Here is a 116881-nt window from a genome sequence, read left to right on the forward strand (position 1 = left end):
AAAAAAGTAAAGTGTTTTTCTTTAAATGTGTAAAAGTTATGTTAATAAAAGACAATACTAAATTTCATTTTTGACATACACTACTGAGTCTTGACTAAGCCAACATGCTCTATAATAAAAAAATACTACTCTGATATTAATTTGAAACTTAAAGCATGGAATAAGTGAAATATCATGCTTTATGAAGCAATATCTTTCATTCAGCAATGTTTGAGTTTATCGACCGTCTCTTTGAATCAGCAAATGACGTTTCATTTTCAATAGTTTACTCACTGTCATCCTTCGTGAGCTCTCTGCAAATTAAAAACATGACGTGACGATAACTGAAATTCAGCATAACGGTGACAAAATTACACGCGCGTTTAGCACAAGTATATAGAAGAAAATGCATTTATGCAAATAAAATATTACGGTACGAAAATGACTGCTGTTACTGAGAAGTTATAACTACTTTTTGCGGCACTTCATAAACTGTTGGTAATGTATCAGTCAGTCAAATCATTTATTCCAATTAGACCACCTAAAATTACACTTTGAACGTTAAATAAAATATAAACATCATTCTAGTTGCCCCTTCCAGACGTTTTGTGTGGAGAAGAATGGGAAAGAATCTCCATGCTTACTCTTTTAAAATAGGTATTACACTATTTTGTATATATTAGTTAAATAATTATATTGTTATTGTTCTTTTTTTATTGTATATCGAAGACTATATTATGTATTATTTATTCATATGAAATGTATTTTGTAAACTATTATAGAACGTATTAAATAATTATACGTTTCACCTTCGTTTCACAAAATAAATTTAATTTATACTTAAGCCTCAATAACACGTGGTAATCATCATATTGAATTGTAGCTTATATGACACGTTTGTCGGCTTACCATAGCAGTGCCATCTATTGATAACTTACTCAATCCAGTCGAAAAGTATCGACATCTGTTAGAATCTTTTGGAGTTAACAGATAATTGTGACTGTCAATTAATTATAGACAAATAATTTGCAATAAAATAAAATTGCAACTATAATTAAAGATCTAAGCTATCCTATCTCTTAAGTTGGACCAGACTGCTCATGGTGTGCCAATTTAATTTAAAATCGGTTAAGTAGTTTAGGAGTCCGTCGCGGACAAACATCGTGACAGGAGATTCAAGCCCAAGCAGTCTAACCACTGAGAGGCCGCTATTAAGGCCTATTTTCTGAGGTAGAAATATTGTACATTTACACAGCAGTTGGAATCACTATTGGCCCGATTCAGGATATAACGTCATCGTGATAGTCACATAATATATGTCGCTACAAATATAATTAGTATCTCACATCTCGCAACCCCAAAATGGTTTATTATGTTATTTTTCCGTCCTTTTTATAAACAGCATAGCATAGAGTATAGAAGCGTGGACTATATTCACATTATTCTCTAAAACGAAATCCCGTAAAAAAATATAGTGTGAATAGCAAAACCTATAAAGAGTATGTCAACATTTATAAAAAGAAATGCCAATGTCACAAACCGCACTGAAACTAAATAAAATGGATTACTTCAAAATTTAAAAACTTTAATAAAACAAAAAAATAGGAAAATAATTAAAAATGGCAGACAAAAAGCCTCCAGCTCCTAAGACTTTGCCAGGATGGACGAACTTCGTTATAGGTGGACTGAGTGGGTAAGTTTAGTGTTCTTTCATTGCTCTTGGCATCTGGTAATCTTTTGAGGGCATACAGGACTTCCCAAAGTTATGGGACATGAAGGGAAAGTACCTCAAATATTGTAGATAGGGTATTTTACAGAAAAAACTTATTATTTTTAAAAGTTAGTAATTCTGCAAATACTAATAATTGAAAAGCCCTGTATAAGGGGACGGTCTGTTAATGGAACCAGAAACCTTGATGTGCTGATTTTAGCTCTCATAAACAAGGTATTACCGCATAGGCAGCATTAGTACCTAGTGTAACTTGAGAATTAACTCAGTTGGTTCTGTAATTCCAGCGATTAATTCATAAAATACTTAACCTTTTTATTATAAGTATTGCAATACTTGCTGGCCGCATTTAGACTAGATCTGTGAGTTCTGTCTTCAAACTAACACGTCATTAAATTTGAACCTGTAGGCATCCCTACTCATCGGCAAAGAAGACAGAGGGTGTAGGTCAAGAGAGAGAGTCAAAAACTTTCGGTACTCTGTCGAGATGATACGGGGTAATATTTGTTCATCAGTGATCAAAGAATAAACTTTACAGAATGTTCGCAATATGTGTCGTACAACCGATGGATCTAATCAAAACCAGGATGCAGCTGGCAGGACCCAAAGGTTCCATTGGGGAAGTTGTAGGCGGTATCATGAAAAGTGATGGTATCTTTGGCTTCTACAATGGCCTCAGTGCGGCGCTGTTCCGTCAAGCCACTTATACAACCGGCCGGCTTGGATGTTTCAATGCAGTGTTTGATTATTATCAATCGTAAGAATATTTTTATCAAAAACTTTTAACATATAAGAGCTCTTTCGGATCCGAGTAGAGCGGGGTCATAGCAGCGGTGTCGCCCATTGAGCATTGCGTGCGTCCCGTTAATTTTTTTAAATCATGCCTATCTCTCGGATCCGAGTATTCGCTAACCAATGTGCTGTATGCCCCCCATTTGGATCCGATATTTTAGTATACATATATATTTTCAAACAATCATATTTAGGACTTATTAATCAAAATTGGCCATAAACAGTTTTGGTTTCCGGCTATTACTTTGTATCCATTGTTTAAGCATTCAATGTGTTAAAGTATCGTTAAATGTAGCTAAAACCATAGCAAGCATTAGGAATTCCTGTCTAAATTAATGTTACAAAATTGTAGTTACAAAACCTGTGGCGCATCAATCTTTTTATGTCTTTAGTCATAACAACTAACAAAAAACTTGTTTGTCGATTCTGGAACGTTGGTATAGTTTTGTAATATAGCATTTTCTGTTTCCTTTTGCGTGTACTTTTTACGTTTATACAGAAACTTTGGCACACCAAATCTCGCGGCTAAAATTGGTTTAGGAAGCTTCGCGGGTGGGGTGGGCGCGCTGATTGGAAATCCAGCAGAAATTGCTCTCATCAGAATGACGGCTGATGGAAGACTGCCGCCTGATAAACGAAGGAATTATAAACATGTCATAGATGCTTTGGCCAGGTATTTATACATTTGCACATATAGTTGAGGTTCATTGTGACGAGTGGCAGTATAACTACTTAAAGTCCCCTCAAGAGTTCTACAGCTTTCTTGTATTGATGTACCTTATTTAGAGACTGGTCGTCGGTCGTTCAGAGTTGTTCAGATTAATAGCTGCAGCTGAGTTTCATCATCGGATATCGAGGCAGAATACGAAATTCCACTCTCAGAACAGCTCGGCCTTTTCCAAGGCAGTTTTTGCGGGGCACCACCACTTTGTGGAACCAGCTGCCCACAAGTATTTCCGAACCAATTCAACTTAGGGTCCTACAAGAAAAGGCAGGCAACAAGTGCGTTGCCTCTGGTAATTTGTGTGTGTGGTGGCGTTATGAGTTCACATCAAGTCATCATCCTGCCTGTTTGCCCCATACGAAACAAAAATAAATATCCACGACTGAAATAGTTAAAAATTTAAACTGCTTGAAAAAGCTATGGATTAGAGCTCCAGAAGCGAATTAATACTTGGAAAAACAATCTCAAACAAATTGGAATTTCCAATTTAATTTCTATAATTTTAGAGAGTACATTTTTTATTCATTTTGCACCACTAATAAACAATCACGTTATCGCAAAAGACAAAATAGTTCCTAGATTCCGCTAGGCTATGGTTAAACGCCTGTCAAATTTTCTACTTTCAGTTGTTTGCAGGATATGTCGCGAAGAAGGCACCAGTGCTCTCATGCGTGGAATGACCGCGACTGTCACCAGAGCCATGGTGGTCAATGGGGCACAACTATCTACTTACCAGCAGGTGTCATCACAAATTATTTAAAGAACACAGCATTTGTTTCACTGGTATTTCTTTTGGCTGCATTGAATTGTTGAGATTGGTGATTACTGCTTCTAATGTTGCCTGCATTTGTAGAAGTTTGTTCCGAGTCTCTTAAACAGGGTTGTCTTATTATTAACCCCAGATAATAAGATATGCCAACAAATATCTAGAAACAAACCTACTTAGTCCGGTTACCGCAGAGAGGTTTCACCAGTAACCTCGAAACTATAGTTACAGGCGCACCAAAACTGGAATAGTCTGATAATCATCTGATATAGTAAATATATCTGCTTGCGAAACTATTGTTATACGTATAACAGAAATTTATTTGAGAAAAAAGGTCTTCCATGCCATCGCAATAGGGAATATCTTTACTACTTTGTCATCTCGATCTGACTCCGAATTCCGTAGAATTGCTACGGCTACTAAAAAATTTCTTCGCCGAAAATGAAACAATTTTTTTCCTTTTGAGAGCAATAAGAAATAAAATTCTACGTATTTTTCAGTTTTACCTAAAAAAAGGTAAATCGGTATATTTATTTAATTAAATAACCTAATACAAAAATTGTTTCAATATCACGAATTAATTTTAAATACTTTTTATTTAGCTGACATCACAGCCTACTAATACCAGGTTTATTAAAGTGTTTAAAAATATTAAGGGCCCGTTTCACAATGTATGGATAAAGTGTCAAATAGCTATGCAACACATAAATTATTCGAAAGATAAAAGTTCCAAATAAGATACTTCACATTTCATGACGTATAGCGCTATCTGACAGTCGCGCTATCCTACGAATAAGTAATAAATAGGTTATTTGGAACTTATCCGGACATTGTGAAACAGGCCCTAAATGTGTTATCTTGTGCGTTTTATAATGTTTGAAATGAAAATGGACGTAATTATCACTCGCCGTAAACCTCTTTTAATGTGGAGCACCGCACTTCATAAAATGGATACATTCACTAATTTTATTAATTTATGTATAGAGTCCGATGATCACATGGACACGACAAGACACGTATTGAAATTGTAATTTCGCCCGGTTTAGCCGGGCGAAATTACAATTTCATGACAAATGGCCGTCAGAAATCTACGGAATTAAAATCTGAGTGTTTTTTTTAACAAAATAAAACTTTGCAAAGAAATGGGGGGGAAATCAGAGTATAGCTATTCTATTAAAATATGTTTTATTAGATAAATAGGTCTACCATATCTAATGTCTAGTTGAATACAGTAATCCGCATTCCGCAATTACTGGAGTTAGGTTAGGTTTCAATCGATCTCTTTTGGACCAGTCTCCAGTCCAAAACTGGTCCAAAAAGAACAAGAAACAAAGGAAGACCAATACAGCGATGGGCTGACAGGATCGAGAGGACAGCTGGAAGAAATCGGATGACGATGGCACATAATTAATTAGGGTGGAAAAAGTTGGAGGAGGCCTTCTGTCGGACAGAGGCCGCATCTTAGCTAAAATTGTATTTATATCTATTTTATTTAATCTATGTAAATAGTATGTGGAAAAATAAAGGCTTATTATTATTATATAAATCGATCTCTTAATGAAATATTTTTTTTCTAGTCACGTGAAATATTGCTAGCAAGAGGCATGGCTGACGGGATCCTCCTGCATGCTACATGCGCCATGATCGCTGGTCTCGTAACATCCGCAGCCTCACTTCCCGTAGATATTGTCAAAACGAGGTATATTCTTTTTAATTTCTTTAGTATAAAGAAATATGTGTGATACCAAGCGAAGGAGAGTAATACCATGTGCGCGGTGGGCTGATGACTTTATACAAGCTAACGGTCCTCTGTGGCAAAGACTTGCCAGGGATAGCTGGCGGAGGCCTTTGTGCCACAAAGGCGAGCTGTACAACAGGAAAGCTGTGGAACAAACCCTCAAAGAACTTTTTTATATACATATATATTACATTTGAATAGATTTAAATGAAATAGTATGCTATTTCACGTCAAGCACAGAACAGAAAAATATAGTCTCATACCAAATATTGGACGTTGCGTAACGTCCGATATTTTTATTATTATCTTATTCACAGAAATTATTGAGCACATTGTCACAATTTTTATAAGCATAAAAAGTACTTACATGACTTTTTTGGTGAATACCGTACCTCGGTAATTTGATAGCTAGTTATTAGTCGTTTTGTGATTACACAGTACTTAGGAAAATAGGTGCGATTGCATTGTTTGTTATCAAAAGAGGTATCATATTGCGAAGGTTTGTATGTGCTTGAATGAATACATTTGGCTTAGTTTTTAAATGTTGATTGAAATCTAGTTAATTGAATTAACGTATGAATTAATCGTGTTAAATGAGCGTGCCGTGTTTTCACGCAATTTTTTTTTTATATTGGAATAATTTCCACGATTAAAGAACTCGATGAAATTACTGATTTAATGTTCACATAACGTACATGCTTAAGTATTGCCAGCAGTATTGTTATTCGTTTAAAAACTAAGTTTAATTATTAAATTAACGGAAGTATTAACAAACCAATTCGAATTAGGATCCTTCAATAGAGCATAACAATAAAAAGGCCGGCAACGCACCTGCGAGTCTTTTGGTAATGTGGAACATAAGACCCGTTTACCTATTATAAAAAAAAGGTTTAAAATAGAAGCCTGTTTCGAATCTGCGATTTAAATCAATTAAAATTCGATTGTATGTGCCTTCTATTTTTAAACTTATTCGCTTTGAATCCAGATTTTTATATCATACTAACAGACTCGGCCAAGCGTTGCTGTGGCTAAGGTTTTTCTTATATTACATAGTAGTAAACTATTCAAGGGAAACGGTAGGAGAATTTATGTGAAACGTTGGTACATTTAACACAGCGCCATCTGTTAGAATTTTATCAAATAATAAACAAATATTTGCAATAAAATAATATTGTGAGTATAAATTGAGATGTAAGCTATCCTATCTCTTAAGTTGGACCAGACTGCTCACGGTGTGCCAATTTAATTTAAAATCGGTTTAGTAGTTTAGAAGTCCATCGCGGACAAACATCGTGACAGGAGATTTATATAAGTACAATATATAGAGATTGTCATTAAACCTTCTATAAAATTCCAGAGTCCAAAATTCAAGTAAAGGCGCCGGACAAGTAACTGTTTTAATGAATATAATAAAAAACGAAGGGATCTTGGCGCTGTGGAGCGGATTTCTGCCGACCTACGCGAAAATAGGCCCTCATACAATATTTACATTTATTTTTTTAGAACAAATGAAAGCTCTCTACTTCAAATATGCTTAATTAAATATTGGGTACTGGCTCTTTCATCCAGCGGTCTCAGGGTAACTCAGAAACGAGGACGGAACCATGATTTCCATATGTCAAAAGCAAATCCAATAGGTACTTTTTTTGACATAGGAGTTAGACGTAACATTATCACGTTTCTGAATCTTACCCTTAGCGTCTCGAACTTAAGTGAATCTTAAAAATATCTTTAAAGTCGGGTACATACGGGGACAATATTAACCTCACTTAATTGTAATATATTCGTAAAATCTAAAACAGTTATTTAAATGTAAGTCAAATGTGTTGACATTGAGAAAACAAATGAGTGCTTCAGTTAAGATCTTAATACTTACACGTATTTTAATATTTACTCCGTTTTATTGTTTTAACTAAGATGCTCTTTTGTTTCTCTGAAATTAAGTTAATGCTGTATTGAAAACAGCTTCTTAGAAGCAATTAATAAGACTGAGTTAGATTTAATCTTGTGACGGCGCTAATATTGGTCGAGGTTAGTTTGAATGTATCGTGCGGCATCATTTTTTTAATTACATGGAATGCAGAAGTGTTTTCCGGCGGAAATTCGTTCTTGGTTAACATAAATGTATATACAAATAAAAGATATAAACCATGTTTTATTTTATTGATAATCATATACTTCTTATCACTACATAGTATAAAACAAAGTCGATTTCTCTGTCCCTATGTCCCTTTGTATGCTTAAATCTTTGAAACTACGCAACGGATTTTGATGCGGTTTTTTAATAGATAGAGTGATTCAAGAGGAAGGTTTATATGTATAATAACATCCATTAAATAGTGGAGAAGTACTGTTATTTTTGAGAAAAGACAGACTTAACTTTTCAGAAAAGTCCGTGATGGTATATTAGGTATGTCTATCTCTTATGGATAACCCACATTTTTATATACAACGTTCACAGATTTTCTGTAGTGTATTTAGTATCAGTATTGCACCCGTGCGAAGCCGGGGCGGGTCGCTAGTATTAAACTGATAATTGCGCAAGTGCTGTTTTAAAGAGTGGCGGAAAGATTATTGCCATTTCTTCTCTTCCATTCTACGCCCTTTATTTGAGAACTGGCAGTAAATGTAAATTAGAAACATTCAATGTATATTTCTTTTTTGACGTTCATAAGTGTACATGAATAAATTATTTTTGATTTGATTTGAATTAGTATGAATGTACCGTGAGCATACACTTATCTAGCGCTTTCTGCAGGCATTGCGCCAACTCCGAGTTTTTTTTGCATGACCTGGATACATTGGCCGACTCGTAAACTGTTTTATAGACTTATGGTCTTCACAATGTCCGAATAAGTTCCAAATAAGCTATTTATTATTATTATACTTAGTGGTAGGATATTGTTGCGTTTCCCTACAGTCACATAGCGCTATTGGTCATGAAGCACGAAGTTTCTTATGCGAAGGACTTTTATCTTCCAAATAATTTATGTTTTGCATAGTTATTTGGTACTTTATCCATACATTGTGAAACAGGCCCTTAGGATTATAAAACAAATTTAATTCATTCGATTTTTTTTTTGTATTACGAAACAATCATGTATATGAAAGTAATTAAGTTTGATGTGCCTAGTTGGTTCATCATCGCCGTAGATTTAAAAATTTATTTCACTTTTAAGTAACCCAATGCGTGCTAATTGAGCTTGATGCTATGAACCAACTCGGTCATATAGTTTTTATTAGTAGAATATAAGCGAAAAACTTTTTTTTTTTCATTTTAAGTACATCTTTCTTTTCATAGTGTAACTTTTAAGTAAAAATACCTGTGTCAGGGTTCCCAGCTCTTCCATAACAAACTTAACTGTAAATTGCTATGTAACGAATGAATGCAATGTAACCGTTAAAAAGAGCCTATAGTCTCGGGGCGTTATTCTGACAAAGAAATCGCTACGGTCATAAAACTAAGAAAGCTTGAATGAGAAAAATGTGCATTGTGCAGCCTTGGGTCGTACAAGCACTGATACTCATTTACATAAATAAAAGTCTAATATTTAAATAAAAAACAAGATGGTATTTAAATTAATTTGATCATTTTAAATCAACAAATAAGTTGCTTTCAATTTGTGCCTGATAACCTGAATTAAAGGATGTTATTATTAATTTTACGGTTATTATCAATGTCAGAGTAAACGAAAACTATTGTAGTGAAACTTAACGACACAGACGGCGTGGCGCGTACGTGTTCATGTAACGTGCGAATGAATTTAAACTATATAATCACAAAAATTAATGTACACAATTCAAAATGCCTACCAATTCTTAAAACGCCGGCAACGCACTCGTGAGCCCTCTGGCATTGAGTGTCCATGGGCGGCGGTATCACTTAACATCAGGTGAGTCAAAAAAAATAATAATAAAAAAACACTATTATATTTTCGATAATTTGTGTACAAAAATTACTATTTTCACATAATTTGTCGAAAAATATAGACTCGTTTTTAAAAGCACTTAATTAATAATTGATAAACAGAGTGGTTTACTTTGTCAAAACAGGTATATAAAATGTTTTAGAATATAATTAATTTAGTTTTTGTATTAATTAGCCATTTAGATACCGTATCTAATGACATATTGGGCTACGAACAGTAAATTAGTGTATAAAGCGACGGCGAAAATTTCTTTGTTGACCCTGTATGCCACAAGTGATTAACACCTGTGGGTAAGTTTGGACCGGATAGGAGTGACCCAGGAGACCCAAAAATGGATTGACTTCGTAGGGTTTGGTTATTGGGATGCAGATAGGAGATCGATCGACTGTCATAGTCTGACAATCCACAATCTCGGATTATTGAAGTTATACTTCTTTAGGCGCGTTATGAAAAATTGATGAGAGTGAAATTTTACGATGCGCGCGCACCGTGACACAAAATTAACAGAATGAAGTTACCCACTAAATGGAACCTCTGTTAGTGGCGCACGCACGCCGCGTCTGTTCACTGTGTATTTATATTTATAATATTTAGCCACATGCTTTGAGTTTCTGCATTAAAACACGTGTTTTCATTATAAAAGTGCGAATTTTATATGTGCGTCTGAATTACAATCAGAAGTGATTTAAATTGAATATTTAAATCAATACTTATTAATATTAGATAATATATTGCATTTTAAAGTAGTGATAATATTTATGCGATAGACATTAGACATGAAATAATACGAATAATTAAACAATATAGTAAAATTTATTAAAATGTCAAAATGAAATTTAAAAAATGGTACATTATAATTAGGTACATCGTTAAATTTGCAATTATTACAAATTACGACATTTAAATTGAAATCAATCACTTGTGCTAGAATTTCCATTGATACAGATATCAGTATAGAATTTTCCAAATTATCGTCAGTCAGTGTTGATTTATTGACTCTCCTCAATGAAAAGAACTGTTATTGTTCATTTATATTTTATAAGTACTGCCAAACGCTCAAATCAATCTTCTTGCGAATTTTCTAAGCTGCGGAAAATTTTAGTTTTTGTAATCTTTTGATGTGTCGCCCATGAGTATAAGTACCTAATGTAATTTTTTTTAATTGGGTATTTTTCAAAATGTCTCGTGGGCCGGATCATTTCATACAGATCAGATCGTTGATAGTCCTCCAGATCTCTTCAGTTATCCAAGTTTTCCTTGGAGCTTATACTGTCATCTTGAAGGAAAAGCCGGATTCCCTCTTCTTTATCCTCGAAATCGTTGAATTTATTACAACTCGTGTCAATGCTACCGCAGGGTATGTTCGCTTTAGTCACCTTTGATTTGACATTAAAAACAAATTTAAGATTGGATATTGGCTCAGTTGAACTGTCATTTTCATACAAAAGTCTACCATGGCTATTACAATCCGTCGACCGATTATTGCCATACTTTTTCAACATTTGGATTAATATGTCTATCTCAGATGGTCAAAAATGGATTGAGATAGGTTATTGGGTGAGGGCGTAAATCGAGTGACACTACCTGAAGTTAACATTGGATTTTATTTGATTGCGTTGCTTCAGCTTGTGATATGAAACCCTTCGGAATACAATACCGGACGAATTATAATCAGTCGCGTTTTGCTCGAATGATGTGGCATGATTGGTCGGCTATGGCGAGTCTGTGATTGGTCCAATATAATACGAAGCACACCATCATTACGATTGATACTTTATCACACGTAGCAAATATCTATATATTATATTTTTTGGATTCTATAAAGAGTTAGTATTTCAAAGAAAATAAAATTTCAAACAGTACATTTTTAACAAAATGCAATCATCCATTGACAAGGTCAAATGTTTATTAATAAGTAATATAAACAAAAAACGCATTATCATGTATTTCCGTCAACTCGCGTTATTATCATAACTGGTTCTATTAACTAATATAATTAATTGAATGAAGCGACAAATCGTTTATGGCAAATCTATCGTCTCGCAACGAGTTTCGCGGATTATCACATTTGACCGGTGGACATACAGAATAGCTGACCTATTATGTATGTCTTTTTATAATTTATATCCAATATCGTAATCCAAAACTTTATTTGCGGTTAACACTCCACTCTCATAATATTCATGCTATAAAATTATTACAGTAATATAAAAATGTTGAAGGTGAAAGTTTTGTTAATAAAGTCCAGATAATAAAAAAATGGGCTCTCTCGATTTTAAAATCTAACAAACATACAAAAAATATCAATAAAAGTGGTTTCAGCGGGAATTTTTAATATTTAAAACGAGAATTTTAAATATACGCGTTTTGTTATTAAAACATTGTCCATGGGCGGCGGATGTTTTTAACATCAAATAGGCCTCCTGTTGCCCACTATGTAAAAATATTCAGATTTGAAACCTAATTACTATTAAGTCTCTTCCCCGTATCACTGTAAAAACATATGTATCACCACATTTGAGGCATTTCCACGCACTTATAAATCGTGGACTAATACCATGTATAATACCAGTTGTTTAGAAAGTCATGGTTTTTTGCAGATGTCATTCAATACATATTGGATTTTGACAGACGGGAATCATACTTAGCATTAAGTTTCGTAGAATCTTACTCTAGGATTTATTAATATTCTAGTATGAGGACCCACTATAAAATAATTATTCATTATCAAGACAATTTTGTTTGATTATAACAAAATTTTACATGGATTCCATTATTTTATAATAATTAACTGACAATGATAATAAACACAACCATAATTTATATAAACTTATCTATCAGCTATCTGATGCTGACTTATCGACGTTAATTGACAAAAATACCGTAGAATTGTCAATATGTGACAATTCTACGAAACCTCTGACAATTAGACTGTAAGACTCTGTGCGGTAAGAAAACAGGCGTAACTGTCAAAAGTGTCGAATGACATAACAGTGTTGTCAACATAATAAAAAGGTAAATTATCACTGTTTTAGTATCCGATACGACTGTTTTACGCACAGACCATCTGGTATTGGCCTACTATTAATCATGACTCAATCATTTCACAAATCAGAATCAATGCCACTTTCGAAACTCTATATATTTAATATTTAATAATATACATTGCAAAATGAACCTTAAAACCGATAAGCAAAATTGAAACGCAAACGGATCACGTCGTGTAGTAGTGAAATCTTCCTAACGTAAATAGTATTAACGATAAAGTCAATAGTTCTTGCAATAGACACTTTAGAAACGTATCGTGGCCATATTTGGAACAAAACGGAAGCTCCAATAGAATAAGTGTAAACTTTAGTTTGACTTTAAGGGCCTGTTTCACAATGTATGGATAAAGTGCCAAATAGCTATGCATTACACAAATTATTCGAAAGATAAAAGTTCCAAATAAGATACTTCGAATTTCATGACGTATCGCGCTATCTGACAGTCGTGAAACGCAAAAATACTATTTATCCTACGAATAAGTAATAAATAGCTTATTTGGAACTTATCCGGACATTGTGTAACAGGCCCTTAACGTAACAAACGATATCGTATTGATAATTTAACGTAAATTTCTTGCTGAAGTCAAAATTTTTCTGATATAACGTATACCAGAAATATCTACTCCGGTATTAAACGATTGAACAACACATGCGCGTGATCATGGTGGGATATAACGCTAAATAACAGTCATCCATACGCCACTTCTTCAACTATTGTCTCCCAAGAGTCAGTGGATTCAGTGTCCCGAGAATCGTCGTCCATATCGTCATCATCATAATATGCCAGCTGAGGACAAATTGGTTATTAAGAACAGCCATATCCCTTCTCAAACTTTGGCTGAGATAGTGAAACGAAAGACAAAACGATATTGCGCTCCGTTTTATTGCAATTTGTTACGCAATGTATCTCTATATTATAAGCATACGTCATACGCAAGGTTCCGAGTTTCGTCTATCATTGCACATTCTCTCGCTCCAGAGATCCGTAACCCATAATCATTTATTTATTTATTACATACATTATCCTTACAGACTATGCCAAAACGATGCTGTCAAGAAACATTTAATAAAATATAGATAAAGTACATATATAATATTAAACACATAATATACACAATATCGCTAAAACAGAAATATGTCGATAGTGTCGGAGACAACATTTAGTAGGCGCAACGTCCTAGATAACGGGGATCTGTGCAACAGACTGGTTCTTGCCCTTGGACTATACTAGACTTTCATGTATAGAACATACATATTTCTAAGTCTAGAACATTCATAATTTCATTCATAGACAAGAAGGTGACGACTGCTGTATTGACTTGCCGGTACACATAGAAAATTTTATTTTTAAGTAATTAAATAAATTGGTGTGGGGAGTATTTTGGTATTCTATCGAATTAGTAGTAATTTTTAAGGTAGAATAATGTAGTGGTATATAGAAAAATATCCTACGACTGTGGTTGTAGCTTTTAGTTAGAAAAATAAATCACGATACCGACATAAATCCGCCGTTCCACAACTGCGCATTTTAATTAAGGATGTTTTTGCCGCGCACCACCACTTTGCGGAACCAGCTGCTCACTGAAGTATTTCCGAACCAATTCGACTTAGGGTCCTTCAAGAAAAGAGCGTTCCAATTCATAAAAGACCGGCAACGCACTCGCGAACTCTCTGGCATTGAGAGTGTCCATGGGCAGCGGTATCACTTAACATCAAGTGAGCCTCCTGCCCGTTTGCCCGTTCTAGAAAAAAATTATGGCCCCGAGGAGAGTTGTAGGGGCATTGTTTTAAATAGACCATTGGCACATGGTATATAATAGTTATTTTAAAATTTATTAATTACCAAAGATAACTACTATATAACTATGAAACCTCATTCTCATTCAGTTCTTGTACGGTTTGGACCCGAATCTGGAACATCCAGGCCTGCCCCAATAACGCCATCGTACCACTGAGGAGTAACGGCATACTGAACCGGCATTTCCAGGCCAGATTCATGAGGAAAAGAAACAGACTTTTGCGCCCGGCCGTCATAGGATAGCTGAAAATATATATTTTTTTTAATTGTAGGCAAAAATTTTGCTTCTCTGAAATAACACTAATTGTAATTCGTCCCGTAAATACGGCATTTGCCGAGGTTTCGGTTACCTAAAGTGCGAACATTCAAATCAAATCAAAATATCTTTATTCATATAGGTAAACATGTACACTTATGAACGTCAAGAAAAACAAATTAAATTAATTGTAAATTTACATTTACAACCAGTTCGCAAGTCGGGGCGTAGAGCGGGTAAGATGAACTGGCAAGAAACTTTCCAATCGCCAAGTTTTACAAATTGTTTGAACTGGAGCAAATCAATCACAAGGTATAATAAAAGGATTTATTAATTAATTTACTTTCAACAAGGGCTTTGAATTTATTTACTCATAGTTCTCTAATTTCGCTTGGGAGTTTGTTGTAAAAACGAATACAATTTCCATATAAGGAGTGGTTTATCTTCTGGAGCCTGGTTGGTCGCACACTCAAATTAGTACACTCAAATTACCACATACATCATGCAACATCGGAGCAAGTTTCGAGAATTATGTATTAACGGAATAGGTAAATAACGATAAAAGGGTCATTAGAGTAAGGACGCGAAAATAAATCATCCGACGTACGACAACATACATACAGGGTGCCCCAAAAGTCGACGTCAAGTCGAAATTTTCTGATAGGTAATGCCACACCAGTTATCAGAAAAATTAACGTTGACTTTTGGGACACCCTGTATATCACATCTTCACATCTTTCCACTACTTAAAGAACTTTTCAGCAGGCTGAAATATGATTTATGACAGTTTCAGGAGAGGGTCAATCACATATTAGAAAATCGTAATTTACATTATGTTACCCTAGTTTTCATGAGGCTGAAAAAAACAATTCAGTCGGTTTCAGAATACGTGTAGACGAATGGTAAACTTTTCAGCATACCCGTTTTCAGGCCTGGTTATACCCCTTTGATGAAAGAACATCGTTGGAGACTATTCCCATGGATATATAAGCGAGCCAAAACGCGACCAATCAGTTCAGTAGTTCAAGCGATAACCACCGAAGAGATAAACTGCGAATAAGTGAAGAGCAGTGATAAAGTACTGTGTAATTGAAGTGATTAGTGACAGTGTTTTATTGTGTGTTTCAGTTGATTAAGTGCATTTCTGTGCGAAATACCGGTCTTTCAGTGTGAACAAATTCCTCGTAGATTTAATTGAAAATAAACCCTTGAAGAAATCTACGGCGTTTTCTATTTATATATAAATTAATAAAACAAATATTTTACTGAGCCTTTTTAGTCCCATACACATTGTTCGCTTTTCTGAAATAAAACCGAAGTACTACATTTTATTTTTGTTTTTTGAGTTCAAGTTCAAAACAAAATATATTGTCTAAAAAAATTTTTTTAAGGTATACTTCTTTTGGTGCGATGGAGAAAAATGATGAGAGCGAATTTTTACGATGCGCGCACACCAACACATCAACAGTCGACATCGTAAAGTTAGGTCTAGGTGGCATGGAAATCGATAACTATGTTCAAGTTGTATACTCTAGTATATAGTATATTTACGTGTTTCGTAACAGTACAATTAAACAGTGTGAATAAATAAATATTATTTTGGTGTTTTTAAATCAATTTCATATACGACGGTGATATTAGTTACAAATAATTTGTGAAGTAATCACTTATACATAAAATATAGGAAAGGAAGGGGAACATCATAGAGAAACCAAAGAAATACATAAGGAAGAATGGTCATACTTATGACAAGAAAAGAAAACATGATTCAAGTCAGAATAACTTTCGCCACACACACAGGCGGTAGTTACGATATCAAATGAACTAGAAGACTGTTATGTCGCAGCCGCATACCGTCGATACGATTAAAGTAGAAGTGGCAGTTTTACCACATTTGGCGAACCATTGCTTCCTGGGAACGGGAGACTGTATAGCATACAAGAAGCGACCCTTAATCCGGCCGTTATCTTACCAACACATATTCCACGATATATTGTGTTTATAACTCAAAAAATAGTCCAGCCATAAACAAGAACAGTGCGATAGAGTACACAGATAACCAATAGCTTGTAGTTTAATTTTTTTATCTATATCTAGAGTATATTACTATTGCACAATTGTAATGGGTCGCTTAGCCTACTTTCACCAACGCACAGTATCAAGGGCGTGAATCTAGAGTAAAAAGATACACTATTTGACTTTAGCCGATCGTATTTACTTTTAAAATATGAACAAATCGATTAAAAAAGGCATTTATTGTACGGTCATAGTTATAAGTACTGAGTAATTAAATATGGGTTTTCATTATATAAATTGATAGGTTACATTTCGTAAATGTTTGAACGTTTTTGTATAGGTATTAGATATATTATGTATTCCAACATTAGCTATAGGAAAATGAAAACTAAGGGATTGATTGAAACCCGCAAGGAAAGCGAAAGCGTGGCCGTCCCAAGCAAACCAGGCGAGACAAAGTGTGCTGGTAGAACTTGGAGCGAGGTTAAATACGAGACCCAAGATGGAGACTCACTGTCAACGCTATCTGCCCCACCTAGGGGTTATAGGATATTAACTGAAACGGGCACCGCCTATTAACAGAATGCCCACCTGTACAAGGCACACAAGTGCGTTTGGATTTGAAAGGGGAAAATTTGTAATAACACCTCCTCGGACGTATGATTTCACATAGTGGTGGTGAACGAAAAAAAAGAGCCTAAAGAAACGCTGTTTGTTAACTATGAATAATTATGTAAAATTATTGTGTTACCTATATTATTACGGAAAAGAATTTGTGATTTTCATGGGCAATGATGTGTGTAAAGTTTCGTTCAGTAATTTATCGACCAAAACATGTTTGCATCATAATTTATACATAATATATATACGGTTTTAATAAATGCCAGTTTAATGGTTGAACAATTGTTAAATAAGAAAATCCTTTAAAAATACGTGAACGACAACTTATAAGTTTTAAAATTAAATGTACGAATCTGTCGTAATGTTTTCACGAAAAAAAAATTGTTATTAATTAACATTAAAAGTTGATTCCACTAATGACATTTATTTCACAATGTTGTGTAATAATTGTTTGCGTCATACGCTTGTTGTTTTTAATCTTTGAAAAGTAATAAAGAAATATGAATGTAACTCATTACAGTCATAAAATATAGGGTTACACCCAAACCCAATAACCTATCTCAATCCATTTTTGACCATCTGAGGTAAACATCATAATCCTAATATTGAAAATATTTTGCTAATAACCAATCGACGAATTGTAATAGCTATCTGGCGATACAAGTTATCAATGGTAGGTCGGATCGGTGTATGTGGATAGACCTTTGTATGAAATTGACAGTTCAACTATGCTAATATCCTATCTTAAGATTTTAACTTACACCAGTTTTTTAAATTATTAGAAAGCTTTTTGATGTTTCAAACATATAGAAATATATTTTAATGTTATTTGTACAGTTTTATTTATTATTTGATTTATATTGATTATCAAATATGAGTGTAAAAAGATTGCATTCTATCCGTCGCCAAAATGGATTGTCTTCATAGGGTTTGGTTATTGATGTAGATAGGAGAGCAATCAACTGTCAGTCTGATCTCATTTTGTTTTCAATCTGAGATTGTGGATTAATTATTGGGTTCGGGCGTAATTAAAAAAACTTTCAACATTAAGCATTTATTATTATGAATTGTATTCATACATAATAATTTATTAAATACAATTAAGAGTAAATAGGATACTGTAATTCGAGAAATGAAATACAATGCCACAATACATGAAACATGTAAGCATATTACTAAATAGCCTCAATTCAGAACATACCATGTGCCTAGAATACAATAATTAATATATAAGATCACAATACCGCATAGATAGAATAAAGCTACGCACACATACATTGAGCATATAATTGAAATCTATTCAACATCAAAGAAATCAACATGATCTCCCGACTTAAATTTACCTGCTACTAAGACTTTGATAAATTTTCTTATTGTTGTTTCAGCTTTTAAGAGAGTACCTTGGTTTTTGAAGGTGGTGAATACCTCTCGGAGATTCTCATTAACAGTGTTATCAATGACATAATCAATCATGGTGGTTTCCACTGGCCCTGGGGAGTAATTAAGTACTGTCATGTCCTTTTTCTCCTCTGCAAGGACCCTGAAGTACATTTCACGAGCAGCTTTGCCACTACAATAATATGCCATGCCGCTCATTGGTTTAATAGCACACAGGGAAGTAATATTGACAATGATAATCCTGTCCTCAACTTCTTCAAACAGTTTCAAAAACTGAGTATTCAATGATATCACTTTAAAGACATTCAAGTCAAAATATGACCTCATCTCATTAACATCTTCAATACAAGATGTTTTAATGGACAAGTTTCCAATAGATCCAACATTATGGAAGATTATATTAGCGGTGAAATCCGTCACTTTGTGGCCACTCAGTGCCTGGCTAATAACATCATACATCTCCTGTTCAGTAGCCACTGATAAATCCATGGATTTGTAGATAACTTTAACATTATCAGATTCACAGAGTTTTGCAGTTTGTGCTAATTCTTCTGTTTTACGGGCCAAAAGCAGCAACACAGAATTTGGGCCAAACAATTTTGAAAACTCAATAGCAATAACTTTTCCAATGCCTTGTGAAGCCCCGGTTACAATACAGAAGGTGGGTCCTGTTAGATCAATGTTAGATGATGATGATGCCATGATTACTTACTGTTTATTCTTGGATGAGTTTCTCAGAGTCAGTATCACCAATGACAGGGTCAAGATCGCAGCCCTCTCTTATGAGACGATCAAGGCAGTCGGCTCTGTAAGCAGCTAGGTCTTCAACTACTTTGTTTTTCTTTCTAAGGGCTTTTAGTTTTCTTTCTGTAATCAAATATTTAAAATGAAAAATTACTTGCAAAAGAAACATGCGAAGAACGAGACGAAAAAACAAAAAAGAACAAATCTTGAACTTTATAAGATTCAAAGGGTACGTAACCTTACGATAATTATTGCCCCTTACATGAAACCATTTAATATTGATAAAAATTATAGATAAAGCAAAAAATACAAACAGCGGATAATGAACTTACCGAGGACAGCGAGGTACTCAGCAGAATCAGTTAATTTATCAAACTTCTGGTCAGGCTTGAAATTATCTTCAAATTCAGCAGGAACTTCTGATATACTAATTTTACAACCCCAAGGATCCATGTAAATCTAAAATTAATGTAAAATTAATGTTTTTGTTCGTTTATAGAACATCGCCAAAATATTCTTAGAAAATTTGAGGAAGTCGTCACGTATTGACTTACTTGAAGGCCCGAAGCCAAATGCCTGCCGGGTTTATTTTGATTTAGTTTTATTGTGATTAGCTCTCACGACTAGTCAGTCAAGTCTCGATGCATAACATTCATTATATATCGAGTAATAACAAAAAACTTAATTTGCAATTGCGGGCAAAAATGTATAAATTAATTTTGACAATATAAAACAGAAAACGAATGACGTTGAAATTTGACTAAACTTTTGACAAATGTCATATAACCGTTACAGAATATTAGTTTTTAATTTTCACTTATAGTTTACTGCCATCTAGGCATTTAGTTCCACACTATAACGTCAAGTCTTCACTAGGTACTAAATTTAAACTGAGCTAGATGGCCAATGACTAGCACAAGATTTAATTTAAAATATCCCTTTAATTTAATTTCAGTCTCTCAAAATTTAGTTTAGCGGCATATTCAAAATCGCACAGGGCTAGAAGATAATTAATATTACGCATTTTGGCTTCATTATTATTTTATTTAAAAAAATACCTTTTGCCAGGAAATATTTAAAATTTAATTACCTATGGTGTAATAGCACCATTGTTTATTCTACTTATTCTACGAATAAAACTTTAATAATGAAGACCTTTAGAAATTGAATAATCTCTTGCCTTACAGAAAATATTTGCAATGTTGGTAAAATGTAACTCAGAGCGTAAAATGAATAAGGTCAACTATTGATTTCTTTGTTTTGATTATGTAGCTGTCACATTATATTTTAACAATATGATAAGTAACATTATTAGCTACCTAGTTTTCTTTTGTTATAATTAATTCTGATTTCTAATTCGAATCCAGTTTGAATAAATTGGAGTAGTAGGTTACATACATACATACAATTTATTCAAACTTTACATACCTACTACCTATATCGCTTATATTTTTGTTATGACCCATATACTCAATTACCTAACGAGATTTTGATCATCGACAAATATCTTAAAAGAGTATTTAGGGTGTTTATAAAATATGGTTGACAATGAATAGCATTCTTTAGTTTCTTTAATTAAGCCCATACAAAATACTATGACGCAAAACAACAACAACTCAGTACTGTACAAAATAGCTCCACTCTGCAGGCGGTCGCGATTACAAAACGCTTTGTTTATTAGAACACGCAATATCCGACCTTATTTCAATGATATAAGCGTTGGTACATACTTCAATGGACTGGTGATTCTAATGACATTCACAACAATAAAACCTACATGCAAAAATAGTCTCTATCCCACTGTCATATGTTTGATTTTAATTCAATATTGGATTATGATAAAAACAGTTTTCACGGAGCTGTGAGCGGTCGCTCTAGACACGGCTGCCCTTGCCCCGCGTCCCGCACCAAATTCCCCCCCGCACTTCAAATCTCATACCCCGCGCGTGTCGCGCAATCAAAGATTAACAAAACAGAGTAATTCACAGATGGTTTCTATTCAAAACTTACTTTTTTCTAACTCTAAGAAGTTTGACTTAGTTTTAGTTTTTATGTATTCAATTTTAAAGTTTCATGTTTTTTTTTACTTTTAAAAATAAAAATAAGTGGATAAAGTAAATTAATAACATGTATGTCTTTAAATTTATAGGTAGGTATCACATATACCTAATCCTTGATATATGATCATTGATCATTTTTATGATCCTAATCCTTGGGATTGATTTGCTCCAGTTTAAACAATTTGTTGCTAAGAACTTGCCAATTCTTACCCGCTCTTCGCCCTTGACTTGCGAACTGGTTGTAAATGTAAATTTACAGTTATTTTAATTTGTTTTTCTTGACGTTCATAAGTGTACATGTTTACCTATATGAATAAAGATATTTTGATTTGATTTGATTTGATATATACTACCTATGATAAAAAACCTTATTATGTGGTCATTTTTTCGTTCCATTTTAATTTCTTGAACCGGTTTCCAAAACCTTATAAGATAACTCTTATTAAAAAAAAATCTTATTAGTTATATTTGTATTTAGGCTATCTGTTGTAGCTATTCTATGTGAAATACGTAGCGCCGACTCGCAACGCCATTCTGGATATTTTGACGGGAAGGTCGGTCACGTGACCCGTCGCGGCGAAGCGGTGCGCGGGGTGTGGGGCGCCGGCTAGACTCTCCAGTAGCCGAGCCATCCGTCTGCTGCTTTGACTGTGACCGCTCGGAATCCACGCCTTTACGCTTTGATATAACGCGCCATATTCGTTCTGTCACCTGTATTTTATTGATCAGTTGATAATCGCCTTGGAAAATGTCAGCCCAGTGATGAGTTCGACGCTTATTTTTGCACGGATCTGTCGGCGGGGCGGCGAAGCAGGCGCGGGGAAGGCGGGCGCGGCGCGATCCGTCGCAGACATGCTCCGACCGCTGTCGAGGAGTCTCGCGTACGCGCGGCCGTTCGCGCGCTAATCGGGCGTAGCTCGCGACCATGGATGTTGTGACGCCCCATATCAGCTCGGTGCTAAGAACCTATCAAGCCAGTGCACCGCGGAGCCTCCAGGGCCCCGGCGTGGGGCGCGCAGGTCCGCCATCGGCGCCGCCGCCACCGCTGCCTCGAGCCGCGCCGCCCATTCTCCTCGCTGCCGATCCAGTGCTAGGCGAACGCGGCGAGACTGCACTCGAAGGAGAGCCGATATCTTGCTTCAGTGTCGGTGGCGAACGTCGACTCTGCCTCCCGCAGATTCTGACCTCGGTTCTGACGGACTTTAGTTTGGAACAGATCAATCGCGTGTGTGATGACTTACAAATATACTGTTCGCGGTGTACGCCAGAGCAATTGCACGAGTTGAAGTCGACCGGCGTGCTGCCCAGAACGGCTCCGTCTTGCGGTTTGATAACTCAGACAGATGCGGAGCGGCTTTGCGCGGCTCTATTGCACGCCCCGGCGGCGGCAGCCAAAAAGTTACCTGGATTTCGGGTGTATCATGAGTGTTTCGGTGGTGCGCGAGGTGTTTGCGCGCCAGAACTAGGACTAGTGCAGTGTGTGGAATGTCGCGGGATCTATGTTCCGCGTCGGTTCGTGTGCCATACTCACACGACCGAGCATCGCACGTGCCATTGGGGATTCGATTCGGCGAGATGGAGGCGGTTCCTTCTGGTGTCGGATGATGAACGGGACAAGGAAAAGTGTGAGGCTTTGTTGGATGATGTAGCCACGAGGGAGCCGAGGGAAACGCACGCTGTACCATCGCACCCTCTGGTGAAACAACTACCCATCAAACGAAAGCAGGTAAAATGACCTTGATATCATCGCTTTTCTACTAGCTGTTATTCCTCATTCTTTGTCACATATATGGCATATATTATTCTAACTGGTATCTTATTAGAATTTGTCGTGTACGATATGAGATTATGTATTAAACGGCTGATTGACGTCACGGCGTCTGTCTGATAAAACGAGGGCACGTCAATTTTGCGACTGAAATGTAAGTACATACTCGACTGATAAGTCAAGGACTTTGTAAAAATAATACTTTAACATTAAAAACGCATAATGCTCTCTATTTAAAAAAACAAATATACTTTTTTTATGTATCACACAACTTAAAAGTAGTAGTACACTAGCTTTGCCGTATGTATAATAATGCTTTTCCAAAGCAAAGAATATTCATTCATAATATCCATAGACAGCAGAACAATCCAAAGCGAATTTGTTATGTAGAGTTATTTTAAACAACAAATCAAAATCTATGTAACTGACACACTGACAAACTGCTTACTAATTTCTAGTCTGGACACCCTCGTCAAATCGCATGCAATATCGTTGCATGCACTGAGATTATGCGTACTATGTAATTATAGACATTTTTTATGATTAGGCTACCTTTACATTAAAATGAACAACAAAGTTAATACAGTGTAACACCGGTTAGCCATGAACAATTAATGATAAAGAAATTGCGTTATTCCGAAATGAATGTTCGTGTTGACTCGTAGAAAATTACCACGTGTTATTTAATCAATGACATACACGACTTTAGTATTATGAACGTGCATTCCGAATCGGGCTTAATAATTATAATTGGTCTTGAAAGTGAGGTAACATTTGTATGAAGTACGGGCGGGCATCGCTTTCTTGGTGTAATATGCGCGGCACTTCTGGGTTCCTGGTACTATTGATTCCATACCTGTTAAAGTTTTTCGCATTTGTGCCCTTATTTAAGACATAAATAAATGTTACCGTAGCCTTATTTGTTTTAAATATCAACTTATTCATTATATTGTAAAAAATATGTATATATAAACAAATTGACAAACGAGACGAGACGAGAATGCAGATAATAAATACACGAGGCACCTTATCATTTGTTTTTGCTAAAATTTCTTATCTTTCGTCGGATAATGAAATATCTATTTGATAAATCATTATCTGACGTTCTCAAGGTTTTTGGTAGTCTCGAATGTCTCATAAATGAACGTTTTCAAAAGTTGTGTCTGATAAACAATAGTTTTACAACAAACGCTATTGCGATACCAGCCATTGGACACATGAGAGGGTGACAGCTAAGACCCTAACCCAACAATCCTATGGATGCCTAAGCCCTACAGGTGTACACGAACCCATTACTAGTGAATTAGTATTTAAATAAGTACAGCATGTCTGCTCCAAAAGACCGTTACGTTACGTTACGGAGCCGTTATCTCAATGCTATTAGGCAGGCTCACCACGATAATTAATGGCTTGAAGAAGTCTTCGCCAATTTAAGAGGAAAGAAGGAAGAGGAGATAATTTAATAAGACAGATAATTAAAATCTTACTAAATACTTACATCTATTTACACACACATAATATTATTTTAGTGAGTAGGTGTATCGCATCTTCATCTCTTAAGGTTATGTACAACGGTACAAGAAATAGACCGGTAGCAGCAGTTGTTCAAACTTCAAGTGAAATCTGAAACGCAATGCTCTGGTAGTTCATATATCTATAAATGACATTCAAGATATGCTAAATTCGATACGTAAATTACCAAAAATACCCCATCTATAGCGCTATTCAGGATTCCATACAATTGTGGAAAGTTCTTCTTAGAAACATATCTATATCAAATTTTTAATTTGCCAAAAGTTCCAAGATTAGTTGAGCATATCTCTTAGCGAAAGTCCGGTGCCTTACAGAAAACTTCTCTCGTTGCTGAGATGTACCAGTAAGGCAATGCCACTCAAAGTTCTTGAGTAGCTTTCTTAAAGCCTCTTAAAAATACCATCCTTTAGCTGGTTACAAATAGAACCTACTTAGCATGCTGACGGAGGAATGCAAATTATATGGGAGCGTTTGCGATCAAATTCAAATGTGCAGTTCTCTTGTATTAGTTAATTATCCACTTAGGATTCGCATTTCGCTTTTTCTTTAGCACGCAACGGCTAATGATATTAAAATGGGCATGGGATGGGATAGAGCAGACACCGTCTGAGATTGGTGTGTCCCAGGGTAAGACTATATAAATATAGTTTTATAGAACATAGGCAAAACGGGAGGCTCATCTGATGTTAAGGGATTCTGCTGCCCATGGGCACTCTCAATGCCAGAGTTGTCTTTGGTATCCACATTTCTTGAAAGTCCAAGTGGTTTGGAAATACTTCAGTTCGCATCTGGTTCCATATAGTAGTGGAGCGGGACTGGAACTGCCTTGAAAATATGTATAGCATACAGTCTGACCGTTGTTAAATTGTATTGAAATATGGGAGTCACAGTTCGGCTTAATCTTCCTAACTTTTGTATTTGTGTGAGTCTGAAGCTCTACCTGCCCCATGTGATGATCGAGCCTCTCGGCCAGTTGGTCCTTCCTTTTCTGGTTTCGAGATTGTGTGGATCAAAACATAGTAGGTATGTTACAAATTCGAACTACCATATCTCACACTGAATTGGATAGCTGACGATTGTGAAGGAAACCCATCTCCGAAATTGCACACCGATGCTGCCTAAAAGGAATCTTCAAGTGTGAGGGAAGTACGTAGTAAAAGACCGCGCGAAAGACGTATTTTTACCATAGTCCAACTTTGATTTTGCTTTGCCGAGACTTTTAATTTGTTATAAACTAAAGCGATCTTCCGGATCTGTCAAAACGTGTCAGGGCCACCTAAGAGCCTTTTTGTCGAGAAGAAGTATAGTCTATGCTTTTGCGCACCAATTGGTTGGGATACAGTTTAGTCTTGTCGAAGTGGCGAGTTAGCGATGTGTTAGTAATTTTAGTCACAGACCTTGGTCGTGTCTGGTTAATGCGCGCACGCATACTGTAAATTGGCAGACTTAGAGGCGATTTGATTTACCTTCACATTTCAACCAAGGCAAAAAGGTTTTTGTTCGCATTTTTTGTAACCGTAGTCTGTACATATATTAATAATGATTAAAGCTTTGTTTGTTCCGTCATCGACACGTTTGCTCCGTCTCATCCACGGAATATAACATATATCATCATCAGTTATAAGTGTTTCCTCCAACTTCGATTTGCTTCTCTATAGAGTGGAGACTCTTGGGCCATGGGGTTCAAGTGCTCATGCACTTATTGAAGATTTAATATGGCGCCTGGTAGATACTTCCGGTGACCCCAAAACTGGTGCTTTCCTCTCTCTCCTTTTTCCTTTTCCAACGAATATCGCAATACAGCGAGGAAATACAGCGTTAAATATTTCTAAGATGGCTGCAGGAGCCAAACTTATTAAATTCGTTTAATTTTATCTTAAGATAATTGTAAGTACTGTTTATTTGATTGTTATGTTGTAGTTACATGAATAAATTAACACAAAACAAATTTAAAACTTATGTTTAATATCATTTGAATTAAATTTACTTTTTTGGTAGAAAATAGATTCGCGATGTTAAACATGAATCGTTATGGCACAAGACGGTCAGATTCATGTAACTGACGAATTTAATGACGTGGAATAAGTGATACCATGATGTTCCTATGTTCTAAAATAAACGTATTTTTTTTTGAATGAATTGTCTTCTTCTCATTCGCTCTTGGCAGAGCGGTCGTGATCGCGATGTGGTAGAAGGCGCAGATGTGATGCGCTTCACGACGTTCTGCCACCGCTGCCTATTGGAGGTCATCCTGCTGCACTGATTCAGTGGTTCTCCTACGGCGGACTTAATCTGATCAGTCCAACGTGTAAGTGTAGGAATGAATTGTACTGTAAAGCTATTAAAAGGCTACGAAATATACCGCTTAAAAGTATTGTGTTTTTGAGGCCTATCATAAACTCTCTCTCTTATATATATCTAGAATCTCTATAGAATTATACGTTAACAAACCCATGCGTAGGCCCCATACCTTTGGGAGTTTCGATATCCACTTTCACTAAACAGTCCCTAGATTCATTGACATGTATTAAATAAATACCGCAATACAAATGGGATTTCATTCGTTGCGTGATTAAAATCAATACAAAACATATAATATTCCTGTATTTATAATATTCTTTACCCACAGTAATCTTTATTAATATTATAAAGAGGAAAGTTTTGTATGTTTGTAACGAATTGGCTCAAAAAGTACTGCTACAATATTTTTAGGTCTCGGCCTCAGATTTCATTTGTCAATCTAATAGGCAAGTTAGGTGATCCTAGTAAGCCTAGTAAGCCTCCTGTGCCTGACACATGCCGTCGACTTCGGGGTCTTCAATATAATAATTTCAAGGCTAGTATTAATGAGCCATGAGGCTAGGAAAGGTTTCAACCGCATAATATAGCTATTCTACAACTATATAGATACATATTTTAAATACTGTTAAACACGCGCACGGGTCATAAAACTTTGTAAGTAAATTAAAAATAATTGCTACATTAGCGAAAATAATGACATTTTTGTGGGATAATATCTGCGATTCATGTACCATGTAATTAGTATAATTAATAAACTAACGGGAAGTGACGATATGATTATTATCAGTAATTAAATGCCGTCCAGGAACTTCTTCAATATCTGGGGAGTTGAGGATTTTTAACATTTAGTTTTCTAGACTTCCAATTGGCGTTTTTACAAATTCTGATGTGTGTGACCACATCTAGATTTTGTAATAAAAGGGAAGACTGCAAAGTTAGACGATTTAAATTAAGTTCACAACATGGGCACGGTCGTTGCTTCTGGCGGTACAACAATTGTTCTTTCCTGCGAATTTCTATAACCTTGATGATTTTCTATTAGGAATTTGTTGATCAGCTTATATATAATATACATAGACTTTATCTCTAGGTTTTATTGATAATGTCTAATCTAGTGTTAATAGGGTAACAGTGTACCTAGCTTTACACAAGTACAAAATATATTTTTGCGTTGGCGTTATTACCACAACTCTTTGGTTTGAACAGCCATCCTGGTCAGTGCCAGGTGACTTGATCAAAAAAAGTGACGGTAACTCTTGCCCTCACATTTCTGTATATGGTTCGTGTATAAAGGCACTCAAACACCGTACCTATACAAAAACGCCATCAATTTGCGTTACAGACACGCATCGATGACTTCCATTATAAAAAGAATAATAATTGCACCAAAACAGCTATTACTAAATTCCTATAATACTATAAAAAAGCTTTTGCTCGAAACTGATCCTGTATATTTACTTGACAAAACATAAGAAAAATCACAGAAAATGGATGTAAATGGATAGTTTCACAGACTCCAATAAAATACCAATAATTTAGTCAGACTACGATAAAATAATATTTAGAGGTATAAACAGACATATATACAGGATACTTTAAGATAATCCTTTATCATATAATAAAAAATAGTTAGTTATACGTTCAATGTACCGAGCTACAAGTTTATATTAAGTGAAATTGAAAAATACATATGCATTACTCATGCAAATTATTCTTATAGCTTTTTCATGTAAATTTTACACTGTTGCCAAGATAAAAATATTTCTGTAACTTAATTTAAAACAATTGAAAACTTTGTTGAAAATTTAGTTAGGATATCGCATTTTACTTTGTATTTGGGTTCTGGTATTTTTGTACTAAAATCCTAGGTTCCGCTAGTACCGTTGGTCGGAACTCCATCACGAGTACTCTCTCTCTCTCTCTATCTTTGTATTTATTTATTTATTTATTTATTTACACTTCGTTGCTAAAGAAATACAAATAACACAGTATATATAAATTACAAGGGATGCAATGTATGATTTTCTTTCTCCATTAGCTTCCTGCTACAGCTTCTATTTTTTATATCCACCTTTTCGGGCCCTCCTCTTCCTTGCCTGTATTTAAAATCCACCTTTTATCAATGCATCTTGTATATGCCAACCCTCCAGCAAGCCCCCTTACTGGTATCATAACTCTAATTAATTTGATATATTTGTTTTAAATATTGTTTGATGATTTGCTTTTTTAAAAGAGTACCGAGAGTTTTTTACGCCGGCTTTTTCTCTCGGCCTACACCCTCTGTCTTTGCCGATGAGTAGGGATGCCTACAAGCTCGAATTGATTGACGTGGAATAAGTGATACCTAGAAGATCTTATGTTCCAAAATAAACGTATTTTATTTTATTTTTATTTTTTAACTAAGGTAATTTCAACGAGTCGTACCGTTGTCAATCCAGAAACGTCCTAAGGGTAAAAGTAGGTATCAACTGAATAAAGTTGTTATTATCTTTAATTATAGATTATTATACAACTAGAGTACTTTAACTGCGCTTAAATGATAGTTAATTTAATGGCGGATATGAATTTTTTTATATAACAAACGGAATTCCGGGGGCCTCTTGAAATGAAATGAAATCGTTTATTTGCTAAGGTAGTGGTACAATTAGATACAATTATTATAAAAATCCGCACAATCCGCATTATGTATTATTAAAAAAAAATCGGCATGCAAATGTCATAAATTTTATTATGTCACATAATAGAAGCATTTACATAATGTAATAATAGGAAAGGTAAGTTAATTCGAATTGGTGTTAAACTTATGATCTAGATACTCGCCCACGCTATAAAAACAATTGCCTTTAAAAACCTTCCCCTTGAAAATGGGGCGATCTATAACTTCTAGAAAGGTGATTAAATATTCTTACAGCCGTGTTGGATCCCTCGGTATATACAAGCAAGTTTCTTTATATGTTTTAAATAATTTTGGATGCTTATTTACAGTCATAACTGCTTCAAAGATATACAAACTTGGTACTGTCATACTAATAATACCGAGAAATACCGAGTTTAGTTTAGTTTACTAATAATACCGAGATCGTGAAAAATTGGTCTACAGCTTCTAAGAGGTCCAACGCCCATGATAGCCCTAATACATTTTTTCTGAGTAATAAACACTTTACTCACATTTACCGAATTTTCCCATAAAAGGAATTCTTCCGAATTGATACGCTCTTTTTGAAGAACCTCAAGTCGAATTATTTCGGATATACTTGTAGGTAGCAGCTTCCACATGGTTCTAAAATTGCTTCAAAATCGCTCAATTTAATTTTATTATGGAACAACGGAATTTTAATTTTGATTTTTTTTCGAAGTCGACGTCTGATGATGAAACAGAGCTGCCTCATATCTTGTTATTTATGAATGTGTTTTTATCATAACTAAGCCCGTTTCGTTTGCTCATTAATTTACATCACTTAAAAGGTCATTCGGCAGACTCATTTTTAATTCTCAAACATTATAAATAAATACGTCATACTTAAGTTTCAATACAAATAACATAATACATATATAATATATATAACATATACAACATAAATATAACATATATATATAACATAATAAATATATCTAATAACTAACCTTAAAATTTAATTATAAAAAATATTATTAAAAGGAGTCCCTTTAGGCAAGGTTCCGAAGATACTGGCAGCGTTCCCCCTTTGAATAGCTAGACTAATTCTTGTTGCGAGGTAGCTGCCAGCTCTTCGTTCTCCTGTGATGTCGACTAACCTTTTTGATAATTCCCTAAAAAGCCTTAACGCGCTAGGACCCTACGGAGCAAGGGTCTCGACATAAATAAATTATGTACAAAACAACAAAAAGCCACTAGGGGGAGGCATAAAACCCACCACTAAAAATAAAAATACAGATTAAACAAACAAAGAAAAATGTTTTTATACTATATAAAACATCGATACAAATTGTATCTCTTTTTTTATTCGTAGACAAGTTTTGCCTACAAGAGATGCACAGCCGGGATTCGATACGAGATTCAGCAAGTATATTTTATATTAGGGCGTAGAGGCGCGGTGAAAATTTAAAAACTGCAACATTTTTCCAAGAGGAAAATTGGTCGCAGCTCGAATGACAGTGTATTTAGGTCAGCTAGGTCATGACATGCTTTTACATACTTTTGCGGCGCGTGTACGGGAAATATGAATTTTGAGCAAATGGGCAGGGCAAATACCAATTTAGTTGATTTACGGAGTACGTATTTTATCTTTGGCCATATTGCCAGGAGTATCAAATAGTCTGGACAAGGTGGGAGAAATGGCAGAAGTGAAACTCCATCGCCTACACATTGGTCTGATCAAATTAAGATTATGCGCCTCGACATCCCTAATGCTCTGGACAAGCTGAAGATGTGTGGAGTGTGGAGAGAGAAGGTGGACGAATCAGTTAATGATTTTCAAGTGCCTCTTAAAAATCCTTAACTGATTCGTCCAAATTAGCACGCCATTTTGTGTGGCAGAATACTTACTTAATATTGTAACACCAAAACATTTTTGTGCAATATTCATGCAAATTAATGATAAATAAATAAAAATTGTGGGGTAGAAATAGATTTTTAGTGAAATACAATATATATTCTTTCTTTATATTCTTTCATTAAGACAAACTTTATTAACATTGTTTACAATTCACAATTGATCGCATCTTTCTAAATGAAATAATTAATATTATAAATTAAAATCGAACAATAAGTACATATATCAGCTAACTTCACGCCGCTTGGTGTCAACCCACTCAATCTCTTTCTTTCTCCTCCTTCCTACCTTTGTCTTTCTCCCTCCCTCTGATATTATATTGTTGTTATTATATTATATTATATTATCTGAATATTGGATGCTACTCGTTCCTAACGAGTCCTCGCTCGCGCTGGCCTGTAAAAGGTCATACTGCACGCATGCGAGTGACACGCATTGACTTTCATTCTGTCTCTTTCTTCCCCCCCACCCTTAGAAGTTTCTCTTCAAAAATTAAAAAAAACATAACTTAAATGATAACGAAAATGATCGTCAAAATTCGCCCCGGTATTAATATAAAACGTTTAGTTCAAATAACATTAAAAATTGCGTAATTTCTATTGCCATGATACTGTACGTCAATTTCAGCATTCAATACAAGGCCTTTAAGACAATGTAAAACTATTTACTTATAATAATTATGTTACAGTTTTGTATTGTGGTTTGAGGTTTGGTCAAATGATAGCTTTGGTATATTGCTCAAGAAATATGTTTAACTGTAAGTCTGTAGTAGACATATATTCTAGTCGACATATATATACATATATATTCTATAGACATGTCGGTTTCCTTACGATGTTTTCCTTCACCGTTCGAGCAAATGTTAAATGACCGCATAGAAAGAAACTCCATTGGTGCACAGCCGAACCTACGACCTCAGGTATGAGAGTCGCACGCTGAAGCCACTAGGCCAACACTGCTACTTAAACCCAATAGAAATTGATAAAAATACAGGCAGATGATTATCATGATACATCCCTCAAAAGTAATAAAATGTAACAAAACACTGCCGAATTATGAACAAATAAAAGTTAAGTTTATTTCAGCGCGTGAGGCTGAGAGTTTGTCACCACGCCAAATGTTATAATTAGATAGTTGATAACTAGGTACATACCTGTAGTGTGGATCGCATCGTATCTGAATGGTCACTGCTATTTTCAAAGACCATCTTCAGTGCAGCAAAGGTTAGTAAGGAGGAGAGAGGAAATCATACGGCAGCTGGTTCCACATAGTTGTGGAAAGACTGACGACAAGGTCGAATTCTGTATTTTGCCTCGATTATGAATCTCAGCTGCAGCTATTATGCGAACGAAGGTATTTCCGAACCAATTCGACTTCTTCCTTCAAGACAAGAGCGCACCAATGAAAAGGCCGGAAATCCAGCCTTCTGTTATCAAGAGTATCCATATCTCTTACCATCAGATGCCTCGGGCAGGGCAGGATTTTTTTTTAATAGAACAGGGGGCAAACGGGCAGGAAGAGGCCGTTACGTCTATCGAATTGTCTATATTATTTTTTATATAATTAATATATTTTTCTTAAATTGTTTAATAATAATAATTTTTATAATTTTATATACTTATTTTTTTTTATAAATCATACAAGATCGATAGATGATTATCCAATGACTGTTTGGTAATTTTTTCATTATCAAATGCTTATTTAGATTACAATGGTAAATGTCATGATGATGCTCATTATTTACGTACGGGCGTAGGGTTGGGAATCCTGGATTATTGTATAACCGATACTATTCAGGAACCGTCAAGAAAAGAACGTACCATTACTTCAAAGATCGGCAACACACACGCAACACATGATGCACATGGGTGGCGATTAACATTTTATTTAAAGTGTTTTTTGGATACCTTTATCACTTAGATTAAAGATTGCGGCTTGTTTCTATTTATACACAGAGACATTGCGTCTATGCGTATAATACAAAGTGTATTATGAAGAGTGTTCTGCAGAGATATTGGGGTTGATCCGTCCTACCTCGTTTCATCACGATACGTTTCAGTTTCATTAGCATCACCTTGATAGCAAGAAGTCATCCACGGTTTCACATGTTTTCACCATTTCTTTTGCGAATTACCGAACTGTGGAATCAACTCTCGTTAGGGACATTCATGGGTGATACGACCTTCAACTATTTAAATCAAGAGTATACTCCTCCCTCAAAGGCCGACAACGCACCCACAGACGTTGGATTGCGAAGACGGCGTTTTAAGCTTATATATAAAACAAAAATTACACAGACCTTCCGAATACACATAAGAATCGTTCAAGCCGTTTCGGAATGGAACACTCGTGACAAAAATGAATTTAAATTCTCGAAAATACTTCTACAAATAATTTTATAAAGATGCGCGGGCGCAAATCTAAGAAACAATATTAAAATTCCAATAGGTATTACCATCCTACACACTAGTCTTACAAATTAGACAGAGCGATAAATATGGTTGTTTTATTACTCACACATGTAGAGCCATTAATTTTTAATGTATTCACGTGTAGATGCAATCTTACGCATCGAAGCCTACAGTATGACGTCACGTCTACCGCCATTTTGCGCCGTCTACGCTCTCCCCCGCCTCCTCTTCGTGTCTGAGAGAGCTTGTCCAGTGACCTTGTTCTTCCGTCCCTCTCGCACACCTCTCACGAGCAGGGCTGTGTATCTTATTAAAAAAAATATTGTTTGGACATCAGTTCAGTCCATGGGCAGCGGTATACATATAATTTTTAGAAGGGGGCCTTTATAGGGATTCTCCCTATTCTATTTAGACCTTAAGTTTTCACAACAATTATCTATCTTTATTATTATGAAATTATGATATTTAATTTGACTTCCATATACATAATATATTATGGCAGAATATGCTGTGTACTGAATCCTTCTTAATGTACCACTATTTTTCAAATAATCGATATATTATTATTATTATAGTTATTAGACCGGAAAATCTATGCTGTCACGTACAGAGGACATAAGGGAGGTTTTAAGGGTCATAAAAATGAATCTAGATCTAATAAATGCTTGTCGATAGCCCTGCCGTGCGAAAGAGACAGAGTGTTTGTGCATCAATAAAAGGTCCTCTGTTATTTAAATGTTTAAATTCGCAATGCGGTGAGTTTCAGGGCAACGACCTTGAGGCCGGTTAGCAACGATCAATCCGATTTAATTGTTACATCAACGATAAAAAGTCAAGCAAAAAATTGCGCGTGCGCCGACTAGCAGATATGCGCTCTAACTAGTTGAGTAATTTTGAATCGGAATTAATGAGTGCTAAACCGGATTGATGGATTTTGTAAAAGGTTTCTGGGTACATTTTTTTGTTGGTAAATTTGTACTAAGTAATTTATTATTAAAGCGTAATTATTTATATATTATAATATATCTTTAATATACATAGTTTATTTGCTAAAACTCTTTTAGAAGTTTTAATAGTAAAAAGTATTTCTTAACTCCATTTACCGATGAATGAAACGCAACATATTATTTATTTATTTATTCCACTACATTTTTCTATCTTAACAGTTACTACATAGTAATGTATTATGTGTTAAAAATGTGACTATATCAAAATCGCCTTTATGACTCATAAAGCATTATGTCAAAATCGCATACATTCTTGACATACAAAAGTCACATATATGTTAAAATTTAAACGAATATATGCAGTCATAACAATTGACCCAACATAGCCTTCCGCTTTATACGTGTATATAGCTCAGAGTTCGTCGCTCCGAAGGGTTCCCTGCCAGCTGTTTATAGGACAACAACCTCACAGCCTTCGCTGGGGGTATTTCTATCAGAGTTATGTAGATATTGTCTATGTACAAGTTTTCTTTATGCTAAGAGGTGCTTTTGTTAGAAGGGGAACGTTTCTAATGAAATGATCTATGTATATTGTATATGTTATTGAATAGCTGGCAGTATTGTATATTATAATGTTTTGTTTAAAGCAGTGTTGGCCTATGCCCAAACCCAATAAACCTATCTCAATCCATTTTTGACCATCTGAGATAGACACCTTAATCCAAATATTGATAAAATTGCACCAATAACTAATCAACGGATTGTAATCTGGCGATTCAAGCTATCCATGGTAGGTTGGATCGGTGTATGTTGATAGACCGTTGTATGAAAATGACAGTTCAACAGTGCCAATATCCTATCTTATGATTTTAACTTACACCAGTTTTTAAAATATTTAAAAACCTATTTGATATGTTTTAAACATATGTTGTATGTATTTTAATATTATTTGTACTGTTTTATTTACTTTATTTGGTTTATATTAATATGTTTTAGCAATTACCACTCGCTCTGATGGTGAAGGAAAACATCGTAGGAAGGGTTGTACCAAAAAAACGGCGTATCAGGCACAGAAGGCATGTCTACTTGCCTACTAGTTTAAAACAAAAGATTACCAGATACACACAGAGTCCTTGTAAAAAACAATAAAAAAAACAAGTCCCTTTACAACATTACTTAAATACACATGAGGTTTTAGTATTATAACTGGCGTCTTATGAAAAGAAAGAACGTATGTACGTCAAAGTCATTTTGATTTAATTTATTTAAGTTCATCATGTATAATAGATGTACAGTAAATGTTACACGAAAATACATTACAATAACATTATTATGCTAAACATAATTGTAACAAAAAATAAAAGTTTTTCGAGTCATTCTTTGTTGAGCAAAAAATTACTAGCGAAATATCGGATAAGGTATCACAGATAAGCACAAATTCTTTTTTTAAATAAAGTATTAGACATATTTAACACTCGAGTCGGAGTTTTACCTTAATGACGCAAGTTATCTATGATATTGTCTATACTTGCTTTAAGTTGTTAAACCGGTCATGCTTGTTAGCTTAGACTGCTAAAATGGCTAGACGGAGCTTATATGTCCTTGTTAAGACACAAATTCCAAACATTTATTCATAAAAATACACTATCCTTACAGTGCTTAATCATTACGATAATTTTGGAACCCAAAATACATAACATATATAATACGATAGATAGATAGTAAATAGTACAAGTGTATGTACGAAACGATCTTCACAGAATGTGTCCTTCTTTAGATTCTATCAAAAACATTGACCCTTTTTCGCACTCCTCTACTGCTTTATTTAAAAACTAGCTGACCTGGCAAAAGTCGTTTTGCCATGTATATCATTTATTACTTAGAACATTTTATGGTTCTATCTTTAATAGTTTAGGCAGGGTACGCAAAATAAGTAACTTTTTTGGTTGATTTTTTACACCTTGTGTCCGAAAAACCCTAATATCTTATGGAACCCTATTTTTGTTCAAAATTAAATATAGCCTATATTACTCGTGAATAATGTAGCTTTCGAATGGTGAAAGAATTTTTAAAATCGGTCCAGTAGTTTATGAGCCTATTCATTACAATCAAACAAACAAACAAACAAAGTTTTCCTCTTTATAATATTAGTGTAGATAAAATAAAACAACTGTTAATGTCCTATCTCTGCCATGTATATGTGTCGTTGTCATATTTTGTTTTGTTTGTATCATATAGATATATAAGTGAAACCTCTTGTGGATACATCTAAAGTGTTTATTTTATGTTTTATTTTTAACTTTATTTTTATTGTAAAGACTGTATCTGTTTTGTTTCCAAATAAATAAATAAATAAATAGTACCCTTGACCCCAGAGCTGGTGCTGATAGATAGATTCGTTGAGCGAGCTCAACGAATCTATCTATCTATCGCAATACAGCGAGAAAATGCTGCCAGCGTTAAAGGTACACTGCCAAAGGGACCAAATATTTTAAATTTCTTTTGAATCTCTTTTAATTAATGTTTAAATATTATTGCAACTAATAGGCTATATATTTAAATGAGAGGTTAATAAAGGCGTTATTTATTTATGAAATAGTGTTTAATGTGTCTATACAGTTAAGAAATCAATATAGTCTACGGAAATATTTTGTATTCTATAAACCATAAACATCACGCATTCTGTAGATTATCTGAACTAAACTATTCAGATATTTTCATATATAAGAATTAGTCTAGCTTTTCAAAGGGGAAACGCTGCCAGTATCTTCGAAACCTTGCCTAAAGGGACTCCTTTTGATAATATAATTTAATTATTCAATTTTTAAGTTAAAATATAAATGTAATATTTTAAACTTATCATATAAGTCAGAATTGTCAGTAATATTGTTTTATTTAAATATCACTTGTAGAGAGAATTTAATATGTATTTTATGTAAAAGTCCTCGGTATTATTTTTACAGCCTTGTGTTTTAACAGTTATCTTATCCTTTAATCTTTATGAAGCAAATTATGTGAAGGAATTTTAGTGTGCTTTGATGTTTTCTTTTCTTTAATGTTTTTGTCAAGATTTAAAACGTCCATTGGGAATTGCACTGATTCGCATAGGGCTGATTGCTTATACACAAAGAAGAAATTAATTACAATTATTATCTGTTTTAACGTGTGCTACCGATGATTTAAAAAGAAACTTGGGGAATTAATAGTGACGGAGTTTTTCTTGTCATCATGTCCATTTGAAAGCATTGGAAATTTAGAAGCATTATTTTCTGACTAACTGAAGAAATTAACAATATTAATAAATCCATATAAATTCCATACTGTTAAAAAAATAACATATTAAACGGGTGTTAGTTAACTCTTAGTCTATGTTAGGTATTCTTATTTGTTTCCTTGTGTTCTGCTATGCACCGCTTATGATGAAAAGCCTTCCTTCAGAACTTTCCAGTTGATATGTCAGGTCCTCCATTCAATTCTCCTCAAAACCATAATTTAGTCGTCCGTCCATCGCTTTTGTGGTCTTCCCACGTTTCGTTTTCTTAATCTCTTCTGCTCAGTTGCCTGATGTTATTTAAACTTAAACGAACTTTCGACCTACGTTTCGACAGGGTCCCCAAAAACTGTAGTCGTATTGATACAGAAAAAGTTGTGTACATGTGATCAATTGTTTGGGAATTTCTTAAATCTAGATATATTACTATTTTAAATATCGTTATCGTCACTAACAAATTTCTCTGTATTAGACATCCTCACTACACACACAGTGGCGTATAAAACTAAATATAAGGTCATCGCACTAAAGTGCAGTTGATTGACGACTCTGATAAATTGAAACGAACTTTTGCCCTGAGTGACATTGAGTCACGAAAATTGCATTTAGTGTTTAAATTTATCCTTTGTTGGACTTGATTCCTCCGCATCTAGAACATTCTCCCTATTGTTAGAGATTTTAGTATCTAGGTTGTAATTGAAAAAATTCACTTGTCTTCAAGAATTTGTTTCATAGCTGTAGTATGCTGTTCGATCTGTTAAAATTTTGTATTAACTTTTAACACAAATATATCTAGTCGATACGAAGTTTAACATAGGACAGTAAATCATATGATAAATTTTCCTATTTAATCTCAGGATTGTACTAATATAGCTCTGGTATATTAATAAGCTAATATAGTTAAGGTTCCGTTAAAATTAAGAAATGGATGGAGGAACCTAAGGACAGATCCAAATAAAATGTTCAGAAGTACTAAGAAAATAGGAAAACTAACACACATATGTAAGTTTTAATAAATAAAGTGGCTTTAGTAAAAGTAATGTAATGCCTAAATAAGTACCCAAACCCAGAGTTAAAGTTGCAATGCAGCAAATCGCTCAATTCGTGTAATGGCGTCGCATATCTTCCATCAGACTTACGTTGCCATAGCAACCATTTCATTGTAACCTAAAGCGAGAAACTTCTCGGCATTAATTGCTTGCCCGCCCCAATGTTTCGAGAACCATTAAAAAAGGGGTTTTTCTGTATATAAGGGGAACGCTGCACTGAAACTTCAGTTTCCCCTTATGTATAGGTTTAGAATTTTTAAGGTCATTGAACTGTCTACATTGCTCTTAGGGAGCGTATTAAGTAAAGAATTAAGAGTGGGGGGGTTTGGGGTAAAACGTTAAGATGCGGGGCTGGGATTGAATTATTGTTAGTATTATTTTCGACTTCCGATACTTTACACCACATAAATAGTAATTAGTAGGTATAAGTCACTGGGTGATAAAGAAACGTTTTACTATTAGGTAAAGAAAAACGTTTCGGTGCGTTACATGGGGGGGGGGTCAAGTATCTACAAAAGTTGCGTGACGTAATAGTAGGGGAGCCCAAGAGGGGATTTCGGGATTTACTCAAGCGCGGCAGATTAATATACAGGGGGATACCTTGTACCCGGTTAAGTACCTCCACCAAATATGAGGCCCATATATAAGGCCGCCCGTGAAGGATACAGGATCAGATTAGTAAAAAAAAATTGATCATCAGACATTCTCGAGCGCGTCAGATTAAGGTAGTGTGAGTTAATTACATCCTAAAAAGTGTATATTCCACTAATCTGACAATTTGAGAGTGACGTAAAGAAAGGGGAGGGCAGCAAAGTTGTAAAAAAAAAACGTCATCTTGACATTCTCGAGCGCAGCTAATTTTTTTTTTATTTTGAAGGAAATAATTCAAGAATATTGAAAAATATATGATCTGACGATTTCCGCAAGCCGAAATAACAAAATTTCGTCGATAAAGTTCGTGCGATAAACGCGTGCAGCTGCGTGATGCCTACATTTCCTTCTCCGCGTTTCCCTCAAAATTAGATTTCATGTGAATTTGAACCGATGGGGACCGATAGATTTTGAGAAATTTTGAAAAATCTAATAAAATTTGTTTTTTTGAAAGTGTTTTTTTGCAATAACTTTTAAACGGCTTTATCCATCAACTTCAAAAAACTAATCCATCTTTAAGCTTGAAAAACGACGTCGATCGCCACCAAACTGGTGAAAATCGGTTGATTCGGTCGAGAGATATCGTGAACGAAAGAAAACCGAAAAAAGTGTTTCTATCACATAACTTCGACATTTCATATCGGATTATCGTTTTTGATGAAATTAAATAATTAGAGCTTAAAAAATGCGTCGATCGCCGTCAACCGCGGGAAAATTGCTTGATCCATTCAAAAGTTATTGGGGTTTGAAAATTTCAAAAATAGTGTTCTATGAAACTTCTATCAGACTTTCGAGCTGGGAGAACTCAAACGCATAGAAATATTATTTCTTTGAACTCAGCGAGCTCATAAGTACAATTTTAAGCGCCCAGGAATGGAATTGCAGGCATGGCCTTTAGGGTGAACCGTTTTTCTAATATTTTTTTTGTCAGATCAGGCAAATCCCTCTAGATAATCGTCAGATTATGAGACAGTACGTTTAGAATATGAATCTGAACCATATATATCTTAATCTGACGCGCTCGAGTATTTCAAAATGGCGATTTTTTTTTGCACATTATAATAATGGCTGCGAGTTTGCGTCAGCTCGAAATCGTCAGATTATTGAATGAGAGCTTTTTTTTTGGTGCACTTAACACCCCCTCAGAAAACCTGACGCGCTCGATTAAATTTTTTTTTTTTTCATTTTTAACCCTTACGTACAACCACCCCCATCATGCAAATGATCAGATTAACATACGTACATTATTAAAAATACGTAGGACATTGATGCTATCAATATCTGACGCGCTCGAGTATGTCCATGCAACAGTTTTTTTTTACATATTTAAACATCTATAACCGCTTTCCCCACCGATGAAAAGGTATATATCATATAACATTTTTTTCTTCTTATCATCTAAGCTTTGCAACCCAATAGGTCTCCACGACGCTCGAGTAAATCCCCATTTAGCATCGTGGGCTCCCCTACCATAATACATGAACGCTCCCTTTTTAATTATTATTAGCCGAAAATGATTATGTTCGGATTTTGACGTGTAAAACTCTGTGTAAGTGAAATTAAATATGTATCTAATTAAAAAATAAACGACAAACTAGAAGAAGAGTTACCACAACTGCCTGTATATCACCACAAATTTTAGTAGTGCTGAATCATGCTTAGATGTCTTTATAACTTGGAAGAGTTGCGTTTCACAGACATTCAAGTAGCTCTATGGCTAGTATTTACACTCGAGACTAAAGTCCATAGTAGTTCTTGCGGGAAAAACACTAAGACACACTCTGCTTTTGAAAGACCATTTAAATATTCATGTATATTTCTTAAAGATTTGAAATATCGCTCCGTGAAACTATAACCGTGTTAAATGCAACGTTAAAAACGTGAAACTATCGTAAATCTCGCTAAACCTGGCGTTGATTCATAACAGAAAACAAATTAGAGTGGCACGATTTATTCCGAGCGATATTTCTTCATAATGAAGCCAATGATATTACAGCGTTCGCGCCAAAAATACGCGCCATTATTTTAGACTCGCGTTTGACAGATTTGGTTCGCGCGCTTAAAATGACATTGGCGGACGTTGGAATGTTTTTTTTTAATGTACAGTACGATTTGAAATATACTTTTTGAATTAAATTATTATATAATATAAATAATAATATAAAAATTATTAAATTGTATGTACGAAAAAGTACACATGTATTTTTGACATAAATCTAACAATCCTAATTTGTTTCAGGTAAGCAGAAAATCCTCTTTACTATAGTAAAGTAAGTACTTACATTATATTTATTTAAAAATAATGCTTAAAATCATTGTCTGTAGTCATAATTTCCATTACGTAGCTGGCAACACAGTTGGTAGGTTAAACTATTTTAAGAAAGTCAAACCTCTTTTAAATTCAAATTTCGAACAATCGGTAGCCGATAAAAAAGCACTACACACGTTGAAATAATAATCTGTTTCCTTACCAACAGTTATCAATTGAGTAATCTGCGCGTGGGTGGCGGGAGTCTGATTTGTAATATTGTTACTGACAATACTCATTCACAATTCATTTTATTAAATCATTGGATTTTGTATTTGAATGGACATAAAATAAGGTTATTCTGGTAACGTTGGTTATCTTGGGATTTACTTTAATCCTAAGATTTACACGGCTTGATAAATGTGATATCACAAGAAACCAGAACAGCATTTGTACCGCTTTGATTTGACAGCTGTCTTTTCATTACAGCATTCTCACAATTTGACAATAACAGACACGAAAGTGTTTGAAAACTATTCTACATAGTTTTCAATTATTTAATATATAGTTTTCAATAGTCCTTATTGGAAATAGGGTGCTAATTTTATTTAAATGCCATTGAAATCAAAGAGAATTTCTTCAAAAGAGATTGTCTATGCCACAGTATCTAAAATCAAGAAGTCATAGATTATTTTCTTATTCATTGTATCTTTTTTGACTATCTAAAATCTGTATTAAATGTAAATACTATCGTTTAATTGTTTCTACAGATTTTGAAGCATATAAGTGAAGAATAATTTATTTTAGTTAATTACATCGTTTGTAACACAGTATTTACAATATTATCAACTACATAGTAATAATAATAAGATAATGGAAACAATTAAAAAAATAGAAAATATTCCAGAGCCTGTCAGGGATTACGTTGGGTTCTAATGAAATAATATTTCAAATCCGGAATAGATTGTATAGATAGAGAGAATAGTCTCAGTTCTATTCCTTTTTCTAATAATAATAAGTACTTATAGATTATTGGACCAGACCAATCAATACATCAAATTATTATCCAATACTTTTTAATACATTTATAGAAAAGTGCATAATTCTTCAAATCAAACTCAAAATAACTTTATTCACATCGGTAACACTTATGAACATCAACAGAATAGATGTTAAATTGACTCTAATTTAGCATTTCGCAAGTCAAGGGCGTATAGCCCGGCAACGCATTTGCAAGCCTTCTGGTTTTGAGAGTGTCCATGTAAGATCAGATCTCCTACCCTTTGACCCCCTTTTCTATGAAACTCTATCCCCGTTGTATTGGAACACATCTTTGCCATGCAAGTCTACAAATTCCATAATATGCAAAACTCAATAGGAATTCCATTTGTTAGAGCCTTTTACAAGTTGTCATTGAGTTCAATGGAAATTTACGGGGATTAGGCGGACGAGGCCCGAGGTTATTGGGGCTTCACGGAAGGCATATTTCATAATTAGATTGTTTATTAGTGAACACATCACATCAACAGCCAGATGTTTCGTCTGTTTCAACTCTGAACCTCAAATGCAGTTACAATGGCTCTGTAACACGCTCTTAGCCTCAGATTTCTGTGTATGTTTCGTGATATATGTTTGTACCTGACATACCCCGTTGATATTTTGAACCCCGTTTCCTCACGGTGTTTTCCTTCACCGTACGAGCAAGTATTAGTGCATAGTTTTAAATTATCATTACGTTTATTTTGGAACATAAGATCTTCTAGGTATCACTTATTAGTATATAGGTTACGAAAAATGTAAATACTGTATATTTGTCTTAATTGTGTAATAAATTATTTCCTCAGTATAATTATTAAAGTACGTCATAAGTAAATTGCGTGGTAGTTGAAGGTTGAGGCTGTATTGCAGTCACTTCCAACAGAATAACACACCGTCTGCGCATGCGCATACGACCATATGATTTGCTTTAGGCTTTTTAAGTGGAGAACGAATTTAACAATGGCCATGAATTTTTTTTTAAATTTTATTCTTAAGGCAAAACACTTGTGTATTAACCACGTGTAATGTTTTAATTTATACATCGGTTAATTGTTAAAACTATTCTATAAATTTTGTTAATATTCATTTATTTATATATGCAATTTCGATGCATATACAGTATTTACTATATTATTAATCTACGTAGTAATAATAATAATTTAAAATTTAAAAAAGTTAGTCCCTGTGGCCGTATACCTTTTACGCTGGCAACATTTCCTCACTGTATTACGAAAGTTATTCGTAGCCAATCGGGCAAACGGGCAAACAGGCAGGAGGCTCACCTGTCTGAGCCTCACCACTCACCTGCTGGTTAATTAATACCGCCACCCATGAACACTCTCACTGCCAGAGGGCTCGCGAGTGCGTTCCGGCCTTTTAAGAGTTGGTACGATCTTACTTGATGGACCCAAATTCAAATTGGTTCGGAAATACATCACTGGGCAGCTGGTTCTATTAAGTTTTGGTGCGCGGAAAAAACTGCCTTAGAAAACAGTCAGCTGAAACTCGAATTAGTTCGATAATACTTGAACAGTATTTGCTATTTATTTACTTGTACTAATTTTAAAGTAAATAATCCCGCGTTAACAAATCTTCCGTATTTTACATAACCTCTAAAAAAACAGCTCATTGTTATCATTGATCTCACAACTTTCCAATTTGATAAACGGATGCGACTCGACCTCGCATAAAAAAGTGTAAATCGAAAACAATAAAGTTGTCTGGAGTGTTATAACCGGCCCAAATTTAAAAGTCTGACGCCCACTGCTGTGGTCGCACTGCAATCTTTTCCCACGACGTTTAAAATTTAACCTTGTTTATGCGCAAACAAAATAAATGTGTGATGTTCTGAATAATAGTTACAAACTTTACCTCTTTATTATGTTCATTGGTCACAATTTAGATTAAAGAAACAGCAGATAGCAGTAGAGAGATAATTTGCAGTAGGCCTTTGCCTAAGAAGGGCACGGATCTAGGAATGAATAGAAAATAGACACATAAATGTAAAGTGTCTGAAAGAAAAGTATTAAGCTAAATATATTAAAATGACATAAATAATGAATATCAATTTAGTTATTATACCAATTTAGTTCATGATCTCAGGTTCGGAAAGTCATAGTTTTTCCACATCAATCTTTGTTTTGTTTAAGGCATATATTGTCTCTTATAATAAGAACCTTAATTATAGATATATTTTACAACTATCTTTGAAGTTACCGTAACTTTGCTTGTTTATTTTTTTCCCTGGCTAGCTTGCTTGTGTTCTAACATAATTGATGTGTGTGTAAAATTTGTGATGTCATATTTTCATGCATAATCTTGCTTTAGAACTCTTAAATAAATAATTGAAAAAACATTGTATATTATGGTTGTTTCAATAATATATATTTAGAAACTCCATTGTTTCGTTTTAAGTTAATCAGTCCCAAGTAAATTTTTAACACGTAGTGCGGCCACTGTGAAACAGTTGTTAACATATTTGGTCGGGTTGTTGCGTGGGCGAGGGTCGCCGCTCTAAACATTTCAAAATGGCGACGTTGCGTGCAATATTACAATGCAGTTACTAGACACGCTCTTGTTGTTGATACCTTATATGCGTATTATAAACAAATTGGTAGTCAGGTGCCTGGTTTATACTAAATTGGCTTACAACGCTGATAACTTCGAATTCTACCCTCAAAATTAAATTTCGCTATTGGAATTTACAGACTACCGTCATAATATTATTTGTATTAAATTATATGTCTATGTCTATAATGCACTAATACTCTACCAATAGCAATTCAATAAAAAAATACATTTCTTTTGGAACTTAAGATCATCAAGGTATTCCACGTCATTAAATTTGAACCTGTAGGCATCCCTACTCATCGGCAAAGAAGACAAAGTTTGTAGGCCGAGAGAAAAAGCCGGCTTAAAAAACTCTCGGTACTCCTTTAAAAAAGCAAATCATCAATCACTATTGCCTTCAAAGTAAAACTCCAAATAATTTTAATCATATAGGTTACCAAGTATACTTATGAACGTCAATAGAAAAGATGTTAAATTGATTCTAAATTTACAATTACAATTTTTCAAGTCAAGGGCGTACAGCGGGCAAGAAGAACTGGAAAGATACTTTCCGCCACCCTAATCCAAGTTGGCCGTAATCGCCAAGATTTTTTTGTTTCACTAAATGTTTGTAAGGAGCTGCAACCATTACACCATTTCTACATGACATCTTTAAATAATTAAGTATAATAATATATATAAACTAAAAAGAAAACAATTATTTGCCCTCTATCCGTAGTAGGAATAGGAGCACGCACTTACATTCTCTTGGGAACAACACGCAGACATTATCATTCTACTGTTTAATCCGCCTTCGCCTCAATAAAGAACTCAAATTGTGTACAGTCAGTAAACAGAGAGCTATTCGTCACGTTTCATCAAATAGCATTTACGATGAAAGAAAAAGAGACAGGCTAATACGTCTTTGATATTAACCGCTTCCGTATCAAGATGCATCTAGCACCTATATTGATATTCAACCGATTCGTGCAATTAATATTCGATTCAGACCCCGTCAGCTCGCACATTGACACTCCCGAGCGCACAGAGCATAGCAATCAATCGAATCGTAGACTATATCTCAAAGAATCTTTAACAAGCGTTTTCTGTGTTGCTAAGGAACTAAGTCGGACGCCCCCCTTCTTCCGGGGGGGGGGGGGGACTACTCGGACGGGGCTTCGAATAATAAAATTGTATATATCCTTTTTGTACATTATATTTAATTATACAAGCTATTGTTTATTTTGGTTTTGTAATAATTGGTCTGCATTGTTATGGATTTTTATAAATTACATAATCACTTTTCTTTACATATCTTTTGCTTTACTAGGGTTGCCAGGAAGAGATCGCTTGTTAGCGATAAGCCGCCGTTGCATCCTTTTGGTATTTGAATGTAAAACAAAAAATTGTCAATTGTCTTCAATATAGTCTGTGGTCTGATTGAAAAATAGACATTATAGCTGTTTTAAACGTTCTAAATCCATTGCTGACAGTCAACTAATTAAAATACTTTACAGTTTTATCTCGTATGTGTGGTCTTTTTCAAGAGCCAGTATTCAAAAATCTGTACCGGTCTGTGACTCCCAATAGCAAACTTTTTTGGCTCGAAGGCCCTTGAACTCTGCCTCAAATTGCGTCCCCTTACCGCTACGGATATTCAGAGAAATGCACCTAAATTACATTCAAACCCGCCGACCCATCTTTTTCGTTTGGTTCTTCTCGATTCCTGCCAGATGCAGCAGCTCTTCCGCAGTCACAATACTCTAACGTTTCGAAGCCATGACTTTCCTTCTACCAACACGCCGTTTATCCTGGTCTTTACCCATTATAATTGATTAGTGGATGAGAAGCAGTGTTGACTTAGTCTTCAACGTGTGACTGACATCTTTGAGGCGTTTCTGCCTGTGACTGACATCCTTGAGGCTCGATCCCCAGCTGTCTTAGACCCGCGAAGACGACGGGGTGTGTTAAGAGGCTGATCACCTAGAAAGGTTTTAATGTCACTGTTTTTTTTTATTTGTGGTGGTAATGTTTGTTTATGTTCCGCATAAGTTTTTCGACCTATAAATCCTTATGCGTGTTTCTAGACAGCGTTTAACCGGTAGAATCGAATCGGTATTCGTTTATAAACCGATTACCGATTCGCAACACTAGCACACACACTGAGAATACTGATGTACAGGATGCACTCAATGCAACACCGCGTTCATTGTTATTCACACTTTAATCTAAGCGGACTAGGGGTAACCACGATTTCTACATTTATTTAGATATTTTCTAAAGATAATACTATGTATTGAGGTTAACTAAGGCTAGCCTTTGCTTAGCAAACGTTGACTTGGTCAAAATCCAATAGATTTCTGTTCAATAATCAAATTCACTAAAACTATTTTCTGCTTATATTGCCATCACCATTGTCCAGATATCGCCACTAATTTTAGAGTTGTGTGTAGACGCTCTCCTAAGAAGTAGACGGCGTGTGTCAGGCATCTACTTGCCTATTCACTCTCTCTGAGTAACTCATCTGAGTAGTATCAGTTGATTTCTCCACCGATGTCAGCCCCGCCCGTTCTTTGAGACTATTAAGATATGATTACGAAACACATACATATGTTTTAGCTTCCTAGCTTTTGCTTGATAACATCTACACAATGTATCAACAATAGAAAATCATAACTCGTTCAACACACTTCTCTACTGAGATACAAAGGAAATATGGACAAAGAACTAATCAGTAAGGGTGGGTTGAATGAACGCTAACTGCGCACGCGGCGCCCTCTGACCTGAGATAACGCGCCCCAATGACACCGATAACTTAAAGGGTAGATATGTTCTAATGTCTGTATCAATTTTGTATTCATATCAAACTGCCTTTTTTTACAAGATTTTTCCTAAACAGTACCGATTCCGACAGGCCTTCTTCAGAGTACTCTTTTTTGGCTGAAAATCAGTTTTAAAGTTTCTTCTCATTATAGGTTCTTTTCTAATGTATTGCCAATATTATCTCTTCTATTCAATTTCGATTTTATAAACAAAACAAATTGAAACTTTTAATGTGTTAAAGGTCTACAGTTTTAATAAAAGAAGTGCGTGCGTACAAAGAACACATGTCGAAAGTGAAACTTCTTTGTCAATTAATTATTGCAGATAAAGCCCTAATAGATGATTATGTACCGGTATATGATCACTTCATGTAGGTATTTATATATCTATATTCACACTGTATACTTGAAAATATAAATAAATAAAAAATCTGCGACAGAATTTCAAAAATAATTAAAATTGATAAATATAAAATTCAAAATTGTTCCTGTGGCAAATTGTTTGCTTATTATTATTGAAACAGAGACTCTTATACTTTTCCTGTTCATTATTTTCCGTCTCTTCTTGTCTGAGGGAAGTGGGATGAGGCTAACATGTCCAAGCAGCATCTCAAAATGTACAATTTTTTAAATATCTTAATCAAATACTTCTTTATGACTTCTGTGTGTAGCGTTATTAGGGTTATTATATTAATTATTCAGTAATAAATTATAAATTAATAAGTTCGCCATATATAATCGATTTCTTGACCAAAAACTTGTCTCTGACTAAATTAATTTTTCCTAACTATGTCTGCGAAAGCTTGTTTACGAAATTAAATTCTTATTTTTCTCAAATATATTCCGATTAATATATTTATAAAAACTGAAATTTACATCTTCCCTGTGACAGAGATAAAACTTTAAGCTTCTTATAGATAAATTAATTAAAAATAATTTATGCTAGCTGTAGGAGTACTAAATAAATAAAATATATAGTAAATTTAATCTGAGTGCAACGGGCGACCTGTGCTAAAATTCAAGATGCATATCTTTTTATGAGATAGTGGGCAAACGAGCGAGCACTTAAAGTTAATCTTTAACCGCCTATGGACATCTGTAACAGGATGCGAGCTCGTGCGTTGCCGTCCTTAAATATCGCTTCTCTCCGAACGTAAGACAATCACGGGGATAGCATAGAGCTTATTTAGTCATTTAATTAAAACACATTTTTTAACAATATTTAGATTAGATGTATTTTTTCTTGATCTCCCTTTCTCACTCTCTCTCAATCGGTCTCAATAGCTCTCTCCCTTTTCTTTGACAAAAACGCTGCTCATCTTTGTGACGTTCTGTAAATAATTACCCTCATGCGCCTAAAGAAGTTTCAATCAATAAAAACTAATAAGATCGGACACAGATGAATTAAGGATTAATTAATATGATTTTTCGTTAGCTCTAACAATATTATTATTATATTATTAGCTCTACAATACTACAACAACAATATTATATTATTAGCTCTTCAATAGATACGTGTATAATTTTGACAACTGTCAAGCTATTAGTAGTTTGTGAGGATTTGAAGTGAAATAATTTTTTGTTAGTTTACATAGAATAAAAAGAAATATCGCGTGCGAATAAAGCATTGCTTTTTGGAGAATAAAAATACTTTTAAAGCCAAGACTTGTTATGTGATGCGACCACACCTAACACAAACAATTAAACACCTTGTTGAAAATATTATCACTTTTTTATACATCGTAGGTGGTCGAATCGTAAAGTTTTTATATCAAGGACTAACGTGTGTCGAATACGCAAATTTGATATTAAAGCCGAGTAAAAAAGTCGTAAAATTCTCAACCTCTTTAAAAGTCATAGAGTGAATTCTTTATCTGTGATAATCTGTGCGCGGGAAATGGTTGCGCTTAATGGCGGTACGTTTTGCAACTTCTGTTTTATTTTATTTATGCTCACAAATATTATATTAGAACGATGCCTATCAAACAATCATAAATTATTGGCGGCGATATCACGTAACATCAGATGAGCCTCCTACCCGATTTCCCCGTTCTATAAAAAATAAATAATTGTGTGTATAAAAAGCGATATATAATAATATATGGAAATACAGACCACAGTATACTGTAAACTTTACAATTACTACTATGTATTACAATTATTATTACTGTGTTCAATGGCGAAAAAATACAATACTTTTTAATAACGCCGCCGACTTGACTTATCTTGTGATATCCTAAAAAGCCTAGATATGACAGAGGGCATCCAAAGTGAGCCTCCATCGCGGTCGGTCTCGAGCCTCGGGTCACCATGCTCCAAGTCTTTCCGACTAGACAGTCGGACAGTCACGAGTCGGTCAGACGGCCATGCTTCAGAATCCCTTCGGAGTGTATGGTCTATCCATTTCCACGTGCGTTGCTTGATCTGCTGGCTTATCAGGTTTAAGCGCCAACGTGAAGTTACATTTAATTCCTTTTACATACTTCTGAGACATTTTCCCTGGCATTTTGTATAATCTGTCTACTAAATCAGCCATTTTAATTTACATTTGCGCGCAATCAGGAAAGTAATAGCAGAATTATTTTGTAAAATGTTTCGAGATGCAAACTGTGCTATTACACATGGTACTAACGAGTACCGAGCGAAAATGATTTTTATCTTAAGAGTCTATGCTGTAGAGCGCGAAGAGTGAGCATAGCAGTTATTTTGTTATATAAAATGTTATTGATTATATTTTTTTGTAAAGAAAAAAATTCTTTCTTACCTCAGTTAAAAAACCATTTACACCAGTGTTTCAAAAATTGACTCAACGTTTTTTTCTCTTAAAACCTATCATTTAAGTTTTTTAAGTGAAAAAGCGAAGTCAATATTTAAGGGTGGGACAGAAAAAGATAAGAACACTGATTTAGACCAAATTAAATTAAGTCTGTTATTTCCTTTGTCCAGCGTTCAGTGTTGGGGTTAGTGCACAGCTATGTCCTCGACATAGGCCACTACTTTGTTTAAAGATTACGTGTCTATATAAATTTAATTTGATTTAAAATTACATTATTATTTATCAGCTCATATAAGTATCGCAATACAGTGAAATGCTAGAATTAAATGTACACTGCCACAGGGACTGAACTTTTTAAATTTGATTGCATTTTTTATTAATTTTAATAATATAATAATTCTCATATTAATATTTCTTTCTTTGTCTTATAAAATAAGAATTTACCATATACGCAGGCAGTTTGGGACCTGTAACCCGGCCGCAAAAATGTTGTATTTAATCTATATATATTCATAACAATTAATATATATAGATTACTGCTACTATCTACGTAACGCATTTTTAATTGTTTAACGGTTTAAGATATTATTACTAATTACTAAACACTAGTGTAGCTTTTCATTATAGAATTGATATGCTCTTTTGAAGGAAGTCGAAATCCTTCGAAATTTCAGTGTTGCTGCTGTCGTTAAATGTTCTTCAATACATTTTTGACGTACGGGAGTGACATTTAGCGCGGCTCCACCTGCGCGGAAATGAAAGTGAATGGGTCTATGGGTAAAACACGCGCTCTATCAAGCTTAGATCTTTATCTTCAACCTATCCTTGAACAGAACCAGTTGTGTTGCCAAGGCAACTAATAAGTTTTAAATTCATAAATAAAAATCCACTTAAATGCGTTACAGTTAGATATTAGCTTTTTAAATTAGTTTTTACCACTTTGACCTTCAAAAATGCTGGACAGATTTTGATATAATTTTGCATTGATATGGAACATACAAGTACAGACTTCTGTCAAAAGAGTCGAGACACAGTAGCCTGAACACACACCGTACCAAATGGACGTCTAAGTGTGGAAACTGAGTCCAACTTTGCGTCTAATGGTTAGGAAATCACGAGTCCGGAGTAAATGACGTTTTAATAGAACCTTCCAGGACCACATTATGGTGTACCAAGAACATATAATTGGAGTTAGTCACAGATATTCATATATCATTTTGAACATCACACAAAGCGCTTAAATAACTCGGCCAGTGGAGACAAACGTTTGGTACTTTGTTTTGTGATTTTTTTTTTATAAAAGAGGGGGGGGGCGAATGAGCCGCCTTAGGCGCCTTTACAGTTCAGTATTTTTTCGTGTCGACTGTCAGATAGCGCTATTCGTCATGAAACGCGAAATATTTTATTCGGAACTTTATCTTTCGGATAATTTATGTGTTGCATAGCTATTTGGTACTTTATCCATACATTGTGAAACAGGCCCTTAATCTAATAAAATTATTATCTGAACCGACCAAAGGTGAAGAACCGCATTTTGGTTTGGAAATGTCACTAGTACAAGAATAGCTGACAATAAGAGCAAGTTGTCGCGCAAAATTAGCAAGTACGTGGGGTAGACGAACTTGCAAACACGGTTGGATTAATCCCCAGTGCATTAAAATAAAGACTATTCATATTGTCTTTGGACATATAAATACTTCGGCAAAGTATATTTTTTTAATATTTAAAAATGTTACATAAAATGGCTGACACATTATTAATTAAGATGTAGGAATATTTGTTTTGTTAATAGGCTGTTTGACATACAGACTATTAATTTGGGATTCTGGAACCTATACAATTGCATATGTTTAATTGTAATGCTTTAAATAAAATTTTAAAAACCCGCACAAAACAATGCAAGATGGCGTCGCGTTAATTCTCATTTAGACTTAAACGTCGTCGCCTGATCTGTTTGTTTTATGACAAGTGACATAAAAATATTGCTAGTTATAAATTGATTGATAAATATATATTTATAATTATATTTATTATTTATTAATAATATTTATAATTTATTTTACACCATAATCTTAAAGCCATATTTTATACAGAATTCTAAAATTTTTTATACTGTCAAATAGTCCATTATGGTAGATATGAATAATATTAATAATTAAGCTTCATTTATTCTTTGGAATCCAGGAATTTTTCAAAGACCTCAAAAGATTCCACCTAGTCTCTATTTCGAGTGCCTTTCTTGCAATCTTCTCCTCGAAGATATATTGTATAGTTTTAACGCAACATTTCTGTAATAATGTTGAAATATATAAAAGAAATAAAAAATCAGCTTCACCAAAGGAGTCATATTCAGTTATACTATCTAGAACCCATTTGAACCCAGGTTCAATATACAAATGACTAGTGACAATTAATTAGCCTCCAGCTAACGCAGGTGCTGTGTTTTTGACGTGAACTAAACGTTGGAAGATTGCCAGATCTGTTTTGCCAATTGATAGAAATGCATTTCAGTTGCATTTTGACATATGGCTAATTTTGGTTAGGAGAATTGCTCATAATGCTTCGTGGAACTTCACATTTCAAGCGTGAGCTAATCTCTTATGAAGGCACACTACACGGTGACATCGCTAAGTCTGACTCCCGTACGTCAAAAATGTTTTGGATTTGTAAGAGACAGCTCGCGCAGTCTTGGTTCTGAATCTCATCGAAAATGGAATCAGAAAAAGTCGCCGGGGGCCAAATCTGGAGAATGGTGGATTGGTGGATTGGAATTATCAGTGGAATTTGGAGAATGGTGGAATGGTGGATTGGAATTATCAGTGGAATACAAAGCCTCACTGATAATTTTTTCTACGAACATTTCAGCTCACCTAATGGTTGTCCATAGGCTGCGGCAGTATAAGGTGGTTCCTGGCCCAGTTAGAAGTACCCGTTACCAGGAACCACCGAAAAACGATAGGTAAAGTCTTCACTTTACATTGCCAATCGCATTACTCTTGTGTTAGATTAAAACAGTGTACATTACTGATATAACTTTCAATTTCATTAAAACGAGGCAATTTTGTATGACACAGCTGTACAAATAAATATTGTTAGACAATCTATACTATACATAGGTTGTGTTTTTTCCTTATTATTGCTGATCTGTTAATATTATGAATTAAAAAAAACTGAACTCAAATGTTCTTTCCTCCAACTTTGATCATGTACCCTTTAGAGTAGATAATATTCGTGGGGTTAAGTGCACAAGCTAATTAAAGACCTCAACTTAAAGGCCTGGTGGATAGTACCGGTGACCCCAGACCTGGTGCTTCCCTCGCTCAACGAATAAGTATCGCGATACAGGAGGAATTTCCTCTCCAACTCCATTAAAGATAGAGAAAGAGAATCCCACAGGGACCGAACTTTCCAAATTTGTTTTTATTTTCTATTTATCCATTTTTAATTATTATTATTACTTATGTACGTTAAGAAAACTGTATTGTATGTTGACAATATTACACATATTAAAAAAAATTATATAGTATTAAAATAACGAACAATGTGGTCAAATTGCAACGAGGTCGAAATATATAATTTGCTTAAAACAATGTTACTAGTAAATGATTATGTACATATTATACGGCTTGCATTACACGTGTAAGTCAAAAGTATCAGGTATTAAATATGAGATCTTTATATTGATTTATTTCGTAATAATAGCTAACATAAATTATATATATATAACAAAAGTCAATTATACAAAACATAGGGACAGGAATACGTAATATATATAAAAAAGATCTAAACATTTACAAATAATCTATATTTTTTAATATATTTAACCAAGTTCTATCTAATTTCAGTGATTGTGTGATTGTGTGTGAGGATATGTACCTGAACACCATGAGCAAACCCCACAAACACACCGTATGCGGGGGTTCATCATGATGCAGGTTGTACGCATGGATATTTTAATAACAGAGAGTGCCAATGCGCACATAGACGGAAAGTTTACTATAGGGAGATTGTTCAGTATGTATATACGCTATATTCTAGTGAAATTACAAACACATCTTTCGGAATTAATTTGTTGACCGTACTTACTACCTACTTTGGTTTAAGATTCATGCCTCCACACGCATTTACAGCTGTCAAAATTCATATTGTTTTTTTAGAATAAACGTTCTGAAATTACCGTTAACATTCACACTGCCATCAGACCCTTAGTCGATTTAGTTCTTTTTATTTTGATAGAACAGGAGAGAACATTAGATAGATATATAGATAGATATTCTCATTGCTAGAGCTAAAATCTCGCTCCCTAATACGGCATTTTCAACAAGTGTATTGTGAATTCTCAGAAAATTAATCATAGCGGAGTATCAAGAATTCCTTCATATATTTGTCGCCAAGATTCTGTTGGAATTAGCTCACGCTTTTCTTGGAGCGCAATCAAGATTTTTTCATTCTATTAGCGGCGATAAAGAGAACAGCTTTATTTATTTTTCACAATATTTAATTTAAATATTTGGCAACACTCATTTTGTTTTTCTATTAAAAATAAATTTGATACTAATATAGCCTAGGTTTTTTATCAACGACACAAGTTTATTTATAATTTATTATGACTGAATCGATTTTCATACAGATATTACTATTATTTGTCTTTTATTAACATAGCTTTTACATGTTTAAAGAAAACACTTTTTTACCGGATTGAAGCTATGTATTAATATAAAGTTTTATTTATTTAACATAATTTTACGCTGACAATTCGCAAAAATGGAGGACACCATGAGCAATTTCTGCAGAAACTCTTCATCTTTTAGTCGATACCAACTCCGGGGAAATAAATACAGATAATACAACATTTTCTACAGCTGTGATACTTTTTGACATTTAATACCTTTGTCTTCATTCATCGTGACCACGCACGCTATAAAGCACGCGAAACGTCGTAAATTTAAAATTGTGTTAAATAATTATAAGTTTACAATAATACATACCTTCCATCCGGTAAAACCCTGTTTTCTTTAAATATTACTGTTATTTGTTTAAAAAAATGGGTTTGGAAGGGAGCAAGCTACTCAAAAAATGTTTGGATTAAATCAACATAATAATAAAAAATTCTAGTAGCACTGCATACTAAAAATTTATAAAAATCGGTCGATTCGAAGCAAACACAAATAATTACACAACATAGATTTATGACAAATGATTTTATGGAATTTAAGGAATGTTGGCTCGGACACTTTGCAGCTGATAGTAATATTCGGGGAGCGTTTGACATTTCCGAGAAAACATTCGTTTATATATTAGGATAGGTTATACGGGAACTTAAAATACCCTTTTTTTATATTTATTAGTAATTAACCACTCGCTAATGGATTGTTTGAGTGGTTGCCTGGAAGAGATCGCTCGAAAGCGATAAGGCCGCCAGTTTCTCTCCTTTTCACTAAATTGTGATGTAAAAAATGTGGCGGAGAGTTCATTGCCAGTTCTCATCCGTTATACGCACTTGATTTAAGAACTGGCAGTAAATGTAAAATTAAAAGCATTTAAATACATTCGCTTTTTTTGACGTTCATAAGTGTACATTATGTTACCAACATGAATAAATGATTTTTAAATTTTGAATTTTGAACGAAGTGTTAATAATATTAAATTGCTAAATATTGAAATAAACCCAGGACTCTCGTAAACAACAGATTATAATGAACAATTTCGTCACTGATTAGTTTTTTGTTGTTATAAATTAACTATTATATTAAACTATTTTACAATTCGTTACGGGATTTCCCGAGAATTGTAATTATAGTATTCGCTAGAAATGAGTTATAAAAACCAGAATTACTTATGTAATGGTAAATTGGTCAGCGTTTGAATAAAATTAATTTTAGACGTATAGTATGCCTAGTGACTTCAGCGTGCGACTCTCATAGGTCGTAGGTTTGAGTCCCAGCTGTGCACCAATGGCTTTTCTATGAGTGCATATACTCGCTCGTAAGGTGAACATCGCGAGAAAACCTAAAAAGTCGGCGTCTGTGCCAGAAGTATGATCACTAGATATTATAAAACACAAATGAAACGTAAACATACAGAATTCTGAGGTCTAGACATTAAAAGTTTCTAACGCCACTGATAATCGTTTTTTTTATATTTTTATAGAACAGTGGGCAAACGGGCAGGAGGCTCACCTGATATTAAGTGATAATATTTATTTATTTACACTGTTTAATTGTACTGCCACGAAACACGTGTTCTAAATAAAGAAATACAAAAATTTACAACTTGAACATAGTAATATTAACATAAATAATATAAAATAAACCGTGAACTCTCGATGCCAGAGGGCTCGCGAGTAAGTTGCCGGCCTTAATCGTGCAAACTTTCGTATCACTTAGCATATGTTCTTAGTTTAATTCTGGCTAAAGAACTCTTCTTTACCTTCAAGATTTGAAAAATATTTGAGGAAATTAATTTTGATCTATTGTGAATTTATTCTTCATTTTATTGCCCATGGGCGGCGGGGGTATCACTGATACCATCATCCGCCATCCGTGATAGATATATAAAAACCTATGTACGCCTTTTCATATAACGTTACAAAATGAAACCTAATTACTTTATTAAATACGCGTCCTAGTTTTTGAATTGTTCAAAACTCCTACAACACAATTAACTACAACTCGGTCCAGATCTACCTCGTTATTACCGTTCAGTGTATAATCCATTATGTTTTAATGTAAATTCACTGAAATATAACGATTATAGTAAAAAATAATGCCAAAATACAAAAACCACACAAAGCGGGCATTACTAAGAGCCTTTAATAACCGTTAATACACAACTCTGAGTGCTTTACATCATCCCGCGGTGTCGCTATTCTGAAAATTGATTGAACTTATAAAAATAATAGGTTTTTGCGCATTCAATTCTCAGATATAATTAATTAAGTACTTGCGTGGGTAGAGCAAAAAATGTTTTTTTTTATCGTAATGCGTGTTGTGGTGGAATGTTCTGTGAGTATATAAATATATTATGCAATCTTGCTGTTCGCCTTAAGGGGCTTTACAGCTCAGCTGGGATGGCCTTTTCCCGCTAGCGCAGGTCTCCTGCGAGACTCGGACCTCAGTTTGGGCCATGGTCATCAATCTGAAGGGCAGGATGAAAGCTTATTAGAGTGTAGATCTTTATCTAAAGGCATAACCGGGATGGCGGCTTTTAATTAATTATAAAAAATTATTTACATACAATTCAAAACAAATAACATAATACATAAAAAATATATCTAATAACTAACCTTAAAATTTAATTGTTAAAAAATATTATTAAAAGGAGTCCCTTTAGGCAAGGTTCCGAAGATACTGGCAGCGTTCCCCCTTTGAATAGCTAGACTATTTTTTGTTGCGAGGTAGATGCCAGTTCTTCGTTCTCCTGTGATGTCGACTAACCTTTTTGATAATTCCCTAAAAAGCCAACTAATTAACGCTTTTAATTAGTTGTCTCTGCATCTTCTACCCCATTCCGCTAAGGAGAGTGCTCAGAAAAGTTCTGCGGTTTAATACCTGCAGCTGAGTTTCATCATCGGACGTCGAGGCAGAATACGAAATTCCACCCGTATCACCTCGACGTCCGCCATTCCACAACTGTGCGTTTTTCAAGGCAGTTTTTGCCGCGCACCACCACTATATGGAACCAGTTGCCCACTTGAAGTATTTCCACATCCTAGATTTGACGGAAAGTATTTGCTATCTTTTCCATCCTGGCGTTGAGTTGAGAGCAGTAATGTATTTAATTTTTTACGTACGTCCATAAGTGTTCAAAGTAGGGAAGTCTAGTACGACCTTATGGCAAGTTCAACAATATTTTTTCCTGTCAGCGTCTAGACAGCTGCTAGGTCAGGCATACACGTGTACATTATGTAACGATGTTTATAATAACTAGACAGCTGGCTAATAACAACCGACTCACTCCATGAGGAAAAATTATACATAATATAATTTCCATTCGGTTTTTATTTTATCTATTTTATAGTACAGGCAAACGGGCAGGAAGCTCACCGGATAAGTGATAACACCGCCCACGTACACAGAATGCTTTAGTGCGCGCGAGTGCGTCGCCTACCTTTTAAAAATTGATACGCTCTTTGACGGAACATAAGTCGAATTGGTTCGGATATTCTTTAGTTTCACTTAGTGGTAGTGGTAAAAACTGCCTTAAAACACGCTCAGTAGTGGAACGGTGTACGGCGAGGTGATACGAGTGGAATTTCGTATTCTGCCTCGATGATGATGAAACTCGGTTGCAGGTGTTAATTCAAACAGTTCCTCTGAACACTCCATAGTAATCGTAAAATTAATCCTCCAATACTCACAACACCAGGAATTAGTACTTGAGTTTATTTACAAAATGTTTGCTACAACTATTTCATAATGATTTATGAACTTTAATAAAGATTTGGACTTTTTTGATCCTCATCCGTTCTACGGCCCTGATCTGAAAACAGTTCCTGTACATTATAACTTCCATTCCCGGTGTTTTTGTTTGCATGTGGTAGTAGTGTAGTTCTCTCAATAGCGGCAGGGCTGATGCAACCTTGGGTTCGCGCTATAACTCATTATTAGGATATTAAATTAATCATGGCTATTTCGTAATGATGGTGCAATAGCTAAGCGCATCTCCCTTTCTAAAAGACAGCTAATGTTAGAGTACAAAACAAGAGAGTATTAAGAATATTTTGTTTTTTGATGTGAAACATCTATAGCCGCACGTAAAACCGATTTCTGGCGTGGCGACGCATGCCGTGGCGACGCGTCGCCACACTATATGATATAAAGTCTAAATGCAGTAGTAAATTTCAAAAAATATTTAATGAATATAATGTTTATTCAACAAATAGTCATCGTTATCTGGAAAAAAATCGTAATATTATATTTTATCATTATGAGATATTTAGTTCCTATCACAGTCTGTTCTTTTCTGCATATTACTTTTACAAAATAATGTCGATGTTTCACATCTGCCAGGCGTCCCGTGACGGCTCACATTTTTTTTTATAGAACGGGGCAAACGGGCAGGAGGCTCACCTGATGGTAATACCGCTGCCCATGGACACTCTCAATGCCTGAGGGCTCGGCCGGAGTGCGTTGCCGGCCTTTTAAGAATTTGTACGCTCTTTTCTTGAAGGACCCTAAGTCGTATTGGTTCGGAAATACTTTTTTTGTTTCCCTTGAAGTAATCTTGGGCCGTGAGGTATCTGCCAAGCAAACTTGGCAGTTGCTTGGTAGATACCGGTGAGCCCAGAGCTGATGTCTCTCTACGAATAAGTATCGCAATACCGCAAATGCTGATAGTGTTATAGGTACACTGCCTCAGGGATCGAACTTTTTGAATCAATTTTTGAAGTTGTACTTATTTTGGCGCGATGGAGAAAAAGGATGACAGTGATTTTTTACAATAACAAATAAATTCTAATCGTAAAGGTGTAGGTGGCATGGAAATCGAATAACTATGTTCAAGTTGTATATTCTAGTATTATTTTATTTAGAACACGTGTTTCGTCCCAGTACAATTTAACAGTGTGAATAAATAAATATTATTTTTGTGTTTTTATATCAATTTCATATACGACGGTGATAGTATTTACTAATAATTTATTTATTTAAATAAAATCTTTTTGATTAATTTCAATTTTTTTTTCCATACGCGAAAGAAGCATAACTTCTAACACATTTTTTTTCTATTTTTTCATTTTTGTGTATTTTTAACGTGTAGATTAAAAATATTAATGTATATATAAGTTTATTTAGTTCATAAACAATAACTCGAAGTGGCTGGAAAACAAGTCTAAAATCCGTCCTATTCCAACAACTTAAGCGATTCCAAGGTTAAAAAATATTAAGAAAAACTCGCTATCATGGTCACGCGGCGATCGAAATTGTCTAACTCTTAAAATGTAACTATTTCATACATATTATTTTATCAGTGTTAATGTAAGCCTGGAGGTCGTGTTTGAAGCCTGGTTGGGCACCAGCGCTAGTTCGGAAAACAGATTTATATATATATATATACATATATCACTAAAATATTGGTGAAAATATATGACCAATATATAACCCAATATATAGATATTTTTTACGATTTCCGAACCAATCCAACTTAGGGTCAATCAAGAAAAGAGTGCTAATTCTTAAAAGGCCGGCAACGCACTTGCGAGTCCCTCTGTATCAGTTGACATCAGGTGAGCCTCGGCCCGTTCGCCCCCTGTTCTATAAAAAAAATATATGACTGTATACAAGTGTTAATAAATAAATTCTCCCACCAAACCCTTGCCTTTTCACAGCTGACAATTTTTAAAATTATTTTAAGAATTTGACTGTTTTCCCCAATACAATGAAAACAAAGCATAAAAATTTTCCTTTGAATTATGGGGTACGTCCGGTTGAGTCAACGTTTGATGATAATTGGACAGTGACCAAGCCATCAATAAACTAACCGGAAGAGTTTTGACTGTAGCAAATATTTTCGTTGCGTATAAATGTGGAAAAATATGATGGGTTTTCCTTATAGAACAGGGGAAAACGAGCAGTTATGTCTGATGGTAACTGATACCCCATGGACACTCAATGCCAGAGCGCTAGTGCTTTCAAGAATTGGTACGTTTTTCTCGAAAATTTTTATTATTTTCTAGATAATTTATTTCAGAATAGAAGCACCATGTATGTACAAGCTTTAGTATAAGTCCCAGCAATTATTAAAATTGTTACCGTACGATCGTTATTTTTTACGACGTAAGTCATTCCATGTTTAGAACATGGACCTTAAAAAATGGTCGTAAAATGTAAGTTTATATTGGCTCCAAGTATTTGTTAAAAAATAAATACGTTGACACTCCTACGGAAAAGGAAAACATTAAGCAAACCGGCATGCCTAAGACTCAAATATCAACGGGGTGTCAGGTACATTTATATGTACATACATTTATTTTTTATAGAACTGGGCAATCGGGTAGGAGGCTCATGTGATGTTAAGTGATATGGACATGGACATTCAATGCCAGAGGGTTCGCGAGTGCGTTGCTGGCCTTTCAAGAATTAGTACGCTCTTAACTTGAAGGTCCCTAATATAGTATGAACTACAAATTTCTACCCCCTATGGTCACAAATACCAGAGCGCTGGCGAGAGATCATTTAAGAATTGACAAGGAGTGACTAGGAGAGGTCGTGCGTTCAAACCCCAATCTGTTTGAAGGAAATATAGAGAGGGAACGGCTAACTCAAATAAACACCAGATCTATTTATTTATTTATTTTAAGTCTACAACATCATACTTTATAAAATCTTCTATCTAATATGTACAACAATACATGTAAAGACAAGTTTTGCTAAAAATAGGAGTTAAAAAAATACAATTAAAAACATAAACAAGATAAGACAATTACACAATAAAATAAAATAAAATTACCAAGAATGTTGGTACTTAAAGTAGAGAGAAAAAAATCATCAGCAAAACAGCGAATTAGGTTTGAGAAAGGCACCCAACAATGCTTTTTCTAAAACCGATCAGCCCACTACCGAATATATCCAGCTCCGGATAAGCTGTGTTCAATCCGTTAAAGTTGCGAAGATCCAGTCACATACTTACTTTTGTAGGGAAATTAACAAAGAAAATAACAAAAGAAAATTCGTTACATAATATATACGTTATTTGTGATGTTTTCTATGTAAATAAGATTTATATGTGCCATTGAATACATTGTTTGGTGATGTCATGCAGCCTTTCGTGGAAAATTCGGTCATTCGTAAGGCTTCTAAGCGGGGGCGTTAAGAAAGTTATTTTCCTTTTAGGAAATGAGATTTAGTTTCATGTTTTAGACGGCTTTGCATATATTTGACCCAGTTTTTATTTAAATGTATCGTTTTAAATATATATAGAATTTCGCTATTTTTATAATATAAAAATAGCGAAATTCCTCCGAAATGGATAAGTAAATTATGGTTTTTTGGGTATAATATGAGAGGAATGTACTCCTTGTACATGGTAGACAGGAATGGCGGCATTTGGAAGAGGCCCATGCCAAAAAAGGGATACTAGGAATTAATGTATTTACATATAATGTATCTGAAGTAAGAGGCTTTTATTATTTCTAAGATTAGGTCGTAAACTATTTTTATATTTCTAAGTAATATTTATTTGTATTTCCATCTCAAAGATTTATCATTAAAACACTCCATTTTTAATGTATAGGAATCTTTTTATGTATTCCATCTTTGCCTTTGTTTTTTGTTATATACCTGTATTAAAATAAACTAGTTCTATAATAATCCTTGAAACAACTTCCACTCAACTAGTAACAATCTAACACACATATTTTGTCAACACGAAACATATTGATCGCCATATTCGCATCTTGCGTCAGGCTTGTCTGGGGTTTGTCTGCGGCCTGGTCGCGACCTATATACAATCACCCCTTGCCCGGGGTGGAAATGACGTCGACGGGTTACGCAACGCCTACAAAGTCTATAGTCAAGAGTTTTCTCTTAGTATTTTAATACTTAATTAATCTAAAAGTTATATTTAACATTTTATATTCATATCTTGAATTTACTTGTTCATGTTAGTAGTAATATGTTACACGCCTGTGGATTAGGGTTTTTGTATAAATCCTCTTTAAAAGGCTTTTAAACGAATAAAGTCGCGATTTAAAGACAGCATTTATAACTGAATAGAAAATGTAAATAATGTCAGCGGTATACTTATGTAAATCAAATAATATTATTTTATAGTTTTATGTATTAATCTAATCAATTTAATCATATTTAGATTACCGAATATTGGATACTATATATTGTTATTAACAAAAAGTTGTTATAAACAACAATTAACAATGAACCGAAGCGTACATTTTTATCTCGTAGCGCCATCTATTATGTGGCGTTGGAAAGTAAAGAAAACTGCTGAATATGCATTCATGGTTTAAGTGCGGAGAAAACTGGCACAGATAAGATAAAGCTTAACGCTAACTTTTTCTCTTTTTTTTGTTGATTTGTCAATTTGTAGGAAGTAGATTAAAATTCTGTTCATATGAAATTTTAATTATTAATATCACATATAATTTTATTATATATTCTTAAGAGTGTCCAATAATAAAAATAAATTATTATAGATGACAAGCTTAAATGTTAAGTGACATTACTATCTATCTTGTCACCATAGACTTGACAGATGTAGTTCGCGCCGAAAATTATTGTCTCTGTTGTCTCTAGTTGTTGGAATTTATCGATCAAATGGAAAATATGAGAGTAATATTGGCTGAAGATCAGTTGTTTTATTAACTTATTAGATAAGTATGTCATTTTATAAAACAAAAAACAATTACACTAAAAATATAGCCTATATAATATACAAAAAGTTTCAAACATTTACAAAAGCAAAAAAGCAATAAAAATATTAAATAGATTAAACTAAGTGATACCTAATTTGGGTGTATTGTGTGATGGTGGATATACCACCAGATTTTATTAGTACCTCTACTGAATATATTTGTTCTTTGTCACATTTATGTAAACAGATATTGACTCATGTTATCAGTATCAGAAAAGTGGTCAGACTTATAAACATGTCATTGATAAAATCATATCATGTCAGCTAATTAGCTTCCGTACGCGGGGTTACTTCCTCAATCGTGTATTGATATATTAAAATAAAAAGACTTAATCCAAACGTTATTTCCTATATACAATAGAATTTCCAACTCACAATTTATAATATTCTTAACCTACATAGTATTAATAATAATAGTAATTAAAAATTGATATTGTCACTGTAGAACGATAACCTCGTATGTTAAAGAACCATTTATTTTTTGTTCTTAGACTCATATGTAATTTAACTGGTGTAATCTAATGCAATATATAGTTATGTTATTAGTCCTTTTTATCATCCAATACTATGGACAAAACCACAATATTATTTAAACGAACATTTACGAAATGAAAAAAAAATGTTCGTTGCCTTTAATGTTTGGTTCTCTAGACATGCGATGTTATAATACAGAGACGTTACATAGAAAACGAAGACAAATTCAAATTTTGTCCCCGTGTGACCTTTGATGCTGGCATTTCCTCGCTGTATTGCGATACTTATACGTGAAGCGAGGAAGGAATCAGGAGCCAACTGAAATCTAGAGTTAGTTGTACTTGAACCTCACGGCCCAAGCTTCTCTTCTTTAAAGAAAGTTGAGAAGAGAAGGAGGAGCCTGTTAAATACCTAATTTGGTTAAGTTTTATCGAATAAAAAAAATGATACCACCTTGGTCTTATGTGTCTGTATATTATGTTTTCTTGGCCATTCTTTTTAGAGCATGGAAGTATTTTGTGCCCGGAATACGGTGCCAATTCTTACGCCTTAGGGTTGTAGTCACAGTATATACAACCATACAATATTTTATTATCTTTATTATTGCTTATATCCAGAGACACTTATTTGATATAATCATTGATTATCATTGCGGAATTAATGTTATCTGCATTGCAAAAAACTACTAATAGTAGGGGAGCCCAAGAGGGGATTTCGGGATTTACTCAAGCGCGGCAGATTAATATACAGGGGGATACCTTGTATCCGGTTAAGTACCTCCACCAAATATGAGGCCCATATATAAGGCCGCCCGTGAAGGATACAGGATCAGATTAGTAAAAAAAAATTGATCATCAGACATTCTCGAGCGCGTCAGATTAAGGTAGTGTGAGTTAATCACATCCTAAAAAGTGCATATTCCACTAATCTGACAATTTGAAAGTGACGTAAAGAGAGGGGAGGGCAGCAAAGTTGTAAAAAAAAACGTCATCTTGACATTCTCGAGCGTAGCTAATTTTTTTTTTATTTTGAATGAAATAATTCAAGAATATTGAAAAATATATAATCTGACGATTTCCGCAAGCCGAAATAACAAAATTTCGTCGATAAAGTTCGTGCGATAAACGCGTGCAGCTGCGTGATGCCTACATTTCCTTCTCCGCGTTTCCCTCAAAATTAGATTTCATGTGAATTTGAACCGATGGGGACCGATAGATTTTGAGAAATTTTGAAAAATCTAAAAAAATAACAATTTGTTTTTTTGAAAGTGTTTTTTTGCAATAACTTTTAAACGGCTTTATCCATCAATTTCATAAAACTAATCCATCTTTAAGCTTAAAAAACGACGTCGATCGCCACCAAACTGGTCAAAATCGGTTGATTCGTTCGAGTGATATCGTGAACGAAAGAAAACCGAAAAAAGTGTTTCTATCACATAACTTCGACATTTCATATCGGATTATCGTTTTTGATGAAATTAAACAATTAGAGCTTAAAAAATGCGTCGATCGCCGTCAACCGCGGGAAAATTGCTTGATCCATTCAAAAGTTATTGGGGTTTGAAAATTTCAAAAATAGTGTTCTATGAAACTTCTATCAGACTTTCGAGCTGGGAGAACTCAAACGCATAGAAATATTATTTCTTTGAACTCAGCGAGCTCATAAGTACAATTTTAAGCGCCCAGGAATGGAATTGCAGGGATGGCCTTTAGGGTGAACCGTTTTTCTAATATTTTTTTTGTCAGATCAGGCAAATCCCTCTAGATAATCGTCAGATTATGAGACAGTACGTTTAGAATATAAATCTGAACCATATATATCTTAATCTGACGCGCTCGATTATTTCAAAATGGCGAATTTTTTTTGCACATTATAATAATGGCTGCGAGTTTGCGTCAGATCGAAATCGTCAGATTATTGAATGAGAGCTTTTTTTTTGGTGCACTTAACACCCCCTTAGAAAACCTGACGCGCTCGATTAAATTTATTTTTTTTTTCATTTTTAAACCTTACGTACAACCACCCCCATCATGCAAATGATCAGATTAACATACGTACATTATTAAAAATACGTAGGACATTGATGCTATCAATATCTGACGCGCTCGAGTATGTCCATGCAACAGTTTTTTTTACATATTTAAACATCTATAGCCGCTTTCCCCACCGATGAAAAGGTATATATCATATAACATTTTTTTCTTCTTATCATCTAAGCTTTGCAACCCAATAGGTCTCCACGACGCTCGAGTAAATCCCCATTTAGCATCGTGGGCTCCCCTACCATAATATAATATGAATATATAATTTTTTTTTTTGTAAAATTTGTATTTACCATAATTGTGACTTATTTTAGAATAGATATATTACAGCATATACTGTAGTAAATGCATTACTTGATTTGGTGGACTTTAATAAGTAATAGATAGATAATAAATAAATGAACTTATCATAAAAATTAACATCGTAACATATTAAAACAAAACTATTATTATTTCCGTAAAATTAAACACAAAGCATGTACTTTCATCTCCTGTCTGATAAGAGTGACCTCTATTATATATCATGCGTCACAATGATACTTCAATGGATTTGATAATATTCACAATGTTTTGATAAACAAGAATTCGCAAAATTTACTTGTAGACATTACAACACTATAGATACTATAATTAGCTGATCTGGCGAACTTTGTTCCTACATTGAAGCAATAAATGAGTAGATTAAAAAGAACAAATATTTTAATAAGTCTGTTTTGGCTAGGTAGTTCTTTTTTGTCATATTTAATGTCTCGTCCCACGTAAACTGAATTTAAAGTCTGTCTCCTGGTTCTTAGCTATCTTCCCTCCAATTTTCAGCCAAATCGGGTCGGTTGTTCTTGACTTACAAATAACTTTATTTTATATATGTGTATAGGTATTTCGTATCTAATTAGTCGTCTTTCAATTTCAGGTGTTGGAGACGATTGTCTGCAAACCCGAGCCTCCAGAATCACCGCCGAAGAAAGTCAGGAGCGAAGACTTCGGCTGCGCCCTCTATTTAGACCCATACGCCCATCTGCGATACAGAACCGCCCAGACCTTCCGACCCTGGGGCAAAAGGGAGCCAGAACTCCTCCATCCAGAACGAGTGGTTCGAGTGGCAGATTGCAGGAGGTTCGAACACGACTTCCAGCCAAATGTTGCCCTTAAACCACTAACCCCGCCAATAGACGACGTGACTTCTTCCACGTCACCACCCCCATCAGACCCAGAACTCACTGCCCGATTGTTAGACGCAGAGGCGCGTTTAAACGAACGCGAACGAACCCTAGAAGAGAGGGAGGTTGAGCTCGCCAGGCGCGAGGCAAGGCTCGAGGAAAGAGAACGAGAGATAGAGAGGAGAGAACGACTCCTCGAAGAGAAACCAGAGCCGAATTCCTCTCCGCCCAGGGATAGTGATCCGCCTTGTTGACCGACGCGGGTGATTACTCGGCTTGTGATGTGATGAACGCTTAGCGATGTCTAGAGTACAAAATGTTTAGGTGCTTCACGATATCCATGTCTGTGGATGGTTGGTGATCGTGGAACCATTCAAAGCACTTGGAATACTAGTACTTGTATATTCCAATAGCTACCGATCCCTCCTTCAATATTGAGCCGCTTTTGAGAGAACTTTTCATATAAAGTGGAGGGATGAGCTATGGGTAGTTGCAGTACTGGTGCAATTGTTACATTGAGGTAATTAATGTACCTAGGTACGGTCGGACTGTTTAACACCGATAAATTCGGTAAATGCATAGTGTACAAGCCCCAAAACTGTTGTCTATGTGCCATTTTCCGGTATTATATACCTTCCCATATGCTTCAATACTCACATAATAAATAGAGCATAATTTATATACAATTTTAAACCACATTAGTTTGTACATACTGCCAATTATTTTCCCTAAATAACTTTGTATAGACCTCTGTAATACCAAATAATTTATATTCCATTCAGTTTAACGAATTGATATAAAATTATTTTTTAAGGCGACACACCAACTGATGTGACCATGGGCTGCGACTATTGCCTCTTTTGGAGAGTCCTGTAGGCTTGTTAGCTATCCAATACCATGGCTTAGATAACAATTATATATTTAAAATGGCCAATACAATTTGGGTTTAATTTGCACTATTGTTAAAAGGAAAACTAAAAATACTTGTCATACATCCAAGTATATGGAATGTATGACATCATTCTATCTCTTTCCGTTTCTGCATAAACACAATTTTACAGAAGGGCACAGAGTTCACTGATTTTGTTTAGCGAATAAAAATTCATTTATCACGGAGCAGATGTGAAATGCAACTAAATTATTCAAATAATTTGATATTTTTTTCAATAGTTTTTCTATGAGGGACTTATATAATGGAGCCAATAAACTGTTTTACTATGAAGGCTTTAAAAGAACCAGTGATTGAAAAACTAGTAACTTTAAAACCACATTACCAGAGACAAGATGTGAAGATGAGCTGCAGCGAGAATTTATGGTACAAAATGGCATCTCATAAGTTGACCTATCCTGAGCTTGGTGTCAGGTCGCTCGGTTTAATAAAACATTTGTTTTTATATTATAGTCAATAGAGCATGTAAAATCCCATGAATTTCTTAAGTACATCTATGGCTTTCATTTTGGATCTGTGGCAAGTATGTGCCTACAAAATTGACATAAGGGTAAACCCGCATTCTACCTCATTGTATATAAATGCTAAATTAAGAAATTAAAATAATTTAGAACAACAAAATTACGGGTATAACGACGAATTATAGTGAAATTGTAAACTGGAACTCCCATTTTACTAAATTTGTTTTCAAGTGGACATCCGTTACTTGGTTGGACATAGAAACCGGAATAAAAACATTTTTTTTGTTTGTAGATGTCGTTATATTCGTTTTTTTCAATTGTATCGTAGTTCGGAGCAATAATTTGAAAAACACTGCCTTAATGTAGGCTTATTTTATACTTTTTTATTTATTTGCCAGTCTTGGTATCCCTTATCATCACAATGTGTGCATTTTACCTATTAATCACTTAGTCAGTAACTGTGCATTTGTAAATAATGTTTCAAATCAGACGTTTGATCAAACATTATCTATATAGGTATCCCAAATTTTTGGAGGCGAAACGCGGATTTTGTTGTAAAACCAATTCTATATATATTCCTCTATGCCAAATGTACCTAAAATTTTATTTTTTTACACATTTTCCTCTATAATTTTTCAAACGTCCAAATACTGAATTGCGGGCTTAGAATGTAAAACGAACATGGCTGTGGTATTCACAGACAAGCGTAACGATCTGTCATTCCATTTGACCAATCAGCAAAAGCGCGCCATGTCTATGCCAACTTAGCGCTGGTATCACTATATTAAGCGGCTTGAATAATATTGAATCCGTCAGCGCTCGTTCTATACGCAGAAGCGGGATCAAATCCAGCGCTAATTGCTGTCGAGAGTTGGCAACACTTCGTTTTACATTCCCTTTACACATTTTAAATGTTACTAAATGATAATTTGGAATTAACATCACATTTATTCATGTTAGTGAAAACTATGCCGAGCATAGTGAAATATAATTTCACAAATTTTGGCAAAGCTCAAATTGTTCATATTTGTGTTTAATTCCTTAATATTATAATATGTGCTATGTTAAATTAGTTATAAATTCGGTTTTAGATTAAGAGGTATCTCTAGTCAGAGACTTTTCGAGAAAATTACCATTTACTTTTTTTAGTAAATTTACATACCACAGACGAGTGTAATAACTTATTTTATTTAGTTTAAACGTGAAAACTGGATATAAAGACTGCAATGTCAATTTGACAGTCGAATAATTTAAATGACTCTTGTGTCGTTGTATCCGGTTTTGATATGTATTAATAGCATATAGAAACTTTTCTGTCAGTACTGTATTGTTGGATATATTTTTGGTGCTACGATGTTTTGGCTTGGCTAATCTAGTATCTAATTATTGTAAATATAATATAATTTTAGTATTTATTGGCAACTACTGAATTTTATTTTTTTGTTTTATGGCTTAGCCATTTGGGAGTCATTGTTAAATTTGCGACTTAACACTAGAAATAAAAAAGTTAAATTGTTACGCTGCGTTATTTAAATCCATTTGAACAAATGTTTGAGCGTTATTATAATAAAGCAATAAATTGTATCATTTTGTCAACCGTATAAAATGCGTTTTATATTTTAATAAATTAGTTTTGTTTGTCGCCGCTAGATGGCGATGTAATAATTTTCTTGTACAGGTTTGAAAATGTTTAGGGTTTTTCATAGGCTGTTATGATATGTTACTGCTTTAAATTGTTATTGTATCGATGGAAAAGTTTCGACTCTCTCACTGTCAATGGAAATGGTGCTAGACTGCATTTCTTTTACTAATAAATAAATAAATGTTATGGTTATATTATTTCTTTATGTCGGTATAAGGACCGATACTCAATGTTTACAACTTTAATAATTATTTATTAAAATAAAACAAATATAAACAAATTAATGTTACTATAGTTGTAATTCCCAAAAATAGGAATACATAATATTTTTACTTTACACAGAATAATAGTTTTAATGCTGTTATCTCTATAGTCTATACTCTTTCATATTTTAGTTTTGGCGCCATTCATACTATTATATTGATATATCCAATAAGTACAATTTAGCATCAGTTATCAAAACACTGCATCATTTATTACGAAATGGGCCTACATCATTGCAATAAACTCCGTGGGTTGTATACACATAAAATTTAGACAGTGAGAGAGTTATGTAAATATTTTTTTGTAAGTACAGTAAAAGGAAGAATTGTCAAACCGTTGGACACTTAAATACTAGTTACGTCGTTGCTTATTTATATTTAAGAATTCAATTAAATCAATTGATTTTTGTAGTTCTATTCAGGAGGTAAAAATGAGCAACGCAGTAATTTGCTAGGGTGTAATGTACGCCTGTGATCTCAATGTATGATTGTTAAATACATGTACTCTTCAAAATGCTACCACTACAGTCGCAAAATAAAGTATTTAAAGTTATTTACTGTTTTATTCCAAACGTCTTGCAAAATTTAATGGGATTTTTTTTTACTGTTATTATATATGAGAAGTTATAATGATCAGTAAAAAAAAATGATGGGCTGTATTTGTTTTTCTGATAAGTTGGCACATTTGTCCGGCGGTAATAAAAAAAGTGCGTGTGTACAAAACACACATGTCAGAAGTGAAACATCTTTGTAAATTAATTTTTACTAAGGTAAAAGCCCTAATGTAAAAGTCATGATTATAACAGTGTCAAAGCTCAGTGCTGAATAAAAGCAATAATATTAATATGTCCTTATATTATTAGTTGAGTTACCAGCGCCATCTATTTATTACTTTTCAGATTAGATCAAAATTGTTTGATCTTACTACATAGAATATAATATTATTAATATCATTCACAGAGGGCGCTATATTAAAATTTAGGAAACAGTTATGTTATGGTTTATTTTTCAATATACATTATAATATTACTTGCTTGCAATGCTTTGTTCCGTTCATAAAAATGACGACTTTATTATATCATCAATCTAGTCCAAGTCTAGATATTAACTAGTTAATGAAATCGTCAAGTTAAAATAATCAAACAAAGGCGTCGCTCGAGTCACTAGACTCTTGATAAACGGGTAAGGGAAGGTCAGCGAATATACCTACTGCAGACGGATTTAATATTTAAATTTACTTTACACAATCAAAATGTTATTCATAAGAAATTGTTTTTAAATCATATCCCTCACATCTGTGTCTGTTACGGTGCTAATAACATAACTATGCAAAACTGTGCAGTTAAAAAAAGGGTTCATAAACTGTCTAAAACATTAAATTATCTATCAAATGATTTTTGTTGATATACAGGTATTTTTATGTCGTAAAGATGCATAAATTTATATGCCTTTATCAAATTGATTATTTTATTATTGAAAGTAAAATCGATAAAAATGAGATTATTGTAATTAATTACGCAAATTGAATAAGTAATATAAAATATCTGTTCGTAGTTATTAGATCGATATAGTTACGACAAACGAACTCGACGATAGTTGGTGGCGGTACAAAGGTCATATAACTTTCCGTGACGACTTAGCTTTAAGTTACATTAACGCACATAGTGCCAAAGTGCATATTATGTCTCTATTTTACTTCTTGAATGACAAAGATTAATTTAGCGTATACATAATTTCCAAGTCTCGTGAGGTTCCAAGTAGCGAAGAGTATATTGTCAGATATTCTTGTCCGTTCTAAGCCCTTGATTTGAGAACTGGCAGTAAATGTAAAATTAGAAGCATTTATAATAGCATTTAATAAGTATTTCTTTCCATATGTTCATAAGTATGCATTGTGTAACTTACTGAATAAATGACTGAATTTGAATAGTATTACTTCAAAGCCAATGTATACGATTTATATAATCTAAAGGTATTATATTTACTATTATTACATTATATTATATAAATTTTCTTTTAAAGTTATGTAACAGATCGACAAAGAGATAAAACATTCAAGGGGTATAGATAAAGATTACTGGTATCTACCGCGTAAATGATTTTATTGAGTTTATCCTTTATAACCTACGTTTTCCTTTTATAATCTTTGTAGAGGTAAGATGGTCAGTAATTGTTTGCTGTTATGCATTATGTATTTTCCAGTACGTTCCTTCCCTATTTTTTTCCTCATTTGCGGTATTATTTTGAATTTACAGACCCGTTGTAACCTTTAATTTACATTAAACATTTTAGAACTGGAATTAAAGCGCTCGCTTTGGCACATGTAATAGACAACTTAGAAGTTAGAACTCGTATGATGCAACCACAGAACATGTATGCAACTGCAACTCATTAGAACGACTGTTCCATGTTTATCTTTATAATAGATTTAGAAAAGATATCCTAACAAATAGTTTCCCAACCTTTATCGTAACCGACTTAATCACAAGGCGATAACTTTCACTTGAAATTCTAAAAGTAACAATATTTTGACGACATTATTGCCAGTCAATATTTCCATGGATGAATGATTTGTATTCATATGTATATATGTAATATCTATTACATAGTATCTTTTATCTAGCGTCCTCAATATACGCGTGACCTCTTGGCTCTTGAACAAAGAAAACATTCAGAGAAGCATGTTTTAAACAGCTAGAAGGTACGCCAATCTTTGTTCATACTGTTTATCTAATGTAATGATTAGATTTCAATTCTAATAGTCCTGATTTAAAAAGTTAAACTTATGGTTTATTTATTGTATTGTAATTTATTAAATGTACGTTATTCAAGTATAAGTCTAAACTTTGCCCTCAAAAGTTGCATCATCATCGCGAACGATTCTACAGTAAAACAATGCCCAAATAAAAAAAGTCTCAATATATAAAATTTAATCGATAAAAACATCTCAACGATAGTATCATAGTTCCATTTTATACAAAAAATGGAATGATTATTGCAATACATTTGATTATTTAACTATTGCACTATTTTAATGAAAAATTATTTACATTAAATGCCCTTTGCCCGCACCATAACCCAGATTTTGTGGTATTACCGGTAGAAACCGGTTCAAGATAATTTACAGTTTCGAGCGAATTGCGTCGATCCTTCCCGCGGCAGTGCGTTGCAAATCAGTTAATTTCATCGCAAGGCCCATGTTGCCTTGGATCTTGATTTTGCCCTGGAAAAATGCCTTCTGCGGATTCAGTTTTCCAGAGATTAGGTCGACGACGTCGTTGTCGTTGATCGTGAATGTGACGTCACATTTTTCCTTGCCATTGTATGACACTTTGCCCTTGCCCTCCTTGGCGTTGATTACCCAGTACCCCTCTGCTCCTCCTGGACCCTTGACCTTGAATCCATAGATGCCTCTGACTTTTTCGATCAGTTTGTCCTCGTCGTTCGCCATTGCATCTTCGAGGATCTTCATGTATTTGAATACCTTGAACTCCTCAGGGTTATCGCAGATAGCTGCAACCTGGTTGGGTGTGGCATTTTGGAATCCCTTCCGATACATCGTGAGGACAACGGCTCCGCCAATACCTAAATTGTGTTGTAGTGCGATACGGGCGCGTGGCACCTGCAAGAAAAACAATTTATACATCAAGAATAAACTGTACATTTCTTAAAATTATGTAGAAAAAAGAAATTCTACTTCACCATCATCAAATTCTAATTTAAGGCATGTTACTTTATATCTGTGACATTAAAAAACTTGTGGAAAAGTACATTAATACAAGTACATTATTATGTTTTGTACATAATAATGGACTTGTATTAATAACTAATAACAACAGCATTATCAATCAGTTGTAATCAGTTACAGGAGCAATGTCCGAATGCACATAAACTTGTAAAATAATATATTTTCATTAAGAGCTTTTAAATATTCAACACTTGCAGTATTTGTATATTTTCTGACGAATTCCCAACATCTATAAATAATGGAAGTGTATTTTTTAAGTAAACATATACATCACAGTAGATATTGTTACAAATATAAGATTTCACATAATTCAGAGTGTTTAACCAATGTCACCATATCTATGTGTATGTACAAACAAACATTCAATATGATATTCATGATTTACAAACAAAGCAACAGCACAATTATGGGCCCCACCATAGGGATACACAGTTTTAACTATGACCATGTCATGTAATATGTAGTGTTCAGCCATCAACTATTAAACAACGAACCTGTCTGTCACCAGCCTCTCCACGCAGTTGCCAAACTAATTCTGAACATTGAGCAAGTCCTGTTGCACCCAAAGGATGCCCCTTTGCTATCAAACCTCCACTTGGATTCACAACTACACGTCCACCATAAGTATTATCTCCGGCATCAACAAACTTGCCAGCCTCACCTTCTCCACAGAGCTGGAGCCCTTCATATGTAATCAACTCATTTGTAGCAAAGCAATCATGTAATTCAACTACATCTACTTGCATTGGAGAAATTCCAGTTTTAGAATACAAACGCTTTGCAGCTAGTGCAGTCATATCAGATCCTGCTATCTTCATTAAACTGTTTTCTTTAAAAACAGCCTCAGTATCAGTGGCCATTTCCATGCCAATGATTTCTACAGCTTTGCTCTGTAACCCATACCGGATCACTGCATCCTCTGACATAAGTACTGCAGCTGCAGCTCCATCACTGGTTGGACAACAAGCTAATTTTGTAAGTGGTCCATATATCTTTCTTGAATTTAACACTTCTTCAACAGTGTAGACACGGTTTCCTTGAGCACGTGGATTTTTCGCACCATGACGGTGATTTTTTGCAGCAATTTTTGCTATATGTAATTCTGTACTTCCATACTTCTTCATGTGTTCTAAGCCAGCATTTCCAAAATATTGAGCAGTCATTGGAGCTGCAGTTAAATCTGTGATTTCTGCCATTTTAAGGGTATGTCTGTCTATTGGATTAGTTCTATCTGTGTATACACCTCCGCTTAGGGCTCCAGCTGTCATTTTTTCAAAACCTACAGCCAATACAATGTCAGAAATACCGCCTTCGATTAGTTGCTTGGCTAGAAATAGTGCATTAGAACCAGTGGAGCAGTTATTATTCACATTGTAAATGGGTATACCAGTCATGCCAATTTGATACAGAACTCTTTGGCCAGATGTAGAATCCCCAAAAACGTAACCGCAAACTGCTTGCTGCACATCCTCGTATTTAATACGAGCATCAGCCAAGGCGTCAATTACGGCCTCCTTTCCAAAATCTGGATAATCCTTATCTGGACTAGGTTTTACAAACTTTGTCATTCCGACACCAACTACGAACACTTTTTTACCCATTTTGGTATTTTATAATTACCTCGATTACTCAACGATGAACTGCGAACACCGCCGCCTAATTACGAAGTTGCACACAATCAAGAAACACTGATTTATAAATGTATCAAGTCACTAATTTTGTATGTACTTAAATTAAATTATACTGATAAATCTGAGTAAAAAAAATATATGTATTATCTACTTTACTGATAATAATATACTAAATGAGTATTTAAATATACAATATCGCGTGAATGAGTTTGAACCAAGTTGGCAACTGCCTCCAAATGAGCAAACTGCAAAATATTTAATGAAATGGGAAATTAATCGCCTGTTATTGACACTTGACAGTTCCAAATTTCTTACACATTTACATTTAATGTCATTAGTCATTGCCATAATTGTCAACCGTTAGAGAGAATACTGACGTGCATCACAGTAGTTGCTAGTAGTATAAATGCATTTAAATAACTGCTTAATAAATTAATTTTACATGGTCGTCAAATATATAATAAAGACTATGACTAATTTATTACTATCAATTACTAGTATTATTTTAAATACGTAAGGCACTATTCATCAATTAGGAGCCAATACACAATATTAAGTATACAAATAAAATTTGACTTGTTTCGGTTATAATATACAGAATTAGATTTTTTTGAAAAAAAAATGACTGGTTGCAAAATAAAAAAATTAACAAGTAATATAAAAATACAACTAGTTTTTTTAAAAACAAAAGATAAATTTGGCAGGTTATGTGATTTTCACTAACAAGTAAATTTTAGTAGATTCAAAATTGTAGTAACAAAATTTAAAGTTTTCTTGATAAAATTGCAATGACTCTGAATAAACAAAGGATACTCAGCGAGTTGGGAAGCGTAGTGAATCAGTTGCAAAGTGCAGATTGGTATAAATATTGAAGATATTCGTAGTATTTTTTATGTAAAAGGGTAGTTATAACTTAATTTTAAGCATACGTTTAGAATTTAGTGATAACCGCGCATGAACATTGAACATCATGGCTTGCTTGCATTAATTTACTTTCTATAAAACTTACAAGCATTATTTCATGATTTCAGTGGTTGTATGGGAAAACTATTTGGGACAACGCCTCAAATGAACTGCATGAATAATTCATACCCTCAACAGGGTGGTCATGGATATGGTTGCCATGCCGCACCTTGTCATGGGTGTCACCAACACAGCCCATATTGTGGAGAGTCCTATTCAATGAATTCTGCACCTCAACGTCCATATACATGCATGGGTCAATGCAACGCTCCTAAATTATATGCTGATACGTATAGCTATTTAAACAAAAATCTTATGCAACCAATAGTTAAAGAAGTGTATAATGACCTTAGTTCACTTAGCCCTGCAAACACGATTATGAACAATGAATTAGGTAGCAAGATGGGTATCATGCAACAAGGGCTTGTACATGGGCACGATCCAGCTCTGAATAAAACTAATGCTAACACCATGAATGCCTTTAATCCACACACACCGCAAATGCAACCGGTGGGTGCAAATACCCAAATGATGCCAAATAATCCGTCTACTGCAATTGCGCCTAATCAACAGTATTTTGGGGGCATGGGACCTCAAATTGTAAATATGATTAATGGAGAATCAGTAAATAAACCAGTGCAACCTCAGCAAGGGCTGACGGGACCAATGATAATTGATGCTCCACAGTCTCCTCACGGATTAGTTGGAGTAACTCCATTAACAGCACCTGCTAATAGTTACGCTCAACATAACGATAATATGAGAAATAATTTAAATCCACAACAGATGTATGCAGCGAATACTCCTAATTCGCTACCTAATACAATTAAACAAACACCTTTGGATCAACCATCGTATGGACAACATACACAAGGCATGACAAAATTTAATGAAATATTTCCAGGAGTAATGCAAGGTCTAGGTGGTGACCTAGGTTTTGATCCTATGGCTATTGCTATTCAAATGAATCCAGCAAACCAACAACAAGTAGCCATGAATACAATGCAGAAGATGATGAATAACAACCAAAATATCTCAAAGATTCTAGAACCATCTGTTACATCAGAAATTCCCCCAAACACTATTCAGAATATAGGCCAGACAGTACCCACACATCAAAACGTCGTGATCCCATCACCAAACACGAACCTTCAAAAACCACATTCAAACAACAATCAACCAAATATAATTCAGCAACAAGGTAATACACCAGTACAAAATCAACACTATATGTATAACACTCCACAGCAAGCCCAAGAAATGGTTGATATAAGTAATATTGGTGAAAATCTATCAACAATACCAGAAGATCCTTCTATAAGGACTAATATACCGCCACCGCAACGTCAAACACCACAAAATAATCAACAAAGCGTAGTACTACCTATTATTAAAGAACCAATATTCCCAGTAGATACAACAAAACAAAAAATATACCACAATTTAAATGTCAAGAAGAACAGTGAACCTGCGTATTTCAACACACTAGGACAGCCCGTGGAAAAGTTGCCTGCCAATATGTATCGTCCTATATTGCCAAGTTTACCGCAAACCCTATCTCCTCAACCCATGAATGTTAATAGCAAGTACGCTAAAGTAAAGCCTACAGTGAGCAAAACAGCGCTTATGGGTGAGAAACCAACTGAAAAAACACCAAGCAGAAGTCAACTTCAGCAGATATATAAACAATTTAAGGGCTCACAATCTTACACAAAACAGAATGTGTCGGAATCACCGGTCGATGTACCTACTCATTCTGAAAGGCATTTGAATATGAAGCAAGATACACGAATGCACAATACAATTCCTGTAGAAAAAGTTGGTGGCGACTACGCTATTAGTGGACAATTAAATCATATTGAGCCCGTGAGATACGATCACATCGGCGATGTTCCCGTACAAAATAAACCTAATCCAATAAAACCAGAAAAGGTATATTTATTTTACTGTACAATTAATCTATTTATGTTCTTTTATTACAATATTAATATTCTATTTGTATTTTAGGACTATGCGGGAAATAATCTTAAGGGTAGAAATGGCTTACAGGATATGGTTTATACTTCTTATCCTACATCCGCAGCTTGGACGTTTCATGGCGACGGCAAAGCTGAAGCACACTACCCTGGCCAACGTGGTCGCCGCTTCCATAGATATTAACGTGTAATTTTTATATCAAGTGTTTGTGGTATTATTTAAAGTTATGTGAGTTGTTTGGTACTGTGGAAATATATTTTGGAAACGGCGTTATGAGTGATCTTATTACCTATTTGTATGATGGCCAGCATAACATAGTCAGTTGAATTAACATAATTTTGCGCTTGATTTAATTAAAAGCTATTAGAAATTTCAACAATTGGCATGTTTTCTGATTGTTTTCTGATTGACTGATTATATGGCAGTCCAGAAACATTTTTTATAGTAATTAGCTTTATTATATTATTAATATAGGACATTTATTCTGTTTTTATAAGAATGCTGAAAAAGGATGAGACAGAACTTGTGATATAAAAATATTCCTTCAGTGTTGGACACACTGTTTGATAAACCTCCAGGTTAAAGGAAAAGCAATGTAATATTTTCACATATTTGTTATGTAACTGTTTTCTTCATTATTACTTGAGCGTAGATTTTGTCTAATATAATAATAATGATATTTTCTACAAATATGTGTAGCACTGGTGCTTGATTCTCAGGTCAACAGTCATAAGTCAATTGTCAATTCAAAACCGTGATTGATTCTTGAGCGCGTTGATATTTTTGCTAGAGGTTTCGATTTTTTTCATTCAAGTTACATCGTTAACACAAGCTCTAAAACTATAAACTCTACTAAAGGCAAGTTTCTCAGATCTAAAGCGAAGATTTAAATACTCTTTCTCCGACACTAGTTTTAGTTGATCAAGTAAAAATGTCTCTTTTTGGATCTTTGATGGCCGACGTGGAGGACGATCCTTTCTTTGGGTGAGAAATAAATATGTTGTTAAATAATGAATCGGTTTTTTGTACAGTTTTATAAGGCGTCAATAAGTAAATGTTACTGTAACTTACTTTCTGCAAATAATTGTTTTGTATTGAACGGCCATAATTAGTCGGGAATGGAAAATTTTCATTGCAACACTACAATTTAGCATTTGACCATATATTTATATATAAATTTTATTTTGTAACTTCATTTAATTATGAGCTTGTACTGTACATTAGGAAATATGATAGATGATAGACCTCGTGTAATTTCATTACATCTTCTTTACCCACAAAGACAAACAATCACCACATTTTTACTACCAACAAAATTTTAAACAAGTTTTACTACTAACCTGCTTAAAAGACTCAAATGTTGTAGTAATTGATGTAATTCACACCAGTAATGGGCACCAGTACTAAATAATTACATATAATCTTAATTATAATCTAGTTTTTGATAGTGTTTTTAAATAAAGTAATTCAAGGCCCATACATGATTAAAGTTATCAAATTTGGTATGTAGATATCAAACCTGGGCAAAAGTTATATTAATAACTGTGTAATTAATTAACTGCTGGAGTAATAAACAATTATTTATGTTAATAAAATCCTTCACATTGTATTATTAATTTATTTCTATAGGTTTGATTTCATATTTAACTGAAGATAATTTCTTAATCAATAAATGATAAAGTTACTTAAACTCTTCAATTATCAATAACAATGAAGAATACCTCTAAAATTATATTCTATAACAGTGTGAATAGGTTGTAATTTCTAAATCATATTTCAGATCTCACATGCGGCACATTCGTCAAATGAGCAACATGATGAACTCAATGTTTTCGGATCCATTTGGCATGCTTGGTGATAATCGCCTATCCATCATGGGACCTCCACATGGCAGTTCTCTTATGCCTTTTATGCCCCAAATGCCTTCAGTTAACAGATTATTCTCAGGTATGTTAAATGTGGGAAAAGGAATTGGTGAAATTTCTGATTTGATAATTTTCTTTACTAACCAAGTAATCGATAAAAAGTTTCATAATGATTTGAAATATATGTATATTGATATTCAATATAAATTGTTAATATTCAAACAAATTACCACAATGACAGTTGCATTGATTACCACTACTGAATGTACACTCTTGTTTGTATGTTTGATAACACTAAACTTGTTTATTTATACTGATTTAACTCTAGCATGTGAAAAGTAGTAGTAGACGATCCCATAGATCCTTTGGCGTTGCATAGAGATGTGGGGTCACTCTGCATCTTCTACCGCATTTACCATGGAGAGTGTTCAGAGGAGTTGTTCGGATTAATACCTGCAGCTGAGTTTCATCATCGGACGTCGAGGCAGAATACGAAATTCCACCCGTATCACCTCGACGTTCACTGTTCCACAACTGCGCGTTTTTCTAAGCAGTTTTTGCTGCGCACCACCACTTAATGGAACCAGCTGCCCACCGAAGTATTTCCGAACCAATTTGACTTACGGTCTTTCAAGAAAAGAGCGCACAAATTCTTAAAAGTCCGGCGGCTCGCGAGCCCTCCATCATTGAGAGTGTCCATGGGCGGCGGTATCACTTAACATCAGGTGAGCCTCCTGCCTGTTTGCCCCCTGTTCTATAAAAAAAAAGAAAGAAATAAATATCAAATATTTTACAGCCATGGTTTGAACACTCCACTTCAAGGTTGAGAATCTGAATATTTTCTTATTCAGAGTGTAAAGTTTAGACTTACCACCACTAGTCTTACATGTAGTAATTAGGAAATGTATTCTACAGCAAATATGGCAAACGCCGCCATGGGAGCCGGCAGCTCATTTAGCAGCAGCACTGTTGTCATGTCAAGTGGACCTCATGGTAAACCACAGGTAAGAATAATGTCCTGCATACAATGCCAACATATGACTGTTTTTATATTATTTTTGTTTAATTAATTCTTTTAAAAGATGAGCAGTGTTGGCCTAGTGGCTGCAGCGTGCGACTCTCATACCTGAGGTTGTAGGTTCCATCCCCGGCTATGCACCAATAGAGTTTCTTTCTATGTTCGCATTTAACATTTTCATTGTTGGAGCCTGATCACCTACTTGCCCATTAGAATTAAGAATTGTTCATAAAACAGATTCAGAAATCTGAGGCCAAGACCTAAAGAGGTTGTAGTGCCACTGAATTATTTATTTATTTCTTTTAAAAACTTAAAAACCTACTCCAATATGCACTAAAAAACTTTTTTATTAATTACAATATTTTTTTTGATTGGTAATGTGTTACTAAGGTAATTGAAAGTATTGAACACTTATTAATTTATAAAGGGGATAAGTAAATCAATATAGCTGTTCTGTTATCCATTAAATTGTTATGTAGAGATGTAGGATCTGCATCTTCTACTGCTTTTACCATGGAGAGTTTGGCAAGCAGTTGAGTTTAATCATCTGACGTCAAGGCAGAATACAAAATACAATCTAAATCTCCTCGATGTCTGTTTTACAACTGAGTGATTTAAGGCAATTTGCGCACACCACCACTATGTGGAACCAGCCACCTGCTGAAGTACTTCTTAACCAATTTGACCAAAAAAAGAGTGGACTCGCAAGTGCGGCTTTTAAGAATTCGGGCAGTGTGAGTGTTCATGGACGGTATAACTTAACATCAGGCAGATTATTTTAAAAGATTTGCCTGCTCATTTGCCCCCTTTCCCAATAATAAATAAAGGTGTATAAGTATTTTAGTCTCCGTGACACATTGTCAATGTTTGGATATATCCAAGTTTATGCTTATTGAAATATAAGCTATATTATTTTACAGGTATACAGTGCATCTAGCAGCACTAAGATTGGACCAAACGGAGTGAAGGAAACGCGCAGTACGCTTCAAGACTCACGCACTGGTGTCAAGAAGATGTCTATTGGTATGTATTTAGTATGTTTTTTTTCTGTTAGACATAGACATTACATTTACTACTTATGAAACATACAATAAATAAAATAATAATCGAAAAAGGAGTAATTAAATGTAAAGGAACACGATGTTAATAGTTCACATCTTACAGGTTGTAAAATATCAATATATATATATCTGACTGTGTTTAAATATAAAGTAATAATGTCGGACGACGGTAGTGACTTCAATTTCGTAATTAATAATCGCGTTGAATCTGCGACATATACGGTTAGAATAGCTTTATTTCTCATATGAATTAAAAAAACATTACAAGACTAAATAATTATTACTAGAACGCACAGAAGGTACCTATACAAAAATTCACAAAACAAATATAGTAACAAAAATGCAGGTAGACACAACAAACTCGAAACGGTCAACCAAGCAAAAACATAGGTTTATATATATTTTAAGTGTGCGAATCTCTCGGCTGCATTTCCAGATGACATCCACGACTGGTTTAATGTTAAGTGGGAACAAACCGTGATCCATGTGATATCAAATTATTTCAGTATAAGTAGTATTATTACTATTTTCTTGTGTAGCCAAGTCCACATTTCAAGAGTTAGTCGTGATCGCTTAAATGTCATTGCTTATGACGGTGTCCATGCGTTGGATTCTCTCTCTCTAAAACATGGGGAGGGGGCCGATGGCTGGCCATGCGTCATACTCGTGAACGTGTGTTAGTTGTGGTGACTGGTCATACTTGAATTCGTGTATGCGGTGTTGCTCCCACGAGAATGTGTGTGCTCCTATTTCATCATGATTACTGCTGATACAGAGCAAATCTTCTTTTTATAAATTAACTCATAATTTCTTAAGATGTCGTGTGGAACATGGTGTAATGGTTGCAGCTCCTTACGAGCATTTTGTAATAGAAAAACCATGGCGATTAAAAGAGTGGCAGAGAGGTTCTTCTCGTCCGTTCTACGCTCTTGATTTGAGAAATGGCAGTAAATGTAAAATTAGAAGCATTTAATGTATATTTCTTTTTTGAAGTTCATAACTGTACATTATGTTACCTAAATAAATAAATGAATTTGACTTTCACTTTGTGGTCCAACTGGCCCTGGTTCAGCATTATGATTATGCTGTGGATTAATTGCTAGTCGCTCTGAATAATTCAGTTTTCCATGCAAATGCTTTCCTCTGTTTACATTTATAATGCCTATATGTCAAAACTAATATATTCTCCATTCCGATTGGGAGTCTTACTCTTAACACTCATTTTCAGGCCACCATATTGGGCAAAGAGCCCACGTGGTAGAGAGGGAACAGAACTATTACTCAGGGGATGCTGAAGAGAGGCAGGAGTACATTAACCTTGAGGAGGAAGAAGCCGAAGAGTTTGACAGGTAATATTTAATAATAATAATAAATCTTCTTCTCTAGAGATATCACTTTTTGACTTTAGACTAATAAAGATAGAACGAACTTGATAGAGATGTATATGTTTGATATAAATTGTACATAGGTCACTCACAAATGCAAATCTAAATGGTATTTACAAAAAAATCATAGTGGAGTGTCAGTAGCTGCATCATGATGGCAAGTTGCTGATACTTTGGCCTTAGCTATTATTTCCAGCGACTCCTTAGAAATAATAACCATGCTTGTTTGATACAAAACTGCTGGGACCAGTACTCACTTAAGATTATAAAAACTGGGCCATTAGCAAAGAAGAATTCTTGTTCTCGAACATTCTTTGAAAAATCTTAGGCCGTGTTTGGTGCATTTTCTACAATGAAGGACTTTAAACATCGTCCAATTTATAAAATGCAACTAACTCAAGTAGTTATTTACACTAGTGCAATAATTGTATAATACTGTCACTAGATGGTGCTAGAGAAATCTGTATGTATATGTTTTAAAAACTTGTTTTGTAAATCATTTTATATTTATCATAATTGTCTTGTTTTAACTTTTTTTAATGGTGAAAAATAACTTTCTCATAAGAATTGCATATATTATTCACTTACTGAGAAACAATATAAACTGGGATTAATAATTATTAGAGAGTAAGTATATAAAATTACAAAACAAAACAGCAACAAAAATGTAGGTAGAGATAATAAACTCGGTCAACCAAGCAAAAGATGTTCCAAAAAACCTACTAGAAAGCAGTATGCCACTACACCAACACTGCTCAATATAAACTAAGATTAATAATTATTAGAGAGTACGTATATAAAATTATAAAACAAAACAGCAACAAAAATGTAGGTAGACATAATAAACTCGATCTGTCAACCAAGCAAAAGATTGGATTGGCCTTGAAACCGACTAGAAAGCAGTATGCCACTACACCAACACTGACTTTGTATGACAGGGAGTTCCAAGAGCGAGCCGGCATGATGTCCCGCTCTCGTCCGGCCATTGCCCCCGCCCCAAGGCGTGAACCAAGGCACGAGCCAAGACTGGCGCTGCCGGCGCCGCCTGCTGCCTCGCCCACCGCGTGAGTACTCCTACAGAAACGCTTGTTGCACTAGTTTTTTAGATTAATAGTTAATTTCGCGGGTTCTACGTTTCAATGTTAACATGACACATCAAGTGTCAACTGTCAAATTTTGATTAATGCGCGCTTGAGTTTATGCGAAGAATTAAATGTCAAAGTTATGATTTTATTTTGTTAAAAATAATTTTTGGTAATATTTTAGTAAACAACCTTATGATTTTCTAGTATCTTATGAATTGCACTTATTTTTTTAGCATGTGCTATTTTATTATTTAAGCTTGTAATGGGAAATATTAGCTTCAGAACTTAGCGATTGATTGTAAAGGTTTTTGGATATTTCATTTTGTGGTATAGTAGAACTTTGCCTGATTTTTCACTATCGCTTATATTTGAGTGGGTAGCAAAATTTTTTCAATCTATTTTTCACATCTTAGTAGTAGTAGTCCTAAGTAGCTAGTATATTACAGCGAGACCCGTCGTCACCGTCCTACAGCGAGGAGACCAATCAGAACTTCCGCCAGCCCACTCACTCTACCGTCAAGGTAAATATGCGGGTAGATAACAAACATATTGTGATAACAATTGAATAATTTTATTTGTTGTATTTTTTTGCGAGGGTAGACCGAAATAAAAATTAATCAAATAAATGATGACAGTTTTAAACCACTTCACTTATCTTAAATATATTTATTGTATTGATTAATTGGAAACTAAGATTTTCTTGAGTTTTCTTTTTTTTTAATTGAATTAAGTTATCCACTAATTCGCACAGGGCTTGCGTGGTGGAATTTCATATGACTTAATCAATATTACGAGAATTCTAAGTCGATTTAAGAATCCTTGTTAACTGGTTATGATAAATTTAATGAGGGTAGTTCCAAATTTATAGTAAAGCATCGTTTCCAGATACTGGCGGAGGCGTTCCTACTTATCCTAGTAATATTCATTTTACTGCTTATTTTCGCTTTAGGTGTTTGCATGGATATGGTTTTAGATTTTTAGTGTTTTTTTTAATATTTTCATGAAGTTTTTTTAGTTCGATTTTTCTTTTTTCGTATTAAATAAAAAATTCACTTTTATTATGGACTTTAGTGATGGTCATCTGTATATATTGCCATTTTCAAAGACTCGTAAATAAATGTTACGAATCTTTCATTTTTATTATAAAATTTGAATATATGGAAAATATTTTCAGATCTGTCCGCGAGGTCTACGGTGGCTCCCATCCGCAGAGACACAGACAACACAAACACCACAAAACACACTCACACAGACACACATCTGACAATTAAACAACGACAATGGCCTTGACACTTGACTCAATACTTTGACAATTCTTACTATTCAAACCATAATTTGACATTTACTTTTAAATCTTTTTTGTCTTTTACTTTTTTACCTACGTGCAGTCGTCATTTTTTCTGACATTAGAAAATTCCTTACGTCACAAAAATATATGTCTTGAGTGGATATTTTTCATTTTTCAAAGGTATGTCCTTATTATTTGTTGAGTCATATTAAATACATTTTAGAATTTTTGGATAATATTATTTTTCATGACATGACGTCAGTGTTCAAGGTCATTGGTGTGGATAGCAATCTAAAATTGAAAGTGTCTGAATACAAAGAGCCTAGTGTTAACTAGCTGATACCCGCGATTTTGTGTGCTTAAAAAAATAGCCACGATTCTGGTTTTCACATTCCTTCTATATAAAATTTCATCAAATCTGCTGAGCTGTTTAAACATATCTACTATTTGAAATACGAGAATAATATCTACCTGTTATCTACTGTTGACTCGATTTTGATAAGTTTTTATAGTGTTTAGTAAAAATGTCGAAACTAACATTCATTTTTGAACCGTAACTAACAGGAAAGTATAGTACAAATGTAATCGTCATGTTTAAAGCTTTTTAATTGCACTTATTTTTGTTTTTGCATACAAAATCGCGAGTTTCCAGTAAAAAATATTAACATTAGTATTATAATATCGTTTTCAATACAGTTTTAATAATTTAAGTTTAAACGTACCTTCTTGTGTTTTTAATATAGATATGCTAGGTTCGAATAAGCGGAAATAAATTTGTAGATGAATTGAGTCTCATAAGTGAACTGAAAATTAAGTATATAATATATAAAAGGCATACGTGATTTACGTCCGGGATTCTATTCCCGGTGGGCACAGAAATCGATCTTAAATTTATAAATAAACGTTGAAGTGTTGCTTTTTGCTCTATTGGTTATGGGACTAACTAATTAATATCTGTAAAAAGGAAATTAACTTGTTTCGGAAATGTCAGCTATAATAATAATAGAAAAGAAATAACAGATAATAGTGCATTGTCTGCGAGTGTTTATTATCTGTGAAAGGAAGATGAGTTGCCATGTGTCAAAATTGTAATTCAGTTCACGTGTAATATAAGCATAGAAATAGTTTAGCGTAGTGATAGCTTTTATAATAAACGGCACAAAACGGGTGCTGGACGCTTATTTTGTTTAACCCCAATACAAATATAAGAGTGACTTAATATTTATGGATTTGAGCTATGGTTTCCTAGAAAGTGGTGATGATTAAGAAACACCAGAAGACGAAAAAAAGAATTTGGGGGAGTGTCATGTTCAAAAACCGTGATAGTTTCAAATTTTAGAGATATTGTTATAAAGCTTCATGATTTTTAATAAAATCAATTAATTGTTCATCATTTTCTCTCGTCCAAGTCACGTTTCCACTCTTATATTAATCAAATATGCGCACTGCTATACGCTACAAACGTTGAACTACTGTTTACCTCCGCTATGACGTCCATCATGCAAAAGACAGCACCGCTATGACATTCGTCATGCAAATGGCAGCACGGCTATTTGACGTTACGGTGACACTCAACGCTCTCTAGGAAACCTACTCCGTTGTTATTGACAACGTATGAGAGGCGTCACCCATCGCTATATTACGGCTGTTAGTTAACGGCACCGCTTTTCTAAGAAACCATAGCTTTAATATCGAAATTCCTAGAGATGTTATGTGAAAGTGATAAATGACAGTGACACATGACATTCTTTTGTGATTCGACAGATTTTATGGCATATTTCAAGTGTTGGACTTGAGATGCTGTTGATTATTGTTCAGTCCAAGTTTTAAATTATACTATATAAACATCTCCTTTCATGTTGGGTATAAAATAATTTGATAGAAAGAGATGTCGCGATGATTCAGTATTAGATTAATTTTTAGGGGCTTTTACAAAGTCTATATTTTGCTTCCTTGGAATTCAAAAATCTTTTGATAATAACATATTTCGATTGAGTAGCTCTTGTATTTGTATTCGGGTATTAACGTTATTTTTCCGAACTGTCGCAAAGCTAGGATTGGACAGATGAAAATAGTTTTTCTGTTATTTCCATTTGTAATTTGATGTTAGTGTATACCTGTCATATTAGAAATAAATTTGTGATCATTGTCTGTGCCTTTTATTTGTACCGAATAACACATAGATGACAAAGGTGAGTTAAGCTTCAGTGTGTCAAATCGTTGTCCCTGTGAAATCCAATATTTTGACGCCTTAACGCGCTCGTTTTTGGGTTATATTAGAACAAACATCCTTTATTTTCTAACGTCGAGTTGATAGGTATTCAGGTATCTTTTAGACCTTTTATTAATTTTTTCCAAATAACGGAAGCTGTGTATGCCAATTGCCGCCAAAAATTGGATCCATGGTCTTGCGTGTTCGAATAATATACAAAATGATTTGTTCAGGTTACGCTGTCAAAAACGGAAGTTACTGTATTTAATTATAGTAGGGGAGCCCAAGAGGGGATTTCGGGATTTACTCAAGCGCGGCAGATTAATATACAGGGGGATACCTTGTACCCGGTTAAGTACCTCCACCAAATATGAGGCCCATATATAAGGCCGCCCGTGAAGGATACAGGATCAGATTAGTAAAAAAAAATTGATCATCAGACATTCTCGAGCGCGTCAGATTAAGGTAGTGTGAGTTAATCACATCCTAAAAAGTGTATATTCCACTAATCTGACAATTTGAGAGTGACGTAAAGAGAGGGGAGGGCAGCAAAGTTGTAAAAAAAAAACGTCATCTTGACATTCTCGAGCGTAGCTAATTTTTTTTTTATTTTGAATGAAATAATTCAAGAATATTGAAAAATATATAATCTGACGATTTCCGCAAGCCGAAATAACAAAATTTCGTCGATAAAGTTCGTGCGATAAACGCGTGCAGCTGCGTGATGCCTACATTTCCTTCTCCGCGTTTCCCTCAAAATTAGATTTCATGTGAATTTGAACCGATGGGGACCGATAGATTTTGAGAAATTTTGAAAAATCTAAAAAAATAACAATTTGTTTTTTTGAAAGTGTTTTTTTGCAATAACTTTTAAACGGCTTCATCCATCAACTTCAAAAAACTAATCCATCTTTAAGCTTGAAAAACGACGTCGATCGCCACCAAACTGGTCAAAATCGGTTGATTCGTTCGAGAGATATCGTGAACGAAAGAAAACCGAAAAAAGTGTTTCTATCACATAACTTCGACATTTTATATCGGATTATCGTTTTTGATGAAATTAAATAATTAGAGCTTAAAAAATGCGTCGATCGCCGTCAACCGCGAGAAAATTGCTTGATCCATTCAAAAGTTATTGGGGTTTAGAAAATTACAAAATAGTGTTCTATGAAACTTCTATCAGACTTTCGAGCTGGGAGAACTCAAACGCATAGAAATATTATTTCTTTGAACTCAGCGAGCTCATAAGTACAATTTTAAGCGCCCAGGAATGGAATTGCAGGCATGGCCTTTAGGGTGAACCGTTTTTGTAATTTTTTTTTTGTCAGATCAGGCAAATCCCTCTAGATAATCGTCAGATTATGAGACAGTACGTTTAGAATATAAATCTTAACCATATATATCTTAATCTGACGCGCTCGAGTATTTCAAAATGGCGATTTTTTTTTGCACATTATAATAATGGCTGCGAGTTTGCGTCAGCTCGAAATCGTCAGATTATTGAATGAGAGCTTTTTTTTTGGTGCACTTAACACCCCCTTAGAAAACCTGACGCGCTTGATTAATTTTTTTTTTTTTCATTTTTAACCCTTACGTACAACCACCCCCATCATGCAAATGATCAGATTAACATACGTACATTATTAAAAATACGTAGGACATTGATGCTATCAATATCTGACGCGCTCGAGTATGTCCATGCAACAGTTTTTTTTTACATATTTAAACATCTATAGCCGCTTTCCCCACCGATGAAAAGGTATATATCATGTAACATTTTTTTCTTCTTATCATCTAAGCTTTGCAACCCAATAGGTCTCCACGACGCTCGAGTAAATCCCCATTTAGCATCGTGGGCTCCCCTACCATTACACGAACATTAGAAACTATACTGAAGTTAGCCTTTGTATGTAAACTTCGTTAAATGTCAAAGTGACATTTAACGAAGTTTACAGCTAGCTTTCTTAAAGTGAGCTGACATTTGACATTTAAATACATGTCATTATATGATGTCTTAGATGGTCGGCGCCAAGGTGATTATAATTCATTGACTGATAAGTCTGATATTGTTTTATATAGATGTCCTTAAGAGATAAATTATAAAAATAATCACGTTTTTAAACACTTGTGAGAGATAAGTATTTTCCAAAAATAAAACAAAAACTTGCAGATAGTATTTTAATAAAAGAAAACTAGTCTAGGATTAACCCATAAACCGAATATAATGAGAAAAATACGTGATTATGCTAAAATCAAAAAATTATTTATTGTCGGCCATTTTGAGAGCGCCGACATTTTGCTGTCGTCAGAGACAGAGGCGGCAAATTTCTTCATTGATCTCCAAGAGTTGGTCAATGAATGATTGATCTGAGATAACTTTAGCTAGTTTTGAGATGATGCGTAGGAGTTCACCGGGTTTGTAATTCATCAGTTTGTTGCAGAGGTCCACTTCTTCTATGATGGTTTTTGGTATCTGTAAAAAAATAAGATTTTTAATACAATTGAAAGGGGATAAAAATAGCTTTAACCTGATTGAGTATGAGTCGTTATCCAATAAAGTTAGTTATGAAAAGAGGGTCATAGATTTCGCCATTACCAAAATTATTTACGAAAAGCACTTGTGTTTTCATTATTTTTACGTTGGTATGTAGAGCGCATAGTATTACATTTACGTTTTACGTAATACTATGCAATTAATTTATAAATTGTTTCTAGATTAATTACAAAAATGTTCAATTGTACATATATAATTATTTCGTTATACATGTTAAGTAGTCTTATTAAGTAAGGTTATACCTCCGTTTATTTATTAAACTAATTCTTTAAACTCAAATTAAGCAAGATATATGTAATATATAGAAGTATGTACATATATATTCCCTTTAGAAGGGGATTCATGTGTATACATAAACGTCGATGTTTCGTAAAAAGTCTAGGAAGTTGATTGAACGGCTAGTTAAGCTAAGGCTGACATGAAAAATACACAGATCCATCTATCCATCTAAGACAATTAAATACTTAATGTCTGTTAATAATACTAATAAGACTTATATTATTTTTCAGGTTGTTGAATTGTTTTGAGACAGTCATTCTAACGTTGTAAACAAAGTCACTTTCCATGTTCATGCAAAATGTTATCAACTTTACACCAGTCGCACAATTAACAATGGCCCGATACTTCCTAGAAATTACGTCAGTTGAGGCAATAGTTTTAATATTATTAGTATGTTAACTGCCAAGAGTAGTTAACTTTTAACTCTTGCACTCCTTGTAACTTTTAAATAATATACTAACAATATTATAATTATTTAGTTTTGGTATTAATATTATACTTTCGTTGAATAAGCAAGTTTTCTATAAAATATTCATCAGTTTTCGATAACTAAATGAAGATTATATGTTTAACAAAAACAATTCTGACTTATAAATAAATAATTGTATGATTAATAAATGTAATTTAAACTTAATTATTAAAATAATTAAACATTATAAATGATTATTCACTTTGGCAAAGTCGAAAAAGAAAGGTTTTTGATTTGGTTATCAATACACTTTATCACAATTTGATAAAATATTTTTATTGTTTATAGATATGTAGATATAATTTTTCCCAATTCGATTTGACGAACAAAGTTAAAAAAAAACTGTCTAATGCTCCACAGAGCTAGAAATAACTTACATTAGCAGGATCGGAGAAAATGCTGAACTTGTATTTCGCCTTCCTCTTCTCTCCGTTGTCGAAGAAGAGAGTGAACATGGCATCTTTTCCTTTCCCTCCCACGGGGAAGTAGAGACCAGCTATCAGGTGTCCTTTTTGGTCCCGGGCCAGAAGACTCCTGTAGGAGATAATTTTTTTTAAATTTCTTACTTTTTACATATTAAATGTAGAAAAATTCTTATATTTCTTAGTACTGATTGTTTTATTGGATATTATTAAAAATCTTCCATCTCCCTACCTGAAGTTATATACCAAATTTCTCCTCTCCGTAACATTGACTCCATCGAGGTATGGTCTGCCAACATATACAAGAGATGTTTGGTACTTGACAGTGGTCCCTCGGGTCACGCGTTCATGCCATTCAACGTATGCACTGTTTTGGGGATTGAAGCTGTATTCATACTCCTTCCTGCAGTGTTGTTCGTCGGATTGTGTGAACCAACCTAGTAGATGAGAATTTTTACAAATATAATTGACAAATTGTCATGTTTTGTCTAGAAGGTAGATGCGAAAAGTTATATACGTATTTTTAAGACGTAAGAGGGAGGAATTGGCTGTGCCATAAATGGAACATAAGATAGAGGTATCAGTTAATCCACGTCTTTAAATTTGAACCTGTAGGCATCCCTGATCGACCAAGAAGAAGCCGGCGTAAAATACTCTCGGTTTCTTTTAGTAGGATGGTACTCATATGGAACTGACTGTATTAGAAAAACACCTTTTCTTGGCAATCAAGGTTAATTATTTACCAAAGTCATTACTTAGTATTGTTTTTTTTATTTATTTATTGCAATTGATTGAAAAGATCGTCCGACTAGAATTTTGAAAATTGGTGTATTACTTTTGGTAAAAATGTATTATTCAATAAATGATTATTTGTGTGAGACATTGTAGTTGATATAAATTTAATAACGTATGATATGATGTGTACGAAACAAATAATATATAGGTCCTTGACCAATTCATTCGTTCAGACGACTCATTATGTAAAATGTAAATTCCTTTAAAGACAAATTTGCGCGCCATTGTGTTTGGCAGAATATGCGAACTTACGATTGTACCAACTACCACCTTACACATTTTTGTACCATATTCTTCCAATAAAATATTATTATTATTAGTTCTACGTATGACTTACCAGTGTGAGGATAAGCGCGATCAGCCATGACAGTGACAATCCTCGGCACATGATAACCGGGATCCGCAAGCATGACTCCAGATCTTCCGTCAACGACCACCTGAATGGCCACCATCACGTGCTCCTTCTCCGCCATTGCCACGCTCTCAGGCCCAGGCCCACTCGTGACGTAATCATGCACGTCCACCACTGCTTCCTCACACGAAACAAGTCCCATCGCCGCATTGAACCCTCGAAATTTCTTATCAAGAACTCTCAACCTTCGGATCAGCTCAATACCCAAACCCACACACGTGTGCTTCTTACTCCTGATTGGTGGGGCATACCGCTTGAACAGGTCGAATAAGGCCTCCTGCGTCTTGGTAAACTCATCATAGAGAGACATGAAGTTGTTCACGGAATCGTAGTTGTCTGTCACGAGGAGGTATCGAAGGATTGTCTCCGCTTCCGTCGCGAGTTCTTCGTGAGTTGTTGCTGTCAATGCGAGTGGTTCGCGTGGTTGTGCCCACCGAGAGACCGGCAACGGGTTGGTCACATCGCCAGGGGTGACTGCCTTTGGCCCCTTATTCGGTGCGTTCGCATGCCGGTTGGTCGGCAACGACGCGGTCAAATGCCGATCGGGGGTTTGGCAACCTCCCGCAACCACAGCGAGTCAACTCGGCCACTCGGCGCCCCAGCGGCCGACGGCGGGGGCGGCCGGCTCGGCCTCCGCCCTCGTGCTGGGCCGGGCATCTTCTCGCACACGCTCGTTGGTTACTTCGACCTTCGAGAGCGCCTCACGCTTCTCTAACACCACTACCGACGATTTTTCACGCTCTGAAATAATGCAAAGAAGAAAACGTCACAATAGGCACGTAGTTAAATGCAGATATTGTTTGTTTAATGATTACTAAGCCAAGCCTCAACATTTCAAAAATATGCGCAAACAATAGATGATAAATATCCGCAAAGGAATTTGTTTTCATAGAATTTGATATGAGTGATCTCTTTGTACGAGCTAAGTTTGTACATTTTGCTCATTCTGGCTTTTTTAGTTGAAGTTACGCCCTAAGAGTTTAGGTAGTTTAGGCACTCTCTTCAACAGTTCATTCGTTTCATAGGAATTACCATTTTATTATTTCTCACATTCTATTGTTGTACGCGATTATTTAAGTATAGAGTAAAAATAAAATTATTATTAATTATTATAATTATTTATTGGAAGCATCCCGATAACCCAGGAACCGTACGGTAATTTATATAACACAATCAAACAATTTTCCCAAAAACTTTAGACACAAGTGCATTTATTGTGTCTCAATATAAGAGTAGAAGTATTGACATCTATTTGCAAGCGTTTAAAATTAGATCAACGTAACTCAAAGGAAGGCCAGTTAAAATTAACAGCTTGCGTGATCTGAAACGTTTGAGTCAAAACTTTGAGGATGACCAGTGACGTCTGACGGAGCCGAGTCAAATTGCAGCTAAGGAATTCAACTTTCACTGGCCTTTCACTGAAAAGGTCACCAAACACAACCTTTGTATTCCGTTGGTTTACTTTGTCACTTATTTAGTTCTATTTAAATACAACAGTAATATTGGCTTATATTAAATATTTATTGGCTCAAGTACTTGCGACATGTGCACCTAATGGCGGTCGACAGAACCCCAATCGAGAAAACCTGGTAAACCGAGGCTGAGTTGGGATGGAGTTGTCAAATGCCTCGAAACAATAGTTTCGAAGTTGGAGGCAAGAAGCACTAAATAGATTGCGATTGCGAGATGTACATGAAGAGGCTAAGGCCCACGGGGGATGTAAATTACATATATGTACATTCATGATGATGATGATTAAATAATCATAATTTATATGAGAATAATCACAGAGATTACTGCCCACGAACCCATTCAACTACTAGACACCACGGCCCTTGATAGAAGATTGAAAAAAACAAAACCATTTGAATTAGTTAATTAGTGTTAGTGCACTAAAAGTAATAAAATAGTACACAGGAACACTAAATATCCTTACAAGTATATCAGGTTAGACTTAAACTTAAGATCGTAATGTTCAATGATAAATCAGTGAAGATAATGTATAAATCAATCGAGAGTGTCCATGGGCGGCGATATCACTTAACATCAGGTGAGCCTCCTGCCCGTTTGCCCCCTGTTCTATAAAAAAAAACAAATATGTACGAGACCAGTGGATTCTTCTCCTATCATCTCCCTGTTTAGACTACAAAGTTCGTCATACTTAAAATAAAAATAGCCTGTCATCGAGGCTAGTCATTATTACAATAATAATGACGACCTCCGATGTCGTGAAGGCCTCCAAATTCTTCCATTTCTCATCTTCGCTACTATTTTCCAATTATTCCTTTACATCATCTCATCTCCCCTGGTTCTATCCTTACACACAAAAATAAAGATTTCAAAATGTGTTTTCAGTTCTTCTAACTAATCATTGATAACAGTAAGACAATAGAGAGTCAACGATTGCCAAATAAGAGCAAAACAAAAAGCAATCTCTGCCCCAAATGGGAGCGTCATAACGCCTACTTCTAAACTCTATAATCACCATTGTTGCGTCAAATTGTGACTTGATTCATCTAGACCTCTAGGCAATGTAGTTAACACAATATATATTAAATATGAGTTTTATTACTACAAGATATCTCACCGGGAAAAGTTCTCCTCAAATCCTATTTTATACTGTGCCGTCGTCATTAAATTTTTTATATATATAATACCATCGGACCAATAGAGCCTGCCATTGTTTCTCTTTCCTTTTGGACCAGTCCATGAATTAGGTTACAGTTTTTAAACGGTCTGTATAACGGGCAATGTTCTCTGCCCATCTCTATTTAAATTGAAGGGCAAACAGTTGCATCAATCTTATCAATTGCACACTGTATTCACTACATTAGCATCTCAAGGCGAACTTTAGGGTCCTAAGAAAATTTTGAACAATTTTCGCAGCCAATCGAACTCAGGACTTCCGGATTATATGTGCGCTAATATTGAGTCATTGACTTATAACGCATTACGTTGAATTTTCTTTGTTTACTGGGAACCGAGTAATCACTCGTTGCCATGACTCATGCTAAATTCTTGGTAATCCAGAGTTCATTTCCCGCTATTTCAAAGCCATAAACATCTCAAATATAGTGTAACGATTTTCTTCTATGAATTTCTGCTCATGTTATTTATTTACTTCATGGAGAAGACAAATGCTATGCAAGTTTTTATATGTACTAGAAAATGTTTGAAGGCGCTTCTCGCAGCTTATTGAACTATTGAAAGAATTCAATAATAAATATAATATTTACCCTAACCTTATTAAATAAAAATAAACTTATTAATAATAATAAATACTAATTTAATAAAAATACAGGGACATTTAATTACGTGTGTCAGCACAGAAGGCTGATAACCTACTTGCCTATTAGATTTACAAATGATCATGAAGCACATACAGAATATTTTTACTATACTCATTTACAAATTAATTTTTTTTTTTATCAATTATTTTCATCTTTAGCCACTGAGCAAAAATTAAGAGAGCTTGGCTGGGAGGTATTAATGCATCCGCCGTATAGTTCTGAGCTTGCACTTTCAGATATCTACTTGTTTCGGTCTTTTCGGAATTCTTTAGGCAGTGTCAGGGTAACATTACGAGAGGACTGCCAAAACCAATTGTCGCGGTATTTTGATCAAACCCCAAAATTTCTATAGCAATGGGATCATGTCCCTTCCTACAAGAGGCAAAAAGTTAACTAATAAAATGGTACCTATTAGGTATGGTTGGCCTAGTGGCTTCAGCGTGCGACTCTTCTACCTGAGGTCGTAGGTTCGATCCCCCTACTGTGCACCAATGGACTTTCTTTCTATGTGCGCATTTAACATTTGCTCGAACGGTGAAGGAAAAACATCGTGAGGAAACCGACATGTCTTACACCCAAAAAGTCGACGACGTGTGTCAGGCACTGGAGGCTGATCACCTACTTGCCTATTAGATTTAAAAATGATCACGAAACAGATTCTGAAATCTGAAGCCTAAAGAGGTTGTAGCGCCACTGATTTATTTTTTTATACTTAAGTTAAATTTAAATATTAAAAAATATTATGAATTGTCTTAAAAATACAAAGAAACTTTTTCCCCAAATTAGTGTAATATGTATTTGTTATTCCACGTATTAGTTTAATATTATCTATTTTAGATTATCTAACTCGTAGATGAAATGCAGTTTAGTAAAATTGTAGGCGTGTACCGATTGACCTTTGGGTGAGGTTAATTGGATCAGCGATAAATATAAGGATATATATGTGGTATATAAGGGTTGAAACGCACGATCAAAGTATAGACTCACAAAACTTCACATTTGTATGGATTCCGTTCTTATTATAATAAATGTTGTTTGATTTTCTTTTGACTTTTCCCTATAACTATGATTTATAATCTTATCGAATTGAAAAAGAAAAATTCTTGTTCGATTCGTAAACTAATACGTAGCTCGTAAATTTATAAAAGTCATAAAAATTTAAAACTTGAGTCACGAATTACTCTTAAATGATTTGCATTTAATATACAGTCCATTTATTATTGGTTTCTTTTTATTGAACTTATTATTTTGTATTTCTGAAAAGTAACCCAACAGTTCATAAATCACTTTTAAAGCATATTTTTAATAGTTTACCATAAAACTAATAGTTTCAATTTTAAAATACGTAAATACATACTACATTATACGTAAAACATCTTGATAAAGTAGTTTTTAATAACTTAATATTTAGTCCTCGGTTTCAAGGTCGTAAATAATAATAACTTATTATATGTAAAATGAACTCCGTTCCGCAAATAAATTCAAAATTCCGTTGCCATAGTTACTGCATGGAGATGTCATAATAGGAAGCCATAAATGAATACAAGATGGCCGCGGTCTAGTTTTGACATCGCGTTTCGTGGCACGAGACTACAAGTAGGTCATTGTGCCAGTCTTCTCACGTGACTAAGGGCATTGCTGATTGCCTTGACTACACGTACTTAGTTTAATATGTTCTTTATTCGTTCCTAGCTGTGAACTGCGTGAAGCCTTCCTTAATAAATAGTGTAGCCATGACTTGTATCACAAAGTCCTCTGTCTTATTCACTCACTCATTCAAAATCAAAATACGTTTATTCAGTTTAGATGCGTCTTAGGGCATGCTTATGAATGTCAAAAACGTTTACAAAATTCGAGAAAGAGCAAGACTACGCTATCCGTTCGCAAAACTACCTGGATTCGTAGTTCTGATAAGAACGGGCAAGAAACTAAGCACCCTTTTACCCATTAAAATTTTTCAAAGGAAAATGACATAAACCACAACGTCATTAAAGTTACAAAAGTAAAAATAATAAAAATCTGTTCAGTGATTTACCACATTCACCATTACACACATATTCTTAACACTTCAAAGATATCAAAACAAATTATAACAATAAAACAAGAACTATTGACGGGCGTCTTTATCTTCTAGGTAGACAGTAACTGTTTTTTTAAATATCTGTTTTGAGTCTGTTTAAAGGCAGTTCTAATATTTCACTAGGAATCATGTTATAGCAGCGTCTACGTAGGCCCATAAATGAAGTATTCATTTTCTGCGACCTGTAAGATGGCAGGATTTTTTTCCCTTATTTCCATTATTAACTTAAGATTAAACTTTTGACAGTAATGAACACAAGAAATAATATTCAACCGAGAAAGTCTGAAGTGAAGTGCACATATCAGGGATTGATTTTTATTTATATAAGTCATAATTTAACATATAGGCTTTCAAAAAATATTGTCTCATAATTGAAGTTTGAATTTTTTTAAATAAAAAACTACTAATTTATATATATTAACTGTATTTTATACAAGAACAGATACGAAAAGTCGCGTATCTCGTTTGGCGTCATCATCGATATTTCGCTGCAGCGTACAATGATGAGCAAAATTAAAAACAAGAGATCGGAGACGGGCTGGTAGAAGGAAGACGATGTGGTTGCAGACGTACGGAGTTTAAAATCGGCACTGAGACACCCTTTTTATGAATGAAATAAAAGGGAATTCTAATAATTAACGAGATTACGTAATTCTGCATTGTATTTTGGAAATAACATTAAGTTTAAGTTAAACAGTCTAGAATGCCAACCTCCTTGGCAAAGACTCAAGCCTCTGACTGTGAAAATATATAGATGGCATCATTTCTGATAAAATGCTTTAAATTTTTGTAATCGAGTCTTGTGCCAAACTATACATAAGGTTCTACTTAGTTCTAGCAGCTTTTATCTGTAATTAAGTGCTATCCGTTGATATTTAAGTATGATTTATAAAAAAAATACTACAAGCACTATATTCCAACTTAGGAGCACTCCAAGTTTCATCAAAATCCGATCAGTAGTTTTGGATATGATTTTTGGAAAAAAAAATCATTAATAACTATATATTTTCTTAAAAATTGTTTATTCATCAGGAGTTTATACTGAGCCTAGATTGTCGTATAGTTCAACCGCAGCACAAAGGCCGGCAACGCACTCGCGTGCCCACTAGCTTTGAGTGCCCATATAATTTATCATCAGGTGCTTTTTATAGAACAGGGAGCAAACGGGCCTGTTGCTCCCTGCTCTATACAAAAAGATCCTTATGGTGAAACCAGGTCCAGGTGGGCATAAAGAAACAATTAAAAGTTCCTTAAGTTGTCAGCAATGTTGCCATGGTAAATATTCACGTCAAAATGTGCGTAGGCATTGAATGTGGAACGCACGTGGGAGTTGATAATGTTACGTCACGAATTTCCACAATCTCTTATCAATGTGATTGCAACGTGTGGGCGCAAACAGTTTTCGCAAAACCTTGCATATCACAATATATAATGGCCAATTACGACAAATGTTATTAGGGCAATCATAAACTACTTTGGGTCAACATACAGTTTCAAATTTAAGGCACATTAACACATAACGTATAAGTGTAAATATCTCGAGCGATTGACAATTGACATCCATGGGGTCATAGGTTTGACCCCCGGCAGTAACTGTAAAGAAACCGTCTTATCATTGTGTGACAGCCAAAGCCTTATAACTTGCCTGCCTATTTGAAATGGAATTGATCAAGAAACAGATACAACCAGAGGCCAATACCAATCGTTATGCACCAGAGGATTTTAAACATAAGACAAAATATATCGACACGTTTACATAAATAATGCAATAAATTCACGTATCGAACTAAAAGAATGATAAGAAAGTCATTTAAATTATCAATTTTTCAAAGTGACACGTGTTTGATAAAAACCTTAATTAACTATTTAAGGTTTATAGTAAATTAAAATTAAATAAAATTCAGTTGGTTGTGTATTTATATTTTTTCTTTAGATAAAACTAAACATAATATATAACACGCTGAATACAATATTAAAATAATCAAACTCAAAATCTGGCTAGACCGAAGTAATTCTGTCTGTCTACGTGTCTGGATCGAATTTCAAATATTAAATAAATCCATGATACCTTGAAACTGTCTAGGGTTATATTTATTTTATTATTCTTTATTACTTAATATGTCATATGATACATAGTGTAATGGTTGCAGCTCGTTACAAACGTAAAAGAAAAAACTTGGCGATTAAAAAGAATGGCGAGAGTTTATTGCCAGTTCTTCTCTTCCGTTCTACGCCCTTGATTTGAGAACTGCAGTAAATGTAAAATCGAATAGAAGCATTCAATGTATGTTCCTTTCCTGACGTTCATGTGTACATTATGTTACCTACATGAATAAATGATTTTTGAATTTGAATCTGTTTAAAAAATATCTATAAGAAACAGCGCTTGGTTCAACAAAGAACATCAATTGTATACGAGTTTAAAATCAAAATGTATTTATTCATAATGGCACCGTCAATATTCAAAATGGAAGACATTTTACATTCACTGCCAGTTGCAGGACGCAATGCATCCGAGAACTGACATGAAACTCTAAAGTGGCCACATTTCAGGTTTACAATTGTAAGGAACTGCCATGTGTGACATATTAAAACAAAATGTCATTATAAAACCTTTGGTAGCAGGCAATTACACGGGATACAACCAAATCAAGAAAGAACCCATATTTGTTTTAAAAATTTTGACAGAACTAATTTTGTATATTTTAAATCTATTTCGTATATTCAATTATTTTTTAACTTGCGTTATAACTATCGTATACAATCTATTTTGGTCGATTTAAAATTATTAATGTTTTCGTTCCTACATTTTACATTAAGTCAAATGACAGATAGCAATATATATACTTAAATTATATGAAGTCATAAAAAAGAAGACATTTTGAACGCTGTCAAAAATTCTCAGTAAATTTTTTTGATTGTTTTAATAGTAGCTTTATCAAATCAAACACAGTAAAGAAATGTTACGAGGATTTGTGCAAGGATTTATCTGTTGAAAATCACTTCTACACTTCAGACTACAAAGATCCATCGTTTGAAATGAATACTCATTATTGTATTAACTTTAAAAAGCTATTAAACTGAATAAACTGTCCTTGCTTTCTATCGACCTTTGATATTCCTGAATGAAAGTGTTTTTATTTATTAGTTCATGGTTAATAATTCTATAACTTGAAATATTTTTCAAGCTTGTTTGTAAAACGATCTACATCAAGAACACATATAAAACAGTGAATTAAATCCTAACTTACTGTATATTTTATTCAAAAACGCATTGTTTATACACGCGAGAAAACAAATTCCGTGCGTAATGTCTCCTCCACATCCCGAGGCATAAATAATTGCTTTAATGTATGAAACATGTGAAAATTACAAGATTTTTTTATGAAGAAGATAATATATTAATAAAATTTTAAATCTACTCACCCATACAACGGCTAGCAGCCAAATAAAAAAAGAAAAACAGATGCCGACGGCGCGCCTTGTGCGAAACACGTCTCCCGCCAACACCACAGACAAACTGATTACTGTGCTATGTCGTGACTCGTGACCGCTTTATTATACGCAGCGGTAGTGATGTGCACTGTTGCTATTTTAAACGTTATTTTAATTAAATAGCATGAGCCTTTTATTGCTAATGTTTTTGAAACAGACAAATCTGGAAGGTCCTATCAATGTTTCTTTGTAATTAACTAATTGGTATGATTCGTGATTGTCGCAATTTTGTTTTAATTAATTGTTTTTTCGTTAATGGTTTATTTACACGGTTCATTAGATAATTAGTAATACGAGGTTCCGGTAATCTAAAGTTAATCTTTTTAAACAATTCATCATTTTGATACCTCGTAAATTGAAAAGTCGTCTTTATTTTTTTATGATGTTTTTATAAACGACAGAATACAGCTATTCTTTTCCTTATGAAAGTGTATAGTATATATTATATAATAATTTATTGTTAAAGGTAATTTAAGTTACTACTAAAAGCCAGAAAAGCGTATTTGGAATAGATTAATATTGTTAAAGTATTTTTTATAAAATATATGTTTGCTTTAAAATAACATTAAAACAATTATTTTTAAATTCACTTGTCATGAATCCATGTTGCTATAATCGCAGTTGCTTTATCAGTATGCTTTATCAGAGAGCTGCTATTTTTCACCATTCTACTTGCAAAATGAAAATACGGCAAAATCGATATTTTACTCTCATCACGTGTAACGTGGACGCTAACCGCTCTGCGCATGACAAGCTGACACGCGGCCGCCATTGTAAACACGCTACTCAGCATCGTAAAACCTTTTTTTTTACTTTTTTTCAATGCAGGTATGGAGAATATATGCTAAAAGTAGGAAGATTATAGAAATGTCTTTTTTTTAATGAATTCAATTAAAGAAAAATCTGTTTGACCTGTTTGACCTGATAGATATTGTTGCGATTGGATATTGTTTGAGTATGAATGGTAAATAACATAATATACGCATTATGTTTATCCATGTCTAATAGTTCATTCATTTAGGTACAGGCATATTCTAACTTAGGAAGTGTAAGTTTCATCAAAATCGGTTCAGTTATATTTAAGATATCTTCGCAGGTAAATAGTATTGACAGATATTAAATGTTAATTTTTATTAATTACATTTACCATCGTATTTTATTTTTATTGTAACAACACTAATTTTTCGCTTTGTTGTATTATCCTTTGGAAGATATATTTTATCCACCACTAATATTTATGTTATTTCAAATTTATAATTTTACTATAAATTCGTATGAAATAATTTGCTCACGTATCCGCTCATGTAGTTGAGAGATGCATTTATACATTTTATACATCATTCCTTTCTTGATTGCCGATAAAAACTAACGGGCGTTATATTTTATAAAAATATATTCATTGTATATATTTTTGTATGACGACTATTCTCATTGTTTTAATTTCATTTAAATTTCAAATACTATGTGTAAACTTATGTTATTATGCGCGTATTGGTCGTACGGTTACATACCTAGCTATCGACTATTTTTTCAATAAAAAAAACAAATACAAAATCAATATTAAAAAAAGAACCGTCAAGAAACTACAATAATAATAAATAAATAATGAAGATCTATCTTTCTCTGTGTACTAAAAATGTTTTCATTATGCTGATTGAACGCAATCAATTTATTGCAGTCGATCGGTAGTGCATAGAATTTTGGTGCTTTATTGCTTAGGTAAAATTACTTTTTTTTTATGTTCAACCAATAATAATTAAAAAATAGTGAATAATTGTATTATATTGTTTTTAATATAGTATTTCCAAAAAAAAGGGACTGTCCGGGCCAAGTTATTAAAACAAATAGCGGCGCGTCCCAGCTTTGCACGGATGGACATTTAAAACGTAATAAGTAAATTGTGTTTTATCAACACAGCATCAGTAAATGCTAATTTCATATATCAATCATAAAAATGATGTCAGGTCGGTTAGGACTTGCAGTACATATCTGGCCCAATTTCAAAACGTAAAGAAGAGACAGTAGTTGAAGCTAGAGAAATGTCAGGAGTGTAGGAGACATGTCCTGTCCAAAAATAATGTTATGATAGACAGATATGGAAATATCAAACATCTAATATCTTTGCAAAATCTTTTTATTATTAGCAGTGAGTCTATGGAATTACTTCCGTCCCTATTCGCTTATCTCCCTCTCTATCTTCCTTTAAATCTCTCCTGTACATGTCCACATCGTATGTAACTTTCGTAGTAACTGATGTGAGAAAGATCCAAGAATTAGCGTGACTCTGGTGCACTTTTTATAATGTGTCATTTTTACTTTAGTGTTAATGCTCAAGAAGTTTGCCTAAAGAATGACTCTAAATGGAATTAATTTGGAAATACTTCAGTGGGCAGCTGATTCCACTGTGGTGGTGCGCCGCAAAAACTGCCTTAATAAATGGTCAGTTGCGCAACGATGGACGTCGAGGTGATACGGATGGAATTTCTTCAATATTCTGCCTCGATGTCCGATGATGAAAATCAGCTGCAGGTATTAATCCGAACAATTCCTATGAGAGTTCAAACATTTAAAAACGAGTAAGTATAAATATAAAATCGTTTTTATTATTTTTTTAGTATGAAATTCATAAGATAGATTCCCATATCATTAATTGAATTTAATACTAGGGAATACAAAGGTTTTCCACGTAAGGATTATGAATGAAAAACTGATTCTACTTTTCTACTATTTATTAGCCCGTGAGCCGACTACAAGGCTATATTATTTATATTATTCCCCCGCTGTCCCCTGCTGATAGATGAACAATCTTGCTGTTGATTTCTAGAAGCTCCTTCATGTACTCCTGGTCTGACATAATGCTGGCCAGCTTTTTGAGGATGGAGAGGAGCTCGCCGTCACGCATTCTTAGTTGTTCGTTACATTGTTCCACTTCGTCAACTAACTCATCTGGGATCTGTGGAACAAAGTATTCTTAATGTTTATTTATTTAAGATTTAATTTATAATAAAATACGGATTTTTATATTTAAGTATAAATACACAGATTTAATTGGTCTGCATTGTATGATCGAAAATTTATTATCGTTATATCGCTAAGTAAAATAATACTGATATCTGTTAACACAGTTAGTGACATATTTAAAAGTTTTCAAAATTTTCTTTTGCTGACGACTTCTTTAACTCTGTATCAAAAAGTGTGCATAAAAATTTGTGTCAAAAATCTTAATAATTCTGCACTTAATATTTTTCATATTTCATTTCATTATATGTTATAGTTTGAGTTATATTTCTTTAACATAGTAAATGTACCTTTTGCAGCTCTAAGAAGGATTCAAACTTGAGTTTCTTGCGCTGCTTGCCATTGGTGCCGTCGAAGAACATCGTGAACTGCTGGTCCTTCTCCTTCACTGGGAAGTAGATTCCAGCTGTCAAGTGTCCTTTCGGGTTTCTGGCTAGAAGACTCCTGTAAACGAAAGATATCCTTAAGACTTTGCTTTTTTATTTCTCTGTTTATTAGTCGGTGGCTTTGCATATACCAGGTAAGTATGATTAAACATCTTTGAATAGTTCTTGTGCTTTATGTTACCCAATCTAGGCTTGGTAGCGCAAAATAACGTTTCTGAATCTCATTTTTATTTGCTTATATAGAAAACACAATCATGACGATCGTGGTTTTTTGATTGCCTCAAGAGTCTTCTGGAGTTATTTACCTTAAGTCCCAAACGAGGTTTCTCTTCTCTGTAACGCTGACAGCAGTGAGATATGGTTTGGCGACGTAGATCAATGACAGACGCTCTTTGACATTTGCTCCTCGAGTATCACGCTCATGCCACTCCACATAGTTGTTGTTCTGTAGGTTGAATTGGTAATTGTACTCCTTTCGGCTGTGTGGCTCGTCAGATTGCGTAAACCAGCCTAAAAAGAAAAATTGGGATTAAGTTAGTACCTACCTATGAACACTGTTTATATATTTCTTTATTGAAACTGTATTTACTATTAAAGATATGTTTTAATCACCTGTGTGTGGGTAGCACCTATCCGCCATGACGGTGACAACTCGCGACACATGGTACCCCAAATCTGACAGGAACACCCCTTGTCTTCCCGCTACTCTTACATGGATGCAAAGCATTACATGGTCTTTCTCAGTCTCGATTAAGAACCCTTGCGGTCCTGGGAATGCTGTGGCGTAGTCCATTAGATCTTGAATGTTTTCGTCACAGGATACCAGCATCATCGACTTGGAGATACCGGGGAAATCGTTCTCCAGGGCCTTTAAACGCTTTATCGTTTCCATACCCAGACCGACGCAGGTATGCTTATGTGCGCGTATTGGTGGATTGTACTTCGGGAAGAATTCAGCCAGGGTTTCGTCGGGGGCAGCCATGTACGAGTCGTAGAGCGTGATGAAGTTGTTGACAGAATCATAGTTCTCGGAGACAGCGAGTCGGCTCAGTATCGCCTCGGCTTTAGCGACCAGATCCTCGTACTGTTGCAAGGAGAGGTGCAAAGCGGGGCGCGGGCCCCCCCACCGTGGCGGCGGCAGGGGGTGTCCAGGGGGCCACTGGGGCCCTGGTTTCTGGTAACCGGAGCCGAGTCAGCTCAACCACTCAGCGCCCCAACGGCCCATAACGCGGCGTATGGCGCGCTCCTCGCTCGAGGTTGATGCCATCTCGGTGGGAGACTGTGCAGCCATCTCCCGAGCAGCCTCCACGCCCAATGGCGCCTCCGGAGACCACTCTTTGGCCTTACTTAACGGTTTTATATTTAACGTATCTGAAATGAATATGGATTAATTAGTTAAGCTTGAATCAGTGTGACTCAATTGGGAACAGAAAAAGTGACGTTGCATGATGACCATGCCTTATGAACTATTTGAAGGCATTCAAAGACACATTGACAATAGTTCGGTGATAATCAGTCATACACAATCATACATATACTGTATGAAAAGAACTAAAATGAAATACCGGTAAGCAACACGCCAATCGTGGCCAAATTATTATTAAAGGAAATCTAAAAATATTAAAACTATTTTTGGCACGTGCGTCAAGAAGATGCGCATTGCTGGAAATTATTGCTTCCACTGCGATACGACAAAGAGTTGAACATATCAGATATTTTTATAAAAACCAAAAATACCAATAAAAGTAATGACCTAATATTACCATATTAAAAGGAAAATCCAGTTTAACTCTAACGTCATTGCTACAAAAGTGTGTTTATTAACAAAACAATAATGAGGCCTCGACTGATAACTACGATGAATCATGGTTAACGTAACTGTAAGTATTTGGTTACCCTAATAATATTGATTGCTAACTAAAATACAGACACTTTATTTTAGAAAGACTGCAAGAGAATCTATATGAATCTAAATAAAGAGTTAAGAGCTTTTGTTTGTATAAGTATTAACTGAAATTAAATAACATTAAATTGCAATCAAACTCAAACATATGAATTACATTTAAGATTACAAAGGCTTATTATGCCTTATCTAAAGATTCTGTCAACAGTTCAAATACAAAAGGGAATTATAATTATTATTAATACACGTTATCAAAAGAAATTACGTACGCAACTGGAATATCGTATCCAAACGGAAGTAAAGGAAATATTAATACATGCTGAAGCATACCGATAATAAAGGATAGTATGGATGAAACTTAAAATTACTGATGATATTAAATGAATAAACACGTACCCATAGCGATTTACGACTTCGTCCCCTTTGGGTTGTTACTTTCTCTGCGGTTTAACTAAGTATGATGCAAAATATGTTTTCGCGGGGTATATAAACCGTATTTCCCCCCGTACCCCGCAACCCGTGCGTCATAGACGCTGTCGTGTGTGTGATGCGCACGTGTTGTAAAATACTCTGCACGTGTGTATGTTTACGTCCTATAAGCTAGCGGATTCTGTATGTTTCAAGAACATTCTGACATTTTATAAGTCAGCGTATAAACAACCTAGTTTTTCTATTGTAATGGTAATTCAACTAATTAGTGTTATAAGGTTACTTGTAACAAACTTTATACTATAGAGCGATGTCTAGAGATTTTCGCTGTATTATATATGTCGTTATATTAGATTTAGGAGTGTATTTACTACATACTGTAACCTCGTTGGTACATTTAGGTAGATTGGTGTATAAGTACTGATTTTAATATTTTCTAATAAGGCCAAAGAAATGCAAACGTGACGTAATAAAGCATAGGACTGCGAGACTTTCTCCACGCCTTTATTAACAATGGCATTACCTTTTTTTTGTAGTGAAACTACTTTAGGCGCATGAGGTTTTACGAAACATCACGAATATGTGCAGCATTTTTTTTTCGAAGAAAAGGGAGAGAGCGATTGAACTTCCCATTTAGAGAGAGTGAGAAAGGGAGATCGCAAAAAATAAACGCTATTGCTTGTTGTGTTTGTTTCGTATTATAAAAATTAAAAAATCTGTCGCATAACGTACTGTGCAGTAAACGCAGATTTTTTATTTATTTATATTATCATTAGCATGTAAACAGTGTGTCTATAGATAAACAAATACATGGAGTGATCACGTACTTTTCATGCTCATCTATTGGGAGTGAGTGAAATTAATTTTCAAAGCTTCACTTTTTCCCTGTTTGTGCCTTCCAAACCTATAAAACCAAACCAAACCTATAAACTGCCCAGTCCAGTCTTTATGTGTACAATGTAATATAATAATAATGAATTATATAATTTTAAATAAATCCCGCTAAATCTCATCGCGTATACCATGGCCTATAAAACGCGTCAAAACATAACACACACAGATTGAAACATGCACACATGTATGCACAGCTGTTCAGGGTTTGAAAATGCAAAACCCAAACAGTTTTACTATCTTCATCATTTGTTATTCAAGATCAAACAATTTTACAATTACTAACTAGAAATGGTTATTATGTATTTTGATCTGATATATTGTTGGAATTGAAACCTACAGCACCTGTATCGTTTCGTCAGTTGAATCTCGACAAAATGGAAATCAAAACATGATTCATTTGTTTTGTTTTAACTGGGACGGAATAACTGATAAAAAAGAAATACTATTATTATGTAATTTTTGGGATAAATATAGCCTGTGCTGGGAATTAAATTCAGAAGCAGGTATGGGAAGTATTTAATGTTTATGTTCGTTCTACCCCTACTTGTGAACAGTAAATGTATATTTACCTTTTTATCGACGTCTATAAAACGCTGAAAGTGGGCGATACGCTCTGGAGGTAGTCAACCTTTGAGGAGGGAGTCAAAGTCTTGGGTCTTCAAAGAGGAGTTGCCAATCAAGCTCTCGACTGGAATTACCAAGACAAAACGAAACGCGGACGCCCAAAATTAACCTGACAACAATGCTTCATTACAGAGGCAAAGGAAACTGGTGACGTGAAGAACAGTTAAAAGAGCTGCCTAATCAGGCTGTTCACTGGTGTCCTATACTGGATAGTCTCTGCCCCACCTGGGGGACCTTAAATTAAATGTAAATTTAGTAGCATAATCGTTTTTAATCACGTTCATAAATGTACTTCATTACTGCAGAGTTTTAGTTCCTCCACCCTCTCCCTGTATTCGGTAGGCCTCTGCACCAGGGTGATGGTAAGACCTGTAACAGCTTCTTGATCGGCGTCAAGGTCAGGTACCCACAGTCTCGCTTAGTATTTCTAAACATTCTGAATCTCGAGTTACATGTCCACAAAAAGTCAGGGTGCGAGATAAAAAAGTGTCTAAAGAATTTTTAGCTGTAACCGTCTTAGTTTGTTCCCTGAATAAATGTTATACGAATAATGTCCATGGGCGGCGGTATCACTTAACATCAGGTGAGCCTCCTGCCCGTTTGCCCCCTGTTCTATAAAAAAAATTGTTTTTCTCAAATTTCATCCAACTCCGAAGAGATCAAACCTTCCTGAGTATATAATATTTACTTCCAATATACATTTCTTCTATTGGATTGGCACTTCGGATAGTACATATCCACTATATGTTGATAAGATGGCATTAATGATTGTAGGTCACGCTATTCCGACGTCATAGTACATATAATCAAATTAGCTTGACGTCCCGAATGACCCCTAGCTCCAAGGTCAATTGTATTACAAATCTACTTAGTACTGGATTATACTGGTTTTTCTTTTTGATCACGGATTAGTAGCGTTAAGGTACGACATAATGCCTCCTGGTGTTTAACCTTAAGGGCTGGCAACGCATTGTAGATGAAGATGGGCGGTTTTTTTTTTCTTTACACAATAATGAAAACAATTTGTATACAGACTTGATGATTAAATATCATCAAGTCTGTATACAAATACTACTGTGTGGAATTTTTTTGATAACCGTCAATCATTCAGAATATTCTTATTTAATTATTCAAGAGGACATCAAAGACAATTTCTGAGCGTAGAAGACTGAAAATAGAATATATAAATGTCCAATTTATAGTAATTATTATTATTTGTTTCTGTCTGTAATTCTTATTTTAGATGGGCTAATGCCTAACAGAGAAAAAATCTTTTGTTTTGTAGAATTTGATTTGATATCCATGGGCTGCGATGACTGCTATTTTTAGATAGCCTCCCTATATGTACTTACTAAAAAAAATATTCCTATGTAATGTTATACACATATTTGATTATTTAAGTTCTGGGTATCTCATTGATTCTTCTCGGAATTATATGGCTGCATTGGGGAGTGTAAACAATAATATTTCGTTCTTCACAATAAACTTTATTTCATTCCATGAGTCATGGCTGTACGAAGGCTTTCCGAGAATCTACCGCTCCTAACGAGAAATGACGTCAATCGCATTATGTAACTGTATATACATGTATATCAATACAGACTAATAGGTGAATTTTTACACATAAAATCGTGTGTATTGTGTTATTATACGCAAAATATAATGTGAAAAACGTGTTGATATACTTAGAATATTATATACTGAAGTGAAGTGGTACCGCCCATAGACACTCATGGCCAGAGGGTTTGCATTTGCGTGCCGGCCTTTAGAATTCTTGAAGTCAAATTGGTTTAAATATACATCAGCATGCAACTATCATCCCTGAGATCGTTGGTTCGATCTCCGACTGTCACCTTTGACATGGACTTTCTTTCTATGTGCTATGTGCATATAAAAATTGCTTCATCTCGAATCGTATTTTCATAACATCCAAATGAGAGAAATACTTGACTATTGACATATAGATAGATGCGATTTCTTACTACTGTTTCGTAAAATAGTATTTAATAAATCAATGACCATTCATAACAAATGAAATGTAATTCATTCATTACATAATTATTTGTGGGCGTGTAATGTTCATGTGTGTTTAGTACGTATATCATTTTGATTGTATTGTGCGTGTGTGCGTATCATGTAATGGTATTTTGATCTTTACGCGTTTGAAATAAGAATTAGTTTACAGTTTACGTAAAGATACATTCGAGATAGAACTAGATAATTCAGTGGAAATTTTCAGTTTGCATTTTGTTGGAATAGATTAAAATACTGCGCAGTTAAAGATACTTGTGTCACACTGATAACACGGCTTAATATAATACAATAATAATATACAACAGAGAGCAATAACAACTTTACGTTAGACAATATATATTATAAAATTTTTAATTCGACATTTGTTTTGATTTTATAAGAAAATTTAATAAAATTTAGTTACCAAATAAGTATATATATGTATAATAGTAAAAAAAATGGAAACGATTTGTCAGGTGTGGGGTTCGAACCCACGCTCCCTCTCGGGAACCAGAGCTTAAATCTGGCGCCTTAGACCACTCGGCCAACCTGACGCACTGAATAAGTTGAAATAACGGAATTATAGCTGTATTTTAACCAGAAATTCTGAAATTCGATTTTATTTTGCAATTATTGTAGAAAAAAACCTTTTTAGACACATTTTACGTTGCAATTTAGCTAATAATAAACTATCTAAATTTTTCTCACAGTTAGATTTTATTGAAATGCTGCTCCGAACTAAGCTATTCTTTTTGACAAAATTGCGAATGTTTAGTAATTTTTTTTACCATAGACTGAACTAAAAATATCAAAAATACTTTTTTTGTTTTATACGTCTTAACGCTTTGATTTAATTTAAATTATTGAAGCATTGAAATAAAATGTAGAATATATTAATAATTAATCGAAGTTTTTCAAAATTTTTCTCACAAATGCAACATATTTTTTTAAACTATCGACTTGCGTCTTTACACGGGCTAGCTAACTTAGAATGACTCCATCTATTGGTGACCACATTAAAGTCTAAGCCCCAGTTTGAACAGACTCTTTCTTAACTTTTTTTTATTTATGGCAATAGTTATAATTTCGCGTATACTTTATTTATTTGTTTATTTTACACCAATAGAATATTGTATCGGATTATTTGACTAATAAGGTTCTTTTACTAGTAATTTTTATTTTTAGGTCGGTATTTTCCATTATTGTCATATATGTATGAATTATAAAAAATATAGCTTGTTACATATAATGTAGATATGGCATTATGTATGATGTGATGAACTTTAGTAAATAAATGTATGTAGAATGTATTTTATACAAAATATGTCACAAGCTTTTTCTAAAATAAGTATCACGGTGAACTTAAATTTTACCTACAAGAAATAAAAATAATTTTGAACAATGTTTTCTTTTAAATTCATCACCCCACTACCTAATGTCAAGCTTGCTGGGTGCTGGATAAGTAGTGTTTAATCATGTACCTTTAATATGCCTTTAATTTGTGAATGATCTTTGGGTTCGGAAATACTTCAGTGGGCAGCTGGTTCCACATAGTGATGGTGCACGGCAAGAACTGCCTTAGAAAACGCTGAATTGTGTAATGAGGAACGTCGAGGTGATTAGGATGGTGTTTTGTATTTGCCTTGACGTCCGATAATGAAACTCAGCTGCAGGTATTAGACCGAATAATTTCTCTGAACACTCTCCATGGTAAATGCGGTAGAAGATGCAGAGAGACCTCATTTCTCTACGCAACGCCAAGGAATCAAGCTGCATGGAAAGTGATTGGTTGTCGACGATTCGAATCGCTCTTCGTTAAATACGTTATTAGATAACCTAACGTTAACCAACATAGAAAGTATGTTGAAAAACTACTTTATATGCATTTGTCGCGTTTCTGGAACTGCTACGGTTATATTTATACAAATCACAGTGGTTTTCTAAATTTATTATGATATCAATGTAATATTCTGTAAAATAAAAAATCCAACAAACAACGTTTTGCTTTGATTTTAATTTGATAAGGGTAATATGTGAACATAGTGACAAAGTGATTCAAATATTACTACTTCTATTATATTATGAAACCATAGACAAAATGCAGTGACCATGACGTTTGTGTTGAATAGCGGTCACGCTATTTTACACAAATTAGTACTTTTTGGCTTTTGTGTACAATTTGATTGCAGTATTATTAATGAACTTTTCTATAGCTGACTGGATATTTATTTTTCATTTCACTAGAAAAAATCATTAAAACAGTGCTTTACGATTCCTCAGCGGGTGCTTTAAATAGAAGAGGATTTTATTGTTTAAAAAAATACCTTTATTTTGGAATATAAGATCATCAAGGTATCACTTATTCCACGTCATTAAATTTGAACCTGTAGGCATCCCTACTCATCGGCAAAGAAGACAGAGGGTGTAGGCCGAGAGAAAAAGCCGGCGTAAAAAACTCTCGGTACTCTTTTAAAAAAGGAAATCATCAAATAACATTTATTTTAAAACAAATATAGCAAATTAATTAGAAGTGGCCTGCCCAGCACTAGTCCCAGGCCTCTTTTTCCAACTAGATAATCGCTAACTTTACGCAGCTTTTCTTTAATGCATTTTAACCATTCCTATTTACCACTACAGCAAAAAAATATAAGCGAAATACTGAATAGTTAAATTCTATGTAACGAATATATGCAAAGTATCATTTGAGGAGAGTGCCTACGTCTGGCTATAGGTACTCTCGGGTTGTAACTCGGACGATTTAGATAAATATAATTCATAACAGCTTTTCTCGTCTGTGTGATATTTCTTTGCATTAACAGTGTTTAACACCACACTTCAACTCTCTTTTCGCGGTAAAAGACTTTATCCCATTAAAATCAGTGTTTCAGGCGTGAAAGCCTGACCCATGGGCGGATCCTGTATTTGGCTCTTACGACGAAATTGACGCACACGATTTCTCGTGTCACTTGGTAACTGGCTTGGTATTATGCACTTCTTGCACTCATCATTTTTATTTATTGTTTTCTTTTCTTACTAGGGTTGCCTGGAAGAGATCGCTTGTTAGCGATGTCTTTATGTATTCTTTTATTTTTGTTTCTTTGCAACGAAGTGTAAATAAATAAATAAAATACATAACTACATTTAGTTTTTCAACTACACCGACCAGAAACAAGACGGGGTCTTACTCCGATCCGTCCTGTAGACGCGCATCGCACATGAGATGAATATCCAGCATTGTTTTCAGTAAGGACCGGGGGCACTGTGTATCATTTGTCCATGGGCTGCAGCTCAAAAAACCCTTAAGTGGATCTGCTCCTGGACAGACAATTATGTTATTAAGGTTTTAATTTCAGAAAAACAACTATCACCAATTTTCATTAACTTCGCCTATTCAAGCAATTACAGTAAATTGTTTAATTGTTCAATAAAATAGAAGATGAATTTAATTGCACAGTACTTCCATTAGATGAATGAATACTTTATATAGACGTAATTTCAAATAAGTAAATCAATCTCAAAACTTAATTTATTTATTGGTGCACAGCCGGGGATCGAACCAACAACCTCAGAAATGAGAATCGCACACTAAATCACTAGAGCAACACTGCTCGAATTAAAACAAAGGATTCAAAATTAATGTATCAAACCTACTAATTGCTACCTTTATCATCAAATAATATGTTGTTTGTTCTACAATCACATTTAACACTTTAACTGCTTTTCTGGGATCCGAGT

The 116881-nt window shown here is 34.4% G+C and overlaps 8 protein-coding genes and 2 non-coding genes across 12 annotated transcripts; 4 read left to right on the forward strand and 6 right to left on the reverse strand.

Annotated features, from left to right (window-relative positions):
- Positions 1 to 1524: 1524 nt before the first annotated feature.
- On the forward strand, positions 1525 to 7848 carry LOC110993886 (mitochondrial 2-oxoglutarate/malate carrier protein-like). The gene is made up of 6 exons (XM_045632903.1): positions 1525 to 1672; positions 2247 to 2465; positions 3000 to 3173; positions 3861 to 3963; positions 5568 to 5689; positions 7086 to 7848. The coding sequence occupies exons 1-6, from the start codon at positions 1599 to 1601 to the stop codon at positions 7264 to 7266; spliced, it is 873 nt and encodes a 290-aa protein (XP_045488859.1). The 5' UTR covers positions 1525 to 1598; the 3' UTR covers positions 7267 to 7848.
- A 5356-nt stretch (positions 7849 to 13204) lies between these two features.
- LOC110993932 lies at positions 13205 to 14745 on the reverse strand. Its single transcript, XR_002600205.2, has 2 exons — positions 14548 to 14745; positions 13205 to 13491 (listed from the first exon to the last, which is right to left on the reverse strand). It is a non-coding gene; the product is annotated as an uncharacterized LOC110993932 (transcript).
- A 3709-nt stretch (positions 14746 to 18454) lies between these two features.
- LOC123689099 (sepiapterin reductase) lies at positions 18455 to 19632 on the reverse strand. Its single transcript, XM_022260358.2, has one exon. It carries the CDS (start codon positions 19493 to 19495, stop codon positions 18692 to 18694), a length of 804 nt encoding a protein of 267 aa, XP_022116050.2. The 5' UTR covers positions 19496 to 19632; the 3' UTR covers positions 18455 to 18691.
- Positions 19633 to 22148: 2516 nt separating this feature from the next.
- LOC110993884 (ski oncogene) lies at positions 22149 to 72403 on the forward strand. The gene is made up of 2 exons (XM_022260286.2): positions 22149 to 23323; positions 68289 to 72403. The coding sequence occupies exons 1-2, from the start codon at positions 22523 to 22525 to the stop codon at positions 68787 to 68789; spliced, it is 1302 nt and encodes a 433-aa protein (XP_022115978.1). The 5' UTR covers positions 22149 to 22522; the 3' UTR covers positions 68790 to 72403.
- Positions 72404 to 74765: 2362 nt separating this feature from the next.
- Positions 74766 to 77481, reverse strand: LOC110993930 (sterol carrier protein 2). Its single transcript, XM_022260353.2, has 2 exons — positions 76093 to 77481; positions 74766 to 75472 (listed from the first exon to the last, which is right to left on the reverse strand). Exons 1-2 carry the CDS (start codon positions 77197 to 77199, stop codon positions 74972 to 74974), a joined length of 1608 nt encoding a protein of 535 aa, XP_022116045.2. The 5' UTR covers positions 77200 to 77481; the 3' UTR covers positions 74766 to 74971.
- Positions 77482 to 77919: 438 nt separating this feature from the next.
- Positions 77920 to 80576, forward strand: LOC110993929 (probable serine/threonine-protein kinase DDB_G0280133). The gene is made up of 3 exons (XM_022260351.2): positions 77920 to 78088; positions 78261 to 80124; positions 80200 to 80576. Exons 1-3 carry the CDS (start codon positions 78018 to 78020, stop codon positions 80350 to 80352), a joined length of 2088 nt encoding a protein of 695 aa, XP_022116043.2. The 5' UTR covers positions 77920 to 78017; the 3' UTR covers positions 80353 to 80576.
- Positions 80577 to 80898: 322 nt separating this feature from the next.
- Positions 80899 to 90020, forward strand: LOC110993931 (myeloid leukemia factor). 3 transcript variants are annotated; one of them, XM_022260356.2, is made up of 9 exons: positions 80899 to 81153; positions 81950 to 82116; positions 82950 to 83038; positions 83973 to 84075; positions 85342 to 85462; positions 86437 to 86562; positions 87030 to 87104; positions 87469 to 87498; positions 87758 to 90020. In XM_022260356.2, coding segments are annotated over exons 1-9 (765 nt in total). In that variant the 5' UTR covers positions 80899 to 81100; the 3' UTR covers positions 87759 to 90020. The 3 variants fall into 3 exon arrangements, with proteins under 3 accessions (XP_022116048.2, XP_022116049.2, XP_022116047.2); XM_022260355.2 differs by lacking the exon at positions 87469 to 87498 and having other exon boundaries at positions 80900 to 81153; XM_022260357.2 differs by lacking the exons at positions 87030 to 87104; positions 87469 to 87498.
- Positions 90021 to 92247: 2227 nt separating this feature from the next.
- LOC110993904 lies at positions 92248 to 103925 on the reverse strand. Its single transcript, XM_045632895.1, has 5 exons — positions 103811 to 103925; positions 94940 to 95755; positions 94040 to 94244; positions 93763 to 93919; positions 92248 to 92556 (listed from the first exon to the last, which is right to left on the reverse strand). Exons 2-5 carry the CDS (start codon positions 95322 to 95324, stop codon positions 92389 to 92391), a joined length of 915 nt encoding a protein of 304 aa, XP_045488851.1. The 5' UTR covers positions 95325 to 95755; positions 103811 to 103925; the 3' UTR covers positions 92248 to 92388.
- A 2665-nt stretch (positions 103926 to 106590) lies between these two features.
- Positions 106591 to 109707, reverse strand: LOC110993905. Its single transcript, XM_022260308.2, has 5 exons — positions 109583 to 109707; positions 107896 to 108654; positions 107589 to 107793; positions 107188 to 107341; positions 106591 to 106832 (listed from the first exon to the last, which is right to left on the reverse strand). The coding sequence occupies exons 2-5, from the start codon at positions 108263 to 108265 to the stop codon at positions 106644 to 106646; spliced, it is 918 nt and encodes a 305-aa protein (XP_022116000.2). The 5' UTR covers positions 108266 to 108654; positions 109583 to 109707; the 3' UTR covers positions 106591 to 106643.
- A 3909-nt stretch (positions 109708 to 113616) lies between these two features.
- Positions 113617 to 113700, reverse strand: Trnal-uaa. Its single transcript has one exon. It is a non-coding gene; the product is annotated as a tRNA-Leu (tRNA).
- Positions 113701 to 116881: the final 3181 nt, after the last annotated feature.

Source organism: Pieris rapae, chromosome 21, assembly GCF_905147795.1.
Source record: "Pieris rapae chromosome 21, ilPieRapa1.1, whole genome shotgun sequence".
In the NCBI taxonomy this organism is placed as follows: Eukaryota; Metazoa; Arthropoda; class Insecta; order Lepidoptera; family Pieridae; genus Pieris; species Pieris rapae.

What these genes read in the sequence shown, in the direction of transcription:
- LOC110993886 (XM_045632903.1), top strand. Translation starts at nt 1,599, where the DNA reads ATGGCAGACAAAAAGCCTCCAGCTCCTAAGACTTTGCCAGGATGGACG. An exon ending in GTGTTTGATTATTATCAATC is followed by an intron (nt 2,466 to 2,999) that starts GTAAGAATATTT and finishes ACGTTTATACAG; the next exon opens with AAACTTTGGCACACCAAATC. An exon ending in GTAGATATTGTCAAAACGAG is followed by an intron (nt 5,690 to 7,085) that starts GTATATTCTTTT and finishes ATAAAATTCCAG; the next exon opens with AGTCCAAAATTCAAGTAAAG.
- LOC110993905 (XM_022260308.2), bottom strand. Translation starts at nt 108,265, where the DNA reads ATGGCTGCCCCCGACGAAACCCTGGCTGAATTCTTCCCGAAGTACAAT. An exon ending in TAGGTGCTACCCACACACAG is followed by an intron (nt 107,794 to 107,895) that starts GTGATTAAAACA and finishes TTTTCTTTTTAG; the next exon opens with GCTGGTTTACGCAATCTGAC. An exon ending in CCTTCTTAGAGCTGCAAAAG is followed by an intron (nt 106,833 to 107,187) that starts GTACATTTACTA and finishes TTTGTTCCACAG; the next exon opens with ATCCCAGATGAGTTAGTTGA.
- LOC110993931 (XM_022260355.2), top strand. Translation starts at nt 81,101, where the DNA reads ATGTCTCTTTTTGGATCTTTGATGGCCGACGTGGAGGACGATCCTTTC. An exon ending in GAGGACGATCCTTTCTTTGG is followed by an intron (nt 81,154 to 81,949) that starts GTGAGAAATAAA and finishes ATCATATTTCAG; the next exon opens with ATCTCACATGCGGCACATTC. An exon ending in CCTGCTGCCTCGCCCACCGC is followed by an intron (nt 86,563 to 87,029) that starts GTGAGTACTCCT and finishes AGTATATTACAG; the next exon opens with CGAGACCCGTCGTCACCGTC.
- LOC123689099 (XM_022260358.2), bottom strand. Translation starts at nt 19,495, where the DNA reads ATGGCATCATCATCATCTAACATTGATCTAACAGGACCCACCTTCTGT.
- LOC110993930 (XM_022260353.2), bottom strand. Translation starts at nt 77,199, where the DNA reads ATGGGTAAAAAAGTGTTCGTAGTTGGTGTCGGAATGACAAAGTTTGTA. An exon ending in GAGAGGCTGGTGACAGACAG is followed by an intron (nt 75,473 to 76,092) that starts GTTCGTTGTTTA and finishes TTTTTCTTGCAG; the next exon opens with GTGCCACGCGCCCGTATCGC.
- LOC110993904 (XM_045632895.1), bottom strand. Translation starts at nt 95,324, where the DNA reads ATGTCTCTCTATGATGAGTTTACCAAGACGCAGGAGGCCTTATTCGAC. An exon ending in AATTTGGTATATAACTTCAG is followed by an intron (nt 93,920 to 94,039) that starts GTAGGGAGATGG and finishes TATCTCCTACAG; the next exon opens with GAGTCTTCTGGCCCGGGACC. An exon ending in TTTTCTCCGATCCTGCTAAT is followed by an intron (nt 92,557 to 93,762) that starts GTAAGTTATTTC and finishes ATTTTTTTACAG; the next exon opens with ATACCAAAAACCATCATAGA.
- LOC110993929 (XM_022260351.2), top strand. Translation starts at nt 78,018, where the DNA reads ATGACTCTGAATAAACAAAGGATACTCAGCGAGTTGGGAAGCGTAGTG. An exon ending in CAGTTGCAAAGTGCAGATTG is followed by an intron (nt 78,089 to 78,260) that starts GTATAAATATTG and finishes TCATGATTTCAG; the next exon opens with TGGTTGTATGGGAAAACTAT. An exon ending in ATCCAATAAAACCAGAAAAG is followed by an intron (nt 80,125 to 80,199) that starts GTATATTTATTT and finishes TTTGTATTTTAG; the next exon opens with GACTATGCGGGAAATAATCT.
- LOC110993884 (XM_022260286.2), top strand. Translation starts at nt 22,523, where the DNA reads ATGGATGTTGTGACGCCCCATATCAGCTCGGTGCTAAGAACCTATCAA. An exon ending in TACCCATCAAACGAAAGCAG is followed by an intron (nt 23,324 to 68,288) that starts GTAAAATGACCT and finishes TTTCAATTTCAG; the next exon opens with GTGTTGGAGACGATTGTCTG.